Source organism: Salvelinus alpinus, chromosome 12 (assembly GCF_045679555.1).
Source record: "Salvelinus alpinus chromosome 12, SLU_Salpinus.1, whole genome shotgun sequence".
NCBI lineage: Eukaryota > Metazoa > Chordata > Actinopteri > Salmoniformes > Salmonidae > Salvelinus > Salvelinus alpinus.
In genome coordinates, this window is record NC_092097.1 from 38,276,545 (window position 1) to 38,388,776 (window position 112,232).

Here is a 112,232-nt window from a genome sequence, read left to right on the forward strand (position 1 = left end):
TGATAAAATCCATGAACTCTACCGATAGTTTTGTTGCAAAAACTGTTGCGATAAAAATACTGAACAAAAATATAAACACAACATGCAACAATTTCAAAGATTGTACTGAGTTACAGTTCATATAAGGAAATCAGCCAATGAAATAAATGAATTAGTCCTTCATCTATGGATTTCACATGGCTGGGAATACAGATAAGCATCTGTTGATCACAGATACCTAAAAAAAGATAGGGTGTGGATCAGAAAACCAGTCAGTATCTGGTGTGACTACCATTTGCCTCAAGCAGCGCGACACATCTCACCTTGCATAGAGGTAATCAGACTGTTGATTGTGGCCTGTGGAATGTTGTCCCACTCCTCTTCAATGGCTGTGCGAAGTTGCTGGATACTAGTGGGAACTGGAACGGAACACGCTGTCATACACGTCGATCCAGAGCATCCCAAACATGCTCAATGAGTGATATGTCTAATGAGTGTGCAGGCCATTCTAACCCTAACTCTAACTGGGACATTTTCAGGTTCCAGGCATTGTGTACAGATCCTTGCGACATGGGGCCGTGCATTATCATGGAGAAACATGATGTGATGGTAGCAGATTAATGGCAAGACAATTGGGCTCAGTATCTATTCAGAGTATTGTGTTCATTGTCCGTAGCTTATGGCTGCCCATACCATAACCGCACCGACACCATGGGGCAAACTGTTCAAAACGTTGACAACAGCGAACCACTCGCCCACATGATGGCATACACGTGGTCTGCGGTAGTGAGACCGGATGGACGTACTGCCAAATACTCTAAAATGACGTTGGAGGCAGCTTATCAGTGGTGTAAAGTACTTAAGTAAAAATACTTTAAAGTACTATTTAAGTTGATTTTTGGGGTATCTGTACTTGACCTTACTATTCATATTTTTCACAACTTTTACTTCACTATATTCCTAAAGAAAAGTATGTACTTTTTACTCCATACATTTTCCCTGACACCCAAAAGTACTCATTACATTTTGAATGCTTAGCAGGACAGAAAATAGTCAAATTCGCACACTTATCAAGAGAACATCCCTGGTCATCCCTACTGCCTCTGATCTGGCAGACTCACTAAACACAAATGCTGTGTTTGTAATAGATGTCTGAGTATCCCCCCCAAAAAATGTAAATACATTTTTCAATGACTGGTACTTTTACTTTTGATACTTAAGTATATTTTAGCAACTACATTTACTTTTGATACTTAAGTATATTTAAAACCAAATACTTTTAGTCAAGTGACTTTTACTCAAGTAGTATTTTACTGGGTGACTTTCACTTTTACTTGAGTCATTTTCTATTAAGGTATCTTTACTTTTACTCAAGTATGAAAATGGAGTACTTGTTACACCACCTGCGGCTCATGGTAGAGAAAGGAACATTCAATTATCTGGCAACAGCTCTAGAGGACATTCCTGCTGTCAGCATGCCAGTTTTACGCTCCCTAAAAACTTCTGACATCTGTGGCATTGTGTTGTGTGTTGTGTGACAAAACTTCACATTTTAGAGTGGCCTTTTATTCTCCCCAGCACAATGTGCACCTGTGTAATGATTGCGCTATTTATTCAGCTTCTTGATATGCCACGCCTGTCAGGTGGATAAATTATCTTGTCAAATGTGAAATGCTCAGTAACAGGGATGTAAACAGATTTGTGTACAACATTTGAGAGAAATAAGCTTTTTGTGTGTATGGACATTTTCTGGGATCTTTTATTTCAGCTCATGAAACATGGAACCAACATATTTTTGTTCAGTGTAGCAAACTTTCCCAATCTGGTTTTGGCATATGCTCTCTAGGTTTTAATAATTGGCAGCCAAGCACTGATCATCAGGTCACCAGCATTCAAATATAAGGCCACCCTTGATATTTATTTGAAATACGTGCACTTAACCTCCATAAGTTATGAAGTTATGAAATAAGTTATGAAGCTCATCATAACTTAATGAATCTAACTATGAACTTTGCATACTTTTACACGTGGTGGTGGTTGTACAACGTAACATATCTTCACATAACTCCACGGCTATTTTATCAACATTTGTGCATAAATGTGTTTCCATCACAGTTGTCACATCTATTTCACCAACCCAAAAAAGTGTCCACCCTTTTCTAACAGACCTATTTTGTTTAGTCGTCATTGGAAAATTTTACAGACAAATTAGCTGTTTCCATCAGCCCTGTCAGGGTCTCAACTTACTGTTGAGAGTTCAAATAGTAGAATACACAAGGTGCAATTTTGAAGTTTGGTTGTACAACAGCAGTTTTTCTCTTGTTATGCCATTCACTGACAGTCACTCAATTTGTCATGTCAGCTAACAATTTTTAGATTGGTAAGTTAGTCTAGTAGTCATGGCCGAATACCGACCAGGCACGCAGGGCATGCACCCAGGGGCCCTGACCTCCAGGGGGCTCCCATTGATTATTTTTGTCACTCTCACTCAGAGATCATTAACATAGCATAAGTCTTGGAACAATTGGTAGAATTGCAGGAAATTAGCTTTAAACTGCAAAAATGTCTCTCTGCCCCATGGCAAAATGTGTAGAATTGCAGAAAGCTTGCTTTAAAACTGCAACATTTTCTATTCTCCCCATGGCAAAATTTGTAGAATTTACTTTCAAAATTTAAAACAATTCTCTCCACTATCAAAATTGGGGCCACTAACATGTTTTTCCCGTGAGGTGTGGGGAGACCCTCAACCAAATCTTGAATTGGGCCCCCAAAGGCCTAGGGCTTTATGCATGTATGACTGGATAAAAGTGTTTGCTAAATGCCATATATTATATTATTTGTATTATAATATTGTATCATTATTTCAAAACATGCTGATTGGTGTCAGTTGAACACCAAGGCAATGGTTCGTTTGAGAGTGTGTGGGTGTGTGTATAGATGTACACAGTGTACTCTCCGTGAGAGAGTTTGTGTGTATAAAGGGAACTCTAATCCTAGGCTGTGTGTGTGTGTGTGTGTGTGTGTGTGTGTGTGTGTGTGTGTGTGTGTGTGTGTGTGTGTGTGTGTGTGTGTGTGTGTGTGTGTGTGTGTGTGTGTGTGTGTGTGTGTGTGTGTGTGTGTGTGTGTGTGTGTGTGTGTGTGTGTGTGTGTGTGTGTGTGTGTGTGTGTGTGTGTGTGTGTGTGTGTGTGTGAGAGAGATTGGGAAAAAGGCAGAAGACACATTTTCTGTTTTAACCAAGTATCTCTCCTCTCCACTCCTGTTCTCTAAAGGTGGGCTACTGTGTGCGTGTTCAATATTCTGTATACACCTTTGCATTGAGGTGACAGTGTTTCCTGTAGCCTGTGTGTCGTCACTAGGTTTTGTCCAGGCGTCAATATAATCGACCAAGGTTACCAACCTCCTTTAAAGGAGAACAGACCGAGACAGAGGCTGTGTTGAGTTTCCATCCTGAATACCCTGCATGTCATTGTTTATTCTGGATACTCCATCTCTGTAAATGTTCTCCTGTAGAAGTGATAGCCATTTCAATATACAGTATTTGCACATCAAAAAGCAGAGCATCATAAACTGTCACTGTGTTATCATGCTTTTAGGATTTTACAATACTTGGCCTTGAATGTAGCCTTAATAAATACCCTGACCTTGTTTTTTAAACTGGTGTGTGTGTGTGTGTGTGTGTGTGTGTGTGTGTGTGTGTGTGTGTGTGTGTGTGTGTGTGTGTGTGTGTGTGTGTGTGTGTGTGTGTGTGTGTGTGTGTGTGTGTGTGTGTGTGTGTGTGTGTGTGTGTGTGTGTGTGTGTGTGTGTGTGTGTGTGTGTGTGTGTGTGTGTGCGTGCGTGCGTGCGTGAATCTGTTTCGGATGTATTTCCTCTGCCTGGCTGTCACAAGCTCAAGCTACCCTGAATTCCCTCAAAAACACTGAAGATGCTCCCACTTTCTGTTTTTTCAGGGCATTCCCTTGACGACCCAGTCAGCTGTCAGGAGTGTGCAGAGCTGGACCAGGATCTGGAGCTCATTCATATACATTTGTAGGATCTTAATTTGAGCCAGTTTGCTACAGCAGGAAAATAATCCTGTAGCAACAGGAAATGTGAATTATTACGTGGATTATAGTTAATGGACAATTTTGTAGGGGTTGATATATTTTTCGTAAATGGAAATGACAAACTTCAGAAGTCTTTTTCAACCCGCGAATACACTGCATTGCAAGAAATTCTCCTGCAACAGGGTGATAAAATATAGATCCTACATCTGTATCTATTCAACCAGTCTGTTTATTTATCTATTTGTTTATCTATTTGTTCGCAGATTCCCATTTTTGTTCGAATCTGGGCCGTGCATAAAGGGGACACGATAGGCTTTTGAAAATGTAGCTCAGAATGTTCTTTTGCGTTGATCACCCATGTCTATCTCTATCCCACATTATCCCTTAATCTCTCTTCGTGCTGTGTGGGAGTTATAGGGTGAAGTCTTCAGCTCTTCAGCTTTTCATAAATGTGCAGTGAAGAGGACATTATTTTTAGAACAGCATAAGCGTAATTTCTTGCAAACAGATCTTTCAGAAGTTTATTTGTACAATTAAAACAAAAACAACTTGCCCATATAGAAAGAAGTCACCTTTGAGAGTGAAGTCTCTGCCGTCACCTGTAAAAAGGTAGCCTATTGAATGCAATGTGCTTTCATTTATGATAACGGATAATAGCGCATTGCTTTGTAAGAAACATACTGTATATAGTTAAGAATATTGCAACTAAACCTCAACTGAGAACCAAATAGTAAAAGTATCAAGTTTGATTTTGTGTAATAGAAACACCTCAACTGTTACACTTAAAATGTTGAATGCTCCCTGTATTGAACATGGAATGAATAATAAATAGACAGTGAATATATGATACAGTGGAAATACAATTTGTATTGTCTTTCAACTCAAAATGTGTACTGGTAGTTGTGTAGTAGAAGTGATAGTAGAATATGTACTAATATAGGTGATTGGAATGGTTGGTGGTAGGTAGCTGAATTAGTCTCTCTATTAGTGGTAGTTGTAGCTAGAAATAACAATTCATAATTGAGAAAACAGTATTTTTCAGCACATAATGCACTTCAGTTATATGCTGGATTCTGGAATCATCTCTGGATGCAGAATAAACTCAATCTAATTAACAAACTAGAAATATCAAAAGAAAAACACTCTATTTGTTGTCCCTTCCAAGTGCTGTCTATGTGTGTTTTAAATTAAGGGCAGTGTGTAGCTGGTAGTACTGTTGCCACACTGTTACAGCGGTCAACTACAGTAGATGCCAGTGGCATGACATGCGTACAGTATCTACGAGTATTGTTACTGAACTCCTTAGGTATCTGCCATGGTATCTTCAACGCAGCCATCTGCCCAGTCTTGTCCAGGCTTAACAGTTTTAACTTAACTCTTCTGCCAATAACAGCAGACAGGTACCAGTGTCAATACAGTGACAGTATATAAGTGGGGACCAGGTTAGTATATCAGGGGCGTTTTAACTGAAATCCTCAGGTATCTGCCCAGGTATCCTGAAGCCAGCCATCTGCTGCCCAGTCTGGTCCAGGGTGTTCCTGGGGCTGGATGTGCAGGTAAAGCTGGCTCTGGTCTCCACCGTACAGCTGGTCCTCTGGAGGAACTGCAGGAAGTTCTCGTGGGCCGAGCCCTCGTGGCTGCTGGATATGGCCAGCTCGACAGGCCGGACAGAGTAGCAGCGCCGCAGCTTACACAGCTCCTCCCTGATCTGGCGGTTCAGCAGCCCGTAAAAGAAAGGGTTGACGGTGAAGGAGGAGAACGCCAGCCAGGTGACGGCCTTCTCTAGGTCGGCGGGGATCTTGGGCTGGTTTTTGATAGTCAGGTGCAGGTGGAAGGAGAAGTAAGGCAGCCAGCAGAGCAGGAACTGGCCCATAATGACCACCAGGGTGAGGGCGGCCTTGCACCCACCGAAGGGCCTGTGGTGGTGCAGCCTCCTGGGGGCACTGCGGGTGGTGATGATTGTGGTCTGGCTGCTGATGGAGTCAGAGCGGTGTTTAGGATGACTGGCCGTCCAGGATGGTAACGGTCCATGCTGTCTAGCCGCCATGCGGGCCACTTTATAGACATTACTGTACACAGCGAAGATGACCGCAGCAGGCAGGCAGAAACAGGCCACTGTGAAGAGGACAGAGAAGGCCCGGCGGTGGCCGCTGTGGCTCCAGTGCAGGGAGCAGTGGGCGGCACTGATGGAGCTCAGGTTGCTGTAGCTGGGCCAGCCGAACACAGTGGCCAGCCCCAGCAGGCCTGAGGCCACCCAGACCAGGACCATGACGGCTGTGGCCAGCTTCAGGGTCATCTTCACCTCATAGCGCATGGGGTGGACAATGTAGTAGTAACGCTCCACGCTGATGGCCGTGATGGTGAAGATGGAGGCTGTAATTCATATCAAACTTTATAAATGGCTACACACAGTACAAAAATCAATGGAAAGTGATAAAAAGAAACAGAAGAGACTATAAAAAAGAGATGAATATAAGAACATAAAAAACATAATAGTAAACCCACTGATTGATTAAAGGCCATGTGTCCAAAATGGCACCCTTTCCACTGTATAGGCCTAGCCTACCAAAGCTCTGGTCAAAAGTAGTGCACTATATACAGAATAGGGTTTCATTTTGGATGCATACCTAAATTCTGTCTGTCCCTTGTACTGTACCTGCGATGAGGAACACGTTGAGGAAGACGTACACCTGGCACTCCAGCACTGTGAACACCACGCTGGCGAAGTACGGCGAGTTGGACACAATGCCCAGGGGCATGAGCAGTACGGCACATAGCAGGTCCACCGCACACAGGTGGCACACAAAGACAAACTTCCTGAATTGAATGGAATTAACTGTATTAATCCCCAGAGAGGAAACAATATACACATGATACCTTCACTACAACAAATTGAATTTACTGATGTCTGGTGAAACAAGTAGAATACATGAGATACAGTACCTAAAATATTTCATAAATTAAACTCTAATTCAAGAGTATAAGCAATATAAACAAGGGAATTGTGCATATAAAATCAGTGCATTAGAAAATCATAGTTCTTATCATTGATCTGTTTGATCATAATCTGGTGTATATTTAACCTGCCTGCTGGCCAAAATGAGGACCACAATGGAAATAAATTGTTAAACTTTTTGGATTATCCGTGTTGATTATGCATTGTGGTTGAATTGTGTTATTAACTGGTAAAAAAAAATAAAAAATCAAAAAGTACCAAGTACCTGAGGTGCGGGGCCTTGACCACCACCACCAGCACGGCTGTGTTAGCCAGAAGGGCCACCACGTTCAGGGTCACCATGAACAATATCCCTGACAGGTCCTTGAAGCGGGTCTGGGCGTTGGGCAAGGTGCTCAGCTGTTTGCTAGGGGCCGAGGCGAAGGGCGACCCCAGCCCCCACCCCAGGCTGTCATTGGCTGTAGTATCACTGAGGTTGGGGGTCAGAGGTGAACCAGAGTGTTCCATAGTTCACAACGAGAGTTTCAGAAGAGACATCATGAGCGTTCCATTAGGGCTAGACCCCATTTTTCACTGTGGTGAGCCAGGTGATTCATTCTGCTCAGGAGTCAAACGGTTATACTACTTTTCCCTGTTGGAAGAAAAAGGACGACGACATCAACTAATTGGGAGTGTTTTGGGGATAGTTTTATATTCACAGTAAATCATCATAGGCCATGTTTTGTAGGCCATTACATCTTCAAAGACACAATTGTAAAAACAACACAAACACTGATATCAAAGTTTACCATTGCAAGAGCCAGCCAACAGTAGCTCAAAGTTATTTAATGTTTGCATGTGTAAGCTTAGTTAAACCCTGTTCTGTTTTAATGATTGCAATGTCCCACTTAATACTGTCAAGGGATAATAACAACAATTGTATGTCAATTCCACAACGGAAGTGACATTTTTCTGTTATTTAGGAATATGTTCTGTTTTCCTTATTCCTTGTGTTCACAAGTATCCATAATAAACCCATCTATGTTGTTACTGCCTATTAGTTTCATCACAGTTGATTGGCACAGGTGTCTACCATCTACCCAAAAGCTATGGAATAGGACATCTATAACATTTATAATATTATATTAGAATATATATTTTTTTTAAAGGATGCTCTCTCTCCATCTCCCTCCCCTCCCCCTCTCTCTCTTTCTGTAAGAGGAGAGGAGGACAGGGACCTGATCAATAGGAATAATTCATGGAGGAGAGGACACCCTCTCTCTCTCTCTTCTCTCCTCCATCCTTCCCTAACCTTTTGAAATGAGAGATAATGAGCTTGCTTGTTTTAGCAATGCAGCTGCAGGGGACTGACCCTGTTGATTAGTATGAGCAGCTTGCCGATCGCTGCAGCTGTACACAGCCCATCTGTAAATAGCCCATCCAACTACTTACCTCATCCCCATATTGTTTTTATTTACTTGTTTAAACTCTTTTGTACACCAGTATTTCTACTTGCACATCATCATCTGCACATCTATCACTCCAGTGTTCATTTGCTAAATTGTAATTACTTCGCTACTATGGCCTATTTATTGCCTTACCTCCTTACGCCATTTGAACACTGTATATAGATTTTTCTATTGTGTTATTGACTGTACTTTTGTTTATCCCATGTGTAACTCTGTGTTGTTGCTTTATCTTGGCCAGGTCGCAGTTGTAAATAAGAACTTGTTCTCAACTGACCTACCTGGTTAAATAAAGGTGAAATATATATATTTTTTAAAGTATGTGCCCTGTGTCAACCTGCCTGTGTAGGGCCATGCAACCTCTTACCAGGACAGACTTGATCTCCTGATCCCAGCGACACACACAAAGCCACTGCTCTTCTACCCAGACTACATCAAAAACAATATAGTTCAATGAACACTGTCTTTTGGTAACATGAATGCACAACATAGGCCCAGTCACATTGATATTTCCCATGCTCCTGTTCAAAATGTTTCTCAGAGCCTGTGGATGTCTGTGTGTTTGTAACTTTGGAGGTAGTGGATTTACTGTACCTCTAAACCTAAATGTCAGGCATAGAGTTACATCAGGTGTGTGACTTCAAAGCAACTTTATCTCCATCCACACAGCTCACATATTATGCCCTTCTCCCCTTTGTGTGTGCCATGATCACACACACACACACACACACACACACACACACACACACACACACACACACACACACACACACACACACACACACACACACACACACACACACACACACACACACACACACACACACATACACACACACACACACACACACACACAGTCACCTGAATCACTGCTGTGCTAGGAGCATCATCCATTTCCCAGAACCTATGACTAATGCATTCTGTTCTGTCTTATTACCATGTCTTCCAGACTACCATACTAGACCAGTGCTTCTCTACTGATGCTCTCTGTGGCTGAAATCTGCTCTGGTGTCCGGACAACAGATTGGCATGCCATGTTAACTAGGCAAGTCAGTTAAGAACAAATTCTTATTTTCAATGACAGCCTAGGAACAGTGGGTTAACTGCCTTGTTCAGGAAGTTTTGTTCAGGGGCAGAACGACAGATTTTTACCTTGTCAGCTCGGGGATTCAGTCCAACGCTCTAACCACTAGGCTACCTACCGCCCCACAGCACAGGAAGGACTAGTCAGTGCATGTACAGTACATTCTCGTGTGCGTTATGTAATGTTGTCCCCATTTTCATCCTGTCCTAGTATTAGTCCTACATACAGAATATGGCTTCTCCTTTTGAGGCATAAACTAGGTTTCTGAACTGGCCGTTTTCAGCCATGCAATAGCATTTGGTTGAATATCACTACATTCTTAGGAAAATGACTTACTAAAAAATATTTTATTTAGAAATCTACTTCACCAGTATTTTGCCCATCAAAAAGTATGATTTTCTTAAAATGTATAAACTCGGACAATTGAAAATGACTGTCAGTTACAGAAGCGCAAGAGGGTATTCACAAGTCTATGTACTTGAACATGTGATCTAGTATCATTTGATTGAAATGAAAACATCTGCCACAAATAAATCGCACCTCTTTATATGAGACATTCTCTTTATGTACCACAGCAGGAAAATTCTAGTTCACATCAGCATACAACTCTTCTAGACTGTTTACTGTATCGATTAAACCCGACGCACTGAGCTCCAGCTCAATAATAGGCTACCTGAGCTTATTTCAACATGTAAGCTAAGAGTTTTCATATAACTAAAATCTAATTACACAATAAGTATCAATAGTATTTATTTCAGTGTATACCAGGCAAAACATCTAGGTAATAAATTACTTTAAACCACTTTAAATGTAAATCAAATCAAATTTGAAATAATTAAATCACTACTCACCTGACATGAATTGTGAGTGTGTATCATAAATCCTTTATAAAATCCTCCTGTCACACTTTCACTTCATTTGAGTTAAAAGGGTACAACTACCTCAGAAGATGCTGGTGTTTTCTGTCCAAGTGGAACTCTATTACAGTATGTCTCCAGGCCAGCTGTGAGGCTCTGGTGTCTGGGTCAGCTCCAACAGACAGTAAAACAGGTGCACCTGTTCCTAACCCTACAGACTTCTCTTAGTACCCATCAACCTCTCGAGTTGACCCCAGGGACAACTCACTAAGGCTGGTTGCTCCTTCTATTACCCTGGTTCCTGGCAGTCTTGGTCCTTGGGTTGATAAGTATCCCTGATGGATGGGTGTCCTGTGGGAAGGACTTCTGGTTAGGACCGGTGAAGGTGTCAGAGGAGAGTAGTGATAGACTGATAGATGTACAGACTAGGGTCTTCAGAGACACAACAACTGGCTGGGGGAGGGGCTAGCCATAGGTCACCGTTAGAAGCACATCAACAGAGGATCATTGGTGAGGATGCTTTTGTGAAACCACACCCACCCTCATTGTCCCGCCCACACTTTCTCTCATCTCTCAGTCAGTTTATGGCTGTGATTCCTCAGCCTACACACACACACATTCTCTGTCCTCCTCCTGTCCCTCCAGGACTGCCCTGGGTGCTAAGAGTACAGACACATACAGGTAGGGGTTTAACGTGTTTTTTTTATATAAATAAAAAATGTCATTTAATAGCATTAGTGAAACAAGATTGGATGTTGTGAGATGAGTGGGAATCAGAAAGACATTTATTTAACAGGCACAATCATTATAGAATAATGTGTTGTTAAGGCTACTATGTGAGTGAATCTATCACAAATGTAATCTATAATATGTGTAGTCTACAGTACTCTTAAATCATACAAAGTCAATATCCTTCTGATCAAAAGTAACATCAACCAACTAAACTGTCTAAACACTGACATCTGTTGGTGGAATAAAACATTACAAGACAGAATACAGTAATTACAATGTAAACAATTGTGTGATTATAACCTGGTATTTGGTTATTTAAATTTTTTTGACTGGAGATTTAACGGATCCCAAGTCTCTTCTTCAACAGTTTGTCTTCGTTATTTAACTTTGTTCTGACGGCAGCTCGAATCGCACTGTAATCCACACCAAACTTTATCCTCACGTGATCTAGAAAAAATATAATTTAAACATGTATTATTGATATCTTTTATCATTAGAAATAAAAAACATACAGCGCCTTCAGATTCAGATTTGTGTCACTGGTCCACATACAATACACCATAATATGAAAGTGTAATTGTGTTTTTAGACATTTTTACAAATTAATAAAAAATGAAAAGCTGAAATGTCATGAGTCAATAAGTATTCAACCCCTGTTATGGCAAGTCTAAATAAGTTTTGCTTAACAAGTCACATAATACAGTGCCTTCACAAACTTTTTCCACATTTTGTTGTGTTACAGCTTGAATTTAAAATTGATGAAATTTAGATTTTGAGATTTTGTCACTGGCCTACACAATACCCCATAATGTCAAAACAAAATAAACATTTTTTTTTATACAAATTGATAAAAAATTAAAAACTGAAATGTCTTGAGTAAATAAGTTCAGGAGTAAAACTGTACTTAACATAACAAGTCACATAATAAGTTGCATGGACTCAATAATAGCAATAATAGTGTTTAAGATGATTTTTGAATTACTTCATCTCTGTACCACACACATACAATTATCTGTAAGGTCCCTCAGTCAAGCAGTGAATTTCAAACACAGAATCAACCACAAAGACCAGGGAGGTTTTCCAATGCCTCACAAAGAAGGGCACCTATTGGTAAATGGGTAAAAATAAAGAAAAGCAGACAATGAATATCCCTTTGTGCATGGTGAAGTTATTGATTACATTTTGGGTGGTGTATCAATACACGCAGTCACTAAAAAGATACAGGCGTCCTTCCTAACTCAGTTGCCGGAGAGGAAGGAAACTTCTCAGAGGTTTCACCATGAGGCCAATGGTGACTTTAAAACAGTCACAGTGTGTAATGGCTGTGATGGGAGAAACTGCAGATGGATCAACAACATTGTAGTTACTCCACAATACTAACCTAAATGACAGAGTGAACAGAAGGAAGTCTGTACAGAATAAAAATATTCCAAAACATGTATCCTGTTTGCAATAAGGCATTAAAGTAAAACTGCAAAAAATGTGCCAAAGAAATTAACTTTATTTCATGTATACAAAGTGTTATGTTTGGGGCAAATCCAACACAACACTGAATACCACTCTTCATATTTCCAAGCATGGTGGTGGTTGAGTTTTTTAGTATAAAAATAAATGGAATAGAGCAAAGCACAATCCTAGAGGAAAACCTGGTTCAGTCTGCTTTCCAACAGACACTGAGAGACAAATTCATGTTTCAAAAGGATAATAACCTAAAACACAAGGCAAAATATACACTGGAGTTGCTTACCTAAACCACATTGAATGTTCCTGAGTGGCCTAGTTAAAGTTTTGACTTAAATCAGCTTGAAAATCTATGGCAAGACTTTAACCTAACTAAAGCATTCAATGAATATCAGCACAACTGGACAGTTTTAGTGTTTTGGGAACCTCTCTCTTGTCATAGCCCCACAACCTAAAGAAACATTCTAGGAATCTTCAAAGAACAGACTAAATATGTTCTGGAAACATTATTGTAATGTCAAGTGAATGTTTTTTGCACCCTAAAAGAAACATTGTAGAATCATCGACACAACTGGATCGTTTTTGTGTTTTGGGAACATATATTTTCTGACGTCCCCACAATGTTCTCACCATTCTGTTCCCACAACCTAATGAAACATTCTTGGAACCTTTAAAGAACAGATTAAATATGTTCTAATCATCAGCACGACTGGACATTTTTTTGTGTTATGAGAAGATTTGCAGCAAACTAACAAATGTTCCGGGAACTTTCACAAAACCAATTTTGGTTTGCTGGAACGACTTTAAATTAAGGTTGAATAAAATAGACAGCAATAAGAAATAGACAAAGTACAGTACCTAGAAGGCCTCTCATGATGTCAGGGGGAAGTTGAGGTTTCTGGGTTTCCTCTTTGGCGATGTTACACCTCCTGCCCTGCAGACTGTGTGTGCCCAGCGTCTCCCTGTCAAACAGCACCATCAGCATGGCTGAGATGTACTTCTTGAAGTCCATGATCTCTGAGATCCCCTTGTACAGATTCCTCTGCACTCTCAGACCCCCGGGGAGGTGGATATAGTTAGCGTCCTGCTAAAGTTAAAGACAGAACTGAAGTGTCCATTGTCAGAGAACATTGCAAAGTTGATTTGTCAGAGACATATCTAGTTTTATTTTAGAGAGATACTTTAATTGAATTGCTGTATTTTATGGCCAGCAATGTTTGGATATTGTGTATCTCCTTTCATCAGAAGTACTCCTAGCCTGGTTAAATTAGACTGCATGATGCACTTACCATTTTTTCAGCTGTAGGTGGAGCATTTGGTCTGGTTTAACCCGGCTAAAGTAATCCTAATGCCATATCTCAGGTCGTTTGTCTGAACCCAGGCAAACATGAGGCTATATACATCATTTTCTTGAGAGGACAAGTTGAATGTGACAGTAGCAGCAACTACATTGTAGAATGGCCTGATGGGGGTGGTGACCTCACCTCTACCTCCTGTGACACCACCTGTGACATCTGAACTGGCACGTCCGCATAAGAGATGCTCTGCCCCTCACAGCTTTCTGGGGTGACAGCGTCGTTCACAACATCGTTCACATCATTCCCCTGCTGCCCCCGGGCATGGTCCAGAACAGTCCTCAGGTCATGGGCAGTGTGTCTCATCTGGGTCATCAGGTCATTCATCTCTGACAAAGTATTACAAGAGAGTATTATACACTCAGTGAACAAAACATTAGGAAAACCTTCCTAATATTGAGTTGCACCCCCTTTTGTCTCAGAACAGCCTCAATTTGTATGGGCATGGACTCCACAAGGTGTCGAAAGCATTCCAGAGAGATGCTGGCCCATGTTGATTCCAATGCTTCCCACAGTTGTGTCAAGTTGGCTGGATGTCCTTTGGGTGGTGGACCATTCTTGATACACACGGGAAACTGTTGAGTGTGAAAAACCCAGCAGCGTTGGAGTTCTTGACACACTTAAAATCGATGCGCCTGGTCCCTTCTACCATACCCCGTTCAAAGGTCAGTCTGCATCATGGAAAGAGAAGGTGTTCCTAATGTTTTATACACTGTGTATATAGACCTCTCATGAGCAATCCACCTAACTGATCAACCTTTTCCAATTTATATTTTCAAGATAACTGAGAACATTGGCAGGTCGTTCATCTCTGACAAAGTATCAGAAAATAATCAGCAACACCCATTTGACCAATGAGAATCGATTATTCAGTCAAGCCATGTTATAAAGATAGATAATCAGCAATCACCCTAACTGATTAGCTTAACCTTTTTCAGTGCATCATTGCAAGATAACGGAGTACATTGACAGTGGTGTTTAAAATACTTGCAGTATCTGTCATGATAAGAAGTCTTTTTAAAAGTTAACACTAAAAAAGTTTAAGGTTGACGCCAAAAAAATTGTCTATTTGGGTAACTTTGAATACCCATTAAATACGATACAATGAGTGTAGTTTTACAACATACCTTTCATCTGTTTCAGTTCCCTCTCAGCCAGCTGCCTGCATCTGCGCTCATATTTCAGTTCTGCTTGGAGCTGATCAATTTTCATCAGGAGAGTTATGGTGTCGGTTCTCGTTTCAGGACTTTGATCGTCTTCTTCCTCGAAGGTGATTGGTTCACCCTGAGAGAAACAAAGTACGACACTGTAAAATACAGTACAGTTACTACAGCACATCAACCATACAGGATATTGTACATGGGCCATAATCCTTACTGATACTGCAGGGTGGAAAAGTAAGGGGTAAAGTATTCCGTGAAACAAATTAAATTAGATTGTAACCTGTGGTGGTAATCTGCAGTAATTGTTAGTAACTGATCATCAATTAAATAACCTCTCTCACCTCTATGGGTGAATATCCATCATCTGGTATTCTGTACTTCTCCTCTATTACCTCACCAAAATCCTCCAGAGAATGATCCATGCCAATCTTCATCATTTTGACAGAAGAGCCTGTGTGGACACTGACAGAGTGTGTTGTTGTTGCTGCCCGCTTTGGTGCCATTACTCAGGTGGGCAAACGCCCTGATAAAATATATAACACAGGCACAGAAAATAAGTACATTTGACTAAATATACAAAAATTATTTTCATCAGGTCTGGAGCACTATAATTGTGTATTTGAATAAATAAAATATAAATATTGAAACTGTACATTACTTTTTTCCATCAACTTTTAAGACCATTAGCTTCACATTGGGATTATATTTAAATAGGTTATTACTACATTGATGATGCTGTATGCGCTGCAATAACGTTAGCCACAAAGAGACTCATCTCTGTGGACGCCATATCAGGTCCTTTACAGAACGTGAGCTCTGCGCTGGCAGTTTTTGGACATTTCCCAATATTGTACAAATTAGCCAATTTCAGGCAACACATTACAGATTTTAACACATCATATTACAGCTAACGTTACCCACCTGTGTATTCAATTTCGTTGCTGAGATCGCAGTGAGAATGGATGCAAATCTTTCTCAGTACATGGAAAAGTACTAGCTGGTACTAGCTAGTAGCTAGAGGAAGTAGTACTGCAGTACTGCGGTGTATTTGGTCGCATTAAGTATTTCAGTGTGTGCTTGATGGCAGTGAAAATATATTCGATTTTTTAAATAAAACGAGATAATTAAAAAAAAATAGGTTTGTGCTTAACATGTAACCTCAATGTAAAATCATTATTTCATCCTTTTAATTTTTACTTGGTTTAACTGCGTTCTGGAAGGAACCATTTGTCAGGATCACATCTTTTGGGGAAAGATTTTTCCCTGCACATGTTTCCTTCTGAACTGGCAGGCCTTCTCAGCCAATCAAATTTAGACTTTAGTTCCTACTTGCTCGGGGAACCAGTGAGAGCTCTGTATTTGTGGGCGGGACAAACACATGCCGCGATATTATCAAATCAACACCTCCATTTCAAACCTTGGGTCTGTGGAGTCTATAGTTTGGTTGCATCAGAACGGGAGAGAACCCATGTGTGTCTAATGTTGATTTGCGTGGTCAAAATGTGTGCTAACTAGTGTAAAGATTTACTAACTCTGAAGCACTGTTGAAACAATCTAAAGAATATAATCATGTCGTCTTTCTTCATAAAGAAAAAAGGACCTCTAAAGGTTTTCAAAAAGAGCGAGAATTCAGCCGGTTCCAAACGAAAGGTAAGGAGGTAGTTAGCTAACGTTAGCTAGCTATCTACGTAACTATTACAATGATGGCTAAATTAACTTTCTTCTGATCTGTGATGCTTGTGTGTTGGTGGTTTAGAATGATGGAGACATGGGAAACAAACTCAAGAAGAAATTAAATGCAAAGCACAATGAAGAAATCTCCAGCGACTCTGAAACTGAAGGGTAGGCTTACTTACTCAGTGTAGTTGACTGGCTTCACAGATGGCTATGTAAGTTGGCGAACAAACTGATTTTATTTTGAGCTGTATGAGTTGAAACAATATATTTATGTAGCCCTGCAGTGCACAGAAAAAGGAGGGCCAATGTCGAAGAAGAGTTTGATGAGACTCCACAGGAAAAGAAACTACGATTAGCAAAGCTCTACCTTGACCAATTGAGGGATGAGGGTAAGGGAGTAACGTTAGCTAGCTACTGTAACTATTAATTGAGCTGTGCTAAATTGTTTTCTTTAACTTTATATTTAAGTGCTTATTTGGAATCTGATGCTTCACTGTTCTGTCTTCATGTCTTATCAATAGAAGAAAAGAAAGCAGAGGAAGAGTCTTTTGAGACTGACCTGATAGCTGGAAGACTTCAAGAAGAAGTGGTAAGTGTACTAGCTACAATTTGCAATTGTGATTATAAACTGGGTGGTTAGAGCCCTGAATGCTGATTGGCTAACAGCCGTGGTATATCAGACCGTATACCACGGGTATGACAACATTTATTTGTACTGCTCTAATTATGTTGGTAACCAGTTTATAATAGCAATAAGGCACCTTGGGGGTTTGTGGTATATTGGATATATACCACCCGCTCATACCTTAATGCTTAATTATAGCCCTAATATATATCACAAGTCCTTTTATGAATATGGTATTGCCCTCATAGTGAACAAGTTCTCTTTTCCTCAGCTTGAACAGAAAGGAAAGCTTCAACGGATGGTTGCAAAAGATGTGAGTATCTTTGTTGTGTGTCTCTCATATAAGCACTCTGTGCATGTCCATCCAGTATCCTCACCATATGAGTTTTCTATGGCCCATAGTGAGCTGTGTAACATGAAGGCTGTGGTCATTTTGTAGGTTACATTGAAAAAGTGTTTTTGATTGGACCTACCCATTTCTGTCCACTTCTGTTTTGTGCCTACTAAACACAACTGCTATGTTGTCATGGTTTTCAGCTCCTGCCACCAGACACGTCAGATATTCGTCTGTTGAGAGGCCACAAGCTGCCAGTCACCTGTCTGGTCATCTCTCCTGATGACAAGCACATCTTCTCTGCTGCCAAAGACTGCTCCATCATCAAATGTGAGTCAACATTTATATTTGTTTGTTTACTTTCTTCTCCAAAATAATCAAAGATAAGTTTGTTGTACTGAAATAGACTGTGCAAAATCAGTCCCATGCTGCCTGAAATGCAAAAGTCAAAGTGAGCTTATGTATTCTCCCATTTTCTTCTGTAACTGCAGGGGATGTAGAGAATGGTAAGAGACTGCACACAATAGCTGGTGGGAGGAAAGGAACAGATGATCGCCATGTTGGACATACAGCCCATGTACTGTGTATTTCCATATCGTCGGACGGCAAGTACTTGGCAACGGGAGACATGAATAAGTTGATCATGATTTGGGAGGCAGCAACATGTAAACACCTGTACAAGTTCACAGGACATAGAGGCCCTGTGTCGGTAAGCTCTTCTTGCTTTAAAATGTGCTTTCTTTTAAATTCTTATTTTTGTTGCACCCTCTCTCAAACTGAGCCATCTATTCTCCACAGGGCCTGTCCTTCAGGAGGGGCACTCATGACCTGTACAGTGCCTCTCACGACCGCTCCATCAAGGTGTGGAACGTGGACGAAAACGCCTATGTGGAAACCCTGTGAGTAGCTGACTAGTAATATCTGTGTGTTTCTTCAGGTTGGCATGAGAATTGTGTTTGTGTTTTATTGACTGTGTTTTATTGACTGTGTCTCCCTAGATTTGGTCACCAGGATGTGATCACTGGGCTGGACAGTGGGAGTCGGGAGCGCTGTGTGACTGCAGGGGGGAGGGACCGCACTGTGAGGGTGTGGAAGATTGCCGAGGAGTCCCAGCTAGTGTTCCATGGCCATGAGTGAGTCTTCCTGGACTCCTTTCTCTCTTTTTCTCTGTATTAGTCAGTCTCGCAATACTGTATAGTCTCTGTTGGTCCGAGAGTGTCTATTATCCTTGTGTGTTAACCTATTGGGATGCTCCTCCCACTCTCGCTCAGGGGCTCCATCGACTGTATCCAGCTCATTAACGAAGAACACATGGTAACAGGTGCTGATGATGGGTAAGTGTGTGGCTTTATACTCCACTGGGTGTCGTCGTACTCCACATCTGTAGAGGTTCTGTAACCACTTCTCCCCAAACGGCACAGGATGGTCTATTACAAATGTTTTCAGTAGTCAAAAAAGATTTCTCTTCCTCACCTCAGTTCCGTCTCCCTCTGGAGTGTGAACAAGAAGAAGCCCCTCAGCACGGTGAAGGCAGCCCACGGTCGGCATGGCGACTCGGGGCTGGAGCAGCCCTACTGGGTGGCAGCCGTGGCGGCTCTGCAGAACTCTGACACCGTAGCCTCAGGTAACAACTGCTGTGCGAGTCACCAGCTTTATAACACGCATCTATACACACACACAGCACTGCAGAACTATTGACACTGTAGCTTCCACTGTGAGTCCTCTTCACCAGCTTTGCTATACACCGTCTCATCTATACACATCTGTACACACCCTGTGTGGGTTATTAGTAATGATCAACCCCAAACTTCCACCTCTCCTTACTATAAGGCGTACTGTAAACCTATAGTGTGATGCTCTACATTAGTGCTCAATCCTTGGTCCTATACACCCCCCTCCATATTTATTTGGACGGTGAAGCTAAATTTTGTAAATTTGGCTCTACTCTAATAACCAAGTTTGTATAGTCAAAAGCTTGATGTAGTCATTGCGTGCTAGGAATATGGGAGCAAATACTGAACTTTCGACTACTTTGTCCAAATTCTTATGGAAAAACAACTTCTTCAAATGGGGGGTGTGATGCATAAAGTGCTGTAATTTCTAAACAGATAAATGTGTTAAAATACTGTACTGTCACCTCATATAAAACATTTGATCTCAAATCCAAAATGCACCGATTTTAGCTTCACTGTACAAATAAATATGGGGGGAGTGTATTAGGCGTTGACGCTAATATTGACCTGCCCAATTGATGATGCTGGAATTGAATAACTGTTGTCACTTGACAGGTTCACACAACTCTAAGGTGCAGCTGTGGAAGTGTGGCCAGGGGTTCCGTCACCTGGAGCCTCTCTTCAGCATCCCTGTGGTAAGCAAGTCCCAGCTACACACCTAATACATCCATAACTTGCGTTGCATTCAATCATTGTGTAGCATGACAATATGTGGTAAACACCATTGGATGTCATTTAGACATTACGCATTCAGCCTATTTGTATAGGCCTATGTGTATGATCAACTGACTAGTACAAGTGTTCTGCACTAAAACATCTGTCTTCTCACTAAAGTGTTTTCTGACTGTCTCCTCTCTCTTAGACTGGTTTTGTCAACAGTCTGAAGTTCTCTAGCTCTGGGAAGTTCCTAGTGGCAGGAGTAGGACAGGAGCACAGGTATATACCCAGCTACTTACCTGTCATACATAGATACAGCCCAGAGCATACTTACTATCATTATACACTCATTGCTGACTGGTCAAAAGCCTCACTATATTGATCATATGCTCTGGGCCTACCCTTTGAGTTAAGCCTGTTTTCAGTGTTCTGTATGAAAGTAGTTTCAATGAGGTCAGGTGCCCACAAGGTGGCACTTATTTCACTCCCAAATCCTACGACTCCCTCGACTGCTTGGGGCAGTGATGACAATTTACATTTTACATTTAAGTCATTTAGCAGACGCTCTTATCCAGAGCGACTTACAAATTGGTGCATTCACCTTATGATATCCAGTGGAACAACCACTTTACAATAGTGCATCTAACTCTTTTAAGGGGGGGGGGTTAGAAGGATTACTTTATCCTATCCTAGGTATTCCTTAAAGAGGTGGGGTTTCAGGTGTCTCCGGAAGGTGGTGATTGACTCCGCTGACCTGGCGTCGTGAGGGAGTTTGTTCCACCATTGGGGTGCCAGAGCAGCGAACAGTTTTGACTGGGCTGAGCGGGAACTGTACTTCCTCAGAGGTAGGGAGGCGAGCAGGCCAGAGGTGGATGAACGCAGTGCCCTTGTTTGGGTGTAGGGCCTGATCAGAGCCTGAAGGTACGGAGGTGCCGTTCCCCTCACAGCTCCGTAGGCAAGCACCATGGTCTTGTAGCGGATGCGAGCTTCAACTGGAAGCCAGTGGAGAGAGCGGAGGAGCGGGGTGACGTGAGAGAACTTGGGAAAGTTGAACACCAGACGGGCTGCGGCGTTCTGGATGAGTTGTAGGGGTTTAATGGCACAGGCAGGGAGCCCAGCCAACAGCGAGTTTATAAGACCTCCCATGTTTTCTTATTACAAGATTAAATGGCTTCTTAGACTGCGTTCACGTGCTAGTTGAAAATTCGGAAATGTCAGACTTGCTAACTCGTTGTAGACAGAGGATCCCGCGTTTCCCACTCAGAATCAACCAATGGGTAGATCTACGCATTCATTTTAACTCGGACACGTATTTATATACTGCATCATTTTACTCATAACTTTATTCATGAAATATCTATTTTGTCAATGAGGTTTTTTTTGTTAATAAAGTCTTTGTTTTCAGGCTTGGTCGGTGGTGGAGACTGAAGGAAGCAAAGAACGGACTCTACATTATTCCTCTGAAAAGACAACAGCCAGAGCAGGAAGGGGTCCAGAATGGAGAAGAGAATGGGGTTTAGTTGATCTATGAATGCCTTAGCCTGTGTATGAACATTATTCAGATTTTGTCAATTAAATTCTTTACACAAATGCTCTTTGTTACCATCTATCAATTAACTGCAGTAAACAGTTTCTGTTAAGGGTGGAGCAACTTTTACAAATTTCACTTTAGGTCTAGAACCGTTTTTGTGCTCTGCCTGCATCTCATCTCTGTGTGCAGATGGGCTCCGATTCCGAGTTAAGCGTGCTAAAAGGAACGTAATTCCCTTTATGCACTTCGCTCTATGCGTATTTTGAACTTAAGCATGAGATGAGCGTGCAATTTGTTTTGGATGGAGAGTGAATAAATGAAGGTGCTTCTACAGATATGCCATATTCTGACCGTGACTTAATTCCCTAATAATTTCACCACCTTTACACATGAGGAAACCATGAATAAGGTCTCGCGAACCTGCCTGTTCCAAGTGGAAAAAGTATCCAAGAAAAATGTCCCCCCCATAGAAATAACACCATTCTGCATGCACTGTAATTTTCAACATGATAAGAGCTGGGTAAATGATTAAGGGAATTGTGAATATAAATGACTAATTTTAGATCTTTTACAATCACTGGAGACCAGTGGTGGGGGAAAAAGTTGAGAAAGTATAGATACCTTAATAGAAAGTTAGTCAAGTGAAAGTCAGCCAGTAAAATACTACTTGAGTAAAAGTATTTGGTTTTAAATATACTTAAGTATCAATAGTAAAAAATTATTTATTTAACCTGGTAGGCCAGTTTAGAACAAGTTCTCATTTACAACTGCGACCTGGCCAAGATGAGGCAAGGCAGTATGACACAAACAACAACACAGTTACACATGGAATAAACAAACGTACAGTCAATAACACAATAGAAAACTCTATATACAGTGTGTGCAAATGAGGTAAGATTAGGGAGGTAAGGCAATAAATAGGCCGTAGTGGCAAAGTAATTACAATTTAGCAATTAAACACTGGAGTGATAGATGTTCAAGTAGAGATACTGGGGTGCAAAGGAGCAAAAAAAAAAAATGGGGTTGAGGTAGTTGGCTGGGCTATTTACAGATGGGCTATGTACAGGTGCAAGGATCTGTAAGCTGCTCTGACAGTTGATGCTTAAAGTTAGTGAGGGAGATATGAGTCTCCAGCTTCAGTGATTTTTGCAATTCGTTCCAGTCATTTGGCAGCAGAGAACTGGAAGGAAAGGTGGCCAAAGCAGGATTTGGCTTTGGGGGTGACCAGTGAAATATACCTGCTGGAGTGTATGCTACAGGTGGGTGCTGCTATGGTGACCTAGCAAAGACTTCTAGATGGCCTGGAGCCAGTGGGTTTGGTGACGAATATGAAGCGAGGGCCAGCCAACGAGAGTATACAGGTCGCAGTGGTGGGTAGTATATGGGGCTTTGGTGACAAAACGGATGGCACTGTGATAGACTGCATCCAATTTGCTGAGTGTTGGAGGCTATTTTGTAAATGACATCGCCGAAGTCAAGGATTGGTAGGATAGTCAGTTTTATGAGGGTATGTTTGGCAGCATGAGTGAAGGATGCTTTGTTGTGAAATAGGAAGCCAATTCTAGATTTAATTTTGGATTGGAGATGCTTAATGTGAGTCTGGAAGGAGAGTTTACAGTCTAACAAGACACCTAGGTATTTGTAGTTGTCCACATATACTAAGTCAGAACCGTCCAGAGTTATGATGCTAGACGGGCGGGCGAGTGCGGGCAGCGATCGGTTGAAGAGCCTGCATTTAGTTTTACTTGCATTTAAGAGCAGTTGCAGGCCACGTAAGGAGAGTTGTATGGCATTGAAGCTCGTCTGGAGGTTAGTTAACACAGTGTCCAAAGAAGGGCCATATATATACAGAATGGTGTTGTCTGCGTAGAGGTGGATCAGAGAATCACCAGCAGCAAGAGCGACATCATTGATGTATACAGAGAAAAGAGTCGGCCCGAGAATTTAACCCTGTGGCACACCCATAGAGACTGCCGGAGGTCCGGACAACAGGCGCTCCGATTTGACACACTGAACTCTGTATGAGAAGTAGTTGGTGAACCAGGCGAGGCAGTCATTTGAGAAACCAAGGCTGTTGAGTCTGCCGATAAGAATGTGGTGATTGACAGAGTCGAATGCCTTGGCCAGGTCGATGAAGACGGTTGCACAGTATTGTCCTTTATCAATGGCGGTTATGATATCGTTTAGGACCTTGAGTGTGGCTGAGGTGCACCCATGACCAGCTCTGAAACCAGATTGCATAGTGTAGAGGGTACGGTGGGATTCGAAATGGTTGGTGATCTGTTTTTTAACTTGGCTTTCGAAGACCTTAGAAAGGCAGGGTAGGATAGATATAGGTCTGTAACAGTTTGGGTCCAGAGTATCTCCCCCGTTGAAGAGGGGGATGACCGCGGCAGCTTTCTAATCTTTGGGGATCTCAGACGATACGAAAGAGAGGTTGAACAGGCTAGTAATAGGGGTTGCAACAATTGCGACGGATAATTTTAGAAGGAGAGGGTCCAGATTGTCTAGCCCAGCTGATTTGTAGGGTCCAGATTTTGCAGCTCTTTCAGAACATCAGCTATCTGGATTTGGGTGAAGGAGAAATGGGGGAGGCTTGGGCAAGTCATTAATCCTTATTAAGCAAAGCAGATGGCACCATTTTCTTGTTTTAAAAATGTACGGATAGTCAGGGGCACACCCCAGAGATTATTTACAAAAGATGCATTTGTGCTTAGTGAGTCCGCCATGCCAGAGGCAGTAGGGATGACCACATGTTCTTTTGATAAGTGTGTGAATTTGACTATTTTCCTGTCCCGCTAAGCATTGAAAATGTAACGAGTACTTTTGCTTGTCGGGGAAAATGTATGGAGTAAAAAGTACAATATTTTTGTTAGGAATGTAGTGAAGTAAAAGTTGTCAAATATAAATAGTAAAGTACAGATATCCCTAAAAACTACTTAAGAAGTACTTTAAAGTATTTTTCCTTAAGTACTTTACACCACTGCTGGAGACAAATGTAAAACCAGTCATATGGGAGAAAATTGAAGCATATCAACTTAACCACAGAAAAGTTTAGGAAATGTTGTGCCATTGTGTAGCATTTACATTGTACGGCCTTAACTTGCAGGAATGGGCACTGTCAAATATCTTAATTATAGGCTACCCTGACTTTCTATGTCGTATTTCTATCATGTTAAATATTAGCCACTTTCAATATCGACCATAACCACATATTCAACTGCCAATTTACTGTTATTTCCGTTTAGTTAGTATAGCCTACATTATTATTACATTGTTTAGTTTACCTTCATTTGCCTTTTCTGTAAACACAGTCACATCTGTGTGATTGTTGCTGAGGATCGTTAGTAACAGTTGATAATATAAAGAAATGTAGGCGAATTAAATCGTTATGGAGTGGAGCGCAGACCAAACCATAACAGTTTGAAACTGACACATAGCTCAGTACTTGGTTGTCATCATACAGTTCCAGGGTTAGTGCAGGCAATAGACTAAGGTATAGCCTACTATTGTACACTATTCTCCCTAATATAATTCTACCGTACCAGTCAAAAGTTTTTCTTTATTTTTTATACATTGTAGAATAATAGTGAAGACATCAAAATGATTAAATAACACATATGTAATCATGTGGTAACCAAAAAAGTATTAAACAAATCAATATATATCATATATTTTAGATTCTTCTAAGTAGCCACCCTTTGCCTTGATGACAGCGTTGCACATTTGTTTAACACTTTTTTGGTTACTACATGATTCCATATGTGTTTTTTCATAGTTTTGATGTCTTCACTATTAGTCTACAATGTAGAAAATAGGAAAAATAAGGAAAAAACCCTTGAATGAGTAGGTGTGTCAAAATGTTGGACTGGTACTGTAAGTACACGAATCTTCTGAATGTGGCAATTTTCAGAATGAATCAAACCACCTTTTTCTTACATGTGTAAAGGCTCTCCAAACCTGTTTTTTATGATTCATAAATACTTTCCTAAACATTGGTGCTGAAATGGAGACAAATAAGCATATATATTTAAAAGGCTTTCTTCCATTGATCGCTAATATTCTGAACCGTTCTCTCGATATTATAGTCTGTCAAACTAAAACTAAAAAGTGCACTGTATTTAAAGGGTCTTAAGATAAATGTACCAAAAATGAATGAAAACTCCCCAAGTGCGAGGATTTTCAGCAGTTGAAAGAAATGTATTTAGAGCGCGCGAGGTAGCCACTCCTGCAGAGCGCGTTACGTGACTGAATGTGTGTAGGAAAGGCATACGTTCCTAAATCGGGATCGGCCCTTGACGCATGTCTAGCTGTCAGCTACACAGCTTGTGGCATGTTGATTGAGGAATCCCCTGAGATTTGGCTATTTGAAAATGAAATGCTTCTAACAGCTTTTGCATCAGTAAACTTCTGAAACTCCTAAAATGAAACCTAAGTTTACTTTGATAGATTGGCCTGATGCCATGTAGTCAGTAGCCACCACTCCGACCATAGGGCTTTAAAACAACACTAGATTTTTAATAGGCAATGCTAATAGGTGTTAATAATCAGTGCGATTGGAATGCTGAAACTGGAAGAGAACTTTTCCGTGCAACAATGTCTCTGGAAAACTTCCCACATTATTTCCAGGATTATCTGCTTCGATAACCGAGACACCAGACCAGCTCGGCGGTAGAGTGACGAGTTAGTTGCAATCAGGTCAGTGTGGGACAAGTGGGTGGACCGCCTTCCCCTGTTTTACAACCCTGGGCCCAACGTTACTGTTGATGAGCAGCATATGCTATTTAGGGGCTGCTGCCCCTTCAGGCAGTACACACTGTCTAAACCCGCAAAATATGGAATCAAGATCTGGGCTGCCTGTGATGCTGCTTCATCATATGCGTGGAACTTGCAAGTGTATACGGGGAAGCCAGATGGAGGAGCCCCTGAGAGGAACCAAGGGATGCGGGTTGTCCTGGACGTCACACACGGACTCGCATGCAATAACATTTTTACTTCGCACAACCTGGGACAGGAGCTCCTCAACAGGAAGCTGACGATGGTAGGAATAGTATGAAAAATCAAGCCAGAGCTCCCACCTTAGCTGTAGAATACACAGAACAATGTGGTACACATGAGTACACTGCATAAGAATGGGAGAATCGGTGGGCAGGGACATCAAAAAACAGAAATCATAATGGATTACAATGCCACAACAGGGGTGGACAATTTAGACAAGCTGGTGACTGGCTACAGCTGAAAAAGAAGAACCCTACACTGGCCCACTTGTGATATTCTTCAACATGTTGGACATCTCGGTGTACAATGCGTTTGTCATCTGGGTGGCGTTGAACACAGATTTGAACAGGGGGAAGGTCCAGAGAAGACGGCTCAGGAGCTGGGCAAGGCATTGGTAAGACCTCAAATCCAGAGGAGGCAACATATCCCAAGAAGATTCAGGAGGAGGTTGCCAGCCCCATCCACCTGACCCACAGAACCAACAACTCCAAAAACTGAAGTGTGAGTGTTGTTGTTGCATGTGTGTGTGTGTCTGACTCTCCTACCTTGGCCTGCTGTAACTATATATATGAGTGAGTGAGTGAGATGTTAGTAAAATTCCTGAACTAAGTGTTTTCATAATTCTAGATTGCAACCGGTAGCAACAAGAAGCGCTGGGATGTGTGTGGACCCAAGAAGGACAGAAAGACACAGTACACATGCATCAAGTGCAAGAAATACATTTGCAGCACACACACACAGTAAAACTCATGTGGTGTGTAGTCCGGCCTTAATTTGTGTTCAATGGGGCTCATTTATCATTTCCATAAAATACTGTATGTAAAATTTGTCCTTCAGTTCAAAGCAATAAACATCAATAGGGATGAAAGCCTTGTTTAATTTATATTTGTTCAAGATAAACATGATTTATTCCACCCGTGTCTTGATTATAATTGATTATTGTTTCAAAAATCCCATTTTATTAACAAAATACAAATAGTGAATTTATTGATAAATGTAATCTAGCAGAGGTAAATGGCAAATATTAACCATGTATGCTGTCTTTATTGCTTATAATTGATATGTCAACTAAGTATTAAGTATTTTTACAGAAATCCATCAGACCCGCGAACATTGGGTGAATAACAAAAACATGAACACCACACGGGTTAAGGAAAGGAGAATAAATTTGAGGTGATTAAGACAAGCTAGCTGCTCTTCTACAGTTCATTGCTGCGGTCTCAGAAACCACTGTGAGAGAGAATATGTAGGCATGTAGATGTTACATCCAATAGTCATTTCAAACAGATTGGGTGCAATGTTTCTCTAGGTGCCTGGGCTGGGATGATGTTCACTGGTGTCTGAGACGGTTAGCTAATAACACTGATTTAGTCCATTGCTAGTTGTAATTTAAGCAGTACCAAAGGAGTAAGGACCCGAGCCTGCCAGTCCCTGGCAAAAATGAGGTTGAGAAACACTAGTGTAGACTGCTTCTTCCCGGAACACTTGATGTATGTACAAATACCCATCGGCAATGATTGCTTTAATCCACCCTGTCGAGCTACCACCAAAACTGCCTAGAGACTTCTGTGAACAAAATACACAATAGCATTTTATGTTTTAATCATTAAAAAATAACACAATTTATTTACATAAATTACAAGAAAGCACAAACTGGTTCACCAAAGTCTACATTAAAACATTGTCCTTTATACTGATAGTAGGCTAGTTTTTAATCATCACTTTCACTATGGTTCATCTCATATTCAAATGTAGTTTAAAAACAAGGGGCCAAATGAATTCAATAAGTGTTATGTATTAATAATATTCTAGTCAAAGAGAAAAATTATATTTTGATATCGCATTCACAGCACTGTAAGGACAAGATAAGAACAACCTTTTGTTATGACACCATGATCGCTTCACATGAACCACCTCATTCATAAGACTGATTCTCTGTACTGACAGCAAGGCATACAGCAGTGCATTCAACGACGAGTCTATCTTGAAACCAAGTAAAATCAATCACATACTGTTAAATCTATGCAAAAATGCTTTACAGTCCTACATTACGTCACACTCCTAAGTATAGTCACATAATTTAGCTTTCACAGTTAAGTGCATCCTGGCCTCCCTCTGTCCGAATAGACAGACTCTACTGGTCTCTACTGTAAATGGGACTTAGATATGACAGCAGCCTTGTTGTATGAGAGGGGATGAATTTGGATGGAATTGTGATTTGTGTTGTTCTCAGGACAGAGGAATGATACCAGCAGCTCAACCTTCTTCACAAAGAGGACGTAGTGGAGTCCACTACCTCACGACCGTTACAGACTGTTGTTACCGCTGTTGGCACACTGGTAGAGGCTGATGCTGGAAAAGAACGAGAATAGAGGATAACATATTTTCAATAAAATACCAAATTAACAGACTAGTTATAAAGTGTAGGTATGACTTTGATTTTCACATTGATTAAAGAAAAAAAATATTGAACCAAGGGATCTGTTTTTGAGAGAATTTTGTGGTGTTCTACTTTTCCATAGGCCTATAGTATGGCAAACACAACAGACTCGTCACACACTGTTTACAACAGGTATAAACGATGCAGCAAAATGCTTACTTGCAAGCTCCCTCAACAGTGCAGTACAAATATCAATATAATCTGAATATAATGAAATCATAAATAGCAGTAGATGTGCAGTATGTTTCAGTTGATGGCTCACCAAAAATGACTGAAACATTTAGCTGATTGTACGATTTATATGTGATGACAAAAATAAATGTTAATGGTTGTTTACAAAAAGATAAAAACCCATTTACCAGTGATAGAGACGTTACCTTTCCAGTAGCTAGAGCTGGGGGCAGACGCCGATACAGATTTGACTGTGGCCCCAAAACGGTTGGCAGCCACTCTCAGCGTTGTCACGTTCTTCTGGGGCTGGAATAGGATGATGTGGACCTTAGGAGCAAAGAGACAGCCCAGCACCACCGACCCACTCAGACTGACAGAGATGCACATGGTGGTGGTCTGAACCTGTACGGGGTAGAGGGAGAGAGAGGAGGTTGGGTTAGAGTGAACGGGACTCACTGGACATTTTGAGGCAGCCCAGCCAGCACCACAGAGCCACTCGGACTGACAGGACTAGTAATAGATTAAATCAATAGCCTTGAGTTTAAGAGAGAAGCGAGAGAAAGGGAAGGAGAAAGCAGGAGAGAGCGAGGAAAACTAGAAAATGCATGTTATTTCCTACTAACTTTGCTGATAAATATTTTGTTGAGAGAAAATATACTTGATACGATTGTGATGTGTTGTTATCTCACCTAGTTATCTTAAGATGAATTCACTAATTTCAAGTTAGTCTGGATAAGAGCGTCTGCTAAATGACTAAAATGTCATGTAAATGTTGCTGGAAGCACTGGCTGAAATAATGAATGTCCATCTGGGAGACTCCAGGTTCATCACAATTGAATGAACAAGGCAGCTTGTTTTTCATGTGAGAATATATCTGCAATTTTTTATCTAAACCATATTTAAAATGCAGGAAGCCCAGCCCAACTGCTGGTATTTTTAATGGCACACAAACAGAGATCAAAGCATCAAGGTTTCTATTGCAGAGCCAAAATTGTGTCTACCAAAGCTCCAACATGAACACTAATCATCTATATTCAATATGTACACATTATTATACTGTTCATTTGTTCAGTCTGTCACTCCTTTCACACCCCTTTCTCAAATGTTTCTCTTTCAAATCAGGTATTGCTAGTGTTGACATTTATTTTTCTCAAAGTTTTTTTGCTAGTAGATGGATAAAGCACCGTTGAGATGATAAGGAGATGTCCTGGGGAAGCTCATAATGCATGGCCAATGTGATTCTACCCCTTACTCTCTCCCTCCTCTGTCTGTACAGCCAGAGCCCAGTGGCACACCAACAGAAACCGGACAGGCAGTAGACTAGACTAGATTCAGCCTTGGGTCACAGTTATAATACACCCTGGACTAAACTGTCCTGTCCGTTTTATACACATTGTCTCTCTTTATCTTGCTTACATGGCAACAAAGGCTTCATAGGCCTGACGCAAGGTGGTGAAAGCCCTATGTGGGCCTTGAAGCTATTCTTCATTGCCAAACGCATGTGGACACCCCTTCAAATGAGTGGATTCGGCTATTTCATCCACACCCGTTTCTGCCAGGTGTATAAAATCGAGCACACAGCCATTCAATCTCCTTAACCAAACAATGGCAGTAGAATGGCCCGCACGGAAGATCTCAGTGACTTTCAAAGTGGCACCGTCATAGGACGCCAGCTTTCCAACAAGTCTGTTACATTTCTGCCCTGCTAGAGCTGCCCCAGTCAACTGTAAGTGCTGTTATTGTGAAGTGGAAACGTCTAGGAGCAACAACGGCTCAGCTGTGAAGTGGTATGCCACACAAGCTCACAGAACAGGACTGCTGAGTGCTGAAGCGCGTAGCACGTAAAAATTGTCTGTCCTCGGTTGCAACAGTCATTGCAGAGTTCCAAACTGCCTTTGGAAGCAACGTCAGCACAAGAACTGTTCGTTGGGAGCTTCATGAAATGGGTTTCCATGGCCGAGCAGCTGCACACAAGCCTAAGATCACCATACACAATGCCAAGCATCAGCTGGAGTGGTGTAAAGCTCGCCGCCATTGGACTCTTTTGTGATAGAGTGAATCACACTTCACCATCTGGCAGTCCGACAGACGAATCTGAGTTTGGCGGATGCCAGAATAACGCTATCTGCCCGAATGCCTAGTGACAACTGTAAAGTTTGGGGGAGAAGGAATAATGGTTTGGGGCTGTTTTGCATGGTTTGGGCTAGGCCACTTAGTTCCAGTGAAGGGAAATCTTAATGGTACAGCATACAATGACATTCTAGACAATCTGTGCTTCCATCTTTGTGGCAACAGTTTGGGGAAGGCCCTTTCCTGTTTCAGCATGACAATGCCCCCATGCACAAAGCGAGGTCCATACAGAAATGGTTTGTCGTGATCGGTGTGGAAGCACTTGACTGGCCTGCACAGAGCCCTGACCTCAACCCCATCGAACACCTTTGGGATGAATTGGAATGCTGACTGCGAGCCAGGCCTAATCATCCAACATCAGTGCCCGACCTCACTAATGCTGTTGTGGCTGAATGGAAGCAAGTCCCCGCAGCAATGTTCCAACATCTAGTGGAAAGCCTTCCCAGAAGAGTGGAGGCTGTTATAGCAGTAAATGGGGGACCAACTACACATTAATGCCCATGATTTTGGAATGAGATGCTCAACAAGCAGGTGTGCACATACTTTTGGCCATGTAGTGTATATTTGTATACAGATATATACGGTACAGTAAATCATCTATCCTGTTAGGCTATGATGTGGTGTCATATAGGGCTCATCATCTGGGTGCTTATTTGTTTAACAGTAAAAAAAAATGTGGATGCTAAGCCTGTCTGTTGATGACTATCAATAATCTTAGACAATCTAAGCATTAGGCCCTGAGAAGCCCAGCTCCCATCCCTCCATCCCTCTATTCCCTCCTTCGAACTGATCTAAACTGAGAACAGGAAACTAAGCTGCGGCAGTATTAGATTAGTCTTCCTATCTAAATGCCATTTTAGTAGAGGGATGCTGAGAACAAGAGTCTTCCTATCAAAGACAGTGCAGTTTGAAGATGAAACTGCTTCACCAATAGAAATCTCAGATCACGCTTGTTGGCGATGATGAGATGGCGACATTGGCAAGATTAGCTCGTGCGTAGAAACAAGTCATCGGTCTAACAGTCGTCTCACGCCGAACTGTGCATGTGCAGGCCTTCAAATCAAAGGTCATTCGATTTATAAAGATGTTTTGGACAAAAATGAAAATGTGTCAGTTTGTCACTTTCACATGGTTGGAGTAATATGTTCAACTACTTAATTAAGACATTGGCTCGAATCTAGGTTGTGCCTTTAGATTTCCAGAACATTAACAACTAAGGAATCATTTTCACTTCTCTCTGACTTCTCAAACTGGTCTGTTTGGTCTTTTTCACAAGCTTTCCCGGAAGTCTCGCGATCTTGCGCCTCTGGTTTAAGAAACTCTGTGTTCCAACTAAATGCCCAATTACAGTGCCTTGCAAAAGTATTCATCCCCCTCGGCCTATTTCCTATTTTGTTGCATCACAACCTGTAACTTAAATTGATTTTTATTTGGATATCATGTAATAGACATACACAAAATAGTCAAAATTGGTGAAGTGAAATGAAAAACATAACTTGTTTCATAAAATTCAACAAATAAATAAATAAATAAAAAGTGGTGCGTGCATAAGTATTCACCCCCTTTGCTATGAAGCCCCGAAATAAGATCTGGTGCGACCAATTACCTTCAGAAGTCACATAATTGGTTAAATAAAGTCCACCTGTGTGTAATCTAAGTGTCACATGATCTGTCACATGATCTCAGTATATATACACTTGTTCTGAAAGGCCCCAGAGTCTGCAACACCACTAAGCAAGGGGCACAACCAAGCAAGCGGCACCATGAAGACCAAGGAGCTCTCCAAACAGGTCAGGGACAAAGTTGTGGAGAAGTACAGATCAGGGTTGAGTTATAAAGAAAATATCCGAAACTTTGAACATCCCACGGAGCACGATTAAATCCATTATTTAAAAATGGAAAGAATATGGCACCACAACAAACCTGCCAAGAGAGGGCCGCCCACCAAAACTCAAGGACCAGGCAAGGAAGGCATTAATCAGAGAGGCAACAAAGAGACCAAAGATAACCCTGAAGGAGCTGCAAAGCTCCACAGCGGAGATTGGAGCATCTGTCCATAGGACCACTTTAAGCCATACACTCCATAGAGCTGGGCTTTACGGAAGAGTGGCCAGAAAAAAGCCATTGCTTAAAGAAAAATTAAGCAAACATGTGGGAGACTCCCCAAACATATGTAAGAAGGTACTCTGGTCAGATAAGACTAAAATTTAACTTTTTGGCCATCAAGGAAAACTCTGTCTGGCGCAAACCCAACACCTCTCATCACCCCGAGAACACCATATGTTTTTCATATGCAGGGACTGGGAAACTGGTCAAAATTGAAGGAATGATGGATGGCGATAAATACAGGGAAATTCTTGAGGGAAACCTGTTTCAATCTTCCAGATATTTGAGACTGGGATGGATGTTCACCTTCCAGCAGGACTATGACCCTAAGCATACTGCTAAAGCAACACTCAAGTGGTTTAAGGGGAAACATTTAAATGTCTTGGAATGGCCTAGTCAAAGCACAGACCTAAATCCAATTGAGAATCTGTGGTGTGACTTAAAGATTGCTGTACACCAGCGGAACCCATCGAACTTGAAGGAGCTGGAGCAGTTTTGCCTTGAAGAATGGGCAAAAATCCCAGGGGCTAGATGTGCCAAGCTTATAGAAACATACCCCAAGAGACTTGCAGCTGTAATTGCTGCAAGAGGTGGCTCTGCAGAGTATTGATTTTTTTTGGGGGGGGGGGGTGAATAGTTATGCATGCTCAAGTTTACTGTTTTTTTCTCTTATTTCTTGTTTGTCTCACAAAAAAAAAAAATGTTTTGCATCTTCAAAGTGGTAGGTGTGTTGTGTAAATCAAATGATACAAACCCCCCAAAAATCTATTTTAATTCTAGGTTGCAAGGAAACAAACTAGGAAAAATGCCAAGGGGGTTGATTATTTTCACAAGCTACTGCAGAAGAGGGACGCTGGGAACAAGTCTTCCTTTCTAAATGCCTTATTAGAAAAGGGACATTGGGAACAAGAGTCTTCCTATCAAAATGCCCTGGTTGAATCTCCTGCACATTTCACTGTCGACATTAGAAGAGAGAAAAACATAATTACTTTTCAAATCGTAATATAAGGTATTGCATTGGCAATACTGCTGTTTTAGATTAGATACAGAAAATAATTTGGAGATTGTCTTTGTCTTCTCAGTAACAGTCGATGTGACTATACTATATGTGCCTATTAAGACTGGGGTTTAACGCCCACATAATCAAGACCGGGTATCTCTTTCTCCAGTGTCTTTGTTCTTGTCTTTAAAGCATCTCTACGACACATGAAAAGAAATACAGTCCTTTGAGGAGACACAGAGTAAGGTGATGATCAAAAGGAATGTATGTATGTCACCTAGATCCTTTGGTACGCTATGACACATTCAAGGACTTATAGATTTAAAAAAAATAATGATCTGGGAGAAAAGACACCCACTGTCATTCATATCGTACTGACCCTAGTGTTGATAAGCACAATTAACTAATTCTAGTCCCTCATTTCATTACAATATATTGGAGTTGGGGTTGCATAAATTATGGTAAAGTTACTAAAATTCCCAAGTTGTCCAAAATCCTGGTTAGAAGATTCTTGAACTCTGGAGGTAATAAGCAGGAAATCCGAAAACCTCCAACCAGGATTTCTGGAAAACCTGGACCCTTTGGAAAAGTTACCAGCATTTTTACAACCCTAATTCGAGTCTATTATTCCCACTCACCCTGTAGTCGCTGGCCGTTACGTAGAAGATGGGCTGGAAGGCCAGCCAGATGATACAGGTGGTGTACATGGTGAACCCAATGAACTTGGCCTCGTTGAAGTTCTCGGGGCACTTCCTGGTCTTGAAGGCGTAGACCGTACAGAGGACGATGAGGATGCAGTTGTAGGCCAGAGCAGCCAGCATGCTGGAGTCCTTGCTGTTGCACTTCAGGGTGACTATATCCCTCCTCTCGGGGCTCACCTCCATATAATTAAATAGAATAGAATAGTATTAGATATATTGAGTAGTGAAAAGTATATTAATATAGAGAAGTATTATATCTCTATGCTCTTGTGACAGGCATCACTGTCATTGTGCTTGCTTAACAGTATAGCTTCCGTCCCTGTCCCTCACTGGGATCCTCTGCCTTGCAAACACACATGACCGCCCGCTTGACAACACCTTATTACTCTATAGAAAAGCAAATGATTTGACAGCATGAGTGGAAACATTTCAGGCTGGGGGTTAGGAATCCAACTTTGTTATACCCACCTCCTTCCTGACGCCAGGCATCTCCACCAGGAGCCAGACCAAGGCCACCAGGAGCTGACAGGAGATCAGCCCGCCACAGATAGCCACCTGGGAGGCCGGGCTGATGAACCGTGGCCGTGTGGCCCCGTCCTTCACCCCGCTGAAGATCCGCGCAATGCGGTTGGTCTTGGTGAGGAGCGCCGAGTAGCACACGGCAAAGGAGGTGCCCAGGCCGAGTCGACGTAGGGTACACACGGCCGTGGAGGGCTTGGCGATGTAGATGAAGGTCATGCTGTAGCACATCAGGACCCCCAGCAGGAGGATGTAGGACAGCTCCCGCCCACTGGCTTTGACCACTGGGGTGTCGTTGTGCTTGAAGAACAGGCCCACCACGGAGAGGGTACACAACATGCCCAGGCAGGAGATGGTGACCGGCCCAATAGCCCAGGCATCCTAAATCAAATCAAGGTTAATTTAAAGTGTTATTTCACATGTATAAGTTGCAAAACACTTTACAGAATTTCTTTTTAAAAGGGAATAAAATAGCAGCAAAAGGAGGGAGAGGGAAAACAGTGACAGTACCTCCCAGCGGATGTACTCCTCTGGCAGGTCGAAACAGCCTGTCAGGTTGGCCTGAGGCCACTGTCCAAAGCTACAGTCTGCACAGGTGAACTCATCCAGCAGGTACTGGTAGGGCTGGCAGGGGGAAAGGAAGTGTATAGTCCCAAATAGATGGTTTGTAGATGTTCAGTAGTTGTTAAACTAACTATCGACAATATTTGATGAGCGCCTTTGGAACATCTACATTTAAAAAAGTCTAACAACTCAATTTAATATACACCATCACAATAAATCTATTATTTATTAGTCATTATGATATGAAGAAAATGTATTTCAGAAGAACAGACAGAATATGAGTTGGCCTACTGTATGTTAACTGGCTATGTTCAATGCCATACTCTGTTTGCTTGTTCATTTAGCAGACAAGATATGCTTAGAAGTCTGGTGCCATTACTTAGTTTTATCTGATTTTATAGTAAGAAGAATATCATTGAACTTAGCTGAATTAAATAGAAAGCAGCGAGTGAGCATATGAAGTGGCTAAATTGAGCATAAAAGTGATCATTTGAAACAGGTCCTATATGCTACATTTAGAGTCATTTGTCAACTTTAGTTGTGAATGATACAATCCTTAGAATGTCATATATGGGCTGCATGGTGCGACTATAGGTTATTGATGATTTTAGAAAGTGACAAAAAAAAGCTTGCGCTCTGTTCCTTGCCACAGGCTGCACAGCTGTTCTCTCATCAAGTGATCATATTTTCACCCATCAGACTACTCTCAACTTAATCTTGTCTTCACTAATATGTCAAATTAGTTTAGATTGAGAATGGCCCATTATCAAATGGGCAGGAACAGGGGCAGGGGCCTCCATTCGAACTCAAATAGCGAATGGAGGCCGCGCGCTTTCCTAACGGAGCTGTGCTTAATATGAACAACTGATATGAACAACTGAAAAATATAAGAATACTTATTTCCCTCCATGCATCAACCACTGTTTGAGGAGCATGCTCTCGCTGCCTGACAGGTGATACTCCGCCCAAACTCTGTTTGCCATGGCCTCTTCAACCTTGTTCCTGCAGCTACCCAGTGCTTCATTCTGCTCAGGAACATCAATAGTAACATGTTTTCGCAACTAAACATATTTCACTAAACTGTTGACAGTCTCTCTGCATGCTCAATAAAGGAATAAAGGAGAGGAGATGGAAACACATGGTGGTGAGATATTCTGTATAACTGAAGGTATCGTGTCACTCAATATGTTTTTCCCCCAGACTCATGGATAGAAATGTTGGAGCGTAGCATAAGGTAACCAGTCCATCCAGTATGCATAATAATACAGTCCACACTCAAAGGCTAGACCAATTATGTACCAAAGACATCTTAAATCAGTTTTGTTTTATGTTTTTCTGCCATGTGTAATATGCAGTTGGCTATGTATGGTATAAGGGCACAATCATCATTTTTATTCCGTTTTTTTGTTGGCTTAGGCTCATAAGCATATGCATATCAATAAGCTCTAATATGTGTTTTGAATTAATCATCACCTTAGAAAGCGCTGTCCATTTAGTTGTGTTATGCTTTGAAACAACATCCACAACAACCATGTTTTACACTGTTTCAACCTGCTGTTGAACTCCTTTCTTCAAATTGATCATCACAGTGAGGTGAGTTTTAAAATACTATAGGCCTACTGTTCTGATGTGTTTGATGTGATTTTCAAAGGCATTTGCATTGATGTCAGAGTGGTTAGAGGGACAATAGAGCCCTGAGTACCAGTCCATTAGGACCTAATGAAGGGACAATAGAGCCCTGAGTACCAGGCCATTAGGACCTGATGGAGGAACAATAGAGCCCTGAGTACCAGGCCATTAGGACCTGATGGAGGAACAATAGAGCCCTGAGTACCAGGCCATTAGGACCTGATGGAGGGACAATAGAGCCCTGAGTACCAGGCCATTAGGACCTGATGGAGGAACAATAGAGCCCTGAGTACCAGGCCATTAGGACCTGATGGAGGGACAATAGAGCCCTGAGTACCAGGCCATTAGGACCTGGTGGTAGTTAGCAAGTTGGGTACTACCAAAGCATGTCCAGAGTGCATAAAAGGATATTACCGTGACTCAATGGGCACACTTAATTTTACTGCAGTCATGACTCATCACTGCCAGTGTGGCGGTAACATGGTCACTGCAACAGCCCTATCCTAACCCTAAACTTAATCTTTAAAAAAATAAGGTAGTGTATTTTCAACTGGCAGAAATGAATGGTGCCGGGTAGAACACACCCTCAAAGTGAGCTACTGACTAACAGAAGATAAACTATACAATGACAGAATAGTGTAATCTCTTACACTCTTCTCTCCTTGCTTGTGGATGTATTACCTGGCAGGGGATGCAGATCCAGCAGCACACGTCTCCAGGCTGCATGCTCTTCACCTCGTTCTTCCTACAGGGGTCGCTGCACTGGGAGGTGGGAGGCCCCTCGCCCGGGCCCCTCCATGGCACCTGGCTGGTGTTTAGGATGAGGCCCTGGGCCCAGTAGCCCACCTTTAGAGAACAGGAGTGGAGAGGAGAGATACTTTGTTAAAACAGAAATGTGTCTTCTGCCTTTTTCCCAATCTCGCACACACACACACACACACACACACACACACACACACACACACACACACACACACACACACACACACACACACACACACACACACACACACACACACACACACACACACACACACACACACACACACACACACACACACACACACACACACACACACACGGTGAGAGGCACATGGTCAGCACCCCTGGATGGAGAGCTACATACCTTCCTGTACACGTATTTATCCTCCTCTTTGTGGTAGTGGAAGATGTTGTAGCGGCCCAGACTGTCTCCGTAGGCGTCAAAACGCACCATGTTCTCCGTGTCCGCAGGTCTGAAGGGAGCTGAGGGAAACAGAAGAGCGGATAATATTCAGCCAATCTTGCCTTGGACTGTCACAACTTCCGCCGAAGTCGGCTCCTCTCCTTGTTTGGGCGGCGTTCGGCGGTCGACGTCACCGTTCTTCTAGCCATCGCCATTCCACTTTTCATTGTTCCATTTGTTTTGTCTTGTTTCCCCGCACACCTGGTTTACATTCCCTAATTACACTACATATATATTCCCTCTGTTCCCCCCATGTCTTTGTGTGGAATTGTTTTTTTTCATGTTTTGTGTGACTCGCCAGGATGGTTTTTCCCTGGATACCGTGTTAAACCCGAAGTATGTTTAATTGTTAAACATTTGCATTATTGTGACTGTTGTCACGCTTTTCACTTTTGCCATTGGCTGGAGGTTTTTGAAGCAGTTGCGTCCGTCTGTTGTTGCTTCTGCCAAATAAAGTGTGCGCCTGATCACAACTCTCTGCTCTCCTGCACCTGACTTCTATACCAGTAGCGCACAACCTGACATGGACAATGGAAATAGATTTCAGAAATGCTTCTATATTGTTATTATTATTATTATTATTATTATTATTATTGTTATAGGGTGTGATGCCTTCTTCAGGGTTTCAGATGAGGGGAAACAGAAATATATAAATTATGACATTTAAGAGGAAAGAAAACCCTTCCTCTTTAGTTAGATATTGAGTTTAAATATGTAGTAAAACATTTGTCTCACATACTTAGATGTTATGTAAAAGTTTCCTTCATCGAATCCGTTTTCTTTTTAATTAATTCCTTTAATGCAAACATCCATTCGTGAGGCATGTTCTCAAAATACTGCAGGTTGCTTGCAAAGCATCTTACTCAGTCTCTATTTGTTACTGATGATCCCATAGATGTTAATTCATGTTTTATCACTACAAATTGAATCTTCACCACACCTTTCTCAACTCCACAGGGACACAACATCAACTGAAAAAACAATCTCATGTTCAATCCAGATTAGCATTTGTTTCAAATTGCCCCAATTTGCCAATATTCATGATTAAATAAAAAAATGTAATACTCAATTATATTTAGACATCAGTCTAGGAAAAGCTCAGGGTAATAATAGGATTACTCTGTGATTCTGAGTTGCTTGCAGAGCGCTTACCTTCTGTGTGTTATTACATTGAAAATAAGAAAAGTAAGAATAAAACATTTCATAAACATTATGAGTGGCAAAGATAGTTTCATTCTATAGTATATCTAAACTTGTGTGGTGAATGAAGTATAGGCTAACATTGTGATATAGACAGTAATCATGTCACCTGACCTTATATTGCTGTTAAGGCCATAAAAATGTAATTACATTACCCACAGAATTGGGTGCACTCAATATGGCCACCCGTCCACCCATTATGGAATATTTACAAGAATGATGATGGCCCCTTCTGGTAACGCTATTTCTATTATTTGACTGCTTCACTCACCATCAAACTTGGCCTTGAGGATGAAGTCTCTATAGAACCTCTTCCCGGTGCCTGGTTTCATGGCATCACATATCTTGGTGGCATTGGGTAGGCACACCGCCTGCCTCATATTATGCAGGGCATGAGCCATGGCATACACCGCGTTGACTACAAACATGATCTTGGACTCCTGCTCAAACTTGCCGTCCCGCAGACTGTGTTCGCTACAACCAGGCTCTGTGAGACTACAGTCGAAGCGGTGCTCCCAGAATTCTCTGAACCAGGGGTTCCGTGTGTTAGTGTAGGGGTTCAGCTTGGTGAAGTAGTCGGCAAACTCCCGGATGGGGTAGGAGGCCAGCTCGATGGTGAAGGCCCCCTCTGCTGCCGTCTCGCTTCCCCTCACCACGCTCTCCTGAAAATCATTCACATTTTATAATTAATTGGAATGAAAACATAACATTTCTTACTTAACTTACATCTGCAGTTACCAAAATTACAGTCACAAAACATGACATTTTATCGAAAACAGCAGTAAAATGACGGGAATCAATTATTATACAGGAATTGGTTCTATAATTGTTAGGGAATCGGGAATCAACTATTTTTGAATGGACTACCAGGCCCTACCTGCGCCCCCCAGCCATCGCTGGCCACCCAAGTGAAGGTGCTGTTCATGCGAGCGGCAGCCACCAGCAGCTCCCTGGCATCCTCACTGCGTGTGAACAGGATGACCACCTTGGCGTTGGACTTCTGCTGCAGCGAGCGGATCACCTGGTCGTAGCTGAACCGGTTCATCGAGCGGCTCACCTGTTTGACCAACAAATGAATTATGTACTAACTTATAATTATTGCATGTTACAATAAGACACAGTAGTCTTCAACACTATTGAATCATTTACACTATATTAATTATTTAGCTGTGATGGGGGCAACAACAACAATAACAGCAACGAACAAACAAATAACAACCGGCTGACCTTAGCCGAGGTGGCGATGCAGATTTGGCGGGCGCGGGCCTCCTGCTGGAAAGCATCGATGCCCGTCTCGCCGTAGTCGCCCTCAGATGCCACAGTGGACACGTAGGTCCAGTTGAAGTAGCGCAGGATCTCAGCGATGGCCTTGGCCTGGTAGAAATCAGGCGGCACGGTGCGGGCGAAGTAGTCGTAGCGAGACTTGTCACTGAGCTTGGCGCTGGTGGAGGCATAGCTGATCTGAGGGATCTGGAAGAGGCGGAGGAGGTTGGCCACCTGGTGAGGGAGGTAGGGAGGGATAGGGAGCGAGGGAGAGAGGTAGTGGGGGAGGGAGGGAGGGGGAGAGAAAGAGAGGGAGGGAGTGAAAGAGGGAGAGGGATGGATGGAGGGAGGAAGGAAGGAAGGAAGAGAAGTAGGGAGAGAGAGAGGAAGGGAGAGAGAGAGAGAGAGAGGAGGTATGGAAAGAGGGAGAGAGGAAGGTATAAACTATGTTAGGTAGTCCCAGACATTCATCACCTACACTTACATGTGCTAAACACCGTAAGAGAGCTTCTTTCTCATGTCAAATTCACACTGACTATAATCATCATAGTTCTCATTTAAATTACTCACACAGTGACAATGGCTACAGCCTCTGTATGGTTGTAGGAGATATATATGATAGACAGTGCCCGCCTTTGGTTAGGTGATCTCAACCGGCACACATATTTTACAAGTAAACTAACAAAACAACTACAGCACACCATTCTCTCTGTTTTCAGAGCAAATTTTTCAGGGAGTGATATCAGATCCGCAGCCCCAGTCCAAAGGTGTCTATGACTGCTTCCTAAGTGGCACCTTATTCCCTATATATTGGCTCTGGCCAAAAGTAGTGCACTATATAGGGAATAGGGTGCCGTTTGGTTTAGCAGACTCGCATAAATCTTTAATATCTCTACACCTCAGAGGACCCTCTTAAGAAAATCTTCTGGTGTCCAAAAATGTCTATCTCTACTGTATCTCTGTACCTCGGAGGATTCTCTTTTGAAAAGCTTCTGCTGTCTACAGGGCCGGTTCCAGGTAAAAGCAACATAAGTGACCACTTAGGGCCCCGCAGCCGCTAGGGCCCATGGCAAAATGCGTAGAATTGCAGGGAATTAACTCTAAAACATTTTTTTCTATCAAGTGCCTACCTGAGGGTTTGACATTGTAGATAGAGAGAGGTCACCAGCCAATGCCCCTTTCACAATCGAACACTATCAGCAACCCTGTCTACAATGTCAGTTATCCACATTACCTGGAGCAAGAGCCACCCATCCCAATACAGATGGAAGAAATGGATAACAACCATATCTGTTTAATTATGTGATAACAACCAGAACTTTGAGATAAGAACTTTAGACGCTTGTTTTACGCAGGGCCAGACACACTAAAGCCGCCAGATAGGCAGACTGAGGTGTGTGCGTGTGTTGTGGAATCTACCATTGATATTTCAACACCATAAGCTTATTATGCCCCAAATAACTCAGACATCATCTATTGATCTACCACGTGGAAGCTATTGAAAGCGGACGTTGCTGAGAGAGACATAGGCCTAATCACATAATTGAATAGAACAATATTATATTGTACCTCTGTGGAAAGCAGAACATGTTGAATATATAGTCAACATCGATTAGTGTGCGTGTGTGTGTCTATTTAGTTTTACTATCCTTTTGGGGTCCAGAAGTCCTCCCAAGTAAAACAAGGAAAATTGTGGGGACATTTCGCCGGTCCCCACAAGGAAAAAGGCTATTTAAGGCTTAGGGATTAGGTTTAGGGTTAGGGTTAAAATTAGGGTTAGGGTTAGGAGTTAGGGTTAGGTTTAGGGTTAGGGGTTTGGTGTTAAGATTAGGGTTAAGGAAAGGGGTTAGGGAAAATAGGACTTTGAATGGGAATCAATTGTTTGGTCCCCACAAAGAGAGTAAAACAAATGTGTGTGTGCGCGTGCTCGAGCATTCGTGTGTGTATGCCCATGTTTGTTCTTGTAATACCACTGTAACTACCACCTTCTCCCTCTAGCACATTAGGATGCCTAGGTGCTTCCACAGCCCTACCATTCCCATGGACCTCATTTAACTCATCACTCTTTCACACTAATCCACTTTCAGATTTTCATTATTTCACCTGCCTTCCCTTCCCAACACATGACAATAGAATAGTGACTTAATGGGAAAAGGAAGCCCAAAGCTTCATTTTTCTAACTTTTTAGTTTACTAATTAGTGGCCATCATCCCTTCAGTTTTTCGGCCAGTACATAAGAATATTATGAGACAGATATCCATCTTCATTTGAGGAGATTAATCCAGTATTTGATAGTTCTTGCACATCATTAATACACCAACACAGTTCTGTGTCTGTGCAGAATAGCCTGCAGTATACTGTATAATACTCTGTGTAGCATGTGTTGTGAGACGCCCCATGCCATGCTGTGTATGTTCCCATTACAAATGGAAAGTAGAAATGTCTTGAGTCATAAGTATTCAACCCCTTTGTTATGGCAAGCCTAAATAAGTTCAGGAGTAAAAATGTGCTTAACAAGTCACATAATAAGTTGCATGTTTGACATGATTTTTGAATGACTACCTCATCTCTGTACCCCACACATACAATTATCGGTAAGGTCCCTCAGTCGAGCAGTGAATTTCAAACACAGATTCAACCACAAAGACCACAGAGGTTTTCCAGACATTACATATACCTTTGAGCATGGTGAAGTTATTAATTACACTTTGGGTGGTGTATCAATACACCTAGTCACTACAAAGATACAGGCGTCCTTCCTAACTCAGTTCACAAAGAGCAGTGCATCTGCTCAGGGATTTCACCAATGAGGCTAATGGTGACTTTAAAACAGTTACAGAGTTTAATGGCTGTGACAAGAGACAACTCAGGATGGATCAACATCATTGTAGTTATTCCACAATACTAACCTAAATGACCAAGTGAAAAGAAGGAAGCCTGTACAGAATAAAAGTATTCCAAAATATGCATATTGTTTGCAACAAGACACTAAAGTAATACTGCAAAAATGTGGCAAAGCAATTATATTTTTGTCCTGAATACGAAGTGTTATGTTTGGGGAAAATCCAATACAACACATTACTGAGTACCACTCTCCATATTTTCAAACATAGTGGTGGCTGCATCATGTTATGGGTATGCTTGTTATCATTAAGGATTGGGGAGTTTATCAGGATAAAAAATAAACTGAATGGAGCTAAGCAAGGGCAAAATCGTAGAGGAAAACTTGGTTCAGTCTGCTTTCCACCAGACACTGGGTGTCACGATCGTCTTGATATGAGTGAGAGGACCAAGGCGCAGCATGATATGAATACATCTTCTTTTTTTATTATATTGAAGACGGAACACGAAACACTTATTCAAACTAACAAAACAACAAACGACCGTGAAACTACAAACGCAAGTGCACACACAAACTACTTACGTTCGACATAGACTAGACATAAACAATGACCCACAACAGCTAAAGCCTATGGCTGTCTTAAATATGGCTCCCAATCAGAGACAACAGTAACCAGCTGTCTCTAATTGGGAACCCATTCAGGCAACCATAGACTTTCCTAGACAACTACACACAACACTAAACCATCTATACTCCTTAACCCTCTAAACCATACAACCCCCTAGACAATACAAAAACACATACTTCATGATGTCACACCCTGACCTGACTAAAATAATAATGAACACAAAGATAACAAGGCCAGGGTATGAATACATCTTCTTTTTTTATTATATTGAAGACGGAACACGAAACACTTATTCAAACTAACAAAACAACAAACGACCGTGAAACTACAAACGCAAGTGCACACACAAACTACTTACGTTCGACATAGACTAGACATAAACAATGACCCACAACAGCTAAAGCCTATGGCTGTCTTAAATATGGCTCCCAATCAGAGACAACAGTAACCAGCTGTCTCTAATTGGGAACCCATTCAGGCAACCATAGACTTTCCTAGACAACTACACACAACACTAAACCATCTATACTCCTTAACCCTCTAAACCATACAACCCCCTAGACAATACAAAAACACATACTTCATGATGTCACACCCTGACCTGACTAAAATAATAATGAACACAAAGATAACTAAGGCCAGGGTGTGACACTGGGAGACTAATTCATTTTTCAGCAGGACAATAACCTACAACGCAAGGCTAAATCTACACTGGAGTTGCTTACAAGACGACAGTGAATGTTCCTGGGGCGGGAATGAGTTAAAGAGTTAACTTAAATCTACTTCTACTTAAATCTAAGGCAAGACCTAAAATGGTTGTCTGGCAATGATCAACAACCAATTTGATAGAGCTTGAAGAATTTTGAAAAGAATAATGAGCAAATGTAGCACAATCCAGGTGTGGAAAGCTCTTAGAGACTCACCCAGAAAGACTTACAGCTGTAATCGCTGCCAAAGTATTGACTCAGGGGTGTGAATTCATATGTAAATTAAATATTTCTGTATTTCATTTTCAATGAATTTACAAAAATGGCTAAAAACTTGTTTTCACTTTGTCATTATGGGGTATTGTATGTAGATTGGTGAGGAAAAATATATATTTAATACATGTTGAATTCAGGCTGTAACACAACAAAATGTGGAATAAGTCAAGGGGTATTAATACTTTCTGAAGGCACTGCATGTGTCTTTTTTGATGCTCTATGACTATACAACACTGACACTGGACTGATTACTTCTTCAGAGCACATATGGCCCATGTTCGTCTTGGTTATGTGATGTGATATGGTGTTCATTGTACTCTCTTAAGTCAGATAGGACTAGATTATATCCTCATGTGAAACCCAGCAATTCATTTTTTTACACTTTAATGGACATTGGGTTTTGGTCCGTATCTTTGAGGCCCATACAGTACATGCCACTATGTTAAGTCCTGTTGTTACTTTGAGAGGACATTATGGGCTTGTCAATGATATAACGTGTGGGGTTGTGACCTGGATAACTTTCTCTTCCTGGTTTTTCAAAATGTCTGCCAAACACAATCAGCACCTTTTATGTTAGTAGAAGGTAAATGTGTGTAATTCGGTAATTATAATTTTTGTAAGTTTGATATTCAAATTGCTAAGTAAATATCTCAGGAATAGTGTGGTGAGTTTTCAGGGCAATGTACTATTTTTATAACAGCTTCTTAATGTCCTTTGTAGTGGACATCAGGATGTGCTAACAGTTTTTTTCTGTAAAGTTAAATTGTTCATATTTACTGTCACGGCCGTTGTAAGAAGTGGACCAAGATGCAGCGTGGTGAGCGTACATTTCTCTTTTTATAAAAAAAATGTTGCCAACAAAAAAACAAACGAAAAACAACCGTGAAGCTTACAGGGCAAGCTTACAGGGCATAAGTGCCACAAACAAAGTTAACTACCCACAACGAAAGGAGGGAAAAAGGGCTACCTAAGTATGGTTCCCAATCAGAGACAACGATAGACAGCTGTCCCTGATTGAGAACCATACCCGGCCAAAACATAGAACCACAAAATCATAGGCAAAAAAACATAGAATGCCCACCCCAAATCACACCCTGACCAAACCAAATAGAGACATAAAAAGGCTCTCTAAGGTCAGGGTGTGACAGTACCCCCCCCCCCCCCCCCCCCAAAGGTGCGGACTCTGGCCGCAAAATCTGAACCTATAGGGGAGGGTCTGGGTGGGCATCTATCCGCGGTGGCGGCTCAGGTGCGGGACGCGGACCCCGCTCCACCTCTGGCTCACCCCACTTTGGTGGCAACTCTGGTGCGGGGACCCTCGTTGCCGATCCCGGACTGGGGACCCTCGTTGCGGGCCCCGGACTGGGGACCCTCGCCGGAGGCTGCGGACTGGAGAACGTCGCCGGAGGCTCCGGACTGGAGAACGTCGCCGGAGGCTCCGGACTGGAGACCGTCGCCGGAGGCTCCGGACTGGAGGCCGTCGCCCGAGACTCCGGACTGGAGGCCGTCGCCCGAGGCTCCGGACTGGAGGCCGTCGCCCGGGGCTCCGGACTGGAGAACGTCGCCGGAGGCTCCGGACTGGAGACCGTCGCCGGAGGCTCCGGACTGGAGGCCCTCACTGGAGGCTTCGTGCCATGGATCATCACTGGAGGCTTCTTGCCATGGATCATCACTCGAGGCTTCGTACCATGGCTCATCACTGGAGGCTTCGTGCCATGGCTCATCACTGGAGGCTTCTTGCCATGGATCCTCACTGGAGGATCTGTCACGGCCGTCGTAGTAGGAAGAACTGGACCCAAGCGCAGCGTTGTGAGCGTACATTTTCCTTTATATTTAAAAAATGTCACCAGCAAAACAACAAACGAAAGAAACAACCGTGAAGCTTAACGGGCATTAGTGCCACAAATAAAGTTAACTACCCACAACGAAAGTGCACATACAATTACAAATTATTAAAAGAAGGGGAGAAGGGGAAGAAACAGGGGTCATATGGGGAGAAATGGGGGATACAGTAAAAAGAGAAAGAGAGAGAGAGATCAATACATGTCATTTTTTAGTGAACATCAGGATGTGCTGTTTTTTTACCTACTCTAAAGTTGACTGTATAGTCATATTTACTATAAACCAATTCCTTATTTTCAATACAGTGCACATAGAACAAAACATTATAAAAACTATTTATCACTTAATAAATACAGTTGAAGTCGGAAGTTTACATACACCTTAGCCAAATACATTTAAACTCAGTTTCACAATTCCTGACATTTAATCCTAGTCAAAAATCCCTGTCTTAGGTCATTTAGGATCACCACTTTATTTTAAGGATGTGAAATGCCAGAATAATAGTAGAGAGAATGATTTATTTCAGATTTTATTTCTTTCATCACATTCCCAGTGGGTCAGAAGTTTACATACACTCAATTAGTATTTGGTAGCATTGCCTTTAAATTGTTTAACTTGGGTCAAACATTTTGGGTAGCCTTCCACAAGCTTCCCACAGGCCAAATGCTCCTGACAGAACTGTTGTAACTGAGTCAGGTTTGTAGGCCTCCTTGTTCGCACACGCTTTTTCAGTTCTGCCCACAAATGTTCTATAGGATTGAGGTCTGGGCTTTCTGATGGCCACTCCAATACCTTGACTTTCCTTAAGCCATTTTTCAACAACTTTGGAAGTCTGCTTGGGGTCATTGTCCATTTGGAAGACCCATTTGCGACCAAGCTTTAACTTCCTGACTGATGTCTTGAGATGTTGCTTCAATATATCCACATCATTTTCCTGCTTCATGATGCCATCTATTTTGTGAAGTGAACCAGTCCCTCCTGCAGCAAAGTACCCCAACAACATGATGCTGTCACCCCCATGCTTCACGGTTGGGATGGTGTTCTTTGACTTGCAAGCCTCCCCTTTTTCCTCCAAACATAACGATGGTCATTATGGCCAAACAGTTCTATTTTTGTTTCATCAGACCAGAGGACATTTCTCCAAAAAGTACGATCTTTGTCCCCATGTGCAGTTGCAAACTGTAGTCTGGCTTTTTTATGGCAGTTTTGGAGCAGTGGCTTCTTCCTTGCTGAGCGGCCTTTTAGGTTATGTCGATATAGGACTCATTTTACTGTGGATATAGATACTTTTGTACCCGTTTCCTCCAGCATCTTCACAAGGTCCTTTGCTGCTGTTCTGGGATTGATTTGCACTTTTCGCACCGCAGTACGTTCAACTCTAGGAGACAGAACACGTCTCCTTCCTGAGCGATATGACGGCTGCGTGGTCCCATGGTGTTTATATTTGCGTACTATTGTTTGTACAGGTGAACGTGGTACCTTCAGGCGATTGGAAATTGCTCCCAATGAGCAACCAGACTTGTGGAGGTCTACAATGTTTTTTCTGAGGTCTTGGCTGATTTCTTTTGATTTTCCCATGATGTCAAGCAAAGAGGCACCGAGTTTGAAGGTAGGCCTTGAAATACATCCCCAGGTACACCTCCAATTGACAAATATTATGTCAATTAGCCTATCAGAAGCTTCTAAAGCCATGACATTATTTTTGGGAATTTTCCAAGCTGTTTAAGGCACAGTCAACTTAGTGTATGTAAACTTCTGACCCACTGGAATTGTGATACAGTGAATTATAAGTGAAACAATCTGTCTGTAAACAATTGTTGGAAAATTACTTGTGTCATGCACAAAGTAGATGTCCTAACCGACTTGCCAAAACTATAGTTTGTTAGCAAGATATTTGTGGAGTGATTGAAAAACTAGTTTAATTGACTCCAACCTAAGTGTATGTAAACTTCTGACTTCAACTGTATGTTCAAAAAGTTTTTTTTGCTGAGTCTCAGAAAGATAATATGCTAATAAGCAGAGTATACTCCTAAAAGAAGTATTGCCATTTGTGTCAGAAATAGAAAAAACACAAACAAAACAATTAAATAAAAACAAAACAATAGTTTCATAATAAATGTACTGATTACTGCCTACCTACACTGTAGTCAACATTTCTACAGTCCTATGGATGGCATCTTACAGCTGATTGAGAGATTTTGTCCTCCAAATATCTGGGGTATTTCATCTCAAGGACACTGTTCCATAAATAAACATCAGTGCACCAAAGTGGATGGACATAAGGCAAGCTGGAGAGAGCAGAGAGATCAGCTAGTATGGTGAGTGCAACACTAACATACTCTGTGGAGTGTGCCTCCCTAGAGGGTTTCTCTATAAACTGACCGTAGAGTTGGATAGAGGGCACACTTCACACAAAAACCTCATGGGGCTGTCCATACTGTTACAGAAGTGATAATGGCAAAGATAAGGGATGTTCTCTCTTCCTACCTCGATGGAGTTGACTGACATTAACACTGATCTCAGAACAGTCTTGCGCTTAACCCACTCTGACAGTTCCATTTAAAACGCCCTGTATACCACAGGCCTGGGGGAACAGCAGGCACACTACTGGTTCAAGGGGACAAATTGAGTAAATATGACGTATTTAGACAAGCAAAGTGCAATGCTCACTCTGGATAACAGCAATCCATTCCATGTCCTCTTTCTGTGTAGACGCAGGGGCATCTACACTACTGTACGTACAGTACCAGTCAAACGTTTGGACACACCTACTTATTCAAGGGTTTTTCTTTATTTTTACTAATCTCAATATTGTAGAATAATAGTGAAGACAAATCAAAATATCTATTTTATTTTCGAGATTCTTCAAAGTAGCCACCCTTTGCCTCTATGACAGCTTTGCACACTCATCAGACCAAAGGACAGATTTCCACCGGTGTAATGTCCATTGCTCGTGTTTCTTGGCCCAAGCAAGTCTCTTCTTATTATTGGTGTCCTTTAGTAGTGGTTTCTTTGCAGCAATTTGACCATGAAGGCCTGATTCATGCAGTCTCCTCTGAACAGTTGATGTTGAGATATGTCTGTTACTTGAAGTCTATGAAGCATTTATTTGGGCTATAATCTCTGAGGCTGGTAATTTATTCTCTGCAGCAGGAGTAACTCTGGGTCTTCCTTTTCCGTGGCGGTCCTCATGAGAGCCAGTTTCATCATAGTGCTTGATTGTCTTTGAAATTTCTTGAAATTTTCCTCATTGACTGACCTTCATGTTTTAAAGTAATGATGCACTGTTGTTTCTCTTTGCTTATTTGAGCTGTACTTTCCATAATATGGACTTGGTCTTTTACCAAATAGGGCTATCTTCTGTATACCACCCCTACATTGTCACAACTCAACTGATTGGCTCAAATGGAATAAGAAGGAAAGAAATTTCACAAATTAACTTTTAACAAGGCACACCTGTTAATTGAAATGCATTTCAGGTGTCTACTTCATGAAGCTGGTTGAGAGAATGCCAATAGTGTGCAAAGCTGTCATCAATGCAAAGCGTGTCTCCTTTAAAGAATCTCAAATATAAAATATATTTTGATTTGTTTAACAGTTGTTTTGGTTACTACATGATTCCATATATTATTTCATAGTTTTGATGTCTTCACTATTATTCTACAATGTAGAAAATAGTACAAATAAAGAAAAACCCTTGAATGAGTAGTTGTATCCAAACTTTTGACTGGTACTTTATATAGTGCGGAGCCGAAGATGGACTGAAATATGAATCCACTAAGAGCATTAAACTGTAACATATCATTAATACAGCACTAAATACAACTGAAGGTCTTGTTAATTGAAGGTCATGTTAACTTGAATAAATCCATTTTACTATAAATTGGCAACTTCTATCAATACATAAGATACAGTAGCCAACATTGATTATAGTTGCTTGTATTGGTTACCTGTCTTTGCAACTGTATTAAGCACAAGAGTGTACTAGGTAGCATGGACAAACAATGACATCGACAGCTCTCATTATGCTCTCATTATCTGACATTTTTATACTTTATTCCACTGCATGTATCCGACTACACTGAGGCAGGTAGTCACATATGCATGGGTCCCACATCCTCCACCACTCTCAGACAGACAGTGAAGTGTCAGTTAGCTGTCACCAGCAGAAACTGAAAAAGGATCAGGATACCACTGGAGTGTGTGACAGTAACTGTCTGTGTATGCCTTTCTGCACTCACTCTACTCTCCATTTCTCCTTTATCTCACTCTTTTTATCGCTCTCATTATATCTATCTCTCTCCCTGTCTTTCTCCCTCTTTCTGTCTCCTTCCGAGGGGCAACTAGGAACACCTCAGCTGCCTTAGACCCTTATAAATTGATCAATTAAATCTTAGTTTCCAAAAATCTAATTTTCAGCAACTTAACCTTTAATTGACCTAATTTCTTTATTCAATTTGTACTTAAACTCTGCTAATATGATTAGGATAGACTGTATTATTGAGACAGAGAGTTTAAAATGCTAGCTGTGAGTAGCATTCCACTTACTGCTGCTTTAACCCTGGCCAGGTTCAAAGGGGGTTACATACTGTATTTCTTTATGTAAGAGTGGAATCATAGCAAGAGCAGTTCCATCACCACACCTCTGGCAACCTTCAGTCATTTCAGGTGTTAAATGTTGATATGAAAATGAATGTGCAGAAGTCTATATATATTCCCCAGAGTAGACTTTATATTACTATGTGTTGCAGCAAATATGTGTTGCAAAAACCAACTAATGGGATTTAAAATATAATTACTAACAAACTCCCTGGTTAGCTTTTAAGCATAACTGATAGAATGTGAGAATGCAGCTTATAAATCCATCACTGACATTGCAGTCCTTTAAGGGTTGAAAGTTTGAGTTATACATTGCTTCCCTATACATACATGAGACTACATAGACATAATGCTCCAGAGACTGTTTGAGAGCTAAGAGTTCCAGTTATAGGTACAATAAAGTCTCACGCAATTGGTCAGCTCCTCGATTAAGTTCTGTGTCCATACCTGTTAAGAGAAGAGATGAAGAGATGCTAGAATGAGGAGCGGAACCGGAATGTGGAGTTGTCCCCTCCTCTTCCGAAATTCGAAAGATGCTAACACCTGCAAAATTATGATTTGTTCAAATAATGCATAACAAAAAACCCAAACCCAAACCCTGGAACTACTGCTGCTCGTTATCCCACACATCCCATTCCTTCCCAACAGATACTATGGTACCAGTTATGTTTACGTGGCTCTGTCCATGAGAGATTATAGGTACAGGTATGATTCCATATACAAAGAAGACTACAGTTCCAGTTAAGGTTTCTGTATCCCAATGAACAGGATGCATCTATACATCGATATATACACCCATCTATACATCCATCTATACATCCATATATACACCCATCTATACATCCATCTATACATCCATATATACACCCATCTATACATCCATCTATACATCCACCTATACACCCATCTATACATCCATCTATACATCCATATATACACCCATCTATACATCCATCTATACACCCATCTATACATCCATCTATACATCCACCTATACACCCATCTATACATCCATCTATACATCCATATATACATCCATCTATACATCCATATATACACCCATCTATACATCCACCTATACACCCATCTATACACCCATCTATACATCCATCTATACATCCATCAATACATCCATCTATACATCCATATATACACCCATCAATACATCCATATATACACCCATCTATACAGTACATTCATATATACACCCATCTATACACCCCTCTATACATCCAACTATACATCCATCTATACATCCATCAATACATCCATATATACACCCATCTATACACCCCTCTATACATCCAACTATACATCCATCTATACATCCATCAATACATCCATATATACACCCATCTATACACCCATCTATACATCCATATATACACCCATATATACATCCAACTATACATCATCTATACATCCATCTATACATCTGTATATACATACATCTATACATCTATCTATACATCCATCAATACATCCATATATACATCCATCAATACATCCATCTATACATCCGTATATACACACATCTATACATCCATCTATATATCTATCTATACATCCATCAATACATCCATATATACTCCCATCTATACATCCATCTATACATCCGTATATACACACATCTATACATTCATCTATATATCCATCTATACATCCATATATACGCCCATCTATACATCCATCTATACACACATCTATATATCCATCTATACATCCATATATACTCCCATCTATACATCCATACATACATCAAACTATACATCTATCTATACATCCATCTATACATCCATCCATCCATCAACCTATACATCCATCAATACATCCATCAATACATCCATATATACATCCACGAGAGACGGTTTGATGAGAAGTCACCTCTTCAGAGGAGATAGGAGCAGAGAAGGGGCTGAGATAGAGGACATATGTACATGAGACAGCCTGGGTGCGGGCGAGTGGCAGCTCTTACTCATCCACACGTATGTCATGATTTTTTCAACATGGAAAGCCCATCTGTACATCCCAGAGGGCCATGCCAAGCATGAAGACGGGATGACGAGGAAGGAGGGAAAGCTACAGATCCACTATAGATGAAATGTAGAAGAGAGCAACTCCAGCCTGTCTATTGGCCTCTCCTCTCCAACCAACCTTCTACCATTGGAACGCACGCATGCACACACGCACACACACACACTCTCAATCCATGCATCCATCCATCCATCCATCCATCCATCCAGCCTTCTATCATGGGACCATACAAGCATGTGCATGATCGTATCAAATGCAGAGACATTGTAACTGAATGTAATTATACTGTTAATGCACTGTCAGTCAATGTCAGATATTACAATAATTTGATTGACAATGAGATGATGTAAATTGTTACTTTTTTTCTTTATCTCAATCTTGTTCTCTTTGGCAGTCTCTATGGCCATTAAGATCTGTGTCTCCATTGTCCAAGGCAATGGTGCTTATCTTTGCCTGGTTCATCATAATCAAAACCATGCCAGTATATATCATACACACTACAGGAGTGAAAAAGTCCAGTCAGTCAGTATTGACCGAGAGAGGCTGCATGATGTCTGGCTGTCTATTGATGACACCTTATCAATTTGTGTGTCAATGAAAAGTAGAAGTGTGCTGAAGAAATCAGTAGAGTGCTCAACATTGAAATAACAACACCTCACAACCTCAGCATTGGATCAAGACTGGGGCAAATATACTGAACAAAAATAAAAACTCAACATGTAACATTTTCAAAGATTTTGCTGAGTTATAGTTCATATAAGGAAATCTGTCAATTTAAATGAATTCATTAGGCCCTAATCTATGGCCCTAATCTGGGGAGCCAGGCCCAGCCAATCAGAATGAGTTTTTCCACACAAAAGGGCTTTATTACAGACGGAAATACTCCTCCGCACCCCCCTGCTCCCTCCTCTGACGATCCCGCAGGTGAAGAAGCCGGATGTGGAGGTCCTGGGATGGTGTGGTTACACGTGGTCTGCTGTTGGATGTACTGGCAAATTCGCTAAAATGACATTGGAGGTGGCTTATGGTGGAGAAATTAACATTCAGTTCTCTGTCAACAGCTCTGGTGGACATTCCTGCAGTCAGCATGCCAATTGCGTGCTCCCTCAAAACTTGAGCCATCTGTGGCATTGTGTTGTGTGACAAAACTGCACATTTTATTTTTGCCTTTTATTGTCCCCAGCACAAGGTGTAATGCTGTTTAATTAGCTTCTTGATATGCCACACCTGTCAGGTGGATGGATTATACTTTTGACCAGAGCCCTATAGGCCATATATAGTGAATAGGAAAAGTAGTGCATTATATAGCGAATAGGGTGCCATTTCAGATGCAGACTGTGAGATGTTGCCTGATCTGCGGACATTGGTCTTTACCAGGAGGACACCCACAGACAAATCCACCACATGTTAATTACCTCTAACACTTCCTCCATCCTCCACACCAACAACAATGCAAGGCTCTGAGTGAGTGACCTCAAAAACCACCTTGATAAACACACCTACTCACACACACACACACAGCTATACACACATGCCTGTGTATTCTGGTTCTCTCCCTAGTCTCCTGTAAAGCGGTACCAATTTTAAAAAACGTCAGAAATGACTCCAGCACCTTTTCATATCATTATAGCTGATACCAGAAGATATAAGCATGTCATGCATATTTATGAATACACAGTGCCTTTAGAGAGTATTCACTACCCTAGACTTTTTGACATTTAGTTGAGTTACAGCATGACTAAAAATGTGATTAAATTGAGATGTTTTGTCACTGGCATACACACAATATCCCATAGTGTCAATGTGGAATTATATTTTTTCAAAATGTATACAAATTAATAAAAAATGAAAAGCTGAAATGTCTTCCGTCCATAAGTATTCAACCCCTTTGTTATGGCAAGCCTAAATAAGTTCAGGAGTAGAAATGTGCTTACCAAGTCACATAATAAATTGAATGGACTCACTCTGTGTGCAATAATAGTGTTTATCATGATTTTTGAATGACTACCTCATCTCTGTACCCTACACATACAATTATCTGTAAGGTCCCTCAGTCGAGCAGTGAATTTCAAACACAGATTCAACCACAAATACCAGCGAGGTTTTCCAATGTCTCTCAAAGAAGGGCACCTATTGGTAGATCAGTAAAAAAAAAAAAGCAGACATAGAATATCCCTTTGAGCATGGTGAAGTTATTAGTAACATTTTGGATGGTGTATCAATACACCCAGTCACTACAAAGATACAGGTGTCCTTCCTATCGCAGTTGCCAGAGAGGAAGGAAACCACTCAGGGATTTCACAGTGAGGTCAACGGTGACTTAAAAACAGTTACAGAGTGTAATAGGTGTGATAAGAGAAAACTGAGGATGGATCATCAACATTATAGTTACTCCACAATACTAATCTAATTGACAGAGAAGAAAAGAATAAAGCCTGTACAACATAAACACATTCGAAAACATGCATCCTGTTTGCAACAAGGCACTAAAGTAATACTGCAAAAAATGTGGCAAAGCAATTCACTTTTTGTCCTGGATACAAGTGTTATGTTTGGTGCAAATCCAATACAACACAATACTGAGTACCACTCTTCATATCTTCAAGCATAGTGGTGGCTTCATAATGTTATGGGTAGCTTGACGAATTTTGAAATGAATAATGAGCAAATATTGTACAATCTAGGTGTGCAAAGCTCTTAGAGACTTACCCAGAAAGACACAGCTGTAATCTCTACCAAAGGTGATTCTAACATGTACTGACTCAGGGGTGTGAATACTTATGTAAATTAGATATTTCTGTATTTCATTTTCAATAAATAAGCCAAAATGTCAAAGAGTATGTGTGTAGATGGGTGAAAAAAAAAAAATTTAATCAATTTTGAATTCAGGCTGTAACCCAACAAAATGTGGAATAACTCAAGGGGTATGAATACTTTCTGAAGGCACTGTAATTACATGTACAATGCAGTGTGGAACACCCACAGGTTCTGAACAAATATATGACAATTCATTCCATGTCACCTTGTGAGAAAGGGAAAGAAAATAAAACAACTTCTCTGGGAGATTGGAGCGATAAAAGTGTGTGTGAGTGTGTGTGTTTGTGTGTGTGCACATGGAAATCGATTGGCTGGCATTATTACGGGGTGGCAGGTAGCCTAGTGGTTAGAGCATTGGGCCTGTAACCGAAAGGTTGCTAGATCAAATCCCTGAGCTGACTAGGCAAAAATCAGTTGTTCTGCCCCTGAACAAGGTAGTTAACCCACTGTTCCCTGGTAGGCCATCACTGTAAATAAGAATTTGTTCTTAACTGACTTGCCTAGTAAAGGATCTGACACTTTTTTCAAATTTTGCCTAAAATGACTAATCTAACTGCCTGTAAAATCTAGCTGCCTGTAACTCAGGCCCTGAAGCAAGGATATGCATATTCGTGGTACCATTTGAAAGGAAACACTTTGAAGTTTGTGGAAATGTGAAAGGAATGTAGGAGAATATAACACCGAAGAACTGTAATATCTTATATTTCACAGAGTCGTGGCTGAACAAGGACATGGATAACATACATCAAGCTGTTTTTCTATTTTACCTCCACAAACTGATGCTGGCACTAAGACCGCACTCAACTGTATATGGTCATAGGCAAACAAGAAAAGGCTCCTAGTGGCTGGTGATTTTAATGCAGGTAACTGAAATCTGTTTCTACTGTATGTCTACCAGCATATCACGTGTGGAACTAGAGGCGAAAACAACTCTACATCACTTTTACTCCACACACAGAAAAACGCATACAAACCTCTCCCTCCATTTGTCAAATCTGACCATAACTCTGTCCTCCTGATTTCTGCTTAGAAGCAAAAACTCAAACAGGAAGTACCAGTGGTGCGCTCAAAATGGACATGGTCTGATGAAGCAGATGCTAAACTACAGGAAACGCTAGCGCAGACTGGAATATGTTCCGGGATTCATCCGATGCTATTGAGGAGTTTACCACAGCAGTCACCGGCTTCATTAATAAGTACATTGATGACATCTTCCCCACAGTGACCTTATGTACATATTCCAACCAGAAGCCATGGATTACAGGCAACATCCGCACTGAGCTACAGGCTAAAGCTGCCACTTTCAAGGAGCAGGACACTAATCCGGACGCTTATAAGAAATGCCGCTACGCCCTGTGACGAACCATCAAACAGGCAAAGCGTCAATACAGGACTAACATTGAATCCTACTACACTGGCTCTGACACTCGTCGGATGTGGCAGGGCTCGCAAACTATCATGGATTACAAAGGGAAACTCAGCCACAAGCTGCCCAGTGACGCGAGGCTACATTGACCTTTTTTGCACACCCTTTTTTCTCTAATCACATACTCTGCTGCTAATGTTTATCATCTGTCACTTCATTCCTAGTTATATGTACATATCTACCTCAAATACCTCATACCCATGCACATCGACTCAGTACTGGTATCCCGTGTAATATAGCCAAATGAGTGTTACTCATTGTCACGCCCTGACCGTAGAGATCCTTTTTATGTCTCTATTTTGGTTGGTCAGGGCGTGAGTTTGGGTGGGCATTCTATGTCTGGTGTTCTATGTTGTCCTTGTTTTGTATTTCTGTGTGTTTGGCCTGGTATGGTTCTCAATCAGAGGCAGCTGTCTATCGTTGCCTCTGATTGAGAATCATACTTAGGTAGCCTGTTTTCCCACCTGTGTTTGTGGGTGGTTGTTTTCTGTTTAGTGTATGTTACCTTGCAGAACTGTTTCGTTTTCGTTTTTTCCTCGTTGTTATTTTGTGTAGTGTTCAGTTGTGCTTAAATTATTTTATCATGAACACTTACCACGCTGCATTTTGGTCCTCTTCTCCTTCTCCAGACGAAAATCGTTACAGAACCACCCACCAACAAGGGACCAAGCAGCGTGGTGGAATGGACTCCTGGACATGGGAGGAAATTTTGGACGGCAAAGGACCATGGGCACAGCCGGGAGAGTATCGCCGTCCGAACAAGGAGCTGGAGGCAGCTAAGGTGGAGCGGCGACGCTATGAGCAGTTGGCTTGAGGAGAAGTGCACGAGAGGCAGCCCCAGAATTTCTTTTGGGGGAGGCACACGGGGAGATTGGCGGAGTCAGGTAGGAGACCTGACCTAACTCCCCGTGCTTACCGTGGCGAGCGTCGTACTGGTCAGGCACCGTGCTATGCGGTGGAGCGCACAGTGTCTCCAGTATGTGTGCATAGCCCGGTGCGTTACATCGCAGCTCCAGTGCGCCTCCACGGCCCAGTGTATCCGGTGCCTCGGCCAAGGACAAGGCCTCCTGCATGTCTCCCCAGCCTGGTGAGTCCTGTGCCTGTGCTAAGCTCTAACCCTCCTGCATGTCTCCCCAGCCTGGTGAGTCCTGTGCCTTCTCCCAGAGCCAGGCCTCCGGTGTGTCTCTCCATACCAGTGAAGATCCATGGCAAGAAGCCTCCAGTGATGATCCATGGCACAAAGCCTCCAGTGATGATCCATGGCAAGAAGCCTCCAGTGATAATCCATGGCACGAAGCCTCCAGTGATGATCCATGGCACGAAGCCTCAAGTGATGATCCATGGCACGAAGCCTCCAGTGATGATCCATGGCACGAAGCCTCCAGTGATGATCCATGGCACGAAGCTACCAGTGATGATCCATGACACGAAGCCTCCAGTTATGATCCATGGCACGAAGCCTCCAGTGATGATCCATGGCACGAAGCCTCCAGTGATGATCCATGGCACGAAGCCTCCAGTGAGGATCCATGGCACGAGGCCTCCAGTGAGGATCCATGGCACGAAACCTCCAATGAGGAGTTATGGCAGGAGGCCTCCAACGAAGGACGCTAGTCCGGAGCCGCCAGCGTCGCCCTCTAGTCCGGAGCCTCCAGCGACGCCCTCTAGTCCGGAGCCTCCAGCGCCGCCCTCTAGTCCGGAGCCTCCAGCGACGCCCTCTAGTCAGGAGCAGCCAGAGTCTCCCTCCTGTCCGGGGCCCGCTATGAGGGTTCCCGGTCCGGGGTCGGCGGTAAGGGTCCCCGCTCCAGAGGCGCCACCTAAGTGGGCTCAACTAAGGTTGAGCGGGGTCCACGTCCCACACCAGAGCCGCCACCGCGGTGAAATGCCCGCCCAGACCCTCCCCTATAGGTTCAGGTTTTGCGGCCGGAGTCCGCACCTTTGGGGGGGGGGGGGGTACTGTCACGCCCTGACCGTAGAGATACTTTTTATGTCTCTATTTTGGATGATAAGGGCGTAAGTTTTGGTGGGCATCGTTAAAATCGTTACACTCATTGTGTATTTATTATTACTTGTATTAGTACGTGTTTTACTTTTATATTATTTCTCTATTTTCTTTCTCTCTGCATTGTTGGGAAGGTCCCCAATAAGTAAGCATTTCACTGTTAGTGTACACCTATTGTTTATTTTGATTTGATTTGAATCTGATGTCGTCCGACCTTCCCATCCTCTCACATTCTCTTCACTTCTAAACACCACTAATTAATGTGCCGCACCGTGGCTGCCAAAAACATCCAGTTTAAAAATAACAGATTCAGCGAGGAGAAGGTGGGAGGAGGGAGGGAGGCACAAGACGAACAATACCTTTTTTGAAGTTCACACCAAAGGAGAAATATGTTTCACCCTGTATTGCAATCTCTGTGTGAAGCTCAGTTGAGCTCAAAACACAAACACACACAGTGATCTGTCCACCTTCCTATCCACCCAGTATGACACTAAACCTACACTCCTATATCTTCCTCATAATCTTCATTATCCACTCTGAAATAACAACACCCCACCACCTCAAAATCACAGTGGACCTCCTTCCTCAAACACCACATATTAATGCCTCCAGTGATGAGTTATAAAACAGAAGATGTGTATCCTGTTTAATGGCTGTACATACTGCCATTTGTTTTGTGTTCCTCTAATTAAAAGCCACCATCTGGAACAAGGCTTAAAGGTCCAATGCAGTTGTTTTTTATGACAATATCAAATCATTTCTGGATAACAATTAAACGAAAGATTCACCCATTTTGAATGCTATATTATTTGTGCGCGTCTCTGAGCGATGTTCTAGTGAAACAAATCAAATCAAACTTTATTTGTCACATGCGCCGAATACAACAAGTGTAGACCTTACCATGAAATGCTTACTTACAAGCCCTTAACCAATTTACCGCCTGGTGATGTCACCAGACAGGCCAAAACTCCATCACACCACAACAGGCAGAAATGACAGCATGACTTTCAAGGACAAAAGAGACAGAGTTAAGATTAAAACTTAGATTTTGGCAATGTTGTGACACATATATACAGTAACAGGGCACCAATCAAGTGATATAATATTATGAAGAAATCACCATAGAGAAACCATATGAAATTATTATCTGTTCTATGTTAAAATAATTTCATTCTGTATGGACGATAGACGTGTGCTTGCTATACCTGGGAGACAGAGACACAAGGCGGCAGTTTTAATGTTCTAGAAGAAAACTGTAGCCTGCTAAGCACAGTCTGTGCCTTCCGTTGCTTTGAAATTACTATTTTGCACTTGGATCGTGTTCCTTATCTGTCGGGTTATCCCTATATGTGGATTACAAAACAGATCGCAAAGAAAGTTTCATGAGTGAGGATGCGCCTTCAAAAAAGTGTTGGGTTTATTGAAATACATATTACTGAACTGATAAATCCCCTACTACGTTCCCATCGTTTTTTCTTGCTATAAGTCCTGTTGAATTTTGGGAGATATGTGATTATGTGATAGAGTGTGCAGCGTCTCTCTTTATAATTTGTTTCTCATTATTTTATTAATATCCAGCACCTGCTTTAAGACATTTACCTAAATATGTAAAGGTTTATTTAAGTTGACAAATACAAATATTTTCAAGACTATTCACATGGAGTATGGTGTTTACTTGTGAGGAGTTCACGCAAAACCTTCTGTCTGAATACAAATACATGACCACAGAATGCTCAAACTAATATACAAACAGACCACCTCAGTAGAAGTCTGTCGGGTACTGTAGAAAGACAGGTATGGGAAGTAAGAGTGTGCTGTAGAAATAGCCCCAACTCTGACCACAACAAGCACCACACATACAGATTACATTTCTAGTTGTGGTGGGTTTACAGTAGCAACATAATTCATATAAAGCGCATCATGATAATGTTATAAAATGTATAGGCTATGCCATTATCATTTGCACCCATGCATAAGTAAATTCCAAACAGATTACATTTTTCTACTTGTGGTGGTTGGTTAGTAACAGCACAATTCATAAAGCCTAAAGAGCATCATGGAATTAAACTTTTCAGATGCTTATATCATCATTTGGCACCTGAACTAAGTGTCATTTAGGCCATAGTTACCCCTTGCATTAACATGTGGTTGTCGTCATCCAATCAAGATGTACACTATCTGATCGAGATTTGTTTCTTGTAGCAGGCATAGGTCTGTCTGTGACGGCCAATACAGCACGGCTTGGAAGCATTAGCATCGAGGATCCCCAAAAAAGTTTTAGAAATGGTAATAAAACGTGTCTCTATTCTGCACACTGTGTCCGCATTGCGACCAGATTCCATGGTCCCTCCCTATATGCAAATTAATCCAACCTGCCTTGGACCTACCCCTATGACACAAGCTATATAAATTGACAGAAAATGACACACTTTTGTAGTCAATAGTTGTATACTCTCATCATTACAGCCTACTTTTGTTATCCAATGATTTAAGACTTGGTGTAATACTGTCCCGATAACCTCAACCTGTCCACAGCCGTACATATAAATATTCTGTGAAACTTTCCCATCAATCAAAAAGTCGACACACAAACGAGCTGAGTATCTGGATGTGTACAATTACAATTAATGCACAGCATAAATAAAGATGACACTTAGGCCCCAATGCTCACAGCAGAAACAGAAACAAGTTAAGTTACAGAGTACCATCTCCGAATGGTTCAACGCATTTATCCAAAAAGGTCTCTGTACAGGGTTGATCTTTACGCATGAGTTGTTAACATACGTTGTCTTTAAATTATTGTAATCTTGTATTGAAAGTAACCTTTGACATTGCTATTTTGTGAAGTTGTCTCCACCTCTATTTTAACGCAATGCTAACTTCCACAACAATGCTGTTTGAGAATGACCTGCCTTCTTCTCCAGTGGCAGATAATCATATGCACTGAACATGTTGGGAAAAGGTCAGCTCTTTGTTTTACTACGAATGATTTGCAATCGTGGAAGTGGCCTCACTCATGCTTTAAAGCTATGCATCAGTTTGGACATCTTCTGCACTTTATTGCTAGCGATTTATCTGGAAAATGCTAAAAGATTCACAGAATATAATATAATAGAATATCATACACTCTAAAAGGATTGCATTATATTCCAGAGGTCAGATTATTATTCAGTAGGCCTACAGGCCTAAACAGTTTTACCAAAGCAACAAAAGAGTAACATGCTGGGAGAACGACCGTGTTTGGTTTCCTCCAAATCATTGATCAGTGATAATTCAGTAACGGAGGCTCTTTCACTCATCGCGGGTTGATAAACTAACATACTAGCAGTACAGAATTTAAACTAAACTACACATGTATTGGGGGATGCATGGCGGATTATGATGGAATCACAGCAGGAGAGAGCAGTGTCTACAAGTGTAGGGCAAGGTATAATGTAGGCCTAATTTCCCCCTGTACCTTTAGATCTAGCCAGAGTAGACTTTTATAACATTTCCATAGACAAGCCACTGTATTATAATACCACTGTAGCCTATTAATTTCATATCTGATATAGCAACTGAATTAAGACAATTCTTCACATTCCCCCAAAAGTTGAAAAATCATTCAGCAGATCAATATCTCCATTATCCACAGCGCTGTCCAGAATGAACGGTGGGATGGTCACCTGATACCACGTCCAGCTCTGAATAAAATTGCCATTGGGTTCTCCCGTTCACACTCCTGCTATTAGAGACCATCCTGGCCTTTCTGTACAATGTTTTCAAATATTAGATTTTGCGCTGGCATTAGACGTGGGAACAGCAGAACCCTTTTTTCTCACATACTTCTATATGAGTTATCTAATTTCGATTTGACTGTGGCATCCGACCACAATGTCAGTAGGCAGTTGGATTCCAACACCATGATCTTAATTCTGGAACAATTGTAGAGGTATCATAACCCACAATTACTAGCTCAACTGGCCGGTGTGATTTCTTTTTACAGGGCGGGAGAACCGTCACAGAAAGATTTATACGCTTTTGCTGTAAAGATTTGTTTACACTTCAAGGATATTCGTACAAGATGGTTCTTTGACTACACTACCGTTCGAAAGGGTTTTTCTGTATTTTCACTATTTTCTACATTGTAGAATAAAGGTGAAGACATCAAAACTATGAAATAAGAATCATGTAGTAACAGAAAAAGTGTTAAACAAATCAAAATATATTTTAGATTTGAGATTCTTCAAATAGCCACCCTTTGCCTTTATGACAGCATTGCAAACTCTTGGCATTCTCTCAACCAACCTGGTTGAGTTCCCACATATACTGAGCACTTGTTGGCTGCTTTTCCTTCACTCTGCGGTCCGACTCATCCCAAACCATATCAATTTGGTTGAGGTTAGGGGATTGTGGAGGCCAGGTCATCTGATGCAGCATTCCATCACTCTCCTTCTTGGTCAAATAGCCCTTACACAGCCTGTGTTGGGTCATTGTCCTGTTGAAACACAAATGATAGTCCCACTATGCCCAAACCAGATGGGATGGCGTATTGCTGCAGAATGCAGTGGTAGCCATGCTGGTTAAGTGTGCCTTGAATTATAAATAAATCACAGACAGTGTCACCAGCAAAGCACCCCCACACCTCCTCCTCCATGCTTCACGGTGGGAAATACAATTGCAATGCAGAGATCATCCGTTCACCCACACCGCAACACACAAAGACACGGTGGTTGGAACCAAAAATCTCCAATTTGGATTCCAGACCAAAGGACACATTTCCATCAGTCTAATGTCCATTGCTCATGTTTCTTGCCCCAAGCAAGTATCTTCTTCTTATTGGTGTCCTTTAGTAGTGGTTTCTTTGCAGCAATTCGACCATGAAGGCCTGATTCACATAGTCTCCTCTGAACTGTTGATGAGCTGCAATTTCTGAGGCTGGTAACTCTACTGAACTTATCCTCTGCAGCAGAGGTAACTCTGGATCTTCCATTCCCGTGACGGACCTCATGAGAGCCAGTTTCATCATAGTGGTTGATGGTTTTTGCGACTGCGCTTGAAGAAACTTTTAAAGTTCTTGAAACTTTCCGGATTGACTGACCTTCAAATCAAATCAAATCAAATTTTATTTGTCACATACACATGGTTAGCAGATGTTAATGCGAGTGTAGCGAAATGCTTGTGCTTCTAGTTCCGACAATGCAGTAATAACCAACAAGTAATCTAACCTAACAATTCCACAACTACTACCTTATACACACAAGTGTAAAGGGATAAAGAATATGTACATAAAGATATATGAATGAGTGATGGTACAGAACGGCATAGGCAAGATGCAGTAGATGCTATAGAGTACAGTATATACATATGATATGAGTAATGTAGGGTATATAAACATAAAGTGGCATAGTTTAAAGTGGCTAGTGATACATGTATTACATAAAGATGGCAAGATGCAGTAGATGATATAGAGTACAGTATATACATATACATATGAGATGAGTAATGTAGGGTATGTAAACATTATATTAAGTGGCATTGTTTAAAGTGGCTAGTGATAAATTTTTACATAATTTCCATCAATTCCCATTATTAAAGTGGCTGGAGTTGAGTCAGTATGTTGGCAGCGGCCACTAAATGTTAGTGGTGGCTGTTTAACAGTCTGATGGCCTTGAGATAGAAGCTGTTTTTCAGTCTCTCGGTCCCTGCTTTGATGCACCTGTACTGACCTCGCCTTCTGGGTGATAGCGGGGTGAACAGGCAGTGGCTCGGGTGGTTGTTGTCCTTGATGATCTTTATGGCCTTCCTGTGACATCGGGTGGTGTAGGTGTCCTGGAGGGCAGGTAGTTTGCCCCCGGTGATGCGTTGTGCAGACCTCACTACCCTCTGGAGAGCCTTACGGTTGTGGGCGGAGCAGTTGCCGTACCAGGCGGTGATACAGCCCGACAGGATGCTCTCGATTGTGCATCTGTAGAAGTTTGTGAGTGCTTTTGGTGACAAGCCGAATTTCTTCAGCCTCCTGAGGTTGAAGAGGCGCTGCTGCGCCTTCTTCACAACGCTGTCTGTGTGGGTGGACCAATTCAGTTTGTCCGTGATGTGTACACGAGGAACTTAAAACTTTCCACCTTCTCCACTACTGTCCTGTCGATGTGGATAGGGGGGTGCTCCCTCTGCTGTTTCCTGAAGTCCACAATCATCTCCTTTGTTTTGTTGACGTTGAGTGTGAGGTTATTTTCCTGACACCACACTCCGAGGGCCCTCACCTCCTCCCTGTAGGCAGTCTCGTCGTTGTTGGTAATCAAGCCTACCACTGTAGTGTCGTCCGCAAACTTGATGATTGAGTTGGAGGCGTGCATGGCCACGCAGTCGTGGGTGAACAGGGAGTACAGGAGAGGGCTCAGAACGCACCCTTGTGGGGCCCCAGTGTTGAGGATCAGCGGGGTGGAGATGTTGTTACCTACCCTCACCACCTGGGGGGCGGCCCGTCAGGAAGTCCATGACCCAGTTGCACAGGGCGGGGTTGAGACCCAGGGTCTCGAGCTTGATGACGAGTTTGGAGGGTACTATGGTGTTAAATACTGAGCTGTAGTCGATGAACAGCATTCTCACATAGGTATTCCTCTTGTCCAGATGGGTTAGGGCAGTGTGCAGTGTGGTTGCGATTGCGTCGTCTGTGGACCTATTGGGTTGGTAAGCAAATTGGAGTGGGTCTAGGGTGTCAGGTAGGGTGGAGGTGATATGGTCCTTGACTAGTCTCTCAAAGCACTTCATGATGACAGAAGTGAGTGCTATGGGGCGGTAGTCGTTTAGCTCAGTTACCTTAGCTTTCTTGGGAACAGGAACAATGGTGGCCCTCTTGAAGCATGTGGGAACAGCAGACTGGGATAAGGATTGATTGAATATGTCCTTAAACACACCAGCCAGCTGGTCTGCGCATGCTCTGAGGACGCGGCTGGGAATGCCGTCTGGGCCTGCAGCATTGCGAGGGTTAACACGTTTAAATGTTTTACTCACCTCGGCTGCAGTGAAGGAGAGCCCGCGGGTTTTGGTAGCGGGCCGTGTCAGTGGCACTGTATTGTCCTCAAAGCGAGCAAAAAAGTTATTTAGTCTGTCTGGGAGCAAGACATCCTGGTCCGCGACGGGGCTGGTTTTCTTTTTGTAATCCGTGATTGACTGTAGACCCTGCCACATACCTCTTGTGTCTGAGCTGTTGAATTGCGACTCTACTTTGTCTCTATACTGGCACTTAGCTTGTTTGATTGCCTTGCTGAGGGAATAGCTACACTGTTTGTATTCGGTCATGTTTCCGGTCACCTTGCCCTGGTTAAAAGCAGTGGTTCGCGCTTTCAGTTTCACGCGAATGCTGCCATCAATCCACGGTTTCTGGTTTGGGAATGTTTTAATCGTTGCTGTGGGTACGACATCGTCAATGCACTTTCTAATGAACTCGCTCACCGAATCAGCATATTCATCAATGTTGTTGTTGGACGCAATGTGGAACATATCCCAATCCACGTGATCGAAGCAGTCTTGAAGAGTGGAATCAGATTGGTCGGACCAGCGCTGAACAGACCTGAGCGCGGGAGCTTGCTGTTTTAGTTTCTGTTTGTAGGCTGGAAGCAACAAAATGGAGTCGTGGTCAGCTTTTCCGAAAGGAGGGCGGGGGAGGGCCTTATATGCGTCGCGGAAGTTAGTATAACAATGATCCAAGGTTTTACCAGCCCTGGTAGCACAATCGATATGCTGATAGAATTTAGGGAGTTTTGTTTTCAGATTAGCCTTGTTAAAATCCCCAGCTACGATGAATGCAGCCTCAGGGTGTGTGGTTTCCAGTTTACAAAGAGTCAGATAAAGTTCGTTCAGGGCCATCGATGTGTCTGCTTGGGGGGGAATATATACGGCTGTGATTATAATCGAAGAGAATTCCCTTGGTAGATAATGCGGTCGACATTTGATTGTGAGGAATTCTAAATCAGGTGAACAGAATGACTTGAGTTCCTGTATGTTGTTATGATCACACCACGTCTCGTTAATCATAAGGCATACACCCCCGCCCCTCTTCTTACCAGAAAGATGTTTGTGTCTGTCGGCGCGATGCGTGAAGAAACCAGCTGGCTGCACCGACTCCGTTAGCGTCTCTCGTGTGAGCCATGTTTCCGTGAAGCAAAGAACGTTACAGTCTCTGATGTCTCTCTGGAATGTTACCCTTGCTCGGATTTCATCAACCTTGTTGTCAAGAGACTGGACATTGGCGAGTAGTATGCTAGGGAGTGGAGCGCGATGTGCCCGTCTCCGAAGCCTGACCAGAAGACCGCTTCGTTTGCCTCTTTTACGGCGTCGTTGTTTAGGGCTGGGATCAGATCCATTGTACTGGGTGGAAGGCAAAACACAGGATCCGCTTCGGGAGAGTCATATTCCTGGATGTAATGATGGTGAGTTGACGTTGCTCTTATATTCAGTAGTTCCTCCCGACTGTATGTAATGAAACCTAAGATTACCTGGGGTAGCAATGTAAGAAATAACACATAAAAAAACAAAATACTGCATAGTTTCCTAGGAACGCGAAGCGAGGCGGCAATCTTTGTCGGCGCCGGAAGTAAGTCTTAAATGTCTTAAAGTAATGATGGACTCTCGTTTTTCTTTGCTTATTTCAGCTGTTCTTGCCATAATATGGACTTGGTCTTTTACCAAATAGGGCTATCTTCTGTATATCCCCCCACCTTGTCACAACACAACTGATTGACTCAAACGCATTAAGAAGGAAAGAAATTCCACAAATTAACTTTTAACAAGGCACACATACTAATTGAAATGCATTCCAGGTGACTACCTCATGAAGCTGGTTGAGAGAATGCCAAGAGTGTGCAAAGATGTCATCAAGGCAAAGAGTGGCTATTAGAAGAATCTCAAATATAAAATATATTTTGATATGTGTAACACTTTTTTGGTTACTACATGATTCCATATGTGTTATTTCATAGTTTTGATGTCTTCACAATAAAGAAAAACCCATGAATGAGTAAGTGTTCTAAAACTTTTGACCGGTATTGTACCTCCGGAGGTGGTCAGGAAGATCTAATCACAATCAGTTCACAATGCATATTTTGCTTCTCTACACCTGTCGACAAATGTGAGCACAATCAGAATGTGGACAAGATCTGGACAACTGACGCATGTTAGAACCAGGTATAAACGGGGCTCCTGTCATCAGTGATGCTTCGCCCCAAGTCTTATCCAGATGGCCATACAACCTTTTCACATCAGTGTGAGAAAAACCAGCTAATCTATACGGAATGATGCTATGCCATGTGTTCTCTGTCTGAGTGTCCTGTTATAGCCTATGGCTACATCCCAAATGGAACCCTTTTCCCTATATAGTGCACTACTTTTAATAGGGCTCTGGTCAAAATTAGCGCACTATAAAGGGAATAGGGCGTTCCATTTGGGATGCAAAATGGGCTTTTATTCTGGGCGGTGAATGACTGGGTAATAGCACAAACAGAAGGCCAGCACATCACACAACCCCCTCTCAGGCAGCAGTTGGCACCAGTGACAGGCATCCAGGCTGAGGCAGCATCGCTGCATCGTCCCCCCACCCCTAGTCAGGTGGACAGGTCTGTGCCAAGATTCTGTGTTTCTATGTGGCCCTGTTGCACCCCACAGATGGGAAAAGCAAAGCTTTTCCTCTGAAGGATGCAGGCAGCACCATAGAATTGAATAACATTCTAAATTAGTGTTATATTGTAACTCTATGGGCAGAGCTCTCCTGGGGTGTCATTTCACATCAAATCAAATCAAAACCAAATCAAATGTTGGGGGGGGCAATGCAAATAGTCTGGGTAGCCAGTTGATTAGCTCTTCAGGAGTCTTATGGCTTGAGGGTAGAAGCTATTTAGGAGCCTCTTGGACCTCGACTTGGCGCTCTGGTACCGCGGTAACAGAGAGAACAGTCTATGACTAGGGTGGCTGGAGTCTTTGACAATTTTTTGGGCCTTCCTCTGACACCGCCTGTTATACAAAGCATTACATGGGCTTGCTCCTACCTATCTTTCCGATTTGGTCCTGCCGTATATACCTACACGTACGCTACGGTCACAAGACGCAGGCCTCCTAATTGTCCCTAGAATTTCTAAGCAAACAGCTGGAGGCAGGGCTTTCTCCTATAGATATAGATCTCCATTTTTATGGAATGGTCTGCCTACCCATGTGAGAGACGCAGACTCGGTCTCAACTTTTAAGTCTTTACTGAAGACTCATCTCTTCAGTGCGTCCTATGATTGAGTTTAGTCTGGCCCAGGAGTGTGAAGGTGAACGGAAATGCTCTGGAGCAACGAACCGCCCTTGCTGTCTCTGCCTGGCCGGTTCTCCTCTCTCCACTGGGATTCTCGGCCTCTAACCCTATTACAGGGGCTGAGTCACTGGCCTACTGGTGCTCTTTCATGCCGTCCCGAGGAGGGGTGCGTCACAGTTACTGACGTCATCTTCCTGTCTGGGTTGGCGCCCCCCCTTGGGTTGTGCCGTGGCAGAGATCTTTGTGGGCTATACTCAGCCTTGTAAGTTGGTGGATGAAGATATCCCTCTAGTGGTGTGGGGGCTGTGCTTTGGCAAAGTGGGTGGGGTTATATCCTTCCTGTTCGGCCCTGTCCGGGGGTATCATCGGATGGGGCCACAGTGTCTCCTGACCCCTCCTGTCTCAGCCTCCAGTATTTATGCTGCAGTAGTTTGTGTCGGGGGGGCTAGGGTCGGTTTGTTATATCTGGAGTACTTCTCCTGTCTTATCCGGTGTCCTGTGTGAATTTAAGTATGCTCTCTCTAATTCTCTCTCTCTTTCTTTCTCTCTCTTGGAGGACCTGAGCCCTAGGACCATGCCTCAGGACTACCTGGCATGATGACTCCTTGCTGTCCCCAGTCCACCTGGCCGTGCTGCTGCTCCAGTTTCAACTGTTCTGCCTGCGGCTATGGAACCCTGACCTGTTCACCGGACGTGCTACCTGTCCCAGACCTGCTGTTTTCAACTCTCTAGAGACCGCAGGAGCGGTAGAGATACTCTTAATGATCGGCTATGAAAAGCCAACTGACATCTACTCCTGAGGTGCTGACTTGTTGCACCCTCGACAACTACTGTGATTATTATTATTTGACCATGCGGGTCATTTATGAACATTTGAACATCTCGGCCATGTTCTGTTATAATCTCCACCCGGCACAGCCAGAAGAGGACTGGCCACCCCTCATAGCCTGGTTCCTCTCTAGGTTTCTTCCTAGGTTTTGGCCTTTCTAGGGAGTTTTTCCTAGCGACCGTGCTTCTACACCTGTATTGCTTGCTGTTTGGGGTTTTAGGCTGGGTTTCTGTACAGCACTTTGAGATATCAGCTGATGTAAGAAGGGCTATATAAATACATTTGATTTGATAGAGGTCATGGATGGCAGGAAGCTTGGCCCCAGTGATGTACTGGGCCGTATGCACTACCCTCTGTAGTGCCTTGCGGTCGGAGGCCGAGCAGTTGCCATACCAGGCAGGGATGCAACCAGTCAGGATGCTCTCGATGGTGCAGTTGTAAAACCTTTTGAGGATCTGAGGACCCATGCCAAATCTTTTCAATCTCCTGAGAGGGAATAGGTTTTGTCGTGCCCACTTCACAACTGTCTTGGTGGGCTTGGACCATGTTAGTTTGTTGGTGATGTGGACGCCAAGGAACTTGAAGCTCTCAACCTGCTCCACTACAGCCCCGTCGATGAGAATGGGGGCGTGCTCGGGTCCTCCTTTTCCTGTAGTCCACAATCATCTCCTTTGTCTTGATCATGTTGAGGGAGAGGTTGTTCTCCTTGCACCACACGGTCTCATTGTCTCGGTGATCAGTCCTGTGTGACCACTGTTGTATCATCAGCAAATTAATGATGGTGTTGGAGTCATGCCTGGCTGTGCAGTCATGAGTGAACAGGTAGTACAGGAGGGGACTGAGCACGCAACCCTGAGGGGCCCCCGTGTTGAGGATTAGCGTGGACGGATGTATTGTTACCTACCCTTACCACCTGGGGGCGGCCCTTCAGGAAGTCTAGGATCCAGTTGCAGAGGGAAGTGCTTAGTGATGAGCTTTGAGGGCACTATGGTGTTGAACGCTAAGCTGTAGTCAATTAATAGCATTCTCACATAGGTGTTACTTTTATCCAGGTGTGAAAGGGACGTGTGGAGTGCAATAGAGATTGCATCATCTGTGGAATTGTTGGTGCGGTATGCAAATTGGAGTGGGTCTATGGTTTCTGGGATAATGGTGTTGATGTGAGCCATGACCAGCCTTTCAAAGCATTTCATGGCTACAGAAATGAGTGCTACAGGTTGGTTGTCATTTAGGCAGGTTACCTTAGTGTTCTTGGGCACAGGGACTATGGTGGTCTGCTTGAAACATGTTGATATTACAGACAGGGAGAGGATGAAAATGTCAATGAAGACACTTGCCAGTTGGTCAGCGCAAGTTCGGAGTACAAGTCCTGGTAATCCGTCTAGCCCTGCGGCCTTGTGAATGTTGACCTGTTTAAGGGTCTTACTCACATTGGCTGTGGAGAGTGTGATCACACAGTCGTCCGGAACAGCTAATGCTCTCATGCATGTTTCAGTGTTACTTGCCTCGAAGCGATTATAGAAGTTATTTAGCTCGTCTGGTAGGCTCGTGTCACTGGTTAGCTCTCGGTGGTGCTTCCCTTTGTAGTCTGTAATAGTTTGCAGGCCCTGCCACATCCGACACACATCAGAACCGGTATAGTACGATTCGATCTTAATCCTGTATTGCCGCTTTGCCTGTTTGATGGTTCGTCGGAGGACATAGTTGCATTTCTTACAAGCTTCCGGGTTAGAGTCCCATTCCTTGAAAGCAGCAGCTCTACCCTTTAGCTCAGAGCGAATGTTGCCTGTAATCCATGGCTTCCAGTTGGGGTATGTACGTACAGTCACTGTGGGGACTACGTCCCCGGTGCACTTATTGATAAGGCCAGTGACTGATGTGGTGTACTCCACAATGCCATCGGAAAAATCCCGGAATATATTCCAGTTTGTGCTAGCATCTGCTTCATCTGACCAGTTTTTTATAGACTGAGTCACTGGTGCTTCCTGCTTTAATTTTTGCTTGTAACCAGGAATCAGGAGGATAGAATTATGGTCAGATTTGCCAAATAGAGGGCGAGGGAGAGCTTTGTACGTATCTCTGTGTGTGGAGTAAAGGTGGTCTAGAATGTTTTTCCCTCTGGTTGCACATTTAACATGCTGATAGAAATGAGGTAAAACTGATTTAAGTTTCCCTGCATTAAAGTCCCCGGTCAGTAGGAGCGCCACCTCTGAATGAGCGTTTTCCTGTTTGCTGATGGCGGTATACAGCTCAATGAGTGTGGATTTAGTGCCAGCATCGGTCTATGGTGGTATGTAGGTAGATAGTGTGGTCTGCAGCTTATCATGAGATACTCTACCTCAGTCAAGCAAAACCTCGAGACTTCCTTAGATATCGTGCACAGTGTTGTTTACATAAATGCATAGGCCCACACCCCGTGTCTTACCAGAGGCTGCTGTTCTGTCCTGCCAATAGAGTGCATGTTCTTTATGTCGTCGTTCAGCCACGACTCGGTGAAACATAAGATATAACAGTTTTTAATGTCCCGTTGGTAGGATAAACGTGCTTTCAGTTCGTTCCATTTATTTTCCAGCGATTGAACGTTAGCTAGCAGGACGGAAGGCAAGGGCAGATTAGCCACTCGTCGCCTGATCCTCACAAGGCACCCTGATCTCTTTCCGCGAAATCGCTTGTTTCCTTTCCTTGAAGAAGAACTCTTCGTTCAGTTTGAGGTAAGCAATAACAGTTCTAATGTCCAGAAGCTCTTTTCGGTCATAAGAGAAGGTAGCAGTAACATTATGTACAAAACAAGATATGAACAACGTGAAAAAAAAATTAGCATGGTTGGTTAAGAGCCGATAAGACTGCAGCCTTCCCCTCCGGCTCCATCACTAACCGGCCCTGGTGGTGTCCATCTATACTATACTTTGCCTCTGATTCTGTGGCACAGTGGGACAAACTGGGTAAGCATAAACACATATACAAACATCTCTGCCTCTGATTCTGTGGCACAGTGGGACTTACTGAGTAACATAAACACATATACAAACATCTCTGCCTCTGAGATACAGTGGGACTGAGTATGTAAGCAGCCGCCCTCCTTCTGACAAAACCCACCACAGGTTCCTCAGTCATCACTACTCAAAAAGGAGTGAGGCAATGAAAGGGACCTGGAAGTATAGGGCCACTGCCAACAGAACATTGAACCCCAATTACATTATGACAGTACTGTAAGCATGTATTCTAATTCTAATCCATATGGAAACACTCAAAAGCTCAGTTTTTTCCAAAACCTTTATGTGTGACCGTCTAGTAAAGTGTCCCTCTCTGTCACCCTTTCTCACACACGGTGAAGTATCCACTTCCTTTCAGCTCTCCTGTCACTGACTGTCACTGACCACAAAAGGGGCCGGGGATCCATACATCTCTACTCTCTCAGTAGGGAGGCTTTGTGTTCACTGCTGCCTCAATTGACTAGACTGGAGTGTATAATGCAATCCCTGCTGTGTTGTCTGGTGTTTCTCTAAAGTACCACACTGAGAGGTATAGACCAGAATGCACTTTATGTAGACACTGAACACAAGCATAAATTAGAAATCTTAAAAGTTAGAAATAGAATACAGAATAAAATAAAAAAATGCAGTCGCTGGAAATATGCTACAGATTGATCCTGTCATTTTACAACAAAAAAAATGTAATGGAGGATGTCATAATGAATGATCCTTTTCCAGATAACTTAATGACTTCATGAGCAGAAGCTTTATCATTCATTAAGCAAATAGAAACTACTGCTCTTCCTCATCACATCTGACAGAGAGTCATCTATCAAGGGATTTGTTATAACGTCCAGTTAAGAGTTGCTAGGAAGCATGGCAGAAGTGAATACTTTACATGATAAATCGATCCAGAAGTAACTTGTCGTGGACTACGTCTGCTTCCCAATGGCACCCTTCTCCCTATGTAATGCACTACTTCTGACTATAGCCCTATAGGCCCTGGACAAAAGTAGTGCACTACATCGGGAAAAGGGTGACATTTGGGAAGCAAACTATGTTTCACCAAGGCTTGGCACTTTACAAAAGCCTCCCCATGAAGTCACAGCTCATAAGTGTGATCATATTGTGATCTGAACCGTACATGTTTTGACTGGCATGGTGCTGATGGATTATGTAGCAGACATGCTGCAACACTCCCTGATGACACGTTCTGTCTGTGGGATCACTTCATCATAAGCAATACACACACGCCCACATGCACAAACATGCACTCAAACACATACACACACACGCATGCACACTGTACACACTGTACACACACACACACCTCTCTATCAGCCCCATCGTTGACATGATCAATAACTAACAACGTCCCTCCCAGTGTAACGCCCCGTCTCTGAATTATACAATTATTCACGCTGGCCTCCTCTCCTTTACGCCTAGTGCATCATGGGTAATTACAGTAGCCCAAACCCTGGGAGTGGAGAACAGGCATTAATTAAGTAGCTACGTCTCTGACTCCATGTCGCCGCAGGCTCCTCTTCATAGGTGTGGAGAAAGGTCAGCGTTCCCGCGTTGCGGACGGAAGTATTCGCGCTGACAATGTGACGGAGGTCCCTGTGAACGAATCCCGTGGCGGAGGAGAGCTTTAAACACCTACTGCAGGCAGCTACTGCAAGCCTCCCAGATTGATAATTATTCCAGCCCGACCAGAGCCAAACAAAACTGTTAAAGCTGGAGCTAGAGGAAAGTTCCTATGGCTCAGCGGAGGTAGGCAGCTAGGTGGGGATAGGATGCCATCCACTTCTGGTGACTGTTTTCTTCTTCTTTTTAAAAAGTTTTTTGAAATTTTGAATTTTGAACAAGAAAGCATCTCAAAGACATAGTGTACACACTTATAGACACAGCAACCCACTCCAACATAAACACACACACACAATCAAGCACACACACACACAAACAAACGCAGTATGTGGAGTACTAACTAATGGAGAGGAACACGACAACATCTCAGCTGGAACCAATTAGTTAGAGAGCTTTGATTTGTCAGCGAGAACTGAGAGCTCTATTCAATCTCTCTGTTTCAGCTCCATTTCTCTCTGCCACTCGTGAAACCTGAATACTGATCAATGTCAGCATCAACATCCTGTTAGCAACACGTCTCTACCGGCACGTCTCACATATGACCATGTGATCCTGCTGATCACCAGCAGGTATACAGATGTAGGATCTTCATTTTAGCCAGTTTGCTACAGCAGGACAATAATCTTGCAGCAACAGGAATTGTGAATTAATTATATTATTAATTATGTGGATTATAATTCATGGCCATTTTTTGTAGGGGTTGATACATTTTGTGTTAGGGCAAATCAAGTCTGACATTTTAAAGTGGAAATTTCAAACTTTAGAAGCCTTTTGAAACCTCAAGTTAAGATCCTACATCTGTGTGCAGGCATAGGCACAGAAAAAAAACATTTAAACACCAGATACCTAATGTGCAAAGGAATAATTATGTGTGGCTAACAGGTAAAAATACTGCATATCTGCATTGTCCAAGGCTCGTTTTGGAATCTGTGATGACTGAAAGAACCTGAACGAAACTTAGTCGTCCTATCTGCTGGTGGGTACGGGTAGCCTACCTTACGGTCAACTGTTTGTAATGTGTCATATAATAGGCATAATCAAAAATCACATTGTATGTGGATTCATTCATAGTATGAATCACACTAAAATGACACAAAGGGGACACCTTAGACTGCTATGGGTGAGATGTGAGTCGACAAGGTGTAAAAGTACTTGTGTGGACCATAGACTGTATAGAAATAACTGGACACAGTCATAACCAGCTAATGAATAGATTCCTATGAGAAACGTACCTGGATAGACACGTCACTGTAGGAGCCCCCGATGACTCCAGATATGGCCAGAGGGACGTCATCCTGGATGGGGTTGGATCCGTCTGGGCAGATGAACCCCGGCTCATGGACCTTGGTGAGGGAGGCTCGTACGAACTCCAGGCTTTGCTCCAGAGCATAGGTGTCCTTAGAGCAGGTGTCTAGGATGTGGGCTCCCAGCCTGAGACCCGGCAGCAGCCGCTCGTCCGCGTTGATCTCATCCAGCGCTAACAGCATCGCCTCCAGTCTCTGGATCCCTCTCTGCTCGTTGATCTTCCCACAGTCCTCCGCCACCTCGCCCTTCTCATGCACCGGGAACAGACCGCCGATTACCAGGTCCCCATCGATGGTGATCTCCCTCTTGGTGGAAGGAGGGAATCTGTTGTTAGGGCTGGGCAGGGCCTCTGGGATGAGCAAGTCAAAGAGGAGCAGGTGGAGGGACCACCATGGGGCAGCCTTGGCCCAGAGCCCGGGGCAGAGGAGGCCGGAGGTGGGCATGGTCAGGTCGGGTAGCTGAGGTCAGTGTGGTGGGTGGTGGGTAGAGGAGTGGGACACAGGAGGTTCTTACAGGGGCTGGGGCTGGGTGAGGTGGATCGCTCTAGAGCCCTCTCTCGACACTCGTGGCATCTTGGTTACTCGTTGCAAGTGGAGGAGAGAAGATGGAACAATATATCATTATTCATGTTACTGTGCATCAATATTGTGGTATTTCAGTCATAAAAGTAATTCATTCACATTTGTAATTCAAATTGTATTTTTGCCCCCTTTAAAATAAAATAATATAATTTATTCCAAACTATCACAGATGCTATTTGCTCCTACTTCTCATGGGAGGAGGGTGTGAACATCCAGACTTTCCTCTCTACCTCCAGTCCAGTTTAAGGTGTAAAGGGAAAAGATGGCTTCATTTCCCCATCAATCTTTCAACAACCTTTAAAGGTTGCTTTACAGCCCTTCTATAAGAGCTCTCTATCTTAAAGACTGGCTACTGGCGGTCATGGCTCTCGGCGCATTCCTCAAGCAGCACTTCATCCCAGCAACTTGTCTTGGGCCACACAACCAGACTGGCAGCCATCTCAACAGATGAGTGAGTGTGTCGCCCTTCCTCGGCAAGCCACTGTGTGTGTGTGTGTGTGTGTGTGTGTTCATGTGTGTCTGTGTGTGTCTGTGTGTGTGTGTGTGTGTGTGTGTGTGTGTGTGTGTGTGTGTGTGTGTGTGTGTGTGTGTGTGTGTGTGTGTGTGTGTGTGTGTGCGTGCGTGTGTGTGTGCGTGAGTGAGTGAGTGATTGCATGCATGTTGGAGACAAGAAGGACTGGATTATTTTACTGCTCTGCATGGACTTCCCAGCACCCCAATCTACTGCCCTCTAGCTCTAAGATTTTTAAATACCTTCATTCTCCCATTTTTACTAATTCCTCATATATTTTTCTCTCTCTCTCTCTCTCTCTCTCTCTCTCTCTCTCTCTCTCTCTCTCTCTCTCTCTCTCTCTCTCTCTCTCTCTCTCTCTCTCTCTCTCTCTCTCTCTCTCTCTCTCTCTCTCTCTCTCTCTCTCTCTCTCTCACACACACACAGTCTGTCTGTCTGTCTGTCTGTCTGTCTGTCTGTCTGTCTGTCTGTCTGTCTGTCTGTCTGTCTGTCTGTCTGTCTGTCTGTCTGTCTGTCTGTCTGTCTCTCCCATCTCACCTTTTCTACTATGTTGCTCATAATGATGCTTCAGTTAAAGGACCGCTGGTTAATGAGGTCCCTGTTAGCCTTATAGTCTTGTCTGCGTCTTAAATGGCACCATATTCCCTATATAGTGTGCTACTTTTGAACAGGGCCCATAGGACACTAGTCAGAAATAGTGGACTATGTAGGAAATAAGGTGCCATTTGGGATGCACAACTTGTAATCTGTCCTTTATAATGCTCACTGAGCATGTTAACCTTTCCATGTGTTTGTGCCCTTCATTAAAATATGATAGAAAGTCAAATTCTGGGCAGTCCAATTGATCATCTATGTGTGTCATTTCTTGATAGATATCACACCCTTAAAGTCTTGCCTGACTACCCAGACTCCTTGCTCTGACCAAACTCTATGCCACGCCCACGGACGTTAGTTTCTTCTAAGCAATGAGTCTAGATCTGAGTACCTTCCCAACGCTTCACAGAATGCGGACACATTGGCACCATCTGATTGGTCCAGAAACCGATAGGTTGGGCCAGAGCTACAACACACGTGGGTAAAGCGGCGGTTTGAAAACGTGTCATTGGCTTTGATACTCTGATTGGTTATAGACGATCCAATCGCTGATGACTTTGTTTTGTACAACGCCCCTCGTCACCACAAACGACTTCAATGATGGCAATCTCAGACTGAAGAATGTAGCGAGCATAGAGCAGTGGAAGAATTTAGTTTGAGTCGTTAGGCTATGCATTTTCCACATGTTTATTGATTGTATTTCTTAGCAATAGCAGTTGGAAAGCCTCTGCTCTTAAAAAAAGGTCAGAACATTTACAGTGGTCATAGCCTACTTCAAGTGAAGCTAATCGAAGACGAATCGGTAATGAAAAAGCTGAATCAAACATTTACAGTACAGCATCATGGAGTATGAACCATATTACCCAAGAACTATCATCAGCTTGCCGTGCCTTACAAAGAGATATTCTCACACTTGGAAGTGCTCTCTTCTTCGCTAACTGAGGTTGCCATGGAAACATTGTGGGTAAAAAAAGAGGATGGTGGTATTGGTGGGTGGGGGAGGGAGGGGTAGTGGGCAGTATGACAAGAGTATTGCTGAAATAAATTCTCACCATGTTGAGGTTATATATCTGGTATATTAGGGGTTGAAAGTATATTTTGATTGGAGGTACAGGGAGAGGGAGAGAGAGATAAGGAGAGGGATAAAGAGGGAGAGAGAGAGTGCTACATGGGTTTGTCAAACAAAGCAATGAAGCATTTGTAATGAATAGGAAAATATATTGAGAGAATATTATCTTGATATTCAGAAATAGACGTTCAGGATATAAATGAATGACCATTTAATATAGACTCAACTGTGAGCAAAAGAAAGATGATAGCAGGCTCCCTGTATAGGATATAAAGGGCTGGGTCCTAAATGGCATCCTATTCCTTATAGTGCACTACTTTTGACCAGGGCCTATAGGGAATAGTGTGCCATTTGGGACGCAACCACAGTAGTGATCAACACAATATCAACAAGAAACAATCAATTTACACTAAGGAAGCATATAAGGAAGTGGTCTGACACATACACCACTTTCTCTTGTGATTTCTATTTCACAATCAACATTCAATTTCAAACTATGATTGATCATCGGAGAACTTTCTGAAGGAAAGCTGAGGTAATCAGTCACATTAGCTGCTGGACACCACCTCTTCACTGATGCGAGATAGTAGCTATAGCTGTTAGTTGAAGGTGTGGCAATCAACCATCTCACTCATAGGGGAGAGTGGGGTGAAGTTGAGCAAAAGGGGTAAATTCAATTGAGCCACCCTTGTTTCTAGGAAACCATACACAAATTGAATAATTTGACCAAATATTTAGGAAGAAGTCATCATTTCATGGAGTCTGTGAAGGATGAAACCACATGGAAAAAGTGGTAAGCAAGTTAAATTAATTTATTGTGTTAGAGGTTTCATGATGCTTGTATCTAAACCGAAGTACATACTCTTAAGATTGTTCTATACATCAGTTGGGGTGTGAATGTGCATCCTTGTAGCTGGGTGGGCTAATATAGTCAAAATGTTTGCGTTGGGGTAAGTTGAGCTAATGGTTGAGCCAATGGCAAGTTGAGCATATTAAAGTGTTTTCTTTCCAGGCGTAATGCAAAGCATTATCGCTGGGATAAGAGGTACAGTAATTGTTCAGCCTGTATTAAAAGATGCTTAAAAATATAAAAAGACAAAACACGATTGGGATTGTGTTGAATTGTGTTCTGGAAATAAAGATAGACATGTTTTTTTTTATTCCGTAGTGGTAATATTTAATTCTGTACAGAAATGTGTATGCGACTTAACTTACCCTGTCCTGCAGATCAACTTAACCCATACCTGGGTTAAGAGACCCCTTTATTTGGACAAGCTAACCTTTTGCCGTCAGAACCGCCTCAATTCCTCAGGGCATGGACTCAACAAGGTGTCGAAAGTGTTCCACAGGGATGCTGGCCCATGTTGACTCCAGTGCTTCCCACAGTTGTGGCAAGTTGGCTATATGTCCTTTGGGTGGTGGACAATTCTTGATACATACGGGAAACTGTTGAGAGTGAAAAACCCAGCAGCGATGCAGTTCTTGACACTAACCGGTGGACCTGGCACCTACTACCATACCCCGTTCAAAGGCATTTAAATATTTTGTCTTGCCCATTCACCCTCTGAATGGTACACAATCTATGTCTCAATTGTCTCAAGGCTTAAAAATAATTATTTTACCTGTTTCCTCCCCTTCAGCTACACTGATTGAAGTGGATTTAACAAGTGACATCAATAAGGGATCATAGCTTTCACCTGGATTCACCTGGTCAGTCTATGTCATGTTTTGTATATCAGTGTATATGTAAATATATTTGTTAGAAAGAATACTATATTTCCCTTAAGGGAGTGATGCTGAATGTAAAAAGGGCTCAACTTACCCCACTCTCCCCTACATGCTGTTGCTGAACCTTACCCAGTTATAAATACATAATTTCAACCAGTTTTGCAGTTGAATTGATGTCCTGTCGACCAGTTTTGTTCACTGGTATAGGCTATAAGGGTACTGATGTTGATCAACTTTGCCTAGCTCTGATCCATTGTAGTAGACATTACACTGTCATGACACTGTTTGTCATGACAAACTTCTTCATCTTAAACATTTTCTAAATAACGTAGTGCAGTACACTGTGTAATGTTAAACTTCCCTATAAAAGTACTTTGCATTTCTAGTACAGAGGGAATGTGCCCACCTACTCCTCTAGCTAGGCTAAAGTTAGTAATAACTTATGGTCACAGTGTGAGTATGTAACATATATAATTTCCTGTCACTCTTCCTGTGTGTGGGCCCCTGATGCATCTCTTGTGTGTGTGCGTGCGTGTGTGATAGTGTTCAGCCACACCCCAGCAGCAGACACAGCAACAGACAATGAAGCAAATTAGCCGGAACAAGTACAATGATTGCTGCTGAATATGCCATCTCTACAGAAGCTCACCACTACGTAAGGGATAATCAAGGAGGGGCTATGTGTTCTATGGAAAATAATGAATCACGTGAAAGGTGTTCCACAACGCGCTAGCGGAGAACGCATAGAGCCCCGAGTTGATTATCCCTTTATACCATGGCTATAATTTAACTCATTTGCTCCTAGAAATGTGTTCATTTGCCGGTAGAAATTTGTTCAAAACCCACTGAAGTAGCTACTAAGTTTACAAGATAGCTACAGTAGTTGCCTTGGTATCCAAACAAACAGACGTTAGCTAACCAAACCATCAGTCCTACGTTGCTGTTATAAAAATTGAATTCAACAATGCCAATACTGTTTTCAATTCAACTTTTGCTTTCAAAAGCAGCTCGAATATAGAACATGTAAGAATGATCTATAGCCATTGAATTCTACAATGCAGATATAACATGCATTATAGGGAAATAATGCATGCTTTAGAATGCCCCTCAAGCCAATCAGATATGAATATTCAACAATGCAAAATAAATTCCAAATATATAAATGTCTTTATAAACTGGGCGGTTCGAGTCCTGAATGCTGATTGGCTGACAGCCGTTGTATACCAGACCGTATACCACAGGTATGACAAAACATGTATTTTTACTGCTCTAATTACGTTAGTAACCAGTTTCAAAGAGCAATAAGGCACCTCGTGGTTTGTGGTATATGGCCAATGCGTCGTGCCTACGAACAGCCCTTAGCCGTGGTATATTGGCCATATACCACACCCCCTCGTGCCTTATTGCTTAAGTAGGCTGTTGGAGACAGAGAACATATGGTGCATTGACAAAAACCTCTTCTCGACTGAAACTGTCTGTGCAACATTTTCAAGACAGTGATCCACGCTCAATCAAAAGAGTGTGAGGAGGACACTTACAATGTACAAAACTTCATACACAACCATGCTACTCTTGTCCAAATCTACCTTCCATATCATTGTAAAAGACAAAGTGGACTGAGTTGACTCTTTTACAATGCTACATTTTATCCTTCTTAACTTCTTAAGTGTTGTATAGCTCTTTAGACCTGTTAAGGCAAAACCAGGCATGTTGTTTAGTGTAGTGTAGTGTAATGTAATGTACTGTAATGTAGAGTAGTGTAGTGGAGCAGGTGTTTAGCATGGCTGTATTTGTATTTATTAAGGTACCCCATTAGCTGCTGCCAATTTAAAATATTACATGACATTACATTTCATAACACTTTTCACAACACATTAAGTGTGTGCCCTCAGGCCACTACTCTACTACCACATATCTACAATACAAAATCCATGTGTAGGAAGGGAAAGGGGAATACCTAGTCAGTTGTACAAATGAATGCCTTCAACTGAAATATGTCTTCTGCATTTAACCCAACCGCTCTGAATCAGAGAGGTGCGGGGGGCTGCCATAATCAACATCCACGTCTTCGGCAGCCAGGGAACATTGGGTTAACTGCTTTGCCCAGGGGCAGAACGACAGATTTTTTACCTTGTCAGCTCGGGGATTCGATTGTGTGTAGAGTGCGTGTCTTATCATGTGTATGTGTAAGCGTGTGTCTGTGCCTGTGCCTGTGTGTGTGTCTCTTCAAAGTCCCCGCTGTTCCATAAGGTGTATTTTTATCTGTTTTTTAAATCTGATTCTACTGCATCAGTTACCTGATGGGGAATAGAGTTCCATGTAGCCATGGCTCTACGTAGTACTGTGTGCCTCCCATAGTCTGTTCTAGACTTTGGGATTGTGAAGAGACCTTTGGTGCCATGTCTTGTGGGGTGTGCATGGGTGTTTGAGCTGTGTGCTAGTAGTTTAAACAGACAGCTCGGTGCATTCAGCATGTCAATACTTCTTACAAAAACAAGTAGTGATGAAGTCAATCTCTCCTCTCCTTTGAGCCATGAGAGATTGACATGTATATTACTAATGTTATATTTCCATGTACATTTAATCGTGCTGCCCTGTTCTGAGCCAATTTAAATTTTCTTAAGTCCCTCTTTGTGGCACCTGACCACTTGTCTGGACAGTAGTCCAGGCGTGACAAAACTAAGGCCTGTAGGACCTGCCTTATTGATAGTGTTGTTAAGAAGGCAGAGTAGCGTTTTATTATGGATAGACTTCTGCCAATCTTAGCTACTAAGCATCAACATGCTACTATCTTAGCATCAACATGTTTTGAGGTGACAGTTTAGTCTCCACAACTTGCTGAATTTCCACATTACTCATTTCAAGATTAAGTTGAGGTTTAGGGTTTAGTGAATGATTTGTCTCAAATACAATGCTTTTAGTTTTAGAAGTACTTGTATTTAGGACTAACTTATTTCTTGCCACCCATTCTGAAACTGACTGCAGCTCTTTGTTAAGTGTTGCAGTCATGTCAGTCGCTGTAGTAGCTGACGTGTATAGTGTTGAGTCATTCTCATACATAGACACACTGGCTTTACTCAAAGCCAGTGGCATGTCATTAGTAAAGATTGAGAAAAGTAAGGGGCCTAGACAGCTGCCCTGGGGGAATTCATGATTCTACCTGGATTATGTTGGATAGGCTTCCATTAAAGAACACCATCTGTGTTCTGTTAGGCAGGTAACTCTTTATCCACAATATAGCAGGGGGTGTAAAGCCATAAAAAATATGTTTTTCCAGCAGCAGACTATGACCAATAATGTCAACAGCCGCACTGAAGTCTAACAAAACAGCTCCCACAATCTTTTTATTATCAATTTCTCTCAGCCATGCATGTTGAATGTCTTTCCCTATAAGCGTGCTGAAAGTCTCTTGTCAATTTGTTTACTGTAAAATAGCATTGTATCTGGTCAAACACTATTTTTTCCAAACATTTACTAATGGTTGGTAACAGGCTGATTGTTCGGCTATTTGAGCCAGTAAAGGGGGCTTTACTATTATTGGGTTGCGTAATGACTTTTACTTCCCTCCAGGACTGAGGGCTTAGATTGAAGATATGGGAAATTAGAGTTGCAATATCGTCCGCTATTGCCCTCAGTAATTTTCCATCCAAGTTGTCAGAACCAGGTGGGTTATCATTGTTGATAGACAACAATCATTTTTTCACCTCTTCCACACTCACGGAAATCAAAATTACAACGCTTGTCTTTCATAATTTGGTCAGTTATACTTGGATGTGTAGTATAAGCATTTATTGCTGGCATGTCATGCCTAAATTTGCTAATCTTGCTGATGAAAAAATCATTAAAAGTTGTTACGGCTAGACGTTCCGCTAGCGCAACCCCTCGACAACATCCGATGAAATGACAGAGCGCCAAATTCAAATTAAATTGCTATAAAAATTTTACTTTCATGAAATCACACATGCAATACACCAAATTAAAGCCACACTTGTTGTTAATCCAGCCAACGTGTCAGATTTCAAAAAGGCTTTATGGTGAAAGCAAACCATGCGATTATCTGAGGACAGCACCCCACCAAACAAACACATACAGTGAGGGAAAAAAGTATTTGATCCCCTGCTGATTTTGTACGTTTGCCCACTGACAAAGAAATGATCAGTCTGTAATTTTAATGGTAGGTTTATTTGAACAGTGAGAGACAGAATATCAACAAAAAAATCCTGAAAAACGCATGTCAAAAATGTTATAAATTGATTAGCATTTTAATGAGGGAAATAAGTATTTGACCCCTCTGCCAACAAGGGTTTTGCCACCAAGTACTAAGTCATGTTTTGCAATCACAGAGGTCAGATGTTTCTTGTAGTTGGCCACCAGGTTTGCACACATCTCAGGAGGGATTTTGTCCCACTCCTCTTTGCAGATCTTCTTCAAGTCATTAAGGTTTCGAGACTGACGTTTGGCAACTCGAACCTTCAGCTCCCTCCACAGATTTTCTATGGGATTAAGGTCTGGAGACTGGCTAGGCCACTCCAGGACCTTAATGTGCTTTTTCTTGAGCCACTCCTTTGTTGCCTTGGCCGTGTGTTTTGGGTCATTGTCATGCTGGAATACCCATACACGACCCATTTTCAATACCCTGGCTGAGGGAAGGAGGTTTTCACCCAAGATTTGACGGTACATGGCCCCGTCCATCGTCCCTTTGATGCGGTGAAGTTGTCCTGTCCCCTTAGCAGAAAAACACCCCCAAAGCATAATGTTTCCACCTCCATGTTTGACGGTGGGGATGGTTTCTTGGGGTCATAGGCAGCATTCCTCCTCCTCCAAACACGGCAAGTTGAGTTGATGCCAAAGAGCTCCATTTTGGTCTCATCTGACCACAACACGTTCACCCAGTTGTCCTCTGAATCATTCAGATGTTCATTGGCAAACTTCAGACGGGCATGTATATGTGCTTTCTTGAGCAGGGGGACCTTGCGGGCGCTGCAGGATTTCAGTCCTTCACGGCGTAGTGTGTTACCAATTGTTTTCTTGGTGACTATGGTCCCAGCTGCCTTGAGATCATTGACAAGATCCTCCTGTGTAGTTCTGGGCTGATTCCTCACCATTCTCATGATCATTGCAACTCCACGAGGTGAGATCTTGCATGGAGCCCCAGGCCGAGGGAGATTGACAGTTCTTTTGTGTTTCTTCCATTTGCGAATAATCGCACCAACTGTTGTCACCTTCTCACCAAGCTGCTTGGCAATGGTCTTGTAGCCCATTCCAATCTTGTGTAGATCTACAATCTTGTCCCTGACATCCTTGGAGAGCTCTTTGGTCTTGGCCATGGTGGAGAGTTTGGAATCTGATTGATTGATTGCTTCTGTGGACAGGTGTCTTTTATACAGGTAAGAAACTGAGATTAGGAGCACTCCCTTTAAGAGTGTGCTCCTAATCTCAGCTCGTTACCTGTATGAAAGACACCTGGGAGCCAGAAATCTTTCTGATTGAGAGGGGGTCAAATACTTATTTCCCTCATTAAAATGCAAATCAATTTATAACATTTTTGACATGCGTTTTTCTGGATATTTTTGTTGTTATTCTGTCTCTCACTGTTCAAATAAACCTACCATTAAAATTATAGACTGATAATTTCTTTGTCAGTGGGCAAACGTACAAAATCAGCAGGGGATCAAATACTTTTTTCCCTCACTGTAACATTCATATTTCAAACCGCCAGGCGCGACACAAAACGCAGAAATAACGATATAATTCATGCCTTACTTTTGAAGATCTTCTTTTGTTGGCACTCCAATATGTCCCATAAACATCACAAACGGTCCTTTTGTTCGATTAATTCTGGCGTTATATCTCCAAAATGTCCATTTATTTGGAGCGTTTGATCCAGAAAAACTGACTACAAAATATCTAATAAGTTACCTGTAAACTTGTTCCAAACATTTCAAACAACTTTCCTAATACAACTTTAGGTATTTTTCTACGTAAATAATCGATCAAATTTAAGACGGGAAATACTGCGTTCAATAGGGGATAAAAACGAAGTGGAGCGAGCTTTCAGTTCACGTGCCCCTAACAAACAGTACACTACACTCGACCCTCATTCTGAACTGCCCTACTTCTTCATTTCTCAAAGGAAAGACATCAACCAATTTCTAAATACTGTTGACATCCAATGGAAGTGATAGGAACTGCAAGCAAGTGCCACAGAAATCTAGATCCCCATAGAAAACTCATTGAAAAGAGAGTGACCTCCATTTTTTTCCCCTGGATGGATTCTTCTCAGGTTTTTGCCTGCCATATCAGTTCTGTTATACTCACAGACATTATTCAAACAGTTTTAGAAACTTTAGAGTATTTTCTATCTCAATCTACCAATTATATGCATATCCTAGCTTCTGGGCCTGAGTAGCAGGCAGTTTACTTTGGGCACGCGTTTCATCCGGAAGTGAAAATACTGCCCCCTAGCCCGAAAAGGTTAAAGTAGTTGGCAATATCAGTGGGTTTTGTGATGAATGAGCCATCTGATTCAATGAATGATGGAGTTTGCCTTATTGCCCAAAATTTCATTTAAGGTGATTCAAATCTTTTTACAATCATTCTTTTTGTATAGTTTCTTCTTCTTTGTGATTGGCATGGTGAGATCATGAAGCCTACATATATGCCAGCCAGATCTTTCTTCCTGCCTCATATTGTGCATTCCAATAATATCTCCTTTCTCTCAAAGTGTGTACTTCTTCACTAACCTTCATACATTTGAAGGATATGGCTGGTATATGATAACTCCCTCTAGCCAATGCCTAACACCAATCCAATGCTTAAAACGGTGTGGGGAGTAGTGAACAAGATTATTGGGACTGAGCCACAGTCTTCCAGCATGAGCTACGGGGTAGCTCCAGGTGACCCAAAACAGTTTTATTGATGTTAGAAATCGAATCATCACGCTCGACTGTCACTTGGACCAGATGGGTTCGGTGGGGGCTCTCAATTCGCCGAGCCCATCAGAGAATGGGAGTTTAATGGACGAATCAGTGCCAAGCAGGAAGACCAAGAAGGGACAGGAACTAGGCCAAGGTAAGGTCTAAGGACTGACTGGCATAGATGCTAAAAGTCTCCTACAGATATAGCATGCTGACACATGATTGCTCCACCAGATACCTTTAATTTGGCTCAGTTATACAACATTTTGATCCAAGAGTGGATTTTTGTCTGGTGATAGCTAACAAAGTGCTACCACAAATCCCCCAGGTGTGTGTTGAAGAGATTTGGGGACACACAAGCTTGAAGATTGGAGGTAGGTAGATATATCAAATTATATTTGTGACAATATTAAGGAAACATTTGCCACTGAGCAGAGGCCATACTTAACATTTTCCTGAACCAGGAGATAGATAACAGACAGAGAAAACCAAGAGTAATTTGACGTGATTTGGAGCTGCTGCTACGACTGTCAACGCTCACTCCGCCTCCTCTTAGTTCTTAGGTATCTTCTATCAGGCCTTGATCACATTAAATCTGGCTCGTGGCAGAATCGGCCGTCACGATTGCACTCGGCAGCCAAGAGAGCCGCTTCCTCCCTACCCAGCTGTCTCTGCACAATTATTCCCTGTGAAACAGGAGTTCAAAAAGAGAAAACAGTGTGCCTTGCTCCGCTTTGAACCCTCAGCTAGCCAGATAGCACACACATACAGTACCCACCCCACATCAGCCTCACATCACGTGCATGGAAAAGCTGTTTGTCTCTCCAACTCAGATCACTCTAGCAACATAGGCTACATTAGTCAACCGCCTCCAATACAATGTACCTCTCTCTTGGATCCAAATAACAACCAACTATTGAGTGACTAAGTACAGTTGTTGCTTTGAGCATGTGTTTCAACCAAACACAGGTCTTGAAGATCATACAGATGACAGTTGGTACAGTATAGTTCACTGGCTTCAACTGTACAAAGAGTCCCAGTTAAGCTTCTGTTTGCATCAACTGTGGGCAGCAGAAGCTTGTGAATACATTGATGTAGAACAGTCTAGAATAAATTCTACTGTGCTGGACATTCAGGTCAAATAGATTGCAGCTTGTCATCTTGGTAAATGGTGCATGATGGAACCTTCATATGGACGGTGATGTATAATTTTTATGTTTTTATTTATTGAACCTTTATTTATCCAGGTGAGTCGTTTAAGAACAAATGATTATGTCCTCTTGGAAGATAATGGTGTGTGGCACCTTTACATGGGTGTTGATGTCCTTTTGGTAAAAAGAGCATGGCATCTTCATATGAACGTTAATGTTATCTTGGAGCATGACACCTTCATTAGTTGGTAGATGTCCCCATGCTGTGTCAAGTGACACCCTGATCAGGTGATGAGATGTCAGACAGCAGCCAGTGTTGAAAGGACTGACCCCACCTCCCTAATGGACCTGAACACCATCATACAACACATGGTGGAGCCAGAAGGAGCCTAAGCCTTGTTAGCCCTCAGACAGAGAGCCCAGCTGCTCAAGCCACTGCTCAAATACAGCCTTCATAGATTAAATATGTCTGATTTTGTCTATCATAACATTGGTAATATAATGGGTATTACCATTGGTATACGTATGATTGGCCGGTGTGAGTATACTAAGTATTATATAGTCATTGGTTTAAGTATGATTGATGCGCAGTCTGTAATGTGAAAATGATGGCGTAGGTTCTTAATTTGTTTTAACATTTCAACGAAGAAACAATTAAGCAATTCATGCTAAGATGGATATAAATATTTAATACAAAATACATACAGTGCCTTCAGAAATAATTCATACCCACATTTTGTTTGGTTACAGACAGAATTCAAAATGGATTAAATGGATGTTATTTCTCACCCATCTACACACAATACCCCATAATGACAAAGTGAAAACATGTTTTTAGAAATGTTCGATAATTTATTGAACATGAAGTACAGAAATATCAAATTTACATAAGTATTAACACCCCTCAGTCAACACTTTGTAGAAGCACCTTTGGCAGCGATTACAGCTGTCAGTCTTTCTGGGTAAGTCTCTAAGAGCTTCGCACATGTAGATTGTACAATATTTGAATATTTTCTTTAAAAAAGTTGGTTTTTGATCATTGCTAGACAGCCAATTTCAAGTCATGACATATATTTTCATAACTGTAACTAGGCCACTCAGAAACATTCAATGTCATCTTGGTAAGCTACTCTAGTGTATATTTGGCCTTATGTTTTAGGTTATTGTCCCACTGAAAGGTGAATTTGTCTCCTAGTGTCTGTTGGAAAGCAGACTGAACCAGGTTTTCCTCTCGGATTTTGACTGTGCTTAGCTCTATTCCATTTATTTTTTATCCTAAAACACTCCCTAGTCCTTGCCGATGACAAGCATACCCATAACATAAGGCAGCCACCACCATGTTTGAAACTCAGTGACGTGTTGTGTTGGATTTGCCCCAAACATAATGCTTTGTACTCAGGACATAAAGTTAATTTCTTTGCCACATTTTTTGCAGTTTTACTTTAGTGCCTTATTGCAAAAAGGATGTATATTTTCTACAGGCTTTTTCATTTTCACTCTGTAATTACGTTAAGTATTGTGGAGTAACTACAATGTTGTTGATCCATCCTCAGTTTTTTCCTATCACAGCCATTAAACTCTGTAACTGTTTTAAAGTTACCATCAGCTTCATGGTGAAATGCCTGATATTCCTTCCTTTCCGGCAATTGTTAGGAAGGACGCCCGTATCTTTGTAGTGACTGGGTGTATTGATACACCATCCGAAGTGTAATTAATAACTTCACCATGCTCAAAGGGATATTCAATGTCTGCTTTTGTTTAACCCATCTACCAATAGCTGACCTTCTTTGCGAGGCATTGGAAAACATCAATGGTCTTTGTGGTTGGATCTGTGTTTGAAATTCACTGCTCAACTGAGGGAGCTTACAGATAATTGTATGTGTGGGTACAGAGACTATTTAGTCATTCAAAAATGATGTTAAACAGTTTTATTGTACATAGAGTGAGTCCATGCAATTTATTATGTGACTTGTTAATCAAATCTTTACTTCTGAACTTATTTAGGCTTGCCATAACAAAGGGGCTGAATATTTATTGACTCAAACATTTCAGGTTTTCATTTTTTATTCATTTGTAAAACAAAAAATATCTAAAAACATAATTCCACTTAGACATGATGAGGTAATGTGTGTAGGCCAGTAACGCAGAATCGACAACAACATGTGGAAAAAGGCAAGGGGTGTGAATACTACTGAAGGTACAATCACTCACCCCCTAAAACAACAATAGACACCTTGTGTTGATGAATGGGAATAAGACCTGTAATCATAAGGGGATAACACTTCTTATTCTAGACAGATAAGCTTAAAGGTGGAATCTATTTGTGACTGGGAAATAATCATGATTTAGATTTACCCATGTGATACAGCACCTTTCCAGCTTTCTTATCTCTCCAAGTGACTAGTTATGTTTCAGTGCTCCATTTCATCTCTCAATCCAAACACACGCATGCACACAAACCCCCCAAAAATGCTGATCAATTCCAATTTTCCTCAAAATGAGCCAAAATGTTAACTTCAAGTCCTTCCCCCGACACTCATCTCTGCGTTGCTAGGGGATTTTCACCAGCACAGTGTGAGAATGTCCATGACTCAATGGGCTTCAAAATGAACTGAAAAAGGTCCGCGGCTGAATCCAACTCACATAGGTACTTCAGATTTCAAGTAGCTCTCACACGGCGACATTCAGACGGACAACTGGTGTTTTTGTGTGAACGTATCAAAAAGCTGCACTCCATAAACAGAAGCCTATTCAAACCAAATTGTGTGATTGAATAGCCATTGTAGGCTACAATATAGTGCATTAGTGACTGCGTGTCAAATTCACACAGGAGGGTTTTGGGCTCAATCCAAAAAGAAGACCTCCAACTAGGACCTACTTTCAGTGGGGTGATAAGAGGCTTTTGACTCTTTCTACATGAAATGAATGGGGCTATTGGTGCTGTATAGTGAGAAGAGACACAACACACAATGGGTGCCACTTCAAAAAAGGAAGGAAGGTATTTTGAAGGTGTTTCATGAAGAGGAATGGAGCTCAATAAAAATGAATCACATTTACATATGCCTATAGAGGATCTATGTCAGTTTCTGAGGAGAGTAAAAGCTGTCCTTCAGCAGATTTCCCTAAATCAATCATTGCACAATAATGTCATATTGCTCATGGCAATAATTTCTGTGGCATACATGGACATTTGAATTTAGTGAAGTGATGTTCAAGAGGAAATAATACATTTGGACAAATTATAAGACCTAGGCAAGCGTACTCAAATCATCACGCTCAAAAGCTTGCCCTGTGAAATCAGCAGAAAGTAATTTGTCGCAAACCTCCAACACACCGGTTGGTCATTTCGACCGACGAATGGTTCGTTTTATATATGGAAATAACACCCACGGTAAAACTTTCTACGCATTCTCTCGAGACCAAATAATTCCCTTCTATTTAGATGATGACAGAATTAACCGAGAAGACAGAGAGGACAGAGAGGACAGAGGTAGTGGCCTACAGCTAGAAGAGAAACCAGACAAAATCCAATTAGCCTCAGCAACATATTAAAGTCAAATCCTACCTGTTCACCACATAATGTTATCTAACAATATATTAATATAGTGCCTGTTGCTACCCTATGGTGACCTATATGCCTACCTTATCTGCTGCTATGGTGACCTATAGGCCTACCTTATCTGCTGCTATGGTGACCTATAGGCCTACCTTATCTGCTGCTATGGTGACCTATAGGCTTACCTTATCTGCTGCTATGGTGACCTATAGGCTTACCTTATCTGCTGCTATGGTGACCTATAGGCTTACCTTATCTGCTGCTATGGTGACCTATAGGCCTACCTTATCTGCTGCTATGGTGACCTATAGGCCTACCTTATCTGCTGCTATGGTGACCTATAGGACTACCTTATCTGCTGCTATGGTGACCTATAGGCCTACCTTATCTGCTGCTATGGTGACCTATAGGCCTACCTTATCTGCTGCTATGGTGACCTATAGGCCTACCTTATCTGCTGCTATGGTGACCTATAGGCCTACCTTATCTGCTGCTATGGTGACCTATAGGCCTACCTTATCTGCTGCTATGGTGACCTATAGGCCTACCTTATCTGCTGCTATGGTGACCTATAGGCCTACCTTATCTGCTGCTATGGTGACCTATAGGCCTACCTTATCTGCTGCTATGGTGACCTATAGGCCTACCTTATCTGCTGCTATGGTGACCTATAGGCCTACCTTATCTGCTGCTATGGTGACCTATAGGCCTACCTTATCTGCTGCTATGGTGAGCATTACATTTTAGAACAGATATTTGACATCTCATGTAGTGTGGCTATTATTGTTTGGCACCGGCAGTTTTTTCTGTGTGTTCATTAATTGGTATATTTCTCTGTTTGTAGGCTACAGCTCGGCACTCAATAAAATAAAAATAAAATTCCCTGCTCTAAATAACAAGTTATCATCATAACTCTTAAATATTTGCGTCGTAAACCTGTGTGTAATTTCTATATAGCCTACTGGTTTGCAATAACTTGGCTATAATTATGTAATAAACAATGGACCGTCTAAGAAAATTTCATTCAAAAAATATACTGTTTTAAGTAATTATTCAGACCTGTCACACTTTGTATTAGATAATGTGCCTGTAGAACAATAGAGCCTTGACTCCAGTGGGAGTGGCAGCTACATGTGCCTGTGTTTATTATCAATTGATTCAAAATTATATTCAAACAGCTTGTAAATTCATAATCTTTCTTAGAATCGAAAATAGTTTATGTGTAGGCTATTTCCATAAATTGCATAATGTTGCCATATAGCATAGGGCTAGAATGCGTAAACCTATATTGATATGGTGGTAAAATAAACTGCTATTTGTGCCAAGACAGTCAGCTACAGACCGTAGCTATCCTGTTCTTTATTCCCTGTATTCTTAACAATCCACATGTTGTAATAGCGCTGTTATCATCAGACTATCATGTATTGTAGGCTATAGAGATGTAGAAAGAGCATTAAATAATGTGCGTGTAAGCAATGCGTCAGCTCATGCTAAATAGATGCAAAAGCATTTGTGATCTGGAGCGCTGTGAGTAGCCTAGCCTAAAACAGGAGAGTTAATTTCTTACCTGGTAGCATTTATTAAAATCTTGTCGTAGCCTTATCAAGACTTCGAGGTTCAGTCATCCGATCCCATCAAAATGATGATCCTTCAAGTCCCTTCTTTCCAAAGTTGTGTGGACCTATGACTTTTGAAATAGTATAAGAACTTTTAAGACAAATTGAGTCCGGAAGTCGGGAAACCTCGCGCGTCGGTCTCCCAGGTGGAGCAGGTGGGAACTGTCCTTGGTTCTGAAATCGAGTTCAGATTGACACGGGTAGCAAATTCCTCTACGTTGTTGACCACATAGTTGTGATCAAAGTTACACGTGCCGAGTGTATAGAGTAGGCTACTATGACTTTAAACGGACAGACCGACCAGAGTAGATAGTCAAGTAGGCCTATACAGTTACACAATTCAAAATGTTCCTAAATGTCTCAGCAAGCGCTATTCAAAACCACGAAGCATTATGCTGTGTAAAATATTCTAAAGCTTAGAATTCTCATTAGCAAATGTACACATCACGCGCCATTTAATAATACGATTATAACATTCTTGCCTATTGTGTCACATCGAATGAAATACCTTCATAGCAGAAAGAGGGAGAGAGAGATCCTTCTATGCGCTGGAGTTCATCAGGATCAACTTAGAAACAGGCACACACCCTGACTATTGAGGAGGACAGTGGACACGCGATGTTGATAATCTTCAGCTCAGACCAACCTCTGCTTTGTAGTCTCGGGCGCAAGTTGCTTGGTGTATAGCAGTTGTGCTTGGAATGCAGGTTGCAGTCTGTTATTACTATTCATAAAATACTAGTTGTACATTTATATACAGTACCAGTCAAAAGTTTGGTACTGTTTTCTACTATTTTACTATTTTCTACATTATAGAATAATAGTGGAGACATTAAAAATATGAAATAACACACATGGAATCATGTAGTAACCCAAAAAGTTTTAAGCAAATCCAAATATATTTTATATTCTTCAAAGTAGCCACCCTTTGCCTTGATGACAGCTTTGCACACTCTTGGCATTCTCTCAACCAGCTTCATGAGGAATGCTTTTCCAATAGTCTTGAAGGAGTTCCCACATATGCTGAGCACTTGTTGGCTTCTTTTCCTTCACTCTGCGGTCCAACTCATCCCAAACCATCTCAATTGGGTTGAGGTTGGGTGATTGTGGAGGCCAGGTCATCTGACGCAGCACCATCACTCTCCTTCTTGGTCAAATAGCCCTTACACAGCCTGGAGGTGTATTTGGGGTCATTATCCTGTTGAAAAACTAATGCCAGTCCCACTAAGCGCAAACCAGATGGGATGGCGTATCGCTGCAGAATGCTGTGGTAGCCATGCTGGTTAAGTATGCCTTGAATTCTAAAAATCTCAAATTTGGACTCATCAGATCAAAGGTCAGATTTCCACCAGCCTAATGTCCATTGCTCGTGTTTCTTGGCCCAAGAAAGTCTCTTCTTCTTATTGGTGTCCTTTAGTAGTGCTTTCTCTGCAACAATTTCGACCATGAAGGCTTGATTCACGCAGTCTATGTTGAGATATGTGTGTTACTTGAACTCTGTGAAGCATTTATTTGGGCTGCAATCAGAGGTGCAGATAACTCTAATGAATTTATCTTCTGCAGCAGAGGTAACTCTGCTTCCTGTCTTCCTTTACTGTGGCGGTCCTCATGAGAGACAGTTTCATCATAGAGCTTGATGGTTTTTGCGACTGCACTTGAAGACATTTTCAAAGTTCTTGAAATCTTCCGGATTGACTGACCTTCATGTCTTAAAGTAATGATGGACTGTCATTTCTCTTTGCTTATTTTATCTGTTCCATATTATGGACTTTTGGTCTTTTACCAAATAGGGCTATATTCTGTATACCACCCCTACTTTGTCACAACACAACTGATTGGTTCAAACGCATTAAGAAGGAAAGGAAATTCCACAAATTAACATTTAACAAGGCACACCTGTTTATTGAAATGCATTCCAGAGGAGCACCTCATGAAGCTGGTTGAGAGAATGCCAAGCGTGTGCAAAGCTGACATAAAGGCAAAGGGTGGCTACTTTGAAGAATCTCAAATATAAAATATGTTTTGATTTGTTTAACACTTTTTTGGTTACAACATGATTCCATATGTGTTATTTCATAGTTTTGATTTCTTCACTATTATTCTACAATGTAGAAAATAGTAAAAATAAAGAAAAATCGTGGAATGAGTAGGTGTGTCCAAACTTTTGACTGATACTGTACATAAATCGTTGCTGCTGTAAATATTAATTTAGGTCCTTCATGGAATGCCTTTCCAATAAGAAATTATAGAATCCCCCTCTCATTAAATCCGATATCCACCAAATGCCTTTGATGGTCTTTATCGATGTGCTACTAGGCTACTCTTATAACATTAGGCTGTTAATAACCGCAATACATTCATGGCAAGAACTTTATTCCAATTTCTGAATCTCATGTCTCTTCTTAAGCTTCAAAGACTTCCCAAACTTCAGTATTTAAATGCACATTATTTCAAGAATCTTTGCCTGGCTTGGTTACTATGCAGACTGGACTGGTGTCCTTCCATTTCCATTCGATTACAGGACTGTAGCCTATAGGACTGCTGCCTTCTGTTAGTTAGTGTGAAGAGGTTCCGTTGGCTGTGTTTAATGAGTGCCTGTTCAGTGCACTGTCATGGATAGGCTACCAACTACCATCAGGGCAACTACCCCCCCCCCCCCTTCCTATCTAAATTGAGTGGATTCTTTAACAGGAGGAGTGGAGTCACCATGCATACGGAAGGGTAGCCTAGCCTACTATCATATCATAATTGTCAGAAGTCTTCCGTCAGCTGTCTAAAGACATGCCATTTTAGAACACAAATGAGTGTGAGGTGAAGTGCTTATACTCCCTTTATAGATTAGTTATATTTGATTAACACCAATAATGTATAAATCACACACCATTCTGTGGTTTTGAGTAGTAGTGTTATCTCATCCATTGTTCACACACACACGCACGCACACACATACAGATGTTATTAATATACAACAAGTGTGAGTTGTGAGTGTACTTGTCACTGGACATTGTGGTCAGAAAACTGAGAGGGGAGTGGCTTATTGCTCATCTTCGTAAGCTGTGGTCAGAAAGCTGAGAGGGGAGTGGCTTATTGCTCATCTTCGTAAACTGTGGTCAGAAAACTGAGAGGGGAGTGGCTTATTGCTCATTTGCGTAAATATATATATATATTTCTACTGTATTATTGACTGTATGTTTATTTATTCCATGTGTAACTCTGTGTTGTATGTGTCAAACTGCTTTGCTTTATATTGGCCAGGTCGCAGTTGTAAATGAGAACTTGTTCTCAACTAGCCTACCTGGTTAAATAAAGGTGAAGTAAAAAAATTAAAAAGTTATTTTTAGCTCTCTACTTCCGTAATGACACAAATTCATGGGGATAGGGGAGCAATGGAGATAGAGAGGTAGACAGAGATAGACAGAGAGGTAGAGAGGTAGAGGGAGACAGAGGTAGAGAGGGAGACTAAGAGGTAGAGAGGGAGACTAAGAGATAGAGAGGGAGACTAAGAGATAGAGAGGGAGACTAAGAGATAGAGAGGGAGACAGAGAGGTAGAGAGGGAGAGCGAGAGAGGTAGAGCTTGTAGGTGGCAGGTGGATAGAGGACTTTGTCTGTTTGGGCCACTCAATGGTGCAGCTGTTGTGAACAGCTGTTTGGATAGGCTGGGACTGGATGAGGTGTGGCGGATTCCCACCAGAATGTCCTGAACACAATCAGGAGAAGTAAGAGCGAGAGAGAGGGAGAGAGATAGAGAGTTTATCACTGTATTAGAATTCTTTAAAGACTACAGACTTTGACCTTAAAAACTTGATGATATTGTCTCAGTCGGTCCAGAGCCGGATGAGATACTTTTTCATAACACTTTTGTTGAATTTCTTCAATGGTGTTATAACACCTACCGGTATAACATCAACCAAATGACTGTTGCATAATCTGTCACAGAGGAAGTGCTCATGAAGTCCTCATCCCCCTCTCTTTCATTCTGTCTTTCCTCCCCTTCTCCAGTCGTCTTTTGTTGTCAGCTCGTCTGAATGGGGACACAACCAATTAAGAGAAAATCTGGAAACAAGAACAGGAAGCAACATAAGAAAACCAAATCATTCTATCTCAAATGATCTTACTTCATTACCTATCTCTCTCTTTCCTGTCTCTCTTTCTCTCTCGCTCTATTTTCTCACCTCGGGACAAACGGAAAAGTTTGTTTTCAGTTGGAAAGAGAGAGAGAGAGAGACAGACAGTGAGAGAGAGAGAGGTAATTCAAATGACAAGGGGTTGGTATTTGTTTGTTGCATAATTCCCTCTCTGCTAACACAAAGGGACCAATTTCCTCCTGAAATAGACTTTTAGTTTAACGTTACAATGTCAGGGAGCTCTGGGGAGGAGTAGGGAGAGAAAGAAGGATGGTAGATAGAAGCATGTTGATTAATGTCCTGGGGGATTATAGAAAACGGTCTGTTATCAAAGACTTCCTGTCCAGTGGTCACTCACTGTCTGATGAAACATCTAGATGTTATATTAGGCTAAGAACCAAAAAGTAGGAATAACAAAAAAAACTCTGTGTCTTTGTGTGTGTCTCTCTCGCTCTCTCGCTCTCTCTGTTGTTCCATCATTTGGAGAAGGATGAATGCATGTTGTGGTAGGTGGGTCATGAAAAATGCAAGTACATTTTTATCCAAAACATATCTCTGCTTGCACTTATTAATTAATTTACTTACCAAACCATCCATATTGCATACAGTACGTGTTCTTTCATATCAATGGTTACAGTATAATTGAGCTGGCAATGTGTACCAGGTGGCGTGGCGAGAATCTGTCTCCGCACCACGTGCTCTCACCACTGGTGTCCCCCAGGGCTCTGTTCTAGGCCCTCTCCTATTCTCGCTATACACCAAGTCACTTGGCTCTGTCATATCCTCACATGGTCTCTCCTATCATTGCTATGCAGACGACACACAATTAATCTTCTCCTTTCCCCCCTCTGATAACCAGGTGGTGAATCGCATCTCTGCATGTCTGGCAGACATATCAGTGTGGATGACGGATCACCACCTCAAGCTGAACCTCGGCAAGACGGAGCTGCTCTTCCTCCCGGGGAAGGACTGCCCGTTCCATGATCTCGCCATCACGGTTGACAACTCCATTGTGTCCTCCTCCCAGAGTGCTAAGAACCTTGGCGTGATCCTGGACAACACCCTGTCGTTCTCAACTAACATCAAGGCGGTGACCCGTTCCTGTAGGTTCATGCTCTACAACATTCGCAGAGTACGACCCTGCCTCACGCAGGAAGCGGCGCAGGTCCTAATCCAGGCACTTGTCATCTCCCGTCTGGATTACTGCAACTCGCTGTTGGCTGGGCTCCCTGCCTGTGCCATTAAACCCCTACAACTCATCCAGAACGCCGCAGCCCGTCTGGTGTTCAACTTTCCCAAGTTCTCTCACGTCACCCCGCTCCTCCGCTCTCTCCACTGGCTTCCAGTTGAAGCTCGCATCCGCTACAAGACCATGGTGCTTGCCTACGGAGCTGTGAGGGGAACGGCACCCCCGTACCTTCAGGCTCTGATCAGGCCCTACACCCAAACAAGGGCACTGCGTTCATCCACCTCTGGCCTGCTCGCCTCCCTACCTCTGAGGAAGTACAGTTCCCGCTCAGCCCAGTCAAAACTGTTCGCTGCTCTGGCACCCCAATGGTGGAACAAACTCCCTCACGACGCCAGGTCAGCGGAGTCAATCACCACCTTCCGGAGACACCTGAAACCCCACCTCTTTAAGGAATACCTAGGATAGGATAAAGTAATCCTTCTAACCCCCCCCCCCCCCTTAAAAGAGTTAGATGCACTATTGTAAAGTGGTTGTTCCACTGGATATCATAAGGTGAATGCACCAATTTGTAAGTCGCTCTGGATAAGAGCGTCTGCTAAATGACTTAAATGTAAATGTAATGTAAATGCAATGGCAGTACCAAGCTCAGCCACAGTGGGGTGCTTGTAACTCTGGACTTTGCACTGTTCCAGGGTGAGTTACTACAGATATGTCCCAAATGGTACCCTATTCCCGATTTAGTTTACTACTTTTGACCATGGCCCATAGGGATGGATATAGGGTACCTTTTGGGACGCAACCATCCTTTCCCTCTTCACTATTTCTCACTTTATTTCACCAGACACTGTAGGGCATAGCAGGCTGGTGGGGGGAGCTATAGGAGGACGGGCTCATTGTAATAGTGGATTGGAATGAGTGGAACGTTATCAAATTCATCAAACATTTGAAAACCACGTTTGACTCTGTTCCATTAATTCCATTCCAGCCATTACAATGAGCCTGTCCTCCTATAGATCCTCCCACCAGCCTCCTCTGCTGTAGAGTTCATCAATTTAATCACACAATTCAGAGAATGCTCTATAAATTACTATGAATTGATCTGAGTTACCTAACTTTTAGCTATACTTGTTTGTTTGTTCAGACCAAGCAAAAACCTATTGCTAGCAATATACTGTACCGTAGGGCTAATTAACATATTCATTTGTTTAGCTTGAGGTTAGAAACAATTGGGACATTTGAAACACCTTATGAACAGATTTCATTATTAAATGGTGAGGATGCAAGCCTGTGAAAATATATAATATATTTTGGAGGCCTGTTACACGACCAAAACAAGGAGGAAATATTCATATTCACACACACACACACACACACGCACACGCACACGCACACGCACACACACACACACACACACACACACACACACACACACACACACACACACACACACACACACACACACACACACACACACACACAGCTCCCAAAGCAGTATTTAGCATAATGACAAAACACAACATTGCATGTCTTCTCTGACATATAACCTAATTTGTCTTATGTTCCTACAGTAGAACAGTATACCACATGCAATGTTCCTAATCTAGACAATAAATATTAGCAATTAGACCAGAAAGGCAAATACACACTACAGATCTGTACCAAATGGTATCCTAGTGCCTATGGTCAAAAGTAGTGCACTAGAGGGACTAGGGTGCCATTTGTTTAATCGGATTAGTACAACTTGTGCCAGATCAGAGGTTCTCTCTCAGGCCCTGTACACACATAGGTTGTACAACTAGGGTTGCATAATTCCAGGAACTTTCAATAAATTCCCTGGTTTTCCAGAAATCCTCATTCCGGATTTCCTGCTTATTCCCTCCTGAATCTAGGAATCTTCCAACTGGGATAAAAAAAAACAGGGGATTTATTGACATTTTCCAGAATTTTGTAACCCAATGTGCAACTGATGTACAAGGCATTTGACACCATAGTTGCGATACACAACTGCTATTCTTAAGATGCAACAGAGAGTTTGTCTGCACAAACATATTTACACAACCATTGTGTGGTGTCTCCAAAACTTTCCGATTTATTAAAACAGTTGTGTCCAATGCTTTGGACATCAGTTGTATAACTAGAGTGTGTATAGGGCCTCTCAGTCTGTCTTACTGGGTCCAACATTTGAGTCTTGCTCTCTGAGGCAACTAATATATAACTGAATATTTAGAAATTGAGTGAACATAGAAATGACTTATGTTGTGACCCTTAAAGAAATAGCAGAACTGTGTTTGTTGATACACATGTTTTATATGCTCATCATTTGCATTCACTCTTGGGAGAACAGTGTTGTTTACCAGAGCTGCAAAAATGGGCAAATCAGTTTGATATCAGCATTATCAGCATTCAGACCCTCAAAATGTCATCTCCCTCTGGGTCGGTATCAACCTTGTCATTATGGTCTAAGTACTAAATTGTTGACTACATTTGACCAGAGCCTTAGGGTGCCATTTGGATGCACACTGTTCATCACATCACATGCCAAATAGACATCCTCAGTACACCTACCCAGAGGGGGAATGTCCACACCTGCACCTAGTGAACCTATGGGAAAAACATGTTTAACTAAGTGCACCTGCACACAACCTGAGTGTACAAAACATTAGGAACACCCTCCAAATATTGAGTTGCACCCCTTTTGCCCTCAGAACAGCCTCCATTCGTCAGGCATGAACTCTACAAGGTGTCAAAAGTGTTCCACAGGGGTGCTGGCCCATGTTGACTCCAATGCTGGTGGACCGTTTCTGAACCTTTCTATTCTCATAGTTTCTACAGATTGTAAATTAAATAATTGTTTTTGCTAAGAGTAAGTTTATGTTATTGATCAATTGACTATGACTTTTAGAATGACACTGCAGTGTTATTTGCAGAGTTAGCTCCAAGTAGATGTTGCAATTGTTTTGCTATCCCCGAACCTGCGACCAAAAACAGGCTACATACTGTATGGCAGTACCAAAAACAAGTCACCTAATGATTCTGTCTCTTCGCAGCAAAATATGCAGAGCTGGGATGGTTGTATATGACATTATATTGGTTGCAAGAATTTTGTATAATAATTTACATAGAAAAACTCAACTTTTTTTAATCCGGCTTCGTTTTGTATCAGTTCATAAACCATGTGCCATGGAATCGGTACATGGGAAATCTCTTCCCAACTATGTTGTAACCTGTATGGTGCAGCTGTACATTTTTTGGTCCTTAAATGAAACTGACATACTTTTTTTATTTATCACAATTGTGGTCTTTAATGCAGGGCCAACAGTCAAGTTCCTTACCCTTTCCTCATTCCACTTGCCTCCTGCATTGTTGCGGTAATGTTGCAATCGGTTGTAATTTTGGATAGAGCAGACATTTCCATATATTTTTGTTCACTGCATGTGAGACTTAACTCCACCAGTCCTATTTATTCATAAAGATTATTATTTAAGATTATTTTTTTTTCATTTTTTTTTATCAATTAGTATATTTGAGTTTAACCATACTGTGATATTTGTTATAATATTTGTTCAGTTTTTTTCCTGGTGGATTAAACTGAAATTGCAGCCAGCTTTATATGGCTCGTTTAAAAATAGCGATATTTTGGAGATTATCTGAATGAAGGTAAAAATGCCATTCTTACTAATCTGCTAGAGAACCAGTTTGGATTTAAGTATAGTTTTTGTATGACTGAAGCCTTTAGTGAGAGGTGCAATGCTTTAATATTTAATAATTTCTGCCCTTCCGAATTCATATTCATTATATAAATAGGCACGTTTAATTTTGTCTGGTTTGCCATTCCAAATAAAGAGGAATATTTTTTAGTCATATAATTTAAAAAACAAGTTGTTAGGCAGGGCCATGTAAATCTATATCTGATTTTTCGTCAGCGTACAATGACAGCTTTGTTTTTAAGCCCTGGATTTCTAAGCCATTGATATTGTTGGATCTGATTTTAATAGCTAATATTTCGATGGCCATAATAAATAATATACCGATAGTGGACAATTTAATACTTTCTGAAAAGTAGTAAATATTTACTATTTTACACAGGTGGTAGATCATTCTTGATACACACAGGAAACTGTTGAGTGTGGAAAAACCACCATCTTTGCAGTTCTTGACACACTCAAATCGGTGCGCCTGGCACCTACTACCATACCCTGTTCAAAGGCACTTAAATATTTTGTCTTGCCCATTCATCCGCTAAAACATGTGACATCAATAAGGGATAATAGTTTTCACCTGGTCAGTCTATGTCTTGGAAAGAACAGGTGTTTCTAATGTTTTGTACACATTGGAAATAATTGACAGCAACATAAAAAATGTGGGTATACATTGCAAACAGGGCTTGTATCAGTATCAGAGTGGGTGGTTGCAGCACTTTGACGTTTGCCAACTAGCCTTGATTTCACTGAGGAGTGGAGAAGCAAGTGAACTGAACAACCTAGAGGAAAGTTGTTGTGATGGATAAAACAATGGATGGATCAAGCTTTGGTTGATTGATGATCTTTTGAAGAAAGTGGTATGTGTGTGTCTATGTTCTTTTCTCACATATTCTCTTTTATAGAATGACAAAAGACAGAAAAAATATATAACATTTCATACATGTCTGTTGGAGTGGAGGCTCCTCAGAGAAAGGGTAGGACCATCCTCCTCAGTGAACTTCATTAAAATAAAAATGGTAAAACATTGAAAAAGATATCCTTTTTAGATAAAACTATACGAAATATATTCATGTCACCAAATAATTGATTAAAACACTGTTTTGCAATGAAGGTCTACAGTAGCCTCAACAGCACTCTGTAGGGTAGCACCATTGTGTAGCCGGAGGACAGCTAGCTTCCGTCCTCCTCTTGGTACATTGACTTCAATACAAAACCTAGGAGGCTCTTGGTTCTCACCCCCTTCCATAGACTTATACAGTAATTATGACAGCTTCCGGTGGACGTCCTCCAACTTATCAGAGCTCTTACAGCATGAACTGACATGCTGTCCACCCAATCAAAGGATCAGAGAATGAATCTAGTACTGAAAGCATAAGCTACAGCTAGCTAGCTAGCACTGCCGTGTGCATAAAATGTGGTGAGTAGTTGACTCAAAGAGAGAGAAAGACAACAGTTCAACAGTTTTCAACAAATTAATTTCTTCAAAAATGAAGCAGAAGCAAGAGAGAGATTTAATTTTTTTCAGTTTCAAATCAAATCATATTTTATTTATCACATTACTGTGAAATGCTTACTTACAAGCCCTTAACCAGCAATGCAGTTTTAAGAAAATACCAACAAAAAAAGTCAGAGATAAGAAAAACAAATGATTAAAGATCAGCAGTAAATAACAATAGCGGGGCTATATACAGGGGGTACAGGTACAGAGTCAATGTGCGGGGGCACCGGTGTCGAGGTAGTTGAGGTAATTATGTACATGCAGGAGGGTTATTAAAATGGCTATGCATAGATGATAAGAGAGTAGCAGCAGCATAGGTGGGTGGGTGGGGGGAGGGGTGCAAATAGTTTGGGTAGCCATTTGATTAGCTGTCTTATGGCTTGGGGGCAAAAGATGTTTAGAAGCCTCTTGGACCTAGGCTTGGCGCTCTGGTACTGCTTGCCGTGCGGTAGCAGAGAGAACAGTCTATAACTAGGGTGACTGGAGTCTTTGACAATTTTTAGGGCCTTCCTCTGACCCTGCCTGGTATAGAGGTCCTGGATGGCAGGAAGCTTGGCCACGGTGATGTACTGGGCAGTTCGCACTACCTTCTGTAGTGCCTTGCGGTCGGAGGCCGAGCAGTTGCCATGCCAGGCAGTGATGCTTTCACTTACTTAGCTAGCAAATGCAGCTGAATAGTTTAGTTACTCAAAAACCCGGCTCAAACAGAGGGATGCAATGTTAGCTAGCTGGCTACGACTATCCAACACAACACTTGAACTCTTCCAAGTCAAGGTAAGCTTTTGGTTTTATTAATTTATTGTCACCGGGGCCCACCGGTGTAACTGTTTACTGGCTATACACTGTAACGTTACTGCATGATTGTAGCGGGTTTGCTAATGCATTAGTTCTATTAGCTATGTTGACTAGGATGTTACTTTGTGTGTAGCGGTTATGACATGGTTTGGCTTGGAAAGGTTATTTTGCTTGGTCACATACAGTACAGTTGATGTGTTGTTCATTGAAGTCCACAAACGAAGGGAAAAGGTGAGAGGAGGAGTGCAAAGAGGCTAGAATGAATACAATGTGGTTGCCATGATCAGGGGTGTATTCATTACGCCAATTCTGTTGAAAAACGTTTCTTAAAACAGAAGCAAACGAAACGGGGATAAAAATACCTGAATTCGTCCAATAAAAAACTCTAATTTGCAACTGTTGGACTAATAATTACACCCTATATCAGCTAGATGCAGGCACGAGTATGCAAGGTGGCATTGAATGTGTCACTGTCTGTCCATATGTCACTGTCTGTCATCTCAAAATGTTCTCTCGACTTGTGTGCACCTACGTTGTAAACTTTTATTCATAGGCTAGGTTGTAGCAACCTCATGATGGGTATAGGTAAAATTTGAGTATCATGTAGTAGCCTAAACCTATCGATGTTACATTGAACTGGATGAATGGAACATGAATGACAGTCACCCAACATGCTGTAACAGAAATTAGGAAATGCTCATGAAAAAATTATCGTCCTCCCTCATCATAAACAGCACTGACCGCCACTGTCTGTTGTTATATAGACTTTCATAGTACTTATCATGATTGTGTTTTACAACGCAATATGCTGGGGAACAGTTAGCATATTGTAACTGTCTGTCATGAAGTAGACACAGGAAAAGGAAGACAAAATGTACATGTTGGTTGATTATATACACTGGGTATGTCACGCCCTGACCTTAGAGATCCTTTTTATGTCTCTATTTGGTTTGGTCCGGGTGTGATTTGGGGTGGGTATTCTATGTTCTTCAGTTCTATTATTTTTATTTCTATGTTTTGGCCGGGTAGGGTTCTCAATCAGGGACAGCTGTCTATTGTTGTCTCTGATTGAGAACCATACTTAGGTAGCCCTTTTTCCCACCTGTCTTTGTGGGAGGTTAACTTTGTTTGTGGCACATAGCCCTTTAGCTTCACAGTTGTTTTGGATTGTTTATGTCAGCGTCATATAAATAAAGGAATATGTACGCTCACCACGCTGCGCTTTGGTCTACTTCTGTTGACGGCCGTGACAGGGTATCGTAAGTTTTCACCTCCCTTGGATAATTTTATTTTTTTGCACTACAAAGTGGGATTCTTATAGACGTATATTTTTTTGTAATTGATCTACACAAAATATTCCATAATGTCAAAGTGAAAAGAAAATTCTACAAATTTGTACAAATTAATAAAAACTAAACTAAAATATAGTCGTTGCATACGTATTCAACCCCTTCGTTTAGGCAAGCCTAAATTAGTTCAGGAGTAAAATTTGGCTTAACAAATCACATAATAAATTACATGGACTCACTCTGTGTGAAATAACAGGGGTTGACTTCCACTTTCATAGACGCTAACTGCTTCAGCTAACACAAACTCCTTTTTGCACAAACTCTTTTGGCTCATCACATACGCTGCTGTTACTGTTATTATCTATCCCATTGCCTAGTCACTTTATTCCTACCTATATGTACATATCTACCTCAATTACCTCGTACCGCTGCACATTGACTCGGTGCTGGTACCCCGTGTATATAGCCAAGTTACCATTACTCATTGTGGATTTCTTTATTTCTCTATTTATTACGATTTATTTTCCTACTATTTATCTTTTCTTTCTCTCTGTATTGTTGGGAAGGGCTCGTCAGTAAGCATTTCACTGTTAGTGTACACCTGTTGTTTACAAAGCATGTGACAAATAACATTTTATTTGATTATTCACAATAGTATCTCCTGACTGGGGGAGTTGTGTTAAGAGTCTGAACGCTTTCTCTAAACATTGCCACACCACTTCCAGTATGGTTTTGGACACATAAGGAACATATCTTTCATATCAGTGAGAAATCATAATAAAATAAAAAAGTTTCAATTACTACACACCTTTACAGGGTTAGGGTTCCCACACAGCCATATTTCCATGACACAGAGCTTGTTTCCAGAAAACAGATGGAAGACAGTGTACTACCTGTGCTAATTAGCTATCTTTGTCCGAACACCTGTGTGTAAACGAAAGACTAATGCCAAAAACATGTTGTCACTGAAAAATACTGTTTGCTGCAACTGTGTTAAAACCGGTTAAGACATTAAGTAGCAATGCGCATGCCCCGCCCACCTGAGGATCTGTCTTTTTCAGCCATCTATTTCCTGTGTCCGAGTGGTGCAAAATCCACCTGTCACATCTCACTGGATTGATTGCTTTCATTTTACTCCTGCGACTCTCTCATACTCTTGCTTGTGTGATATTATGTCTGATCTCACAAATCAAGTAAAGTATGCATAGATAGGTGTAATCTCGAGGCAAGAGTTGATTTTTAATCTGAGGATATCCTGCTAATGACACTTCAATCAGTAATTAATTAGGCGGTCTAGACAGCGGAGGTGAGCGCAGGTAGGCTTAGACCAATACAAAGCAAGTTTTTTGGTGGTTGCAGCCCTGTTCCACCCCTTTATAATAATATACAAATACACAGTGTATTTATGCAAATTAGGCACATTGTCACGCCCTGACCATAGAGCGCTGTTTATTCTCTATGTTGGTTGGGGTGTGATAGTGTCTAGGGTTGGTCATCTAGGTGTATTGTATTTCTATGGTGGCCTGATATGGTTCCCAATCAGAGGCAGCTGTTTATCGTTGTCTCTGATTGGGGATCATATTTAGGCAGCCATTTCCTCATTGTGTTTCGTGGGATCTTGTCTACAGATAGTTGCCTGTGTGCACACCAGTAGCGTCACGTTTCGTTTGTTCTTGTGCTTTATTGTTTTGTTTGAGTTCCAATTTATTAAAATATGTGGAACTCTACGCACGCTGCGCCTTGGACCAATCATTATGACGAACGTGACACGCATATAATTTTGGGTAACACTTTATCTACTGTGTGATTTGTATTTTTTGTATTTATTATGGATCCCCCAGCAAAATTAAAGCAGTTTATACAATTTTAAAACATTAAAATACATTCACAGATTTCACAACACACTGTGTGCCCTCAGGCCCCTACTCCACCACTACCACATATCTACATTTCTAAATCCATGTGTACGTATAGTGTGTATGTTATCGTTCGTGTGTGTGTGTGTGTGTATGCATGTGTCTGTGCCTATGTTTGTGTTGCTTCACAGTCTCGGCTGTTCCATAAGGTGTTTTTTTATCCGTTTTTTAAAATCGAATTTTACTGATTGCGTCAGTTACTTGATGTGGAATAGAGTTCCATGTAGTCATGGCTCTATGTAGTACTGTGTGCCTCCCATAGTCTGTTCTGGACTTGGGGACTGTGAAGAGACCTCTTGTGGCATGTCTTGTGGGGTATACATGGGTGTCCGAGCTGTGTGCCAGTAGTTTAGACAGACAGCTCGGTGCATTCAACAAGTCATAAATAAAAGTAATGATGAAGTCAATCTCTCCTCCACTGTCAGCCAGGTGAGATTGACATACATATTATTAATATTAGCTCTCTGTGTACATCCAAGGGCCAGCCGTGCTGCCCTGTTCTGAGCCAATTGCAATTTTCCTAAGTCCTTTTTATGTGGCACCTGACCACACAACTGAACAGTAGTCAAGGTGCGACAAAACTAGGGCCTGTAGGACCTGCCTTGTTGATAGTGTTGTTAAGAAGGCAGAGCATCACTTTATTATTGACAGACTTATCCCCATCTTAGCTACTACTGCATCAATATGTTTTGACCATGACAGTTTACAATCTAGTGTTACTCCAAGCAGTTTAGTCATCTCAACTCGCTCAATTTCCACGTTGTTTATTACAAGATTTAGTTGAGGTTTAGGGTTTAGTGAGTGATTTGTTACAAATACAATGCTTTTAGTTTTAGAAGTATTTAGGGCTAACTTATTCCTTGCCACCCACTCTGAAACTAACTGCAGCTCTTTGTTGAGTGTTGCAGTCATTTCAGTCGCTGTAGTAGCTGACGTGTATAGTGTTGAGTCATCCGCATACATAGAAACTCTGGCTTTACACAAAGTCAGTGGCATGTCGTTAGTAAAAATTGAAAAAAGCAAGGGGCCTAAACAGCTACCCTGGGGAATTACTGATTATAACTGGATTATATTTGATAGGCTTCCATTAAAGAACACCCTCTGTGTTCTGTTAGACAAGTAATTCTTTATCCACATTATAGCAGGGGGTGTAAAGCCATAACACATATTTTTTTCCAGCAGTAGACTATGATAAATAATGTCAAGAGCTGCACTGAAGTCTAACAAGACAGCCCCCATAATCATTTTATCATCAATTTCTCTCAGCCAATCATCAGTCATTTGTGTAAGTGCTGTGCTTGAGTGTCCTTCCCTATAAGCATGCTGAAATTTTGTTGTCGATTTGTTTACTGTAAAATAGCATTGTATCTGGTCAAACACAATTTTTTCCAGAAGTTTACTAAGGGTTGGTAACAGGCTGATTGGTCGGCTATTTGAGCCAGTAAAGGGGGCTTTACTATTCTTGGGTAGCGGAATGACTTTAGCTTCCCTCCAGGCCTGAGGGCACATGCTCTCTAGTAGGCTTAAATTGAAGATGTGGCAAATAGGAGTGGCAATACCGTCTGCTATTATCCTCAGCAATTTTCCATCTAGATTGTTAGACCCTGATGGCTTGTCATTGTTGATAGACAACAATCATTTTTTTCACCTCCTTAACACTGACTTTACGAAATTCAAAAGTACAATTCTTGTCTTTCATAATTTGATCCGATATACTTGGATGTGTAGTGTCAGCGTATGTTCCTGGCATGTCATCCCTAAGTTTACCTATATTGCCAATGAAAAATTAATTTGTTTGCAATATCAAAGTCAGTAGTTTACAATATCAGTGGGCTTTGTGATGAATGGGCCGTCTGATTCAATAAATTAAGGAGACGAGTTGGCTTTTTTTCCCAAAATGTCATTCAGTTTTACTCATCAATCTACACACAATGCCCCATAATGACAAAGCAAAAAAAGTTTAAGAAATGTTTGCAAATGTATTAAAAATAAAAACAGAAATACATTATTGACTTAAGTATTCAGGCCCTTTGCTATGAAACTCTAAATAGAGCTCAGGTGCATCTTGTTTCCATTGATCGTCCTTGAAATGTTTCTAAAACTTTATTGGAATCCACCTGTGGTAAATTCAATTGATTGGACATGATTTGGAAAGGCACACCTGTCTATATAAGATCCCACAGTTGACAGTGTATGTCAGAGCAAAAACCAAGCCATGAG

The 112,232-nt window shown here is 42.0% G+C and overlaps 4 protein-coding genes and 1 long non-coding RNA gene across 10 annotated transcripts; 2 read left to right on the forward strand and 3 right to left on the reverse strand.

The window, feature by feature from the left end:
• Positions 1-5,372: 5,372 nt before the first annotated feature.
• On the reverse strand, positions 5,373-7,605 carry LOC139536049 (probable G-protein coupled receptor). Its single transcript, XM_071336167.1, has 3 exons — positions 7,246-7,605; positions 6,681-6,841; positions 5,373-6,397 (listed from the first exon to the last, which is right to left on the reverse strand). Exons 1-3 carry the CDS (start codon positions 7,485-7,487, stop codon positions 5,487-5,489), a joined length of 1,314 nt encoding a protein of 437 aa, XP_071192268.1. The 5' UTR covers positions 7,488-7,605; the 3' UTR covers positions 5,373-5,486.
• A 3,443-nt stretch (positions 7,606-11,048) lies between these two features.
• LOC139536050 (uncharacterized) lies at positions 11,049-16,300 on the reverse strand. Of its 4 annotated transcripts, none has more exons than XM_071336169.1 (6): positions 15,999-16,300; positions 15,419-15,600; positions 15,042-15,198; positions 14,044-14,243; positions 13,418-13,646; positions 11,049-11,545 (listed from the first exon to the last, which is right to left on the reverse strand). In XM_071336169.1, exons 2-6 carry the CDS (start codon positions 15,578-15,580, stop codon positions 11,436-11,438), a joined length of 858 nt encoding a protein of 285 aa, XP_071192270.1. In that variant the 5' UTR covers positions 15,581-15,600; positions 15,999-16,300; the 3' UTR covers positions 11,049-11,435. The 4 variants fall into 4 exon arrangements, with proteins under 4 accessions (XP_071192270.1, XP_071192273.1, XP_071192272.1 ...); XM_071336172.1 differs by having other exon boundaries at positions 13,418-13,643; positions 15,470-15,600; positions 15,999-16,132; XM_071336171.1 differs by having other exon boundaries at positions 15,470-15,600; positions 15,999-16,132.
• Positions 16,301-16,434: 134 nt separating this feature from the next.
• rrp9 (ribosomal RNA processing 9, U3 small nucleolar RNA binding protein) lies at positions 16,435-21,969 on the forward strand. Its single transcript, XM_071336166.1, has 14 exons — positions 16,435-16,727; positions 16,834-16,919; positions 17,031-17,143; positions 17,276-17,343; positions 17,651-17,692; positions 17,917-18,043; positions 18,205-18,422; positions 18,512-18,612; positions 18,712-18,846; positions 18,985-19,047; positions 19,192-19,337; positions 20,002-20,081; positions 20,309-20,382; positions 21,509-21,969. Exons 1-14 carry the CDS (start codon positions 16,647-16,649, stop codon positions 21,621-21,623), a joined length of 1,449 nt encoding a protein of 482 aa, XP_071192267.1. The 5' UTR covers positions 16,435-16,646; the 3' UTR covers positions 21,624-21,969.
• Positions 21,970-25,922: 3,953 nt separating this feature from the next.
• Positions 25,923-27,546, forward strand: LOC139536052 (uncharacterized). Its single transcript, XR_011667251.1, has 2 exons — positions 25,923-27,133; positions 27,260-27,546. It is a non-coding gene; the product is annotated as an uncharacterized lncRNA (long non-coding RNA).
• Positions 27,547-28,217: 671 nt separating this feature from the next.
• Positions 28,218-96,157, reverse strand: LOC139536051 (metabotropic glutamate receptor 2-like). 3 transcript variants are annotated; one of them, XM_071336174.1, is made up of 13 exons: positions 96,008-96,157; positions 95,451-95,570; positions 77,704-78,348; positions 41,545-41,814; positions 41,195-41,374; positions 40,589-40,979; positions 39,019-39,137; positions 38,574-38,738; positions 36,210-36,323; positions 35,649-36,080; positions 35,118-35,357; positions 29,432-29,645; positions 28,218-28,984 (listed from the first exon to the last, which is right to left on the reverse strand). In XM_071336174.1, exons 3-13 carry the CDS (start codon positions 78,217-78,219, stop codon positions 28,899-28,901), a joined length of 2,727 nt encoding a protein of 908 aa, XP_071192275.1. In that variant the 5' UTR covers positions 78,220-78,348; positions 95,451-95,570; positions 96,008-96,157; the 3' UTR covers positions 28,218-28,898. The 3 variants fall into 3 exon arrangements, with proteins under 3 accessions (XP_071192275.1, XP_071192274.1, XP_071192276.1); XM_071336173.1 differs by having other exon boundaries at positions 77,704-78,356; positions 95,451-96,157; XM_071336175.1 differs by having other exon boundaries at positions 29,450-29,645; positions 95,451-96,155.
• Positions 96,158-112,232: the final 16,075 nt, after the last annotated feature.

Bases quoted from the DNA above. Each gene is read 5' to 3' on its own strand.
- LOC139536049 (XM_071336167.1), bottom strand. From the start codon at position 7,487: ATGGAACACTCTGGTTCACCTCTGACCCCCAACCTCAGTGATACTACA. The intron at 6,842-7,245 runs GTACTTGGTACT...CATTCAATTCAG, and splicing joins GTCAAGGCCCCGCACCTCAG to GAAGTTTGTCTTTGTGTGCC. The intron at 6,398-6,680 runs GTACAGTACAAG...TATGAATTACAG, and splicing joins CAACGTGTTCCTCATCGCAG to CCTCCATCTTCACCATCACG.
- LOC139536051 (XM_071336174.1), bottom strand. From the start codon at position 78,219: ATGCCCACCTCCGGCCTCCTCTGCCCCGGGCTCTGGGCCAAGGCTGCC. The intron at 40,980-41,194 runs GTAGGGCCTGGT...AATGATTTTCAG, and splicing joins GCGATGGCTGGGGGGCGCAG to GAGAGCGTGGTGAGGGGAAG. The intron at 39,138-40,588 runs GTGAGTGAAGCA...TGTTTCCCTCAG, and splicing joins CCTCAAGGCCAAGTTTGATG to CTCCCTTCAGACCTGCGGAC.
- LOC139536050 (XM_071336169.1), bottom strand. From the start codon at position 15,580: ATGGCACCAAAGCGGGCAGCAACAACAACACACTCTGTCAGTGTCCAC. The intron at 15,199-15,418 runs GTGAGAGAGGTT...TGTTTCTCTCAG, and splicing joins ATGGATATTCACCCATAGAG to GGTGAACCAATCACCTTCGA. The intron at 11,546-13,417 runs GTACTGTACTTT...TATTTTTTCTAG, and splicing joins CATCATGAGAGGCCTTCTAG to ATCACGTGAGGATAAAGTTT.
- rrp9 (XM_071336166.1), top strand. From the start codon at position 16,647: ATGTCGTCTTTCTTCATAAAGAAAAAAGGACCTCTAAAGGTTTTCAAA. The intron at 17,344-17,650 runs GTAAGTGTACTA...TCTTTTCCTCAG, and splicing joins GAAGACTTCAAGAAGAAGTG to CTTGAACAGAAAGGAAAGCT. The intron at 18,847-18,984 runs GTGAGTCTTCCT...ACTCTCGCTCAG, and splicing joins CTAGTGTTCCATGGCCATGA to GGGCTCCATCGACTGTATCC.